At 39.2% G+C, this 144,179-nt stretch overlaps 2 protein-coding genes and 1 non-coding gene across 17 annotated transcripts; 2 read left to right on the top strand and 1 right to left on the bottom strand.

The window, feature by feature from the left end:
• The first annotated feature begins 23,957 nt into the window (after positions 1-23,957).
• On the top strand, positions 23,958-53,254 carry ATIC (5-aminoimidazole-4-carboxamide ribonucleotide formyltransferase/IMP cyclohydrolase). Of its 4 annotated transcripts, none has more exons than XM_065930638.1 (17): positions 23,958-24,078; positions 24,400-24,526; positions 26,031-26,107; positions 26,796-26,862; positions 28,613-28,701; positions 28,895-29,046; positions 29,396-29,552; positions 32,372-32,497; positions 33,321-33,428; positions 34,208-34,293; positions 35,305-35,394; positions 36,685-36,813; positions 41,172-41,264; positions 42,482-42,664; positions 43,635-43,790; positions 44,114-44,268; positions 53,113-53,254. In XM_065930638.1, exons 1-16 carry the CDS (start codon positions 24,060-24,062, stop codon positions 44,231-44,233), a joined length of 1,779 nt encoding a protein of 592 aa, XP_065786710.1. In that variant the 5' UTR covers positions 23,958-24,059; the 3' UTR covers positions 44,234-44,268; positions 53,113-53,254. The 4 variants fall into 4 exon arrangements, with proteins under 4 accessions (XP_065786710.1, XP_065786709.1, XP_065786708.1 ...); XM_065930637.1 differs by having other exon boundaries at positions 44,114-44,272; positions 53,113-53,229; XM_065930636.1 differs by lacking the exon at positions 53,113-53,254 and having other exon boundaries at positions 44,114-44,956.
• A 71-nt stretch (positions 53,255-53,325) lies between these two features.
• On the bottom strand, positions 53,326-123,110 carry FN1 (fibronectin 1). 12 transcript variants are annotated; one of them, XM_065930624.1, is made up of 46 exons: positions 122,713-123,110; positions 121,669-121,797; positions 120,569-120,706; positions 118,963-119,094; positions 117,615-117,752; positions 114,728-114,886; positions 112,221-112,412; positions 111,166-111,345; positions 110,378-110,554; positions 109,146-109,298; positions 107,770-107,898; positions 106,605-106,748; positions 101,518-101,639; positions 98,373-98,553; positions 97,714-97,890; positions 96,789-96,917; positions 96,608-96,697; positions 95,644-95,838; positions 94,637-94,909; positions 93,061-93,327; positions 87,999-88,093; positions 86,427-86,595; positions 85,643-85,729; positions 83,344-83,535; positions 81,808-82,080; positions 80,499-80,681; positions 78,084-78,173; positions 75,755-76,024; positions 74,927-75,043; positions 73,782-73,946; positions 73,099-73,254; positions 72,311-72,424; positions 71,274-71,543; positions 69,904-70,091; positions 68,571-68,658; positions 67,507-67,683; positions 66,639-66,728; positions 66,233-66,412; positions 65,032-65,121; positions 63,603-63,994; positions 62,364-62,502; positions 59,464-59,628; positions 57,485-57,610; positions 56,858-56,964; positions 54,417-54,527; positions 53,326-54,091 (listed from the first exon to the last, which is right to left on the bottom strand). In XM_065930624.1, the coding sequence occupies exons 1-46, from the start codon at positions 122,864-122,866 to the stop codon at positions 54,020-54,022; spliced, it is 7,365 nt and encodes a 2,454-aa protein (XP_065786696.1). In that variant the 5' UTR covers positions 122,867-123,110; the 3' UTR covers positions 53,326-54,019. The 12 variants fall into 12 exon arrangements, with proteins under 12 accessions (XP_065786696.1, XP_065786702.1, XP_065786695.1 ...); XM_065930630.1 differs by having other exon boundaries at positions 63,603-63,709; XM_065930623.1 differs by having other exon boundaries at positions 63,603-64,069; positions 122,713-123,109.
• On the top strand, positions 84,157-84,229 carry TRNAE-UUC (transfer RNA glutamic acid (anticodon UUC)). The gene has a single exon. It is a non-coding gene; the product is annotated as a tRNA-Glu (tRNA).
• Positions 123,111-144,179: the final 21,069 nt, after the last annotated feature.

Genomic DNA, 144,179 nt, shown 5'->3' with positions numbered 1-144,179 from the left:
TGCTTTAAATTTGCTTTATGAGACCGATAACATTAAAATAGTTTAAACGTGAAAGTTTTAGAACACATTAGAAAATCTGTGTAGAAATCTGTAAATAGAGATAGATAAATATGTGAAGATCTTGCAAGCAACTCCTCTGGTATTTGTATTTCTTTACTCCAAAAAGATGCCTTCTTTGTTTTTTCAGTAATGCTAGTGCCCTCCAGCGGTCAGTATGGTACCTGCCATTTTATTAAATCATTCCCTGCTTTCAGATGGTTGTAACCAGTTCAAAATTTAGAGACTGATGCTGAAACTGAAACTGTAATACTCTGGCCACGTGATGCAAAGAACCGACTCATTGGAAAAGACCCTGATGCTGGGAAAGATAGAAGGCAGGAGAAGAAAGTGATGACAGAGGACAAGATGGTTGGATGGCATCACCAACTCAATGGACATGAGTTTGAGCAAGCTCTGGGAGATGATGAAGGACAGGGAAGCCTGGCATGCTGCAGTCCATAGGGTTGCAAAGAGTTGGACACAACTTGGTGACTGAACAGTAACAATAGCTGCCTTCAAAACGTGCTTGACTACCCAAAAGAGAAGGAAAAAAAAAAAAAAAAGCAATACACACACACACACACACACACACAGACACACACACAGTAGTCATCAATTTTTTAAAATGCTGAACCACAATAGAATCTATAGGACAAAAAAAGAAAATTACTCCCACATCACAGTTAGAAAGAAGCTTTGTAGATTAATGGAATCTCAAAATTTTGAAGAAAGATTTAGGAGGTCAAAAATAGAGTTGAGAATTTTGTGAAAGCTATGGGGATTTCATATATAACAAAGTCAGTGTGAAGCCAACTATGCCATTGCCTGAGACTCTGAACCTAATAACAGCTTAATTGATTCACACTCATTGTTGCATCAATCCCTTGTAGCTCAGTTGGCAATGAATCTGCTGCAATGCAGGAGACCTGGGTTTGATTCCTGGGTCCAGAAGATCCCCTGGAGAAGGAAATGGCAACCCACTCCAATATTCTTGCCTGGAGAATTCCATGGACAGAGGAGCCTGGTAGGATACAGTCCATGGGGTTGCAAGAGTCTGACATGACAGACCAACTAAACCAACCATGTTATTGCTGCACTGCCATGGAGCATCCCAGAGCATTCAGAAGCTGTTATCACACACACCACATAACAATGCAAACTGGCAAGATTCTGTGCCTCCCTTGATTTAAATGGAGTGCTGGAGGAATGAGGCCGCACAGGCTCTGTGGAAGGCTGGTAGGGAAGAGCACCAGCTTCTGTCTCACCTCCCTATAGACCTGACAGACCCTAGACATGCCTGCGGAGGTAAGGCTTGACCAGGCATTAATCATCTGTTGGAAAATACCTATACATTTTTGGCCTCTGGGGTCGGATCAAGGCTCCAGTCCCCCCTGCCCTCCACTCTTAAGGAGAAGCAGTGCTAATTTCTGATGATCTTCGTCGGGCCTTGGTGTTGGCACAGAGGGAAGAACTCCCAGTGTTATGGAAAGGTGAAGGTACCACATCGCCTGGTGATGCTCTCCAGCGGGATTTGGTTCCTCAGATGTCCTGTCCTTTCTGACTTGTCTCATTAAAATGACTTTCCCATCAGTTCTAGAAAGAAGATGAGGCCCTGCTTTCCACCTCTAGTCAACTCCCTCAACTGCCTCCTCTGACCACCCACCCAAACTCTGCTTCCCGTCTTGTGAAAAGAAGGCCTGGCCTGGGGCAACGCGTTAGACCGCTTTACTCTGGGTCCTAGAGGGAGAAAAATCATCCCTTCCACCCCCTTATTTCTTTGTATTTATCCTTCTCCTTTGCCATTAAAGTGAAAAGATCAGAAGGAACTCTTTTTAGTTAGGCCTTAAGCAAAAGACATATAGGAATGGTTTCAGCCCTTATGTAGCCCAGCATAATTCATCAGGCCTAGGAATTCCATATAGGATGCTGCCACCAAACTTATAAAGTAATAAACAGTACTCATGGGCTTGGCCTCATCCTCAGTGCAAGGATCTCCCATGGGAAATCTAGTAGAAGTAGCTGTAATCACAACAGGTAGCTGTTTAGGGATTTAGTGATCTTGAGTCCTGCCTAATATCAACTCAGAAATTAATATCATAACTCTTAGAACAGTGTGGGAAGGAGTAGAGGAAAAGCAAAGATTAAGGCAAAATGAAAATATCCTGTTTTCTACCACCACCTTAAGATATGGGCCAATCTATGTGGCTTCCCCAAATACAGTATTCTGGCCTGGAGAATTCCATGGACTGTATAGTCCATGGGGTTGCAAAGAGTTGGACACAATTGAGCGACTTTCATTTTCGCTTTCCCCAAATACATGGTAATTCTGGAGCATTTTGGAGAGGGAGGTGGGATGGGGGACCGGGATAGGGAATACGTGTAACTCTATGGCTGATTCATATCAATGTATGACAAAACCCACTGAAAAATAAAAAATTTTTAAAAATAAATAAATAAATTACATGTCTGAATATTTGGATATTTTGAACTGCTTTTTTTTTTAAACATGTTTACAGTTAAGCTACCTAAAAAAAAGCAAGCTCTATCCATCCTAAATGATTTGTTTTAAAACCCATCCCACCTTTAAAATATTCCTCCAGATAAGCCAGTGGTGAATATCTATATGATAGGTAAATATTCAGCTTTAGACTAGAAGAATCAGCATATTTCACCAACAAATTTTTTAAAAGATAAAGCAAATAATCTTATCTTACCCATGTTGAATGCGAATTCATTCTAGAATATCCATCTCATGAGAGAGAGCCTGACATTCAACACTCATACATTCCATTTTCAAAGGTAAATGAAAATGCTGCAGTCTGAGAGTTAATTTCTACTTAGGAATAAATGGAGGAATGTGGAGGAAAATAACTCCCAATTGGAAGATACTGAATGGCAATAAAGTCACTCATGGCACTATATATATTGAGTGGATCATTAACAGCCAAGTAAAGGTGCAAGATCAATGTGGCATCGGGACCTTAACTGTGTTAATGATACATAGCAACACAGATCATCGTCCTTAGAGAATTCAAAAGTTTCCAGGACTGATCCTATGAAAGTTAACATTATATTTTTGGTGGAAAACGTAGTTCAGTGAAAAAAGCTTAGTCTCTGACTGTAGGTAAACCTGAATTTGAACCTCAGATTTTCTAATTGCTGGTTATGTGATCTTGCTCAGGGCCTGGTATACAGGAGAAATTCAACAAATCATAGTTTCCTCTGAAACAAGCCTATATTAGTTTATTATTGCTACCTCAACAAATTACCACAGGCTTCATGGTTTAGAACAACACAAATTTGTTTTCCTATAATTCTTGAAGTCAGAAGTCCTAAAATCAAGGAATTGGCAAGACTGTGTTTCTTCTGAAAGTTCTAAGGAAGAATTTGTTTCTTTGTCTGGACACTACCCAACTATTACTATGGCATACTGGACACCAAGTTCAAATAGCAAAACCTCCTAAATTTCTCATAGTCAAAATTGTCAAAAAAAAAAAAAAAATTGTCTCTGCATTTCACTGTAAACACAATTAACTGCCTGATTCTTTCAGAGTGGCGCCTTTCAAACTTTTTTGAAAGTCTCAGAAGCTTTTACACTCTAAATAATTATTGAAGACTCTGAACAACTATAGTTTATGGAGGCTGTATCTATAATATTTGTCATATTCAAAACTAAGAGTGGGATTATAAACAGTTCCCTGTATAGCTCAGTTAGGGATTCCTAGATATCTCAGTTTGTACAGAATCTGCCTGTGATGCAGGAGACCCTGGTTCGATTCCTGGGTCAGGAGGATCCGCTGTAGAAGGGATAGGCTACCCACTCCAGTATTCTGGCCTAGAGAATTCCATGGACTATATAGTCCATGGGGTCACAAAGAGCTGGACACCACTGAGCAAGTTTCACTTTCAATTTACAAAAAGTTACAAAGAGTGACTAACACGTTCAACACTTTACAAAGAATACACAAGAGAATACATAAGTACAAGCTCCAGTAGTTGTCAGAAAGATGATGTCATCACATATCATGGAGCCACTAGAAACTCAACTCATGGGAGAATAAGAGTGGAAAATGGAAAAGCAAGTGACATCTTATTGTTTAGTCACTAAGTCATGTCTGACTCTTTTGTGACACCATGGACTGTAACCCGCCAGGCTCCTCTGTCTATGGGATTTTGCAGGCAAGAATATTCGAGTGGGTTGTCATTTCCTTCTTCAACATCTTATTATTACTAAGAAAATAATTTGACCTGGCAGAACCCCTAAAAGAGTCTTAGGGATTCCTAGGCTACATTTTAAGAAATTCTTTTCTAGAATACATCACTTGAAAAATGCCAAAATTCAAGTCTTTTGAGAACAAAATGTAGAGTTCAGGTGGTATAGTCCCTGTCACAGATGAAGAAGTTCATTGTATTAAATTCAAAACAAGTGACTCAAAATGCTGACAAATCACAGATGTTTTCTGATTGAGTTCAATGACAGCAAAGTAGAAAACAAATACAACTATTACATAGTCATACTAGTCTGCCACCTGTCAATGCCAACATTTATTAATATAAATTAAAAGGAGTACAATTTAAAAATTAATTTTATTGCAAGTATAGCATAAATACAAAAATGTATACAAATAATTAGCATAGAGCTCAGTAATATTATGAAATTTAAAATCTCATAGAACACAACATGCTGATCAAGAAACAATGTTAATGGCATCTTCAGAAGTCCCCAGATTCTACCCTTGACAAAGGTATTCACTATCCTGATTTCTAAACATCATAGATTATTTTCATCACATGAGGTTTTCATGGACGATACCAAGCTTCCTGGCTGGATGATTCAATGAAAATCATTCCTACCTTGGGAAAAGAGCCATGAGGGCAACTAGATTCTGACCCTGGGGCCCAGGTATTAGGGTAGAAGGGATCCTCCCTTCCCTCATCCCTCACTCTCTCCCTGGCATCTCAACCCATACACCTCTACTTCTGACTAAGACTCCTGATGGCTAGAGCTCCACTAGATGGATTTCCTATTTCTTGGTCTTTATGAAGGTAGGGTTTATAAAGGAGAAGAGCTGAAGGGTCAAGGCCAAGCTCCAAAGTCTGACAACCTGGTCTTGACATTTCCAATAGTGCTCTGAGTGAAGGACAAAAGTTATCCAAGAACCTAGATGTCAGTTAAGAGAAGCTCTTGCCCCACAGAGAAATGTACCTGGACCCTAGCATGGTGAGGGGATGCAACTGCATCTGGGGGATCTTACGACCAGTGAGTTATTCAACAGAAGCAGGAACAGCTGCAGAAATGCCAGTTCTCCATCTCATGAAGCAACTGCCACGCTGCCTGTGATGAGAACAGCATGGCAGCCAGTGTCACCTACCTCGGGTAGAAAAGATCAAGCAAGAGAAACCTCTTCCACCTTCCTGCTCCGCTGCAGACTTGGGTTGTAGGCTGCATTCATTCCCTGAGGGGTTAGAATCAACTAGTGAGGAAGGGGGAAGAAGTTTTAAAATGCTGAATGGATTCTAATTCCTGAGGTAACCTGAAAACTCAGTTTTAAACTGGGAGAAAATTAAACGAATTAGCTTAAGTTGTCTACATGAGCCACAGCAAGGGACTCAGTATCAGCAATTACACTGAGTTCTAACAATGTTTTAAAACTTCACTGTTGTGGCCATGATTGTCCTACACACTGCAGAGGCTATTAGCTATTTCATCCATACAGATGTAAAACACTCAGTAATATTTTCCCCCGGTTGAGTTGTGTATTCAATTTGGGTGGATCCCCCGACACTGGCCCATTTATTAGTTGAAGTGATCATGTGAAACCACAGGCAGCGGAACCTTGGGAACACCTGCTGCAGTGTTTATAAATACATGGATAAAAACATGATACCACACTTGATAGACCCCAGTACCACACAGATATAATTATAGTCTACAGGCTTTCTCAAGGGGAGGTGGAGGTGAGGATAATGAAGTCAGCCTCATTCCCCTCCCTAATCTGATTCCCAGCACAAGCCAAGCAGCAATGTGGGGCTGAGAAATGAGCAGAGGAATCCCCAGGAGAGCTAAAGTGTGGCTGGTACACTGCTGCAGGTCTGAGAAGTATCTGTAACTGGTTCATGACAAGATAAGTATAGAAATTGAAAGGATTTAAAATTTTTGGAAAAATTTGCTGATAACTGTACATCTATTGAAACTAATCATTTAAAACGTGTGTTTCTATTTTGTATGTCTTTATTTTCATTTTTCTATTGTTCTGCTGCTACTGCTAAGTCACTTCAGTCGTGTCCGACTCTGTGCGACCCCACAGATGGCAGCCCACCAGGCTCCCCCGTCCCTGGGATTCTCCAGGCAAGAACACTGGAGTGGGTTGCCATTTCCTTCTCCAATGCATGAAAGTGGTCACTCAGTCGTGTCCGACTCTTAGCGACCCCACGGACTGCAGCCTACCAGGCTCCTCTGTCCATGGGATTTTCCAGGCGAGAGTACTGGAGTGGGGTGCCATTGCCTTCTCTGTTCCATTGTTCTAGTATGTCAATATTGTATTTTATAAAAGTAATGGTCAGCAACAAATTGGAGGGTGCTAGGGGATCTGATCCATCGTCTGATCCAAAGACAACGTGAAACACTGATCTAGATGGCAGAGCCCTCAGACCTATTGATTGAAACCTAATAGTTAATCTTTTTATGAAAAAGTACTGATTCCACAAAGATAATATTTTTTCTTAAATTTCCCCGCAGTTTGGTTAACTTCAGTAAGTAAAACACGAACTCCAAATTTAATATCAAGATTTAGATTTGACAATTTAAGAGCTAAATAGTAAACTAATTAGCAATCACTACACACACACACACACACACACACACACACATACACACACATACTCATCAGATACAAGTCAATTTAGTATCATTTATTTGGCCTGGTTCAATTGGTTTATAGGCTTCCACGAAGCAATACTATTTAATCAAATACCAAAGGCATGCTTGTCACATGAGATGCTACATTCCAGAGACAATAAGAAAAATGCTATCAAAAGTCAAGAGACATGACACTAGTTTAGATAAATGAAAAACAATTTGAGAATATGGAAAAGAAGACCACTTTTTTAAAAGTAATTTTCTCCTTTGACTTTGTCCTATCTTTATAGTTCTATGCAAATTTAACATCCAATACAGATCTCATAGTGTTATTATTGACACTCACAGTTGAAAATGCTTGTTTACAAGTGCTTATCTTGCCAAACAGATAAACACTAAGGTGCTTTGTAATGGGTTTTTGTTTTGAGTTTATCCATTGATTTGTAAAGTTCAGAGTGAGCAGATCCCCTGTGTTAGACTTTTAAATTTGCAAGCACTGGAGTTCAATCAATTCCAATTGTTGAAGTGGGACCAACATCCTTAGGTGAAAGAAAACATTATTTGATAACTCCTTTTATCTTCTCTAAACTGAGAAAAGCAACTGTCTCATTCAAATGCCAGTTTCCCAATGAGAAACACACACTTTCTGCTTTATCTCCAACATAAGACAGAAATAAAAAAGAGAACCCAGCAAGCAGGAGAATATCACATTGTGTATGAACATCCGGTAGACATAAACAACAAAAGCAGATCTCAAATAGAATAACTACACCTTTAAATGGATCCAGAAGTTATTAAATGAACTCATTTCTTTAATCATAAAAACCAAGTCATTATATTTTCTCTCTCATATTGTAAGAATTAAAGATTTTTATTATCTTTTTCCTGATTATAAAAGTAATAATGTTCATTATAGAAATGCATAATAAGAAAGCAAAAACATTCATAGTCTTATCACATCTAGAGATAAACATTATTAATGCTTGTATTTACTACTGCCCTTCCTTTCTATAGATATTCACACACAATTAATTTTCTATATAGCAGAGATAATAATATGAATATCATATCAGTGTGTATCTTATTTTTGTGTTTGCTATTAAAATATATTTTCCAAACTTAACACAATTATTTGGATACACAATTTCCAATGCCGTAATATCCTATTGTATTGAAGTTATAATGCACATGGGTATTTTTCTATTGTTGAACACAATTTTTTATAGAGGTTAAGAAGTTTTAAAATCAGACTTCATTCAATTCCTGACTGGCTCTGTCATTTGTTAGCTATGTGACTATAGTCAAATTACTTAATCTCTCTAAACAGCAATTTTCTCAGTTATAAAAAATTAGGATAATACAGTCACTGTTTAGAGTTGCAACAGTAAATATGATGATGTATATAAAAGAGCTAAGCACAGTCCCTGACTTTTCTCAACAAATGTTAATTATTTTGATGCTGAGGTGAACATCTTAGGTCATACAGCTTCGGTCTAGTTGTGTTTTTTTTTATTTAGTTTAGACATATGTCAAGAAGACTAGAAATAGAAAAGTACATTTTAAAGAGTACTTTTCAGCTTTGACTACAACCAAGAGAACTACATTATTATAAGCAAACTAGTAAGACAATATAGAAAAAGTTAATGGATCTAAATGCTAAAAGAACAAAAACATTTTGTGAATGCCTACTTCACTTGGAATTATTCATACATTCCTCAGATAAGTGTTAAAAATGAAAATGTGACTGGTACACTCAGTAAAAGATGTTAAAAAATAGATGGTAGATAGGAAGCATACACCAATTTGCGCATATTTTCCAAAAAATAAAACCTTTAATGGGCAAGAATCCTCGCCTGCCTAAGCTCATCATCGGTCTTAACCTTCCCTTCTTTCCTTTCTCATTCCTCACCCCACAAACAACCTAGAGAAGCAGCTGCTGACAGCTGATCTTCTACAAAGATGCTGACTTCACCACAAAATACATTCATACACACAAAGTCTCTTTACTCCATAAGTCATGAAATATAAAAAAGGGGAAAAGGAACAAAATTGGAAAAAAAAAAAAAGAGAAAGAACTATCAAAAATATCCAAACCCATTCACTCCCACAAATCTCTAAAACATTTATAAGAAAGAGAAGTTAGTTACCCATAAATCAATTTATTACATTTGTCAAAAGAATACACATATGTTAAGTAATTTTTTCTTCATTTACATTTTTAAAAGACCTTGGGAAATTGAGTTTATAAGAACCACTGTGGCAGCCAACCCCAAGATGACCATAGTATGGCCACATCAAACAAGGCTAACATGGGCACCCAACGAGATACTGTGGAAGTGACTGAAAGTGACTTCTGAGGCCAGGTCATCAAATATGCTGCAGCTTCCACCTTGCTCTTTCTTGGATAATTCACTCTGGTAGAAGCCAATCACCAAACATTAAGTGAGACAATCTCCCCTGTGAAGAGGTACATGTTGTGAGGAGCTGAGGTCTCCTGCCACCAGTAAGCATCAGCTCATCAGCCTTGGGAATGAGACACACTGATGAAGTGATAAATTGATGGTACAACTAAAGCTGGTGTGCTTACAGCACTACCGTATTACAGTATTCATTTAGTTCATATTGACCAATTAAATTTTACATCATGATGTATAAAAAGAATTTAGGATAATAACTAAAAAATAAACTTTGAGATCAGGTAGGGAAAATTAAACGCTAGCAATCCCCAACAACATTCCAAAAGTGGTTATTCAAGTGGTCTGTAAATAAATGAAAAAGTCCTCAGATTCACTAGTCATCAGGGTAATTCAAATTGAAACACAAAGAGAGAGAACTGTATACCCATTAGAGAGGTTAGAATTAAAAATAATGATAACACCCAGTGTTAGTAAGGATATGAAGCAACTGTAACTCTTATACACTACTGAAGGGGGTACAGCCACATTGGTAAACTATTTGATAGTATGTACTAAAGGTGAACTTGTGCATACCCTATAACCTAACCGTTCCACTCCTGGTAATAAAACCAACAGAAAAGTACCCATATATGCACCAAAAGACAAATAGAAAAGACTGTCAAAAATGCCAAAAGACTGTTAAAAATGTTAACAGTCAAGCACTAAGAACAATTCACATGTCCAATAGCAGTAGAATGGGTAAACTTGGATGTATCCATACAAGGAAATACTATACAGCTATAAAAAATAAATTACAGAGCTACACACCAACAAGGATGAACCTCGCATATATAACACAGTGAAAGACGCCAGTCTTTTAAAGCAAAAAAAAAAAAAAAAAAAAAGACATCAATGTAATTCTAGTAATGTAAAGTTCAAAAGCAGGCAAAACTAATCCATGGTGATAAAAGTCAGAATAATGGTTTCCTTTGGTGAGTAGAAGGAGGAAGTGACTGGGAAGGGACGGAGGGTGGGGAGCTTTTGGGTACTAATAATAACCTATTCCTTGACCTGTCTGGTAGTTACACAGATGTATTCATTTGGTGGAAATTCATTAAGTTGTATATCTACAATTTGTGCACTTTTCTATATGCATGTTATTCTTACATAAAAAAATATTCACTTAGAAAAAAATACCTTACATGTTAATATATTATCCTTAATTTCCTGATGTTCATGACTGAACATGAAGGGACATTAGACAGGACAGTGCTCTTGTTAGGAACCGAATATTGAAGTATTAAGAGGAAATAGGGCACATGTCTGTACTTCTTAAGGGAATAAAATATAAAATATATAAATTATATAGAGAGACAAAATCAACAGTGAGGCAAATGTAAAAATGTCAACAACTGGGGAGTCTGAGTGAAGGGTATATGAAAGTTCTTTGTGTTAATTTTATAATTTTTCTATGACTTGAAATTATTTCAAAGTAAAAAGTTTAAAAAATTTCCAAATATATTCAACTAAGTTTCCATGGGTAAAGAGTGAATTTCTCTATGCCTCAGAAGGCTCTAATGTTACATGAAGTTATTAATTTCTACCTTTTAAAGCTATTAAAATGATTTGAGAAAATAATAGAAATAATAAGTAACAGTTACATATCTTGGCTTAGTGTGAGCCAGAATTTGAACCCAGAGACTGACTCCAGAACCTACATTTCCATCTGGCACACGACTCAGTCAAGCAAACGATGCAGTAACTGACACACAGCAGATGTCATCAATGGTACCGACGACCGATGATGACAATGGTTCTTCTGTTAGTTTGCTAGGGCCACCAGACAAAGTAAAACAAAATGAGAAATTTTAAACAACAGAAACTGGAAATTCCCCTGCAGTCCAGGCTAGGACTCTGCACTCTTACTGCCAAGGGCCTGAGTTCAATTTCTGGTGAGGAAACTAAGATCCCATAAACCACATGGCAAGGCCAAAAAACAAACAAAAAACCCCACATAAATGTATTCCCCCACATTTCTGGAAGCTAGAAGTCCAAAATCAAGGTGCTAGCAGGGCCAAGATCCCTCTGAAGCCTCCAGCTGCAGATCCTTCCTCGCCCAGCCCACCTCACAGTAGTCCGAGGCACTCCTTAGCTTGTGGCAGCATAACTCGATTCTCTGACTCCGTCTTCACCTGGTCATCCCTCTGTGTAATGTCCATGTCTCTTTTCCACTTCTTATCATAAGGACACTGGTTATATTGGACTAGGTCCCTACCTCATCTTAATTTGATTACATCTACAAAGATTCTCTTTCAAAACAAGGTCACATTAACAGGTACTGGGAGTTAGGTCCTCAAAATATATTTTAGGGGGACATAGTTCAACCCATAATAATGCTTTAAAAATGCTTACTTTCTGCCATGTTCTTGCCAAAAAGAGTGAGTTTAACTAGAAGAACTCCCTTGCTGATACCAGGGCACAGTAGAAATGATGCCTGGGCATGAGGAAAAGAAATCAGCTTAAAAAAATCTGCTTAAAAAAAGAAAAATGGAAATGCACCATTCTGTTCTCACTAACGCAGTCATTTCAAAGTTTATTCAGGTCCTTCTATATTAAAAGGTACAAAACAAGGGCGGATGGCCCAAGAGTGCCAGGAAAAAGCAGACTTTGGGAGAAACTATGATAAAGGGACCAAATTATCACTCAGCATAATAAATATAAAGCGATACATACATAAAAGAGCAGAGATCCTGGAAAATTGTTACATTTAGCTAAAGGTTTCTCTTCCTCTCTACAAAATACTTTTGGCCTTGGGAACCAGGTGTGTCTGTATGTATTAGATTTGATAATGGGAGGCTTCCAAATAAAGAGTATATCTTTATTAAGCACTGGAGGAGGGGTGGGAAAGAGGGAAGGGAGAATGGGGGTTAACTTGAAGTGTAGTGCCCATCTTTGACTGTCATCGTGAAACTTCCAGGGTGATTTTCTAGTTCGAATAACTCAAATATTCAGACAAGTCATGCTGTGGAGTGTTATGCCTAGAGATTACATGCTAGAGGAAGATCAGACATGTCCTGGTGATTAAGAGAGAGGGTTTCCCAAAGGGGAATTCACAGAGTGTAGGTATGAAGAAGAAAGCAGTTGCCAAGAAAAGTGGAACTGAGAGATCAAGGAAGGAGTTGTGTCCACAAAAGCAGTCCTTCACAGAGGTTCAAGACTGGGAGCTTTACTCTGGGGAATGGCAATAATAAAAAGCAGCAGACAGTTTAAGATTTTTCTGTATGTCCTAATTTCCCTTTCCTCCCAACACAATAGGTGAATCAGATCCATTTGCATAGCCTAGTGTGGCAAGGTATGAAATTAAGGAAAGGAGTCATAAGGAGAAGTATAGTTAGTGCTTATCTATCCCTCTGCATCCAATCATAGAAGGTCTATTTTCCAGAATATATAAGCATTGTTAGCACCAAAAATAGTAGTGATCAGTCCTAAGGCTGAACAAAAGGAGATGGAAAGGACAGGAAGCTGAGAAAGGCAAGAGTTAAGAAGATTGTTTAGGAATTGGTGTAGGATAAAACAAAATTTTCCAAAATATTCCAGGAAAAAGTGATTTGGGAAGATGGATAGGGAAAGGTAGTGTGATACTATATAATCACTGTAAAGCTTGTCCCCAAAACTTCATCATTTACTATCTGTATCATATACTTGCATTTTTATAACTTGTATTTTAAAAAGTTATCAGAAACTTCAAGAAAACATGATTCTGTTGTTTTTTAACATCACTACTCATTAGGGTCTAAGTTCTGTGAAGTCAGATGTTTAATTTGTGGAAACCAATCAATTGCAAATGATTTTTGTCCTGAAGAGAAGCTACCCTGAAGGTTATGGTTTATTACCATGTAGGGCATTAGCCAGATTTACATATAATTTAGCAATCTAACTTCATGATTCCTTATTTACCTTTTTACTTGTTATACATATCAATCTCATATTCTTATTTAGCCTTTTTTTAACCTACTAACTAAATAAAAGTTTGATCCATGCTATCTACTTATATACAAATTCTATTTTGAAATTATACATTAAATCTGCATACATTTACAGAAAATCATATCAACAGATATATGCTTTCAATTCTGAGCCTGGCTGTTTACAGATAAAATAGAAGAGGAAGAAGAAAAAAGAACCTGTCAGACATTTCAGGAAGTATATTTGTAGTTTGTAAAAGTAAACAATATTATAATATTTTATATCTGACTACAGTAAATAAAGCTTCATGAATGTATTTTGGCTGATGGGAATATGTAAACATAGCAATGATTTGCAAATGAAGCATGATAATTTTGTTTATTAAAAAGGGGGTTATGGATTTGAAAGAAGTAAAAAAACATTCCTTTACGAAATTGTTCAGTATTATAAACTTTATGCCCTGGACGTATGCTATACTATTCTATTTACTATTGTTCTTACTTTTCAATTTTATAAATAAACTAAAAGTATTTGACAGGAAATATGCTTTAAGATTTTGTCTTTGACATCCATTTATAAACATGTTGTAAGTTACTGTGGTGTGTGACCAATTCATGCAGCTTGTTAGTTATGCTAACGAGGACAAGGCCTCAGCTATGGTCCCCAGATGATCAAACAAGTCTTGCAAATTCATGCTGGGTTACTAGTCACAAGAGGGATCTATTGATGAGTAAGAATCTGGATGAAGCAGCATAAATCCATCAGCCCCAAGTAACTCCAGTTGTACACCCCAAATTTCAGTTTGACAGCATTCTTTATCATGATGTGGGGCACAGAAACATATCAAACCTATGGCCAACTTTAGCCAATGACTTTTTAACTAATGAAAGTCAAGAATAACACTAATCATCCTTAGTTTTAATAGTTCATTCTCCAAAATATTAATAGGACTTCTCTTGTATAGAAAAATTGATTTTGCTTTAACTATCAGTTGTTATACTGGAGCTTTATCGGAGGCTGACTTATCCTCAGCTTACATTTAGCTCACTCTGACTTATTTGACTTATTCAGGGAATGTGGATTCCCTTTCGCCAAACCAGCTCTAACAGTGATAAAAACCCCTACAGCTGTTCTTTCTTTGCCAGAGGCTTTTGGTGGTTTATAAAAAAAGAATGGACTCCTCTCTCTATCTAAAGACTCAATTTTCCTTGGTTTCTGTACATAAAGAAGAAATTGATTTTTCTGTTCCATGTGACAAAACCTGAGAGAGAAAGATGCGGGGGTGGGGGTGAGGTGGGGGGGTGGAGGGAGTCCTTTCATGATGTCATGAAATATTCTTACATCCTATCAAGTATTTTTATTGATTGATTTCCTACACCAGGTCCAACAGAATTTCATATCAAAAGTAGAAGTATTTGATACTTGGTTTTCTCCAAAGTCAATCCTCTAAAAAGTATGATCTAAAAGATCATATTTTACACAGATTCAAATAAGGAAGGCTTCTCTCAGAGGTTTCTCAGAAGCCAATTTTATTCCATTATTTAATTATGGAAGATATAATACACTAATAAAATTACCTTATTTATTTGTAAAGTTTATAGTATATTAGATGGCAGTAAGACTATGTATACAGAAAACTGGGAGGGAAGGAAGTGTGGAAGGATGTGAAGGGTTTTGCAAATACCTGAGTAGCTGAGCTATTTCAAATCTTAAAAGATGATGCTGTGAAAGTGCTGCACTCAATATGCCAGAAAATTTGGAAAACTCAGCAGCGGCCACATGACTGGAAAAGGTTAGTTTTCATTCCAATCCCAAAGAAAGACAGTGTGAAAAATGCTCAAACTACCACACAATTGCACTCATCTCACACGCTAGTAAAGTAATGCTCAAAATTCTCCAAGCCAGGCTTTAGCAATATGTGAACCATGAACTTCCAGATGTTCAAGCTGGTTTTAGAAAAGGCAGAGGAACCAAAGATCAAATTGCCAACATCTGCTGGATCATCGAAAAAGCAAGAGAGTTCCAGAAAAACATCTATATCTGCTTTATTGACTATGCTAAAGCCTTTGACTGTGTGGATCACAATAAACTGTGGAAAATTCTTAAAGAGATGGGAATACCAGACCACCTGATGCCTCTTAAGAATCCTGTATGCAGGTCAGGAAGCAACAGTTAGAACTGGACATGGAACAACAGACTGGTTCCAAACAGGGAAAGGAGTACATCAGGGCTGTGTATTGTCACCCTGCTTATTTAACTTATATACAGAGTACATCATGAGAAATGCTGGGCTGGAAGCAGCACAAGCTGGAATCAACATTGCCAGGAAAAATATCAATAACCTCAGATATGCAGATGACACCACCCTTATGGCAGAAAGTGAAGAAGAACTAAAGAGCCTGTTGATGAAAGTGAAAGAGGAGAGTGACAAAGTTGGCTTAAAGCTTAACATTCAGAAAACTAAGATCATAGCATCTGGTCTCATCACTTCATGGCAAATAGATGGGGAAACAGTGGCAGACTTTATTCTTTTGGGCTCCAAAATCACTGCAGATGGTGACTGCAGCCATGAAATTAAAAATGCTTACTCCTTGGAAGGAAAGTTATGGCCAACCTAGACAGCATATTAAAAAGCAGAGACATTACTTTGCCAACAAAGGTCCATCTAGTCAAGGCTATGGTTTTTCCAGTAGTCATGTATGGATGTGAGAGTTGAACTCTAAAGAAAGCTGAGTGCTGAAGAATTGATGGTTTTGAATTGTGGTGTTGGAGAAGACTCTTGAGAGTCCCTTGGACTGCAAGGAGATCCAACCAGTCCATCCTAAAGGAGATCAGTCCTGGGTGTTCACTGGAAGGACTGATGTTGAAGCTGAAACTCCAGTACTTTGGCCACCCGATGTGAAGAGCTGACTCATTTGAAAAGACCCTGATGCTGGGAAAGATTGAGGGCAGGAGGAGAAGGGGACGATAGAGGATGAGATGGTTGGATGGCATCACCGACTCAATGGACATGAGTTTGAGTAAACTCTGGGAGTTGGTGATGGACAGGGAGGCCTGGCGTGCTGCAGTTCTTGGGGTCGCAAAGACACGACTGAGCGACTGAACTGAACTGGAGTAGCTTACTCCCACTTCTCCTTCAAGTTTTTCCTTAAATATCACCTTCTTAGTGAGGCCTGCCTTGATCACTGAAACATGTCATTTTTGATCCTCTATAAAGAATTATATATTTTTTTCTTTTTTATGAGATTTAAGACTGCATTTATGTCTTTATTATGTGCATTGCTTATTATCTGCAACCTCTTACTCCATGAAGGCAGGTATTTTTGTCTATTTGAGTCACTACTGTATTCCAAGATTTTAGAACATTGCATGACACAGAATAGGTGCTCAATAAATGTATATGGAATGAATGAAAAGTGTAGTCAGAAATGGTCTCTCCAAAAAGTTCACAATGAGCAAAGACGTGAGACTGGAGAGGGAGTGAGCCCTCAAAGTCGGTGCATGCCTGGAATGTTGAAGCAGCAGCGATTCCTCTAAACTGCAGCGATTCCACTGCACTTGCAGTGGAACAGACAAGAACGAGAACAGTGGAAGAGTAAGGGAAGTTAAGAGACAAGATTGTATGGTCTGTGGCTCCTTATAAATACCTCTGCTTTTACTGAGAGTGAGAGAAGCCTTTGGAAAGATTAGGGCAGAGATGAATGACAACTGTAGATGCTTTTGAAAGGATTTCTTCAGCTGGTCACGCTGTTCAGAACAGGCTACAGGGGGAAGGGCAGAAAAGGGGAAAACCAGTTATCAGAATGTTGCAATAGTCCAGGAAGGAGATGACAATTACTTGGCCAAATAGGTTGTTGTAAAAAGTGGCTAGATTCTGCACACATTTGAAGACAGAGCTGATGGGATTTACTGACAGACTGGACGTGGGCTAGGAGAGAAAGGAATTCACATTCTGGCAACTTCAAGGTGTTTGACCACGAAAAGTGGTTGGATACACATGCAGTGATGAGATGTAAAGATTACCTGAGGCATTATTGGTGGGGGAGGGGAGGGTGGAAAAAAAGTGCTGAAAACCAGTTCTTTTCTGCTAAATATTGATTCTGATGGTCAAAACAATTCAAATTTCTTGCCCTAATTTATTTTCCCAAGTTCCCCGGTAGTTTATGCTGTGGACTTACCTTAAGGCTTCATAGACACCTTCAATGACTGTTACTTCTGGGGGCTTCCAACATTACTACCCTGGAGCTTTTCCAGAACCCCAGAAACTTTCTGGGATGTGCATGTGTGCTAAGTTGCTTCAGTCCTGCTGACTCTTTGCAACCCTATGGGCTGTAACACGCCAGGCTCCTCTGTCCATGGAATATTCCAGGAAAAAATACTGGGGTGGGCTGCCCATTTCCTACTCCAGGGAATCTTCTCACTCTTGACCCAGGTCTCAAATCCACATGTCTTGCTTCTCCTGAACTGGCAAGTGGATTCTTTACCTCTGTGCCCCCTGGGAAGCCCCATATATGCATGCATATAGTTGTTGTTGTTTGTTTTAAATAAAGTTTGTGTTGGAGATATTCACTCAAGAGATGGAGCTCCAATTTGAGAGTGACTTACCCACCGACCTCCTGTAAGTGTGGGACAGTGACCTCAGAGGGTACAGCATGCAGATCCCCTGTGTCTCGCTGTCCCATAGATCGTTAGCAGTCAGCTTCGGATCTTATTCCCCGTTGCCAAAAACTGTTAAAAAAAAAATAAAGAAGACAACTGAGGTAATATAACACCTTTATTTATCACTTCACGAAGCTGATATTCTCTCCTTAGAGAACTGCAAAATGAGGTGAAAGGCGGGAAGCTTTTCTAGGACAAAGAATAAAGAACTAGAAAGAGACAAACAGAAAATATCTGGCTGGGGCCACACAGTCAAGCCAGTTTGAGGAAGCGAGAGGGAAGCGAGAGGGAATGAGGAAACGCTAAGACGGCGTTTACCGGTCAAGCCAGGCATTGACAGAGACCTGAACGTTTCCATTTGCTCCTGTGGCACCGGGGCTGAGCGCCTCCGTCTGGGGCCTAGAAAGTCCCTTCCGCTCTGCTACTCTGTAACAAATTACTCCCCAATTGAGCGGCTTCAAACAAGGTTCAGTATCATTTGTGGGTTCACCTCTGGCGATGGCTGTCCTGGGTGGTAAGACATAAGGTCTCAAACGGAGGCCGCAACTCCCTGAAGGTGCCACCTCAGCTGGAGAAACCCCAACCTTGGCTCCCAGCCGCTCGGCCCCTCCACAGGGCTGCCTGCTGCCCAGCAGCCTGCCTCGCCCCGCTTGCCATTCAAGGAAGCCATACAGTCCCAGCTGAAAGCGGCCCCATCCCTTCTGCCACGATGTCCGTCACCAGACCAACCCTGCTAGTGTGAGAGAGGACCCCACGAAGGTGAGACCAGAAAGTGGGCATCTTCGCAGACTACGTGGGAGGCTGACGATGGCAAGCCAGTTTTATCTATCCCCATGTTTCCTGGCACAACACATTGTATACAGTCAAAAGAATGGATAACGCGGGATTCGTTAAACAGTGCTTTGCTATTATGGTCATACCTCAGATAAAGAGGCGAATTGTTTCCAGAAGGCCCACGCACCAAAATCTGCGCATGCTCAGTCCCATACGCCGTTGTCTCTGTACACGTTTTCACATTCGCGGATTCAACCCACTGTGGGTGGGAATTTCGAATCTGCGGATACAAATGCCAACAGGAGAACACCGCGGGCTAGCGAGCCCTTGTGGAAGTGGATCCATTGAAATTAAACCGGGGTTGTTTAATAGTCAACTGTATTTTCTTGCATAAGAAAGGTGGGATAAAGAATTTTCTTCAAAGCTACTCACACACATTTTGCATTTAATGTTGACACTGTCTTGATCTTATTATGTGTCCCTGGAAAGTTTTTTGTTTTTTAATTTTCTTTTGTCTGAAAACTGTTTCTTTACCTTAATGCTCCTGGTGCTAATCTAGTACAAGACATGTGTGTGTGCTCAGACGTGTCTGACTCTTTTTGTAGCCCACCAGGCTCCTCTGTCCATGGGATTTTCCAGGCAAGAATACCGGAGTGGGTTGCCATTTTCAACTCCAGGGAATCTTCCCGACTCAAGGCTGGAAGCCACCTGTCCCGCATCTGCAGGCAGATTCTTTATCACTGAGCCACCTGTGAAGCCCAGCACAAGACCCTCAGGGTTTCCATTCTTATCCCTTTCTAGCACTGTGACCTTGAGCTTCTAAGGTCTTCATGTCCTGCATCTGAAAAATGGGGGTAAGACTAGAATGCCCCTTAGTGTGTTACAAAGAAAATGAGATACAGGAGCACTTTTTTAACCTGAAAACATTATGCAAATATAGCTGATGATCTTTGAGATTCCACGTTTGTTGTTGATGACCCAGAGAACAGCCTTTGCCGCTCCCTAGTGGCAGCAATGTTCTCCTGGGAACACTGTTCTAGAAATAAATCATCTGCTTTCATGACTCTTTGAGGCCTGCTTTTCTTTTAACATGCTTAATATTTTGTGCAGACTGCATGAACTCATTATATAAATAATACATAGAAAATAATCTAAGCAGAAAGAAGGAAAGAAAGTGAAGTCGCTCAGTCGTGTCCAACTCTTTGTGACCACATGGACTGTAGCCTACCAGGTGCCTCTATCTGTGGGATTTTCCAGGCAAGAGTACTGGAGTGGATTGCCATTTACTTCTCCAGGGGATCTTCTCAACCCAGAGATTGAACCCAGGTCTACCCGCATTGCAGGCAGATGCTTTACTGTCTGAGCCACCAGGAAATCCCAATCTAAGCAGTCGATGGTTTAATTATTCTGTGATTGCACTTTCTTGGACTTTTCCATTTCTCAGCCCTTGTTAAGCTTAAATGCCCTGAGTGCCCTCCTTGTGGGCTTCCCAGGTGGCTCGTGGTAAAGAACCTGCCTGCCAATACAGAAGATGCAAGAGACCCTGGTTTGATCCCTGGTTTGGGAATATCCCATAAAGAAGGGCATGGCAACCCACTCCAGTATTCTTGTTTGGAGAATCCCATGGACAGAGGACCTTGCCAGCTATAAACCATAGGGTCGCAAAGAATTGGACATGACTGAAGTGACTTAGCACCACACCCCGCCCTCCTTTTATCCATCCATTACAGTCTCCTTGCCCTTAATGTATTAGCAAACATGAATCTTTAGTGGGCAGAAGCAAACCTATAAAGTGGTTCAGGGAATAAAGAATCTGCCCACAATGCGGGAGGCCTGGTTTCAATCCCTATGTTGGGAAGATCACCTTGAGAAGAGAATGGCAACCCGAGCAATCTCACACCTGGAGAATCCCATGGACAGAGGAGCCTGGCAAGCTACAGTCCATGGGGTCGCAAAGAGTCGCACACGACTGAGCAGCTAATGACAAAAAAAGTGGTAATAAATTTTATTGATGCTATGGTGAAGTAATTCTTCTGCTTGGGAGTTGTTTTGACATTCAGGTTCAGTAATAAAAAGATGCACTATGGGGTCTCTTCAGCCTGATATTTAGTGTTAATCCTGAACTAGGTTCTTTGGGAGGAAATGAGACATTTGACAGATGACAATTGTGTTTCATTTATAATTAAGCATATGGAGTTTTGTTCCTACTCGTGAAGGGCTGCACAATTTTTGCTCCAAGAAAATTATCCAAGTATTTTATTATGCTCTTATTTTTCCTAGTGATCCAAAATATTTTTTCTTTTGCTATTGATTTTTATATGGAACTTTTCTAGATGTTAGATGGAAGATTATAGTTTAACCTTGTAGACTGACCTTTTCTCTTCAAACACAGGATTTTGGTTTCAAGTTCTGAAAATATGATGTAATATTAAAGGTTGACTTTTCTGAATAAATTATGAGAAAGTACACCCGATAAATGAGTTAATCTACATAAAGTGTAGAGAATAGAGTGTATTACCAAACTCAGGTTCAGCATCTTTGCTATTTGAAAGCCAATACTCAAGACAAGTGTTGGTTGGAAAAGAAAGTATTGCTTTATTCAGGAGGCCAGCAACCTAAAAAGAAGGTGAACTCATGTCCAGAAACCAACTCCGAAGATTTTGCTCAAGCATGAAAGTTTTTAAAGGGAGAATAATTTGGGTAGGGAGTCAGAGATAATATCTTCCACTATGTCCAGGCACATTACCATTATTAGTCACTTTATAGTATGTGTGTGCATGTGTGCTAAGTCGCTTCAGTCATGCCCAGCTCTGTGTGACCCTATGGACTGTAGCCCACCAGGCTCTGCTGTCCATGGGATTCTCCAGGCAAGAATACTGCAGTAGCTTGCTGTGCCTTCCTCCGGCATTGGCAGGTGGGTTCTTTACCACTAGCTCCACCTGGGAAACCCCTCAGTTTGTACCTTCAATACATTAATTTGCTTCTTATAATCTGAAGCCTACAGAATAAATATTATGTCCATATTATGCTCAAGGCAACTAAGGTCCTCAAAGGTGGGGTGATGTGGCTGTAGCACAAAGTTAGTAAAAATTTCATTTACTCTTCTTGCTATTAACATATGAGATACTTATCAAAGTCTAAACTTTAATACCATAGCAGTATTAGTTAGAACTAATGTTAACAAACATCTTTAAATGAAAAGAGTTGTGTCTTGGTCTGAAACCCACAGTTCATTCTATTTTAGTATATATGGCACTATTCCAATGGACTGCTGCAAAAATCAGTTTAATCTCATGTTTTCTCTTTCAATTAATATTTTTCTAGTTGTACTTAACTATGTTTTTACACTTTCATTCTATCATGAGCTTCTTGAGAACAATGGTTAGTTGATATTCATGTTTGTCTTTCTGACACTGTATTTCTGCCATTTAGGCAGATAGGGCTCAATAAATATTTATTAAATTGAGTATTTGAAATTCACATGCAGGAAAAATGCTTAGTGCTTAAGTACTGTTTATTTTCCTCTTATCACTAAATCTCTGCATTATTTTCTGCTTTTTGTTTCCTATAAAAACCTACAATGACTGGCCAAGGAAATTTTCCATATTACTATAATGAACCTTGTCTTTTTAAATTCAAAGTTGGCAAACACACTCTGAAGACACTGTGTTAATGCAATTCTCTTAGAAATGTGAGTAATATTCAGAGCAAAGAGCTCACATATTCAGAGATTATACAAGACAGTCCTTAATTCTAGCCAGTAGGTATTCACTTTGTGGAGTAAAGAAGAGACTGGAAGAATTAGAGGGGGAAGAGGAAAAACAGAAATAAATAGCATGTTGGTAAGAGAGGACATTTATTTCCACAGCTGTGAGCCCCAGACTAACAATAAGATAGGTAGCACTGTTATTTTGTAATATAATTATAATAAAGAACATTTTTTAAAAATTTAGACAGCAACGAGTATATTTTGTGGCAAAAATGTTACTTTGAAAAAGAGATGAAGGTGTTCTGTTTTGGTTTCCCTTTTTTAATGAATTAAGAAAGGCATCCCCAGTAATTCCCTGATGGTCCAGTGGTTAGGACTCTGGGCTTTCACTGCGGAGGGCGCAGTTTGATCCCTGGTGGTGGAACTAGATCCCTCAAGCCACAAGGTGAAGCCAAAATAAGAAATAAAGAAAGGTAGTTCCCCTCACTTCCTTACCCATTATCATTCCTCTCATCCAGGCTTGAGTCAAGTATTTGCTAAGTTTCAAGACACCACTATTTTTTCCCCCTGACTGGACAAGTAATATCTGTATTTTTCATCTTAATAAAAAAATACATTAAATCCTGTAATTTACAAACATTGCTTATCCCATGAGATACACTGTCCATCAACATAACACTAAGAAAGTGACACCTTTCTTAGTCGTGTGGACAGTGACTGTGGCCATGAAATTAAAAGATGTCTGCTTCTTAGAAGAAAAGCTATGACACACCTAGGCAGCATATTAAAAAGCAGAGACATTACTTTGCTGACTAGGTCGGTCTACTCAAAGTTATGGTTTTTCAAGTAGTCATGTCTGGATGTAAGAGTTGGACTATAAATAAAGGTGTGCGGAAGAATTGATACTTTTGAACTGTGATGTTGGAGAAGACTCTTGAGAGTCCCTTGGACTGCAAGGAGATCAAACCAGTCCATCTTAAAGGAAATCAGTCCTCACTATTCAATGGAAGGACTGATGCTGAAACTCCATTTTTTTGGCCACCGGATGCAAAGAACTGACTCATCTGAAAAGACCCTGATGCTGGGAAAGATTGAAGGCAGGAGAAGGGGACGATAGAGGATGAGATGGCTGGATGGCATCATCTACTCCATGGACATGAGTTTGAGTAAACTCCGGGAGTTGGTGATGGACAGGGAAGTCTGGAGTGCTGCAGTCCACGGGGTCGCAAAGAGTGGGATGCGACAGACCGACTAAACTGAACTGAACTGACTTTTCTATCAGAGCTTTCAACACTTTTAACTACACTTCAGCCTCTAGGACAGGTTGCCCTGGGCAACAAGAGTTAGCTCCAGGGGCCTGGGACGACCACATTTTGATGGCAAGGATAAAAACTCCCAGAGTATGAGACTGCTGGCGGCGATCCCTTAAAGTTAAGTGTTTAGACAGCCAGCTGCAGCCAATCCCTCTTTCCCTTACAGCCCTGAGGCGCCAATTCTGCAATTGAACACGGGCGGGTTGGATCACGTGACGGATCAGGTGCTCACAGGGCCCGCCCCGCTTCCTTCCGGGATAAATTCTGGCCGCACCGCCTCCTTGTGCACGTGTTGTCGCCGCTGTTGTCCCCAGCCTGTCCGCGGACCCCTGCCGCCTGCAGCCATGGCACCCGGCCAGCTCGGTGAGGTCCTCGGCGCCCTGCGGAGCCGCGCCGTCGGCCTCCGTGCCCCGCGGCGCCCTCACCCCGGCAATGGCGGCGGCCGGGTGGGAGCAGCGGGGCCCTGGCTGGGTGAGGGGCGGCGCGGCGGTCGGCAGGCCCGGGCCCGCGCGCTCGAGTGCGGCTCGCTGGCGGCGGACCCGACCCCGGGCCAAAGTCTGAGTAGTGGGGACCGTGAGATTCGCGACTGCCCTCTCCAAGCCGCTCCGCCGCCCCTGGACCCCCTGGGCTCTGAAGCACAGAATGTCTTGTACTGAGAGTGATGCGAAATGTCTTTTGTTTCAGCTTTATTTAGTGTCTCTGACAAAACTGGCCTTGTGGAGTTTGCCAGGAACTTAGCTTCTGTTGGTTTGAATCTGATCGCCTCTGGAGGGACTGCAAACGCCCTCAGAGATGCTGGTTTGGCGGTCAGGTAAGGCACAACTTGCTTTTTAACAGTTAAGTCCAATCCAAACGTAGTTTGGTGACGTTGACCAGAAAGTACTCTATTCTATTCGCTGCATGACATAACGTTATTTGCTCCTCCCAGCAGTGCTGTGAGATTGTTAAGTTAAACCACCTTTTGCAGAAGATGAGGCTTAAACTTAAACTTATTTTCAAGTTTACAGAGTAAGGAGTTGGGACCTCCAGAGCCCTCATTTCAGAGCCCCTGCCCTCTCAGCCGAATCTTATAACACATTAAATTAGGTGCATTGTTTGTTGTGCAAGAAAGGAGTTGTGATTTTCAGGATGCTCATGATCTTTTTTTTTTTTTAAGAAATGATTTATTTTTGGCTGTGCTGGCTCTTTGTTGCTGCCAGCAAGCTTTCTCTAGTTGCAGTGAGTTAGGGGCTAATGTCTAGTTATAGTGCAGGGGCTTCTCATCACCCTGTCTTCTCTTGGACCCATAAGAGAAGCTCTGGGCCCTAGTGCTCACAGACTTCACTGAAAGCTGTGGCTCTGGGGCTTATTTGCCCCACATGATCTGTTTTGACTGGCTATTTAGTGAAACTTCACATCATTAAAACTCAACTCTTAAGATTCAACCTCTCTTCCCCCAGTATCTGTGGTAGTCATGTACAACATGTTGATGTCTTTTCTTCCAGGGTTTTTATAAGCATGGTCTTTATTTCATAGCTCATACAGAAGACAGATAGTTTTGCTTTTATCCCCACATGTTGTGGGTTTTCAAAAACTTGGGGGGCTTTGCTGGTGGTATAGTAGTGAAGAATCCCCCTGCCAGTGCAGGGGACACAGGTTCAATCCCTGCTCCAGGAAGATTCCACAGGCTGTGCAGCCGCTGAGCCCCTGTGCCACAGCTGCTGAAGCGTGGGTGTCCCAGAGCCCGTGGCTCTGCAACATAAGCCATGGTAATGAGAAGTCTACCACAATTGCAGAATAGCCTCCACTTGCTGCAATTAGAGAAAGCCTGTGGGAAGCGAGGAAAACCCAGCAAGCATAGCCAAAAATAAATGAATAAATTTTTAAGAAAAATAAATAAAAATTTGCTTGTAAATTCGGCCAGAGAAAGTGTTCAGGTCAATTTGGGGATATGGATTGATACTTAAATGCTGTTTTTTATTTGACCCTGGGTCGTACTTTGTGAATATCTTTTCCAGCTTACATTTTTATGTTATTTTTTTCTTTTTTCAATGTAAAGGTTTTTTAACTTATGTAGATCAATCCAAAAGGCTAAATCCTTGCTATCCCTTTTAGTCTGTTCCTGAGATAAGGATATTAATAATTGTGTTATATATTGTCAAATTACTTGTGAGTTGAATTTATTTCTTATATTTCATTAGTATGGCTTATGATTCATTTTCTGAATTCTGAAAATCCAGGCTCTGAACAAATGTTGGAAGATGCTTTGAAATGGTATAAAATGTAAAATGAAACTCAGCAGAAACGGTAGCAATATTCAGTTTGTCTGTTTTCAGAGATGTCTCTGAGATAACTGGCTTTCCTGAAATGCTAGGCGGGCGTGTAAAAACCTTGCATCCTGCAGTCCATGCTGGTAAGTGGTTGGTTATCTTCAATTTAAAATGGTCAGTGGTTTTCAATAAACTTTGCAGTGGGTTGGCCAAAAAGTTTGTTGGGGTTTTTCCATATCATCTTGTGGTTAATAGAATAAGCAGGAATAAGGAAAAGGCAGATCATAGCTAAAAAAAAAAAAAACAAAAACTTGTGAGGTTATGTTGGTTTTGTCATATCCGCTGCTAAAGTTCATAATACATTAGAATGTTTAAAATACAGTCTTGTTTGCTTTATTACCTGATGGATTCCTCTGGTTGCTGTTAGTCCCGGCCTGCTAAATAATTTAGAGTTTATTTCCTGCTGGAGTTAATGAAAATACTTAAGTTTTAAAGTGTGAAAAAACTCTTGCTGTGGTTCAAGCTTGGAATAAAGCGTCACAGTGTAACTGACTTTCAAAGGAATCTTTTTAAATGCTTTACTACTTATGGGAGTATATGCACGGATGGAACTGACAACAGGTGAAAATTCTTGTACATTTTGTTGCTCAAGAAAAAGGGAATCGGGAACTGATGCAGTTTTTAAGTATACTCACTAATCCTAATTTTGTACTGTCTGGTATTAATTAGGCAGTGCTAGGGGCTTTAACATGCTTGATCCAGTCATGTTAGAAAGAAGTGCCTTATTCTGGCTTGTTTTTTGAACCTAATACTTTAACTTTGTTGAATTAGGAATCTTGGCTCGTAATATCCCAGAAGATAGTGCTGACATGGCCAAACTTGATTTCGATCTTATAAGGTAAAAAATTTCAGAGTTGAACTTGTACTACATTAAGGATCAAAGACAAAGAAGCCAAATCTGGTGTCTCTTTTTAAATATCAAGGTTAGCATTAGGCTTAGCTTCCTGTTTACTTACTGTAAACATTTATTGAGGTTCTTGTTTGTGACATTGTATGTGGGCAAGCATTTTGATTTTGCCTAATTTATATTACTGAAATAGATAATTATGCTTAAACAGCCGTTGCTTTTTTTAAAAATTATGATCTAAATTGTCGTGCATATAAGTAACTTAGTTATTTGCATAATGGTATTAATTGTTTCTTTTTGTTGCATAGGTATAATAGCTTTATTCAGATATAATTCATATACCATATAATTCCTCAGTTTAAAATAGATAATTCAGTAGTTTTTAGTATATTTAGAGTTTGCACAATTACCACCACAGTTAATAGAATATATTCATCACTGCACTTCCCTCTGGCACTCTCCCTCCTGCCCGAAAACTCTGCCCATTAACGTTCAATCTCCATATCCCCCAACAACCTAGGCAACCAACAGTCTATTTTCTGTCTCTCTGGATATACAATGAACACTGCCTGTCAGTGAAGTTGTATAATATATGGTCCTTTGTGACTAGCTTCTTAGCATGTTTTTAGAGTTCATCCATGTTATAGCATATATCATTGATTCATTTTTTTATTGCTGAAAAGTAATCTCTTATGTAGATATACTCTCAGTTGATGGATATTTGGATTGTTTCCACTTTTGGATATACTAACTAAAGAAACTGGACATTTGTGTACAAGTTTTTGTGTGGACATATATTTTCATTTCTCTTGGGCATATACCTGGGGATGTTAATTTCATGGTTATCTGGTAACTCTTTAACCTTTTCAGGAGCTGCCAGACTTATTTCCCAGGCCTCATCAATTTACATTCCCACTGGCAGTGTACAAAGGTCCTTCTTTCTCTGTATCTTCACCAACATTTGTTATCGATTTTTTTTTTTTACATTTTTAGTGAGTATAATACAGGTTTCTTGTGATTATGATTTGCATTTCCTAATGATGTTGAGCATCTTTTCATGTGCATACCTTCAGAGAAATGTATTCATTTGTATACCTTCAGAGAAATGTCTGTTCAGATGCTTTGCCCATTTTTAAAAAATTTAAATGTAATTGCTTTACAATGTTGTGTTAGTTTCTGCTATATTGAGTTATCTATCTTTTTATTATCGAGTTGTAAGAATCCATTTTATCCCATTCTGTAGATTGTTTTCATATTCTTAATGGTATCATTTGACCATCATAAATGTTTTAAATTATGGTAATATCCAACTTATATGCTTGTGCTTTTGATGTTATTTCTAAGAAGACATTTTAAAATATAATGGAAAAAAAAAGGAAAAAAAAATATAATGAAGATTTATGCCTATATATGTTTTTTTTAATTTTTAGGCTTTTAATTTTTTAATTTTTAGGGCTTGATAGTACAGTGGCTAGCTAAGGTCACCCAGGCAGCAACATTTCGTTATGACTTGGTGGGAATAACATGTACTGAGAGCATTTGCTGACTCTGGCCCCTTCTGTTTCCCGGTGCTCTGCAACCATGAGAGACCCTGATGTTTCTCTGTAACTTTTTAGAACTTTAAAATGTCAAATTCGGAGTTCATATTTTAGATCATTAGGGGTTTTGATCAGCAGCTCCTGACGTGTAAATAGTGGAAGTTTCCGCTTTTTAATGATAGCTGAATTCCTCTTTGTTTCAGAGTTGTTGTTTGTAATCTGTATCCCTTTGTGAAGACAGTGGCTTCTCCAGGTGTAACTGTTGAAGAGGCAGTTGAACATATTGACATTGGTAAGTTAGAAAAACCATATTTGAAGACTGTTTACACAGTAAATGAAATGTCTCTACCGTCTGAGCCACCAGGGAAGTCCCAGTGTTCACTGTTGAAGGAGTAAAAGATAGTCTCTGGATTGTTGTTGTTTAGTCACTAAGTCGTGTCCATCTCTTTGTGATGAAAATGCAAATCATCGTTTGTTCTTCAAAGGAGGGGTGACTCTTTTGAGAGCAGCAGCCAAAAACCACGCTCGAGTGACGGTAGTGTGTGAGCCGGAGGACTATGCAGCTGTAGCCTCAGAGATGCAGGACTCCGACAGCAAAGACACATCCTTGGAGACAAGACGCCTATTAGCCTTGAAGGTGGGAGCACGCTTTTATCTGGTGCGGTGTTTGCAAAACCAGCAATACTCCGTTCTCACCACATCACATCACCTGCCAGGGCTCTGCTTGGAGCCGTTATCCTTTTATTAGAAATGGAGAGACCAACATTCAGAGAGTTCTTCTGTCTGAAAATTGAAAGCGAAGTGGAAAGGGAGTAATTCTTTGCGCTGTTTAGTATTAGTTGGTGTCTTTCCTGCATGGATGTGTGTGTGGGCTTGTGAGTGTAGTTGGATGTGTAGCACTTGAAAACGATTTTTAACCTCAGATGTGGTTTTAACCTCACTTGGGAAATACTGTGGGTATTTCACAAACCTTAACTTTTTTTTAGGCTTTTACTCATACAGCACAGTATGATGAAGCAATTTCAGATTACTTCAGGAAAGAGTACAGTAAAGGAGTATCTCAGATGCCCCTGAGGTATGGAATGAACCCTCATCAGACTCCTGCCCAGCTGTATACCCTGAAGCCCAAGCTCCCTATCACAGGTAAAGGCTGAGGATACCTGGCATGGTTTGCCAGGTCTGGGTGTGTATGTGTTGTTCTCTCTATTGTGTCAGACGTGATTCACTTTTTAGAAAATGAATTGCATGATGCCTCCTATTAGTTCAGTTTAGTCGCTCAGTCATGTCCGACTCTTTGCGACCCCATGGACCACAGCACGCCAGGCCTCCCTATCACCAACTCCCAGAGTTTATTCAAACTCATGTCCATCGAGTCGGTGATGCCATCCAGCCATCTCATCCTCTGTCATTCCCTTCTCCTCCTACCCTGAGTCTTTCCCAGCATCAGGGTCTTTTCCAATGAGTCAACTCTTCGCATAAGATGGCCATGGAGTTTCGGCTTCAACATCAGTCCTTCCATTGAACACCTAGGACTGATCTCCTTTAGGATGGACTGGTTGGACCTCCTTGCAGTCCAAGGGACTCTCAAGATTCTTCTCCAACACCACAGTTCAAAAGTATCAATTGTTCGGCGCCCAGCTTTCTTCACAGTCCAACTCTCACATCCAGACATGACCACTGGAAAAACCATAGCCTTGACTAGACGGACCTTTGTTGGCAAAGTAACATCTCCGCTTTTTAATATGCTCTCTAGGTTGGTCATAACTTTCCTTCCAAGGAGTAAGCGTCTTTTGATTTCATGGCTGCAATCACCATCTGCGGTGATTTTGGAACCCAAAAAAATAAAGTCTGACACTGTTTCCTTTTATAATTGCCTGAAATTTGAGTTGCCAGTGGGACTTGTAAACAAAAAATATTGCAATAATCCAGGGTTTTGAAGAGAAGTCAAGTTGAAGATACAGATTGGAGTACCTTTGTGTGGATATTTGTTTTGAAGATGTTGGGACAGGATGAGATGGTCTGGATTTCAGTAAGATGGTTAGGACCAAACCTTGAGGTGGCAGTAACGGAACCATCAGAGGAAACAGGGCTGCTGAGAGCAGTGGCTATTTGATTGGAGAATGTTATAAAAAAGCAATTTCTTTGGAATAATGGATCGATCTGGCAGCCCAGTTGAAATGGGCCAAAATAATGAGAGGTTAGGAACTAAGAATGATATAATTCTTTGAAAGTAGTCAGGGCTTAAGGATTTGTAGAGTAATAAAGAGAGTTTTACAGGTTTTTGGTTCTGTTTTGTTGTGCTTCATTGCTCAGTCGTGTCCAACTCTTTGCGACCCCGTGGACTGTAACCCGCCAGGCTCCTCTATCCATGGGGATTCCCCAGGCACGAATACTGGAGTGGGTTGCCATGACCTCCTCCAGGGGGTCTTCCTAACCCAGGGATCGAACCGAGGTCTCCTGCATTGGCAGGCATATTCTTTACCACTGAGCCACTAGGGAAACCTGATACTATCTTGCATAATAGTTTTACCACCCTAAGAACTCCTCCCCTTCAGCCTTCTAACTAACCACAGGCAGCCACTGATTTTTTCACTGTCTGTATACTCTTGCTGTTTCCAGATATCATATAGTTGGAAACAAACAATATGTAGTCTTTTCAAACTGACTTCTTTCACTTAACAATTTGTATTTAAGGTTCCTCCATGTCTTTTGATAGCTCATTTCTTCTCATTGTGGAATAATATTTCAGTGTGTGAATGTACATTTATTCATTCACCTATTGAAAGACATCAAAAATAGAAGGATGCTGTTTGGCAGTTTATGAATAAAGCTGTTATAAAGATTTTTGTACATGCTTTTGTATAGACGCAAGTCTTCAATTCATTTGGGTAAATACCTAATTTTCTGTTGTATAATTTTATTACACATTTAGTTACCTTTCTGACTCCCCTCATAAGCTTCATGATGACAGTAATTTGGGAGGAACTGTTTTATTCACTGATAACATCCCAAGTTCCTAGAACAGTGCCTAACATTATAGTAGGCCCTCAGTAGATACTTGGCAAAGTTTTGCTTGTGAAAGTATCTGCTATCAAAGATAACACAGAGGAAATGAAATTGTTAAGTTGTTTTTAATTGGTGGCCCATTATTTTGTGTGAGTATGCTAAACTTCTTGTAAATATTTATCCATAAGATTTTGACTTTTAAAAATCCTTCCACTGTTAAGAAAATAGGCAGCAAAAAACTTGTAGACTCCTTTTTAACTGCATTTCAACTTGAACCCAAACCTGCTGAATCCGATTAAAAGAAGAGGACCCCCTCCCCTGTCCAACAAATGTCCCCTCCATCTCTCCCACCCACTAAGCTCCTGCTTTAGTTTATAACATTATTTCTTAAACTGTCATGACTTACAACTTTAAAATACTATGCTCAGTCGTGTCCAACTCTGCAACCCCATGCACTGTAGCCCCCCAGGCTCCTCTCTCCATGGGATTCTCCATGCAAGAATACTGGAGTGGGTTGCCATTTCCTTCTCCAGTACTATTTTATAAATACTCTAAAATTGTACACTTAAGTCGCAACAAAATTGTACACTTAAGTTGCAACAATTATTTTATCTTAGCTTTGTACTGAAGTGGATCCCTGATGATTGCTAGTCTAGTTGTACTTTTTCCTGTTCTGAATTCTCTGCTGATTTATTTATGGATTGGCTGGCTTTGGTCTTCATGGTGTGTGCTCATATTTATGTTCATACATTTCTGTGTGTGTGTGTATGTGTGTTTGGTAAGATGGTTTCAGACTCTGGTGCTTTATTCACTCATCTCCTTGAGTTCTGTTCGCCTCTTCATTATACTTCTTTTGAAGCATTTTTGTGCGTCTTTATATGTTTAAATTTTTTTCTAGGAAATGTACGCATCTGATCTTATTGACCTTGCTTGTTCATGTGTATTTTTACATGTAGTTCTGAATGGAGCCCCTGGATTTATAAACTTGTGTGATGCTTTGAACGCCTGGCAGCTGGTGAAGGAGCTCAAAGAAGCTTTAGGCCTTCCAGCCGCTGCTTCTTTCAAACATGTTAGCCCAGCAGGTAAAGCATTGCACCCTGGGATTCTCTGGAACTGTTCAAAATGAACTTTTTAAATTTTTTAGAAATTTGACAAGATCTAAAGCAAATGTAAACAGCCTGGGAAGTCCGAAGCCACTTTTGATTAATAATGATATCAACATAGTAATGGGATAAAATCAGATAACAATAACATGCCCACATATTATTTACATAAAAATAATGTGTAATATTGTTATAAGATAGGAAGGTCAGGAAATAGTTCTATTTGTAGTGGAAGCATGTTTTAGAAAATAAAAGTGATGTTGCCTAATGCAAAATGACTAAAATTTTTCCACATGGTTGAAAATTTAACTGAGTGGACATCAAGAATTTGTTACGACACTTGTAACTTTCTATGGCCATTGTCTGAGAGACCTTTTTGCTTCTGTGTCTCAGTCAACTTTACAACTTATTTATAACTCCCACTGACAATTCACCACATAATTAGTTCACAGATATTGTTTGGATGTTCAAACAGTGGGAGCAGCAGGAAATTAGTGTGTGTCAGGCAGGACAGAGAAAGAGTCGGTAATGAAGTAAAGCAGCTCCATACACATGCCTGGTGCTGGCAGACTCGGTGGCTGTATTTCAGAGGCCCGAGAGGAGAGATACTCCCCTGCTTCACCCTCTCCTGCAGTTATATTTTGGCATTTAATTATCTGGCCAAGTAGATTTTTGTTTAATTTGGCCTAAGCACTAGAAAGGACCCTGCGTAGACCAGATGTTTGGAAAAATGTTGTCCTAATGTAGGAATTCACAAGTGGTAACTCTGAGATTTTTGATTTATTAATGGTCTCTATACCAGGTGCTGCCGTTGGAATTCCACTTCGTGAAGACGAAGCCAGCGTCTGTATGGTCAATGATCTGTACAAAACCCTCACACCTATAGCCACTGCATATGCAAGAGCAAGAGGTCAGAAGAATAATAGCATGTAGTTTGTTTTTTTTCTTTTTTTTTTAAGAGGAAAAGTAATATTTTATCTTAAATATCCTTTTTGTTAAAAGATTTCAAATTATTTTATTCATTTTTTATTAGTACTTCAGAATAACTATGAGAGCCTTGGAATAAATTTTTATTTATAAAAATGTGTGTTTTAGTATTGTAATAAAGGGGAACACAATTGGAATTTGGTACATAAAATTTCAGATTAGGCTATTGATTTTGTATTGTATTTGTATTGCTTAAATTGTAGTTATTGAAGTACACTGAATTTGGTTAAAGTTAATATTTTACATAATTCACAAATGTCTAATTCATGAGTTTAAGAGCCTGTGAATATTATAATAACATTAATGGGAGATTATTGAGATACTTTATCATAGTTTGCCTTCTACAGCAAGGGTTAGCAAGCTATTACTCAATGGGCTAGTGCAGCCCACCACCCATCTTTGTCAATATAGTTCAATTGGAGTAGGGTAATATAGTATTGTCGGTGATTGTTCCAACCTCAGAGTTGAAACAGGGATCACAAAGCTTAAAAAATGTTTACTATTAGGCCCTTTACAAAATGTTGCTCTAGAAGGTAAAATTAAAGAATATTTCTTACTGATTACTTCAATTAAAGAACTTATTAATCATTGTTTAAATCGTAAGTTAGATTTTATGTGATCACTTTTGGGTTTTTTGAATGTTATTTTTTTCTGTATAAGGATAATCTGTGATAAATACTACGTTTTAATTTTTATTTACAGGGGCTGATAGGATGTCTTCCTTTGGTGACTTTGTTGCATTATCTGATGTTTGCGATGTCCCTACTGCCAAAATTATCTCCAGAGAGGTTAGTGGAATTCTGTATCTTGATCCATATATAACTGAGTAGAGCCAAATTTCACATAGTGTTTATTGAAACCATAATGTATACCATTTGTATTTGGCTATTGTAATATAAGGTTTTACATATTTAAGTCTTTTAAATTTTCTAGTCATTATTTTAATGCCAAATTATTATTTCTGAAGCTGACTGTAAACCTCCATTAGGTCTGTAATGAAAGAGAGAGACTGTATAGTGGGGGAAGTTATAACCTACTCTGAAAAAGTAACCCCCATCAATGGAGTGCCAAACACGCATTCCAGAAAGGTGGGGGGGCGGGGCTGGTTGTTGGGGGTTGGGGAGACAGAAGAAGAATGAATTTAGCTCAGGTAGCTTGGAAGGAAATAAGTTAGCAATTAAGGCTAACAGGGTCTGTGGCTTGACCATATTTAGTTTCATCTCAGGGCTTCTTATCATCACCCCTACCATCCCCAGCTGCAGTGGAGCTGGCATGCCGCTTTATAGGTTATATATAGCATGAGGCTTGGGGTGTGAGCTGTGACTTTTGTACCTTTTGTGTCTTTAGCTATACTGTGTTAATCTCTGATTTCCTCTGAATCCCTTCTCTTGCTGTTGAGGAGCCTGCCTTACCTCAGATCATTTAGCCAGGTTCTAGCAGAGCCAGAACTGGAAGAACATGCTCTGTCTAATTAGTGCAAAACAACCCCTGAACAGAATGGTTAAAAAAGTCATGTGTCTTCCTAAGATACATGTATCACAGCAGATCATTCATGTATTCTTCCTTAAAATTGAAACAGACAACCAAAATGACACTAATGAGATAAGATTAGCTGTAAAAAGTTGTCTTCTAGCACAGACTCATCTTTTCCAAGTGTAGTGTTTGTATTATCTATTGGAGGTAGAAACCAGAAACTGCTGCTGCATTATTTATGACAGCAAAGTATGTCTAGATTGTTTAAGAGGTATTCTCTGATTTTTTTAAATAGAAATTAATATCTAATGTTGATACGTGTATAGGTATCTGATGGTATTATTGCCCCGGGATATGAAAATGAAGCTTTGAGAATACTTTCCAAAAAGAAAAATGGGAATTACTGTGTTCTTCAGGTTAGTACAATTCATATTTGCAGTAGTAATTTGTTCTTTTATTTTTCCCCATATTTAATCTTTCCTTTATACTGATAACCCTTCTAATTAATCCTTCTTTACTATGATTTCTTTATCCTTAATCCTGCAGATTTTTTCTTCCTGTTAATTTTTTGAGTTTCAGATCAAGATAGCTTTCTCACCCTTTCTCTTAACTTTTTAAAAAGTAATTTATCTAAAATAGTTTCCTATTCAAAAGGTATTCAAGGTTATTTGAAATCTTTCCTTCTGCCACTCTGTTACCTTTTTTAAAAGTAATATCTTCAATTTCTTGCTCATCTTTCCTGAAATACATAGTCTGTGCATATTCAGAAAATACTCGATTGATATTCATATTCAGCACAAGACAGTGTCATGTTTCAGGGTGTCAGAATACCAGGGCTTCCTCAGTATTTTGTTTGGGAGTCTGGCTAAGTTTGCACCTAGACACATAATTACAACCATGAAAAAATTGTTTCCTCTGCCTGACCAGTGGCAAGTTTTTTTATGTCAGTTATAGGTGGGCACATCTCAGTTTTAGAAATTTTATAATAGAAAAGAAAAGGACCATTTTAGAATCCATGAAAATGCAAATTAAGTAGAATTAATAGGAAGGCATGCTTCTAAGTTACAGGTTATCAGTGCTTTCTGTACTGTGTAAGTATAGAAAAATGTCTGGGGAGAGAGTAGTATTATGACACAGGTTATTCCCATGTCCCATCATTTCAGATCAAAATCTGGAAGAGGTCAAGAGAGCCGTGAATGACATACTCCTTTTCAAATGACAAAGACACATACTACAAATGCTATTCTCCATTGAACTTTTTAATCTTGGCTGAGTATTTGTAATACATTGTTAGAAAGAAAAGAAAATTAGTGGTTAATTTTTGTGCCACCGCCTGTTTTGTAGCCAATTTGTTTTATCTACTGTTTTCTGTTTGTTTTTTTTTTTTAAAAAAACCATGTGGGTAGTGCTTTCAGTTACTGAAACCTGAAATTCTCTGTTGGAATCATTGATTATATTATGTTGGTGTAAGTTACAAAATCCTGTGAGGTTATAAAGCCTATAAAGTTTTGGAATAAAATATTGGTGCCTTGCCATTCTATTACATCCATTCTGAAATGATCTTGTACCTGCTTAAGTCAAGGGAAAAAAAAAATGCATATAACTTTGCTTGTAATAATATACCTTGAACATAAATTAAGTGAGTGAAAGATTTTGAGAGATGTAGATTTTTTTACTCTTAACTTTTTAAATTTGTGTTTATTTAGATGGACCAGTCTTACAGTCCAGATGAAAATGAAGTTCGAACTCTTTTTGGTCTTCGCTTAAGCCAGAAGAGAAATAATAGTGTCGTCAACAGGTCACTGTTTAGCAACATTGTTACCAAGAATAAAGATGTAAGTCTGAAAAATAACTGAATACCAGTAATTCAGTAGACCTGTTTTTTAATATTTATATGCTTATGTATTTATGAAGGCCCATATTTTAAAACTGATCGATACGCAAAGAGCTAGCCCTTCTTTGATTTGTCAGGTAAGTTTGAGAACTTAAAAAGTGAGCAAAAGACCAACCATGTTAGAAACTTTTTGCATCTGTGTATATGTCGTTGGTTATCTTCAGTTCTACGTAAATGGGATCGTGTCTTTTATCACTGGACTTTTTTCCGTGCATTAAGCTACAATTATGTTTCTGTATCAGTAAGCGGAGGTCCACATCTTCATCAGAAAGCCCACATGGCCGTCTCTACTGTGACGGATATCTAGGTTCTTTCCACGTTCAGTGCTGTAGTCCATGTTTACATGTAGTAATGAGTTTGCTTTTGTCCTGTTGTCATATTTTAGAAGGACATGTTCCTAGGATAATACTGGATTGGGTGTTTGTTTTTTAATTACATGTTTGGTATTATTTAATATGCACGGCTCCCTCTGAGTGGAGCATAACCACTGTCATCTGTATTGTAAAGATCACAAAATTGTGAGATAGAGGATAATTAAGAGATTTGGTTACACAGTAAGGAAATGGTTGACCTGGTACTTGTTTTTCTGAGATCTCCTGATTGGGCCTTCGGTTTTAAAGGATATTTTCTCCAGAACTGATGTTGGCTGTACTTTTTTTTTCTCATTACTTTGGATGTGTAACTAACTTCATCATTATCTGGTCTTGTTTGCTGGTATGCCTGGCATTTTTGATTGAATACTCGACATGAAATACAGATGAACTAAAAATTCACATTTTTAAGGCAAGACAGGAAAAATTTAAGCATAAAACTTGCTCTCTGCCCTTGGCCTCCTGTCTCCCCTTGAGTGTGCACTGTGCATCTGTGCTATGTACCAACCAGGCCTCCCCAGTGATAGAATTACCTGCTCAATCATAAAGACCACTTTTTCTTCTGGTCCCAACCATGTAATTCCTTAGAAGATAAGTTCTGTGAGGGGTCACAATGACCCACCACCCTGCCTTGTATGGGCAGACATCTTGGGTGAACTTTATGTATATTGCCAATACATCACGTCCCTTAAAGATAGAGATTCGTACAGAGCAGACTGATCAGACAGTGTGGGAAGATTTTGGGCTGCACATAATGGAAATTCATAGATTAAAACTTATGATCTTGCTAACATTACTCTTACTATTTATTTCTGCCTGTTTTACAATATCATTCTGTCTTGCAAATGTGTGACTGAACATTCGATAAAAATAGTGATGACTTTGCAGTGAGTTGAAATGATTAACCAAATATATCTTCCTATAAAGTCAGTGATTGTGACAGTGTAACTGTAGATACGGGAAGAAGCAAAAAGAGGGAACCATTTCTTGTACCATAACAGGTAAGACATGTGGCCCAGAGGCTTTTGGTCACTGTTAACAGGGACCAGTCCAGTCACAACACACCAGGTGGCCTATCAACAAAATTCTTGCCTGAACAGAGTGAGCATTCCTAGCACCATGGGACAAATTAGTCAAGAAATGCCTCCCAAACCCTGGTTGAAAGTAAGACAGAGAGGGAGCGGATCATAAAATTAACAAGGTTACCTACCCTCTACTTCTGTAAGAATCAAGTCTTTAGCCACTGTATTCACTGAAAGGAATTCAGGATGAGGTACTTTGTGCTCTAGAGAAACTTGACGGAACTGGCCCTCAGATAATTTAGATATTTTGAGGAGATTTTATGAAACCCAGTTTCTTGCATCTTCCCATATTTAGAAGAGTACTGAAACCATTAACTAAGGTGGGTCTTCAAGGATATCAGTGACCTTCTACTGAGATGTGTGCTTGGTTGCATATACCCCTTCACCTACATCAAATACATGCTTGCCACACTCTTACCTGTTTGGAACTGTTCTCCAGGCACTCTGAGAGGCTTTCTCCTGGGTTTATAATCCTTGGGTTGACTCAGAATTTTCCATTTCTTTCGTAGATTGACTGTTGATCAGTTTTTTTGTCCATAATATAAAGAAACCATAAAGATACTTTGAGCATCTGGTTAGTGTTATTTTCCTTCCTAGAGCTGAGCATAGGGCTTAGCTCATTTACCTCTTAGTTACTGCCTTGCAACTAGGAAAATGCCTGGAGGGAAAAGCAGAGTCACACTGTTGCTTCCTTTATCACTGGGGTCTTTGCCTTTTGCTCTCAGTACTTTATATTTTATGAGCTCTGTGTTCAGTATTTCTGTTTGCCCTTAGAAAAGGATTAATCTCTTCACAAGTCATTTTGTAACAGAAGTGGACAGTGAGTTGGCTATTGTTCTCAGGTCTTTGTTCTGAGGCTTTAAGCAGAATGTTGAAAATAGGCTTTAAAATCTTTACCGGGGTAGTTCTATTAATAAGCATATAGTGATTAAGGCATGATCTTTGTTGATTTACTGGGTATTTCATTGGTATTGTTGAAAGTTAATGGTGCCCTAAAATAAAAGAACATATAGGAATCATAAGTGAAGATATCTTGCAGGTTTTTGGAATCTACTCCTTTGGTAAAGACCCTGAGGTCCTGGGGTAGCAGTGTTACTTGAAGCAGCTCACAGTAAAATGGGGCTCTGGATTTTTTTTTTTTTTCCACTTTTTTTTTTAACCTGGTTGGTTAACGTATTTTTAAAAATACTGAAAGGGCATTGAGCCGAATTCCATGGTACCCATGCTGACAACCGTGCGTATTTATTGAGAATCTTAATTTTTGTAAGTTTTCCTTGTAGGTTTATAGGTATTGGACTGATTAATAATTTAGTGGAAATTGAGAGGTTTTATGCTTCTGGCTGTGCTGTCTTGGATATTTTTACAAGTCTGTGATTTTAATCATTTATCTAAGTTCTTTCTACTTGTTCACATGTATTTTTAATAGAAATTTGGAACCTAAGGATGAGAATGGTGGATTTATCTTCCTTTATTTTCTTCTCCCTTCTTCGTGTGTTCATTTTTATGTGTATGTCCCTTTTCTTGAAATGTCTCTTCATGTCTTTTGTCCATTTTCTAATTAGATTTGTGACTGAGTTTTAAGAGGTTTTTACATATTTTGAATACTAGTTCTTTGCTGGATATGTAATTTGCAAATATTTTCTTGCAGTCTGTAGCTTGTCTTTTATCCTTAATACAGTACCTTTCAAACAGCAGAAGTATTAATTTTGATGAAGTTTGATTTAGCAGTTTTTCAGTTAGCTAATTTACCAATTAGCTGTGCTTACATATTCTGTCCACTTAGCATACCAGCATAAACCATTATCCTTCTTTTCAATTTTATTTGCTCTTTATAGTAAAAGTAGTGACATTTTTATTTATCATAGTTGTTTCATTCTATTTGAACCAGTATTTAGTTCATAATACATTTTTTAATACATTCTACTTAGAATATTCTAGGCAAACCAAAAATGATTCTAATATGATTTTGCTTGAAGAGCCTTGGATATGTGTGCATCACAATTGATTGTAGTGTCTGTACAAATTATTCTCAGTGTTTTTTCTGAACATAAAATTTAATAGCATCTCCAGTTATTTGTTGATACTGTGATAGAGAAAATACTGTTTGTCAGTGTTGGAGTGGATATAGTTTTCACGTCTAGTGCAGTATGTAAACAGGCTTAAGCCAAAATTGCTGTAAAAATGGTGTCAGTTTGAATGTGTGATGCATTAGGCATCGCACAGAGTTTCATGACAAATACATTAAATATGATCCTTTCAGTAAAACATGATAGTGTCTCCTATGAACAGTTATAAAGACTATAAAGAACTAGAAAGACTATAAAGACAGCTGAGCACTAAAAAATTGATACTTTTGAACTGTGGTGTTGGAGAAGACTCTTGAGAGTCCCTTGGACTGCAAGGAGATCCAACCACTCCATCCTAAAGGAGATCAGTTCTGGGTGATCACTGGAAGGACTGATGCCGAAGCTGAAACTCTAATACTTCAGCCACGATGCAAAGAACTGACTCATGTGGAAAACACCCAGATGCTGGGAAAGATTGAAGGCGGGAGGAGAAGGGGACGATAGAGGATGAGATGGTTGGATGGCATCACCGACTCAATGGACATGAGTTTGAGTAATCTCCAGAAGTTGGTGATGAACAGGGAGGCCTGGCATGCTACAGGCCATGGGGTTGCAAAGAGTTGGACATGACTGAGAAACTGAACTGAATGAACAGTTAATTTCATTCCCTCATCTGAAGGATAGAACTGCATTATAGGCCTGTTATAATAAATGACACATAGGATGCTAAAAGTTAAAGTTTAACAGAAACACCAGTTCACTATTCTGTGTTTTTTCTAGTTGCCGGAATCGGCGCTCAGGGACCTCACTGTGGCCACCATTGCTGTCAAGTACACTCAGTCTAACTCTGTGTGCTATGCCAAGAACGGGCAGGTAACTAGGCTGTCAGACTCGCCTTGGGGGGAAACTGCGGTTTTACAAAATGATACTCAAAAATCCGTCTGCCTTGAGAACTGGACTGGCTTGAAAAGGAAGACTTTGCCAAGTTTTTCTCTTTGGGTTTGTTAGTATTTACTCGGTGATGACTACAAAGTATTGTTGGAATTAAGTATTAGAATTGGTCCACTTGCTCCTTACCTGGAATGAGCTGGCACATTTGGATTCGAGAACTGTTAATAACTCCTACGGAACTAGTTTATTTACTCCCCTCCTCCCTGTCAGTAGTATTTCCAGCGAAGAGGAAGTAGAAAGTACTAGCCCGTTATTTTGCGGCTTGAAGGCTATTTTTATTTATATTTCTATAAGTCATTTTACTAAGAATCTGCAAGCTGGGGGTTAGCATCATCTTTTAAAATCAACTTTATTGATATAAATTGTATAAATTTATAAAATTTATATACAGTAAAATGCACCCTTTTTTTTTTTTTTTTAACACTCCACACAGATTATATGGTTGTCTGACCACTACCACAGTCAAGATGTTGAACGTCTCTTATAATCTGATGTTAAGCTAGAGGACTTCTTTCTTAGTGTACCAGCCCAGAGGGTGTAGAACCAAGGTGGTTCATCACCAGGACTCTGCTGGCTCTGGGGTGAAGCTGGATTTGCCATAATAACTTCAGCACTATTTCTTCTCATAGCGTCTTGAGCTCCTCTCTAGACATTTCTTAAATTATTTGGCCCATAAGTGGGAGGGGAGGGTGGATATTAATTGGAATTAATTAATATTAATAACCTGGAAAACCCTTTCAAATTCAGCATTTTAGTGATTGCCTACTGTTGCAAAAGAGCTAGACATGACTTAGTGACTAAAAACTGTTGAAAGATTGCTAACCTGTAATAACAAAAATCTGGAAGATTGTGGCTACTGGTCTAATAAGTTCAGTAAGACCATACTTTACTGCTGATGTCCAGAAGTTCTAGAAACTTCTGTAATATTAATAGTCATGCCTCAAATGTCACTGAAGAGTAAAACATGAATAGTATTTATAAAATATGTTACCCTTACCTTTTAAAACTATTTGTACTTTGTTTGGCCTGATTTTTTTCTCCCCCCACAAAATTGATAGATTTGAGGGGACTATGCACAAAAAATCCATTGAGAAACATGTTGTTGGAGAAGTATTCATTTTAATGCCCATGTTCTTCAGGTTATTGGCATCGGAGCAGGACAGCAGTCTCGTATACACTGCACACGGCTTGCAGGTGACAAGGCAAACTATTGGTGGCTTAGACATCACCCGCAAGTGCTTTCCATGAAGTTTAAAACTGGTGTGAAAAGAGCAGAAATCTCCAATGCCATTGATCAGTATGTTACTGGAACTATCGGCGAGGTAAAAGGGTTGTTACTGAGTGGGATTTACCCTTTGCTGTGTAACTGTCATCATCACTACAAAGAGAAAAGGTATCAGGTTGGCCAAAACGTTTGTTTAGGTTTCTCTGTAAGATGTTATGGAGAAATTTGAATGAACTTTTTGGCCATCGTATTTTTCTTGAGGCTTTAGATTGTCTAAAATTAGTAATCTCAACAACCTCTGTCTCGTTTACCTTTCTGTGGCATTCTTTATCCCTTTCTGACACCACAGGTGATCTGTCATCTTAGATTCCAGCCATTGGTTTAGTTTTGCATACTTGTACCCCCTGCTGGTTTTAAGTTTTGATGGCAGGGACTGTTCTTCACCCATCTTGGAAGCCTGTCACAGCGCCAGGCATGTTGCTTGCTGTGTGATAGATGTGTATTCAACATTGCGTACAGGTTACTTGATAGCAGGTAGTGAATGCCCCCAGATTCTCCAGAAACTCCATTAACAACTCAGTGTATTTGTGTTATGTTTCATGTTCTTTCATGTTTTCTCCCTTAAAGAAGGTATGAAGGAGCATTAAAATTGTAGGTATTAGGTAGCCTGCTAAAAAAGTAGGACTTAGCCCAGTTTCTGGAAATACAAGTGCTTAATGGGTAATGGTTACAAAATAAAAATTAAGTCCTGGTCTTCTGAGGGGGCGAGTCAACTCCACTAGGTTGTCCAGCCAGGGATAGGAATCCACAATGCAATCAACAAGTGTTGGAGAACATGCCTTGTAACCAGGAAGTGCTCCAAACAGTCTTTTTTAAAAATGATTTTAATACTTGATTTTTCTGCTTGATTATTACACAGCTAATTGTGATGTAAGTCCTGGAAGAGGACTTACATATATGAATAAGAATAAAAGTAGATTGTAGAGTACTTTCCAGCATTCTGATTTGTATCAGATAGTACTGAAAATGGTATAATACTTGTCTTTCCCCTCTGCCCCTACTTACAGGGTGAAGATTTGATCAAGTGGAAGGCACTGTTTGAGGAGGTCCCTGAGTTGTTAACTGAGACAGAAAAAAAGGAATGGGTTGACAAACTTAATGAAGTTTCCATCAGCTCTGATGCTTTCTTTCCTTTCCGGGACAATGTAGACAGAGCTAAAAGGGTAGGTATAAAGTTGGTGTGTGTTTGCATAGACTTAGTTATTATGTACCAACTATTTTAGAAGTAGTGCTTCTGATTTTTTCAGTTCTATGAGTTATGTGTAAGTTGTGATGATATGATGTATAATAGCTAGAGAATTATTTGTTCCATTTGGTGTATGGATAGACCAAATTCCGTTATTTTGCCTCTTTGAAAATGAATCGGTCTTTAATGTGAATTGTTGTTAGCTTACTCTCTTTACTAGGGCTGGCAGTGGTAGTGGTTGATTCTGGCATGTTTTGGCATGAGGTTGTATTTTGAGAAGTCTCTGTCTTCCCCTCCCAGAGTGGTGTGGCCTACATCGCTGCCCCTTCCGGTTCTGCCGCTGACAAAGTTGTGATCGAGGCTTGCGATGAGCTGGGAATAGTCCTTGCTCACACGAATCTCCGGCTCTTCCATCACTGACTTCATCAATGCATTATTTTATACCCTGCCTATGTGTAGGTAAAAAATCATGTATGGAATTTTGAAAATAACCTTTTTTAAAAGTAAAGCATTAAATTTTCATAATCTTCAGTCTATACTGTCTTAGTTATAGGCACTGTCTTGATTATTGTAAATTAATAGTAAATAGTGAAATTGGGTAGTGTGAGTCCTTCACAGTAGTCTTTTGGAAGGATTTCTTGTCTATGTCCAGGTCCTTGGCATTTCCATATAAATTTTCGAATCAGCTAGTCTGTTTTTACAGTAAAAACCTCTTGAGATTTTAATTGGCATTGCATTGAATCTGTAGATCAGTTTTTGGAGATTTGACGTACCGTCGTCTTTCCCTTTGAAGGTTGATCCCCTCTGGTTCCCACCAGCTTTTGGTTGCTTTACAGGACCTTCAAATAGACCTTTTAAATATTTTTGTCCAGGGTTCATAATTATCGGCAGGTGGATTAGTCCAAAAATTTACACCAATAAATATAATAATTTCTAATAATTGGTTTAGCTTAAATAGCGTCTATGTTTCTAAGTCATTTCTAGCAAAGTATTTTCCTCCCCTAGGAATTTGGCCGTTTTATGTTAAGTTTTCAAAGTTGTTAATTAGCATATAGTTGTAAGTAGTTTTCTAAATTTTTAAAAGATCTTTATTATGGATGTTTTGGGATGAACACAAAATAGTAAAATTCTGTGTATCTGTAATATCTCATGACTGCTTGAGTTTTATCTACTTTTTCCCCACTTGCAATGCCTAAACACTATTTTGAAGCAAAGTCTATATATTTCATTTGTAAATATTGCAATTAGTTAATATAAAAATAAAGTAGAAAATAATTTTTAAAAGGAATATTCTCACACTTTAGAAAATACATGACTACTTCTATCGACTGAGAGCAGCAAGAGGTATGACACCCCGGGGCAATGAACATAACTGATGCTAAGGTCGTGGTTCCTAATGCCACTGTCTCAAAGGAGCCAGGACTCCTGGAAGAAATAGCTTACTGCAGTCTGAGCAGAAAACCCATAACAAAACATCTGGATCAGTAAACAGTGTATTTAAGTTGGGGGAGCGTCTAGGGCCCAGGAAGAAAAGCATCAGCCCTCACTCATGTATGAACCATCCACTGAGGGCAGCGTGTACCATCCTGATACCTCGAGGGGCACCTTCTTACTAACGCCCAGCCTTTGTCCCCTCCTCAGAGCACGAGTTCCTGCAGGTCTTCAAGTGCTTCCATTCTCGGACACTCCTAAAGCTCATTTTTGCTACACACCGTGCTAGGCACATATTTACTTTAAAAAATAAATGTAATAAACCATGCCTGTGTGGAAAGTGTATTAAACATCTGTAGCTTGAAGAAACTTTTTTTTTTCCAGCCATGCTGTGTGGCTCGCAAGATCTTAGTGCCCTGACCAGGAGTTGAATATGGGCTCCAGCAGTGAAAGCAAAATGTTCTCTTAACTGCTGGATCACCAGGGAATTCCCAAGAGTCATTTTTTAATACATATATCACCATCAATGAGGTGAAAAAGAATTTTGCCAGCAGTTCCCCTGCCATTCCCCCTCCTCACCATACCTGTTCTTGACTATGGCCCTTGCTTTCCTTCTAGGATACCACCTTTGGGCCATTTATGATAATCACTACCTTGATTGATACTCACCAGTTTGGTGATCTTGGGGACATGTCTTGTGTTTATTGCTCAGTTGTGTCCAGCTCTTTTTGATCCCAAGGACTGTAACCCAGCAGACTCTCTGTCCCTGGGGTTTTCCAGGCAAGAATACTGGAGTAGGTTGCCATTTCCTCCTCCGGGAGATCTTCCCAACCCAGGGGTCAACCCCATGTCTCCTACATTAGCAGGCAGATTCTTTAACAAGTCACCAGCCTCTTGGAGTTTTGTTTTCTCATCTACAAAATGGAGATGGATTTGTTCTCAGAGAGGCTGAGTAGCTCCTGATTATTAGCACACAATCCAGGGTTAGTTTACTAGGTTCAGGTTCTAACTTTGTTACTAACAGCCTGTGTGGCGTTAGGTGATTCACTTAGACTTTCTTCTTATAAAGTGATGTTGCGGTACACAACTCTTAGGGTTGCCCTGAGGAGTAAATGGAACAAATGTTTAAGAGCACTTAGAACACCACCTGGGGTGTGATAAATACTATTCATAAAACTACGTATTGCTTTCATAATGCTTTTGTGTGTATGGAGCATAAGAGGTAATGGAAGATGATATTAAAAATGATGGAAATTGGATTTTGCCTCAGTTTTTGAACTGGTAGCCAGAAAGTTTCTTGAGTTTCTTCAATCTTTCATCTGTATTTTCCCAAACCCCACTTCTTACAGATACCAAACTGGTTGGCTAGACCTGCACCAGGGTCCTAGCCCAGGCCACGACCCCTTATCTGGGTCAGAGATGTTCTTTCTCTGATGGGATTCATGCAGCGAGTAGCAGCATGAAACAGCACAAACTTTATTCAATGGCCAAAGAATGGAGAAGCAGGAACCTAGTTTGCTGATCAACTTCTCAATCCAGTTTGGGTGGAGACACCAAATATATAGAAGGTTCAAGGTAAAAGGGAGGGAATTGGAAAGAGGGGGAGGAATATTCGTGAGTTATCCAAGGACAGCACTCGTTTATGGAATTCTCCAGGCCCAGATACTGGAGTGGATAGCCATTTCATTCCCCAGGGGATCCTCCCAACCCAGGGATCGAACCCAGGTCTCCCGCATTGCAGGCAGATTTCTTTACCAGCTGAGCCACCTGACCACCTGACCTGCCTCTTGAGAAATCTGTGTGCAGGTCAGGAAGCAAAGGTTAGAACTGGACACAGAACAACAGACTGGTTTCAAATAGGGAAAGGAGTATGTCAAGGCTGTGTATTGTCACTCTGCTTATTTAACTTATTTAATTTAATGAGAAACACTGGGCTGGATGAAGCACAAGCTGGAATCAAGATTGCCGGGGAAAATATCAGTAACCTCAGATATGCAGATGACACCACCCTTACGACAGAAAGTGAAGAACTAAAGAGCCCCTTGATGAAAGTGAAAGAGGAGAGTGAAAAAGTTGGCTTAAAACTCAGCATTCAGAAAACTAAGATCATGGCATCTGGTCCCGTCACTTCATGACAAACAGGAGGAAACAGTGGAAATAGTGGCAGACTTTATTTTGGGGGGCTCGAAAAATCACTGCAGATGGTGATTGCTGCCATGAAATTAAAAGATGCTTACTCCTTGGAAGAAAAGTTATGACCAACCTAGACAGCATATTAAAAAGCAGAGATATTGGTAATACTTCTCTTCAAAAAAAAAATAAAAAGCAGAGATATTACTTTGCCAACAAAGGTCCGTCTAATCAAAGCTATGGTTTTTCCAATAATCATGTATGGATGTGAGAGTTGGACTATAAAGAAAGCTGAGCCCGGAAGAATTGATGCTTTTGAACTGCAGTGTTGGAGAAGACTCTTGAGAGTCCCTTGGACTGCAAGGAGATCCAACCAGTCCATCCTAAAGGAGATCAGTCCTGGGTATTCATTGGAAGGACTGATGCTGAAGCTGAAACTCCAGTACTTTGGCCACCTGATGCAAAGAACTGACTCATTGGAAAAGACCCTGATGCTGGGAAAGATTAAAGGCAAGAGAAGGGGATGACAGAGGATGAGATGGTTGGATAGCATCACCACCTCAATGGACATGAGTTTGAGTAAACTCTGGGAGTTGGTGATGGACAGGGAGGCCTGGTGTGCCGCAGTCCATGGGGTGGCAAAGAGTTGGACATGACTGAGCGACAGAACTGAACTGATCCAAGGACAAGGCTTTGGTTTGGATCTGGAGACCAATGCAGTACCCCTTCTCAATTCGTATGGGTGCTGGTGGATGTGTCAGCATTTGCTAATATATTATAATTTTATTAGCATTTTGCAAGACTCCAGGGCTAGTGGAAGTCAGATATGTCACCATTTTGGGACTAGGTGACTCTAAACAGTTTTTGTTTTTTCTGTTTGCAACTTCCTTCTAAAACTTAGATAAGAGTAATTGGTCTCCATTTGAGGGAGGGGCAGGGATATGATTCTGGGGTGACAGCCTTGATAATATTACCAATAAGCAACAGGATATTAAGGAGGCTTTCTGTAACTAAAGTGCCATTTTATCCATTGAAATAAAATGCACATATAAAATTTATCATTTTAAACTTTTAAAATTGTGTAAATCAGTGATTTTTAGTATATTCATAAAGTTGTAGAGCCATCACCACTATTCTAGAACATTTCCATCACCCCAAAAAGAAGGCACATTCTGATTGCCAACTATTTTCTATTCTTCTCTCTCTCTGGTAACCATTAGTATACTCTCTGTCTCTATTAGTTTGCTTATTCTGGACATTGTGTATAAATGGAACCATACATCATGTGGTCCTTTGTGCCTGACTTCCTTCATTTATCGTGTTTTTAAGATTCATGACATAGTGTATATGAGTACTTCATTCCTTTTTATGATCCAATAGTATTCCATTATTTGAATATACCACATGTTGTTTTTTCATTCATCAGTTGATGGACATTTGAGTTGTTTCCACTGTTTGGATGAAAAACGGTGGTATGAACATTTATGTACAAGTTTTTATGTGAGCACATGTTTTCAGTTCTCTTGGGTATATACATAGGAGTAGAAATGCTGGGTCATGTGATAACCCAAAAGTTAGCTTTTTTTTCTAATTAATTGATTTATTTTTGGCTGGGTCTTTGTTACTGTGTGAGGGCTTCCTCTAGTTAAGAGTGTACGAGCTTCTTATTGCGGCGGCTTCTCGTTGCAGCACACAGGCTCTAGGGCGTGAGGGTTCAGTGGTTGGGGTGCATGGGTTTAGTTGCCCCACGGTATATGGAGTCCTTCCAGACCTGGGATCACACTCATGTCCCCTGCATTGGCAGAAGGATTCTTAACCACTGGGCCATCAGAAAAGTCTGATGATTTAGCTTTTTAAGGAACCACTACTGTTTTCCACAGCAGCTGCACTCTTTTTACTTTTCCACGAGCAGTGTATGTAAGGGTTCCAATTTCTCCAGCAAAGTGACATGATCAGCACTTGGCTCCACATATTACAGCTAATGCAGAATTATACAGCGCAGCAGGCTTCATTGTAAAATCCTGTCCAGCAGTCTCCTGGCAGAGACAGTGTTTCTTTCTGGAAATAAATGATGGTTTCCGAGGTAATGTGATGCAAAGAGCTAGCTCCCTGGGTGCACCCTTGGCCTGCGGTGTTTTTTCCCCAAGGCCAGTCTGCTGGGATGGTCAGGCTGCAGGATGGGTGATTCCGACCCCAACCCTTGCAGGGTGCTGACAGTCCCCCTATGCTGGCCACCTCCAAACAAAGTTAGTAACTTCAGGCCTTTGGAGGCTCCACACAAGAGCCATTTTAGGATAAATTTGGCTCCTAAGATTGCTAAAACTTTTAGTCTCTAAAGAGTAAGTAAAGAAGATTCAAGGAAATGTAAAACATGCTTTAATATCTCATACCTAACTTTACTGAGGAATGTTAAAAAATGAATTTCCCATTTGGGGCTTTCAGCTGAAGCATCATTTCTCTTGCTATTTTATTACTTACAGTATTCTCTTCACTTCCTCTGTAATTTATATAGATTTTTGTTTGTAATTTAATAATTGAGTCTCTTATTTTAATGAGGATATGAAATAGGATGATATGGCAATGATAATAATTTCCATCTCCAATATTACTGCCATATATACTCTTTAAAAATAACTTTCTTAGTCTGAAAAATCTAGGGCAAGGTCATTTTTGTGCTGTACCTGCTTTATCAGCCTATGTGGTTATCTTTAAATGTCCCCAAACATGAGAAGTCCCAAGACTGATTTTTTTTTTTAATGGTTGAAACGTTATCTGCTGAAAATGGGTTTTTTTAATTGGATCTTGCCATTCTTCCTGCTGCAGTGATGGGAGTTGACTGAATGGGAAGCAATTTCAGCACTTAAATGTGCTGGCGTGTTGTTTCTTAATCACTTTAATGAGTTTCATACAACTAGAAATGGAATAGAATTTTCGGTGGAAATATAATTAAATGGAAAAGTCACTTCCTATACTTGTAATTTCCACTTGATCATTTCTTTTTTCACCTCCGCAGAATATCTGCCTTACAGGCTTATGTCATCAGTGTTGGTCACTCAGTCATATCTGAATCTTTGCGTCCCCGTGGACGTAGCCCACCAGGCTCCTTTGTCCATGCTGTTTCCAGGCAAGAATACTGAAGTGGGTTGCCATTTTCTTCAGGGGATCCTCCCAACCCAGGGTTTGAACCCGGGTCTCCTGCATTGCAGGCAAATTATTTTTTTGAGCCACCAAGAAATGTAGTGATATTGTTATACCCATTAACTTGCATAATTCACTCAGGTCATTAAAGCTGAAAACAACAAAAATACGCAAGAAGTTTTCTTACAAATCAAGTGCAGCAAGACAAAGTATAACTTCAAAACTGCAATTTTTCTTTTTTAAGTCTGATACATTTACAACTTTTATCTGATTTTGCTTGAATTGCCAATTTCTTGCCTATATCCAGATTGGTATTTTCATTATGCCCTTTCAATCTGGCCTACTTAAGACTGTTCTCAGGGGCAACAGTAACATAGGTCAGTAAAAACTGTAAAAGATCTTTGGGAATCCTTGTGTTTGAATGATTTTGCTGAAAAGCAGTAAACAAGAAAGTTTTACCATTTTGCATTGTGATACCAACACATAAAAGGCCACTGATTTTGTTTAATTTGTTCTGATTATCTAAATGTAGTTGCTGACTCACTATTGAAATAACTCCGTTTGTAAGTTTAGTATATTGCTTTTGAGAATCTAGCAGGCGTTTTGGAAAAGGTGGTGCTTTTTTTAGTCTTAAATGTGGAAATTTCAGATTTTATATTTCAATGTGCAGGTTGTTGACAGGCTCACTATGCATTTAATTAATATAGTCCAGTTGGATTTACTTAAATGCACATTGGGAAAAACAGTTTTAGGCTTGTCATCAGATAAGTAGTTTAAGGCCAAGTCAGTCTCAACTGACTTTAATTTTTGACCATGCCAAGTGGCATATCAGATCTTAGTTCCCCAAGTGGGGCTTGAACCTGCATCTCCTGCAATGGGAGTGTGTCGTCTTAACCACTGCACAGCTAGGGAAGTCCCTCCTTTTTTTTTTATTTTTAAAGTAATTTATTTATTTATTTATTTTTGTCTGCTTTCAGTCTTTCTAGTTGCAGAGAGTTGGGGGCTCCTCTCTAGTTGAGGTGTTAGGCTTCTCACTGCAGTGGCCTCCCTTGTGGAGCACGGACTTTAGGGTTCATGGGCTTCAGCAGTTGCGGCCCAGTCTCCAGGACACAGGCTCCGTAGTTGTGGCGTGAGGACTTCATTGCTCTGCAGCATGTGGGATCTTCCCGGACCAGGGATAGAACCCATGTCCCCTGCATTGCAAGGCACATTCTTAGCCACTGGACTAGGGAAGCCTCTTCCTTATTTTTTTAAATGCAAAGAGTTTTCAGCAGGATGGAGCTGAGGAGCAGACTTTCACTAGTGCGGTACCTGGGCCTCTTCACTTCTTAAAGATGGAGGCAACAGGCACTTTCTCTTTAGTGAGTCTACAGTGGGGTTTCCCCTTACACCATGTGCAGATTTGTACTGGGTCACATTTCTCTCTCCATAAGCACTGATGAGTCACGTATGCGGGACAGTCATTTAATATCACTGTGATCTGTTCTTACTGGATGATTTTTCCTTTCACAAGTACAGTGCAGCTATCTTGGTAACTACTGGCTTGACAAAGCTGTACATTTAGTGATGTTAATCAGAAGTGTGCAGTCTGTATCCTGCTTAGGACTCATCTGAGCTGGAGTCTCTGTAAAATTAGACCATAAAACCTCTCCCAAATGAGATGCTAAATGGCAATAGTTTGTAAACTATACTATAAACCTATTCCAACATGAGGTTTTGGTTTTTTAAACAAATGAACCCTGAGAAAATCTCTTTCTGTATTTAGTCTTAATATTCATTGCCAGGTGTTTCTTGAAATATTTCATTGCACAATGGTGCATTAAAAAGTATTTTCCATGTCTTGTATATTATGAATTACTAATCTTTTACTATTTACTAATTTATTTCCAATGCTGCTGTTTTACTATTCTAGATGCCAGATATAATCTCAAAGTTTTGTGGGTTCCTCAAAGTTAAACTGAAAAGAAATAGCCTTTCCAGACCAGGACAATACAAACTTTGTTCATCTGGGCACTTCAGGGTCAGCTGGCAGGAATTAAGATAAGTTGGATTGAGGTTATTACACCACAGTGCTTCTCTAAGACTAGACTCCTCTAGGCCATGTGATTTAAGTAGTTTGAACACCTCAGTCATCTTTTTCTTTCCCTTATATTCCCTCTTTGAATAGATGTTTATTTAATGAAGGACAGAAAGGAAGTGGGAAAGAGGAGAGAATTATAATGGTTAGAAAAGAACAGTGAAAAGGTTATTTCAATTATACTCTGAAGAGCTAGCTAGCAAGTTAAATAAGTATTTGAATCCACCTAAATCTGGTAAAGTGGAAAATATAAAATTATCTCCAACACTGGAAGAAATAAAATGACAAGACCGAATCTGGGTTTAGGGAGTGACAGACTTAGCAAAGCTTGTATTTAAATCACCAAAATGTATGAGACTGACGTGCTACCTACTGTGCTAATGAGGCACCTTAATTTAGAGTGCCTAAAAAATCACCAAAATTTAGAGCCATGGACATAGGTTTTCAAATGTTTGATGAGTAACAAAGAAAAAAAAACATTCAGGTGGATTCTTTATCTTCCCCCTGAAGTTCTTTCTTTTAGGGTGCATCGGGTCTTAGTTGCAGCATGCAGGATCTTTTGTTTTGGCACACGGACTTAGTTGCCCCATGGCATGTGGCCTCTTAGTTTCCCAACCAGGGATCAAACCTGTCTCCCCTGCATTGGAAGGCAGATTCTTAGTCACTAGGCCACCAGGGAAATCCGCCCCTCCTACCCACCCCACCCCCCAATTTATGTAAAAAAGAAGACACAATATTCAAGTTATGGAATGTAAATCTTTTATTAAATGGTTGTCTTTCCACAGTAGTAAAGCTTTGGCACATACAGTATAAAAAATAATCACCAACCATAATTAGACCAAATTCCTCTTATCAACTGCATACTAAGTGTCTTCAATACAATTTTTTTCCATATAAAAATATTGGGAAAAATTGATAAATAACAGGTAAGAAAAAGATATTTCTAGGCAATTACTAGAATCACTTGGAAAAAATGACTACTGTGGCTGTTCTGAATACCACAGTAACAAGGACATGCTGTTCCTACAATATTTCGGGCCAGACAGTTAAGTGGAAGCAGAAGTGTTCAGGTAACTTTCCTACTTAAAATTTTGGTAATATCATTTCAAGACATTTTGTATCTTGGTTGGTGCATGTGCTTCCCTATGGATCCCAATCCAAATCACAAGTTAAAAATCACTTCATTAAAAATACTGAGCGGCATCGAATATTTTGGAGAATAGATAACCTACTGCTCCCATGTATGAGAAAAGTCTCAAAACACTCCCAGGGTGATGCTTGGAGAAGCTGTGAGTTGAGCTGAAGCTGGAGAAGTGACTCCAGAGCAAAGGGCTTAAGAAAGACACACACTAACATGGGGTCTGCTAACAACACTCCAGTTGGGATGGACCTTGGCAGAGAGCCACGCTTGTTTCTCTGGGCTGGAAATATTACTCTCGGGAATCTTCTCTGTCAGCCTGTACATCCAAAGGCATGAAGCACTCAATTGGGCAGTTGACATTCTGTGAAAATAGGAGAAAGAAGAAAAATCAACAGCAAATCCTGTAAAGCCTACAGAAGAGAAAAGGGAAAGGGTGGCTTCTCTGACAGTTACTTACAGATGGGAGAATACTTCTAGCTTTAAGCACTTAGCTATACACTGGGCAACAGGAGATGCTCAAGAGAACCCACATTATGCTACAGAATACCGTATTCTCCTCTTAAGTCATTTAAAAGAGTGTTTAAAAATTTGGTTCGTTCAGAAGAACAGTGCCTACAGAAAGAGACTCCCTCCTACATGCCTAATCGCCTTTTAAGGAGAAACAGGCAGGGTGCCAGTGCACTTACAGTGTTTGTTCTCTGATGGTATCTCTGGGAATACTGGTTGTAGGAGTGGCCAGTGGAGCCTTCGTTACCCGGTTCAGCCCCTGGCCTGCGGCAGTTGTCACAGCGCCAGCCCTGAGACAGCAGAGGCGTTAAGTTAGAAGAGGTTTAGGATAACACAAGAACATCGCAATTTAGTGCTTGTGTCAAAGAATTTCAGTGCTCAAGCTGGCAGAATACACGCAGTTAATCATAAAGGAAGCGTTGATGATGATTTCATGCATTTATAACTCAGAGAATGCATTTTGGCCGGTTTCTCACATTGTACAGCTGCCTTTGTTTATGCTTTTCCTTTTTCCTGAAATGTCCTATAAACTCCCATGTGTGCTAGGTCGCTTCAGTCGTGTCCGACTCTCTGCGACCCTATGGACTACAGCCGCCAGGCTCCTCTGTCCATGGGATTCTCCAGGCGAAAATACTGGAGTGGACTGCCATTTCCTTCTCCAGGGGATCTTCCCAACCCAGAGATCGAATCCGTGTCTCTCGTGTTTCCTGCATTGGTAGGTAGGTTCTTTACCACCAGCACCACCTGGGCACCATCTGCTAAGGCTCATTCCACTCCTGACTTTCTTAATAAGTTTTCCACACTAGATGGGAGAGGTTTTCTTAGAATCCCAGAGCTTTTAAAAAGGATGTAAGATCACTTGGACAGACACCCTTATTTTACAGGGAAGGGTAAAGAGACCCAGAGAAAGGACTGGCTGTGAGGAGCCTGAAAATCACAGGGACCTGCCACCCAGCTGGGTGAGTACCAGTCATGTTCTGTCACTGGAAGGTCCTGGGACTTTCCAGTCAAGTGAGCCGCCTTTTGCCTAAATTAACCTGAGTTGGGCTTTTTGCCTTATAATCCGAAAAATCCTAAATAATACGATCACTTTCTTTTTTATATTGCCAGTTAAGTATTTCAGACATATTTCTCCATTTAAAGCATATTCCCAAAATACATTACTAAGACAATACAGGTAAATACCTATTATAGAATCAGTGAATCTTGCTTTCATATAAATGATGTAATAGTACCCACTCCTGTCTCTAGTGTTTCAGTTAGCACTTGCTTTAGAACAGGTATCACACATGAAAGATTTTATGTGCATAAATCAAGAGGCAGAGTCTAAAGTGAGACCAAAACTGACTGCACAACAAATTCACCTACCAGCACACATTTATACACTGAGCACGTGACTAGAAATGACTAGGTTCTGTGATCTTTATACATGTACCAAGACTTCCCCTCTCCCCAGCTACAACTGGTGAGATAAGATCAGAGTAGCTTCCAGGGGCTGCCCTCAGCCAGACTCCTGATGACCCTTCCCTGCTGCCAGTTTAATCTTCCTAAAAAAAAAAAAAAAAAACCCGTCTTCCATCACATTCCCTTTCTTCTTGGGTACCTGCAACTGGCTAATACCAAAGGCAGCAACTGGTGAGTCCTACCCAGGAGTGTGAGCATGTTCTTGAGGTACCAGAATTTGAAAAAGCTGTTGGGAGGGTATGTTTTCATTGAAAGTAAAGGAATGTTATGTTCCATTGCTTTTATGTGAGTTTCAAAGGCGTTTTATTTTGAGATTTTGAAGATTAGAGGAAAGAACAGGACTTTTTTGTTATACTGAAGTAAGACACAGACTAGAAATGGTTGAGAAGTACTGGCATAAATAATGGCCTTGCAAGGCCCTCCATAAGTGGCCCCCACTTCTTCCCATTTAATGTCTTAGCACTGACAACAGGCAGGGGGTGATTTCCCCAGAGCCCACCCGCGCCAGCTCCTTGCCATCCCAGGAGGGGTGATCTCTCTGCTTCCCTGCTCCCTCTACCACAATTTGCTCATCCTAAACCGCAGCCAGTTCATAATTCTCTTTTCCACCAAACCTCGCCTGCTGACATCAGCCTACCTGGGAGCTAGATTTGTCAGACCCACTCAGAACCTGACTTACTCATCCCAACTTTCAGTGTATGCTAATTTAATGCCTCCAACTATACTGTTAAGATCCAGAACCATCTTTCACTCTTTTCATTTGTCCCATATTCCTGAGCACAGCACCAGACCTATGGTAGGCATCTATTTGGGATTAACGGAGGGTACAAAGAAGCGATATTTTCTAAGATCTGGGTATTATTCAGAATATTTAACAGCAGTGTCACGGGCCACCTGCCCATCAGAATGGAGCAGGAGGCCTAGTGCTCCCCAAACATTTAACACTTCAGTTGCTGAAGAACGGAGGCAGTCTGAGAATAGCAGGTGTGAGGGACAGGCTGAGGTTGCCGAGAAAGGGGAGGACTGGAAAGGGGTATGCAGTAGTCTTATGTGCCAGCAGGAAATGGGCACCCATAGGAAGTGTAACTCTCAATCATTAGCACAGAAGCTTCCCCCCTTATCTAAATAGCAAGGAGCCTGGACTATCTGGTCTTACCCGCTGGCCTCCAAAGCATGTGCAGGAGCAAATGGCACCAAGATACTCCTTCTGCCACTGTTCTCCCACGTGGTAAGTCTTCCCATCGTCATAGCACGTGGCCTCATCTACGCAGACATACAAGTCAGAAGTGTTTACAAGACCGATAACAATAATACAGACTTGATCCCTCTATGAGGGTGGGTTCTGTTTTGTTTCCTAAGTTTGTATCATCACAGCCCACATCCCATGTGTTAATAGCAATCATCCATACAAGAGGTACCACTGTACAGATCTTAGGGCAGTATTTCCAAAGACTAGATATAATGAACCAGAAAAAGTTCAATGCCAAGACAGATCATATTTTAAAAGCTGAATCCAAAGACTTGTAAAGCTTTCTTGTAACATTTCACTGCAGATTATAGTCAAAATACTCAGGTCGGAGAAGTACTAAAGTGCCCTACAATAACATTAAACTGTGGCTCATTTTTGAAGCCTGTCTCTGCTTTCCCAAATCAAAAGATTAACAAACCCACTGTTCACTCCTTAAGATCTAAAGTCAATCATTTCCAGGGATGAGAGTTAACAGCCTAGTAATGAAAAGCGAGAGTGTTCAAAAGGCACTAAAAATGATCTGTGGCAACGTACGAGGATCACACTTGAATTCTCCTTTTCCATTTCCAAGACACGTGCAGCTCATCATCTGGCCATTCTCTCCCTGGCGATCCCACTTCTCTCCAATCTTGTAGTTCACTCCATTGTCATGGCACCATTCTGGGGGGTGGGCAAAATCAGAGGCAAGGAGTTACTGGCATTTCTGACTCAAACGATGCTGAGTGTACTGGGACATGCCACCGAATTTTCAAAGCCCAGTATCTGGAAGGAGTAGTAAGGAAAGTTGAAGGTCACGATTCCTCTGACAAGCCACTTTTTTGGTTGGTAAAATATCTTTGCAGCTTAACATTTTCTTGGACATTTTAAGAACCAATTTATTCCATCATAATCATTTCACAAGAATAGTCAATGACCTTCATTTGACATCTCCCTATTAAGATTAAAATTGGGAAGGCTAAACTAGGATTTGAGTAGATTTTTACGAATAGATCATAGATGAAAAGTCACTTTTGGATTTGCAGAGATCCTGGGTACAAAGTTCAATTAACCAACAAGTAAAGATCAGCTGGCTTCTTGTAAATGTGAAAAGTGAAAGAATAAACCTAAATATCAAAATAAAAACAAAAATAATGATAAATCATGGTTGTCATTCCTACAAATAAAACTGGTTCCAAGGAATATCTAAAATTCAGTTATATATTCTTTAACTCCTATACACAAAAGATGACTTTTTTTTTAAAAGATTACTTTTAATCTTCAAAGTTTCTACTAAAAACAAACTTCAGAAGTTTATATAACATACACGACTTCTGTTTTATCAACAAATCAGTCATTCCTAAAACTTTTAAAATGTTATTCAATAATTAGGACATCTAGGAAAAAAATATGTAAGTTGAGCCAAAGAATCACATAAATCAACTTACAGCTCTGCTCTGACAACTGCGCCTAAGTACTTACATAGGTAATAAATACATAGTCTTAAAAACAATTCAGTTTCAGAAATTCAAAACCACCTAATTGATACCAAATGTTAAAACTTTCAACTCCTAAAACAGCAGTATGACAGACACTTCTACTGCTCTTTTCGTTTTCAAACAGTCAAGCATAGTAGTTCTGCATTGAAAAAATTAGTTGTTTTTATATTTCAGTTTGAATTAAACCATTTCAAATACACAAGTAAAATACTCTGAAGATCTTTAAAAACTCTATTATGTTGTATTTTCCCGAATACAATTTTTGTATGTGTATGTAGGAGGCATGTTATAAGGCATAATGGTTAACACCTATAAAAATAAACCAGTTTTCAATAATCATATCTCCTAAAAACAAAGACATAAATGCTAATACTAAATCTCAAAGCATGATAAGCAATTCCTAGGATTATTTTAACTAAAACATAATTTAAAATATTAAAATCTCTTTATTAATTAAAAATCAAGTATTTTTCAACTGAAGTTGATTCTTAACTATCTACAAATGGATCATCTTTACTCTCTAGATTATTTGGCAAGGTTCAAGCTATCCAATGTGTGTATGTGTATGTATGATATCTGTGTAGGGGAGATGTGAAAGAGTTAAGTGTGTGTATATACTAAGATATGTGTGTACTTGGTTCATACTGAGAAAGTGTTTGTGAGTATAAATGTTCATCTCTTACCATGCTCAACACTAAACATTAAAAGAGATTTGAGGTTTCTTTGTGTCTCTGCTACCCTTCATTAGACTTGACTCATCAAACCTGACTTTATTCATTTAACAAGAAAATTTTAAAAATCATATTACCATTGCAAATTAATGTTTAACAGTCATACTGAAATACAACCTTTGAGATGAAGCAATATTCAACAAGTAAAATTTCCCATCATTTTTATATGATGCAAAATGTTACTTTGAGTCAAGCAGTCTCCCCTCATTCGCTTCATGTTTGGAAGAGCCTTGTCTGCCAAACATGCTTCCCGGCACACCGTGCGATTGCGTGGAACTGCGGGAGATGGACAAAGCAAGCTACTCACTAGATGAATCACATCTGAAATGACCACTGCCAAAGCCCAAGCACTGGCAGGAGAGTTTAAAGCCAGAATCAGACAGTCGCTCCCACTCCTCTCCAACGGCATAATGGGAGACCGTGTAGGGGTCAAAGCACGAGTCATCTGGGGGCTGACTTAGGCCTTGGTCAACTACATGAAGAAAAAGAAGGGGAAAAAAAGACATTTCATTATAATTTTGGACCATAAGAAGAAAACTGAATTATCGTATATAATGACTTATTCTAAACCTAAAATCCCATTAGCATTAAGAAGGATTCATCATCAGAGCATCAGTTGCTCTGACGAACAATGCTTAGATTTTGCTAGTGAACACTTGCCACAAGCCTCTTAAAAGGAATCTATCTTTCATTTTTGCCCTCGTTCTTAAAAAAAAAAACCCACATCATTTCTGTTAAATATAGTTCATAGAACATGGAACAGATCATGAAGCAATTAAGAACTTCATAGGGTGCAAAGGCTGGAAATTCCTCTCCATCAGTATCTGAGTGACCTTAAGCTAGTTATATAATGTTTCTCTGCCTTTTTTCTCCCTCCTCTTTAATGTGGGGATAATAATAAAAATACTCCCTCTTGCTGAGGATCTTATGAAGATCACATGCGATCATGAATTCCAGGTATTGGCCTATTGCCAACACTTAGAAAATGCTCACCAAATAAAGAGTAATTATTAGAGGGTGCCTTTTGCTTTTAATGCAAAAGTCATAGCAGTTTTATATACCATTAAAATGTAATCACATAAATGCAATATTCACTTTCACTGCATGTTTTGCATAATAGTGCAAAAAGCCTAGATTTTGTACATTATTGTCATAATGATCAGACTGCTTTACTTTATCAATAAACCCAACTGTTCCAAGTAAGAGGAAGCAGTGGAATATCAAACGACTTAGTAATCACTAATGGAATCTCTTCATGTTGTCTAAGATCTGGTCTTTATGTTTTGTAAAAGCTGATTTTAAAATAATCTATGTAAATAAAGCATGCTTCAATTCAGTCTCTAAAAATTAAATAAACTAACTTCTGTGACTTTGAGTCCCACTGCATACATTTCTTTTCACAGTGCAAAAATAAAGAACTCAAAAGCAATAATATTTGAAGTGCCTAATATTTTGAAAGGGATCAAACTGGAAGAAAATAGAGTTTTGTCAAAACTAAGACATCTGAAATGTCTCAGAGCTGGGAGAACCTGGCTAGAATGCAGAATATTACTGTTGGTAATAAGTCAGAAGGAAAAATGGAAGGAACTTAAACTGCTAAGAGGTTTCAATAACCCTCCTAAAAATAACCAGGAGTAAAGTTTTGGAGGTGGAATCTTTTTAAAAAATGATGAGGAAAAAGCACAAAGTCCTTTGTGCTCTTGAAAATTCCTTTCACGTGGCATTCTACTAGCAAAACCACATGAAGCAAAAGGTGTGCATTAAATGGATATATAATTCAATAAGCATAAAATGATCCACCCCCTACCCCCCAAAAAAACTCAACTGCTAATTCATAGGAGTTTATATGTAAAAGAACACAGTCATCTATCAAATGAGAAAGAAGGCTGAGGCATAGGAATAAAATCTATCACTGGGCAGATAGAATTTAGCACTCCCTGTTAATAGGGAATAGAGAACTCTCCGGTGGGAAGATTTATGGTTCTGATTAGTCTCCATTTCATGTTTCTGGTGAATCTTTAGCTGTCGCAGTTTGAAAAGCCAGCCGATACACTACTGGTTTAAAAGGACTTTCTAGGGAATTCCCCAGTGGTCCAGTAGTTAGGCCTTGGCACTTTCACTGCCATGGCCTGGGTTCAATCCCTGGTCAGGGAACTAAGATCCTGCAAGCCACAAGGCATGGCCAAAAAACGAAAACAAATATCCAGGTGCTATAAAGAAGAGTCAATGACCATTTAACTTCTGTGGCAGTTTTGGGCCTCATAGTCATGAAATAAGGGCTAGAATCTGCCTGCCAACACATGAAATGCAGGTTCAATCCCTGAGTCAGAGCCCCTGGTGGAGATTTCGAAATGGCAGCCCACTCTAGTATTCTTGCATGGGAAATCCCATGGACAGAAGAGCTTGATGGATTACAGTCCATGGGGTCACAAAGAGTTGGACACGTTTGAGCGACTGAGCATATACACACAATCATGAAATAATGTGGGAATAAGGGAGCTCTTTGGACAGAAATGGGCTATGTTGGTAGCATTTTACATCAGGAGCAAAACTCAGCCGGCACTGATATCTGCAGATAAAGAATTTCCCTTACAGGTAATCACCAGGACTTCCCTGGTGGCTCAGATGGTAAAGAATCTGCCTGCAAATGGGAGACCTGGGTCCCAGGTTCGATCCCTGGGTTGGGAACATCCCCTGGAGAAGGGACTGGCAACCCACTCCAGTATGCTTGCCTGGAGAACTCCATGGACAGAGGAGCCAGGTGGGCTACAGCCCACGGACTTGCAGAGAGTCAGACACGTCTGAAACAAGTAACACTCTGACTTTCAATCCTTTCAGTACTTAAACATTACTCAGGAGCAGCAACCTAGTAAGATGAAGAGGGTCTGGGAACAGAGATCCGGAGGCTTGTGTCCTGTTTCACACCAGGTACTCACAGCCGGAACTCAAGAGTGTTGGGCTAAGCAATATTTGAGGTCCCTTCCAGGCCTATCACCACATAATGTCTGAGACTCTCTTTCCTATTCTTACATATTTTACTAACATACTAACATACTTCGAGGGAAAAATGATGGAATTTAAAGTTGCTCATTTTCCTCATGGAATTATTTCCCGAAGTCAAAAGACAAAAACAGGAAAAGAACAGTCGCTTGAAGAAGCATCACTGGGCTGGTCCAGTGTGTCCGAATAACCCAGACGTTCACATACCAGAATTGCCCACGGTAACCACCTCCTCGCGAATCTTCTGCCTCTGTTGGTCTTTTATTGCCTCCACTATGATGTTGTAGGTGGCCCCTCTGGTAAGGCCTGTCAGGGTGGCACTAGCAGAGGTTCCAGGAACTCGGAACTGCAATGATTAGCATATCCAAAGTGGGGAGAAAGTGTTACAGTGAGGAACTGACACAACTTCCCCTATTCTTTTCTCAATAACCCCTACTGTGTAAACAAAGCAAAGGGAGACAAATAAAAGTGGAGAGGTCCCAACCAACTAAGGAGAGGAATGGAACTTAAGTGAGGGGTTGCTTCTATCTGCCAGATTTTCCTGCCCTAAATCTACCCTGCATGCTCCATAGTTAACCAGGAACCCTCACTAATTCTAGAGACAGCCTCCTCTTCATTCTACTTTAGTTGCAAGTCTGGGCAAGCCCAGTGGAAGCCTTGGCCATCCCCCCTCACATAAAAGGGGGCCACTGTGCTATGTGGGAGACATTCACCCCACTCAAGTGGCATCTGACTCCAACATGGGGTCCTTCAAACACTTTGTTTGAGGGGCAAATCTCAAACTCCTATTTCTAAGCTCATAAATCTTCGTGGTATAGTCAATTTTTAAAATTCTGCCACTTTCTAAAACTAAGAAAACACTAAAAACTGATATCAGCAAAACAAGAGAAATTTTAGTCAGTGAATCAATCACTTATAGGCACAGCTTCAGTCAAGGTCTTTCTCCTTTGACATGTGGTAGATAATGGGATTTGATTCTTCGAGGACAAACCATAATGATAGCATTTGAGCCCTTCCTGAACAAAAGTCAATTCAGGCAGGATCTCTCTCTCTCTCTCTGTCTTCTAAGATCATTTCTTTGTGTATATTACTATGGAACTTCAAACGATTGAGGATAACAGAAGTGATTTTATTCTCTCCACTAAATGAAAGCTAATGACACTGTCTGGTACATCTCTTAAAGTAGAGCCATCTTTAGATTAAAAACAGTCAGAACTTGAAGGGATAAATGTATACATATAGCCGATGCACTTTACTGTACAGCAGAAATGAACACAACGCTGTAAAGCAATTAAACTCCAATCAAAAAAATACCAGGACTTAAGCACATCACCTTTCTAAGAGGTCCTAGAAGTAGGGTCACTGGACATCAGAGCTCTGGTCATCACAGTAGCCTAGCTTACTTTTTCCCCAGGTGTCCCAGAAGTAAAGAGAAACATGAGTTACCTGTAAGGGTTCTTCATCAATGCCAACTGGATGACATGAAATGATATACTCAGAGCTCTCCTGGAATGGGGTCCATGAGATAGTTGTCTGAGAGAGAGCTTCTTGTCCTGTAGAAGCATTTGGATTGAGTCCCACAACATGAGGGTAGAGATGATGGTCTACGTCTCCCCTGGGGACATGACCAATTTGGATCTCCTCATTTACATTCGGCGGATACGGTCTTGGCCTATGCCTTACGGGGGTGGCCGTTGTGGGCGGTGTGGTTCGCCTAAAACCATGCTCCTCAAAGATCATTTGTTGCCCAAGACTGGGCTGCTGACCAGAAGTGCCGGGAAGCTGAATACCGTTTCCAGTGTCATACCCAGGGTTGGTGATGGAAGGGGTCTTTTGAACTGTGGAGGGAACATCCAAGATCTCTGGTCCATGAAGATTGGGGTGTGGAAGGGTTACCAGCTGGGGAAGCTCATCTAGCCAAGAGAGGTTAGAGCCAAAAAAGCAAAGCGTGTTAAGCTCCCAGAAGTAGCCTCAGGAAGTCATTATCAATTCAGGCAACAACGACTATTTTACAATCTGATCAAAGCTCCTGAAAAATTAGCAGTTCTTAAATCACAAAACACTTTTTTTCCCCAAAAAAGAAATCTTTATGATTTTTCTCAAAGTTTTCTTTATAGTTTAGAAGGAAAAAAAGTGTTAGTATGAATTTATCATACACACAAAGCTTTGAAATGCTAAGCCACATAAAAGCTGCCTCTGCTCAAATTAAGCCTAATGGAACTGAAATATGCAGGCTTTTTTTCCCTCTTTCTCACTTGAGAATCATGTTATAATGACTAGAATCTAGACTAATTATATCAGCATCTGAAGTATGAGGATATAAGAGGTTTAGCGCAGTAGTTTTTCATCGCTTGAAATGCTAAGAATAGGTTAAAACACATAACATAAAAGTCATTTAAAAATTCTATCAGCATAAATCAAACATTTTCTTCAAATTAAACTGAAATTGGATAAAAAGTAAGACATTATTTAGTTCAAGCTTCAGAAACCAAATAGTAAATAAAGACAAATGAGAAAGAGTTTTCTCTTCCCTCCCCACTTTTTATAAAAACACTTTTAACTCCAAAAGAATATACAGACGAACAGCAATGATCGAAACTTGGCTTCTACATTCTAGTATCTGGCTTGAACTTTCTAAAGATGAATGAATAAAAGGTCTTTATATTGACTGGCTAGGAAAAAAATTAAACTGAACTCTGCAGTGGTCAGGTCATTCTCGCTATCAAAAAGCACAACATACATGCTAGGCTGTTAGAGGAAAAAAGGGTTCCATGAGAAATACATCAAAACTGGAGCATTTTCTCACTGCAAGGTAAATTGTCTGTAATTAGTTTTGTCATGATGGGCTCCCCATTACCCAGAAGGTGCTCGTTACCTGTCTTTTTCCTCCCAATCAAAGGCTCACTCTTCTGATTGTTCTTGAGGGCAATGACTTGGATTGTGTACTCTGTTCCTGGTTCCAGACCTGATGGAAGGACAAATCATCACATTACATCTGTGGGCTCAGCTCATCAAATGGAAGTTGATCTCTGAAACAAGCATCCTCTCTTCAGCTGGTTTTGCTGGCCTCTTGAAAGGCAAGGGAGATATTGCTTTGCTTTGCTTCTGTAAACACACAAATACTCTGTATACAATGAGCACTTAGCAAATTAATTATCTTCCTATCAAATCTGACACCTGAATAAGCACTTTAACTTCTCCACGGTATTCTTTTAACATGTTGTCACATCTGCTCTTTGAATTCAAGAAAACCTATCATCATTGTACACTGCCAGTGAAATACACATTTAGGACCAATCAATGCAAACCCTACACATGAATCTACTTAATGCCTAGGCTGGACCACTCTCAGTGGCAGGATCAGTGAAAAGTCAGGCTACAGAACAGTGCTCTGCAGGAAAGAATGATCACTTTTTGTGTGGTCCTGGTAGGAAGTATCCAAATCAATGCCTTCCATATTTGATTCTGTTTTCCTAACTCCAAAGTTTCTAAAAAAGCAATGTCTCCTGGTACCTGTGTGTTCTATAGGATATTTTAAGTCAAGATGATACTCTATATACACAGGTTTAATTTCTTGGACAAAAATGATACCAGAGACGTATGATCTCTTATTCCCCATCCCAAGCACACTCTTCAGCATGAGTGAGAATCAATTTGCCTCAAGACCTATCCTGAGAAACTGGATAATGAAGGCCATGAGAGGTGGCACTCTGGCAGATCTTCTAGCTTATCTTTCTTTAGGTTGCTGAGTAAGAGAACAGTATCAGCATTTGGTAGTTTGCTTTGAAGAGTGTCTTTTTCTAGGAAGAACTGATATGTGTTTGGCAAACATAGAGCAAATAAAAAGATTCCAGAATACCATTATGACAGTACTGAAGTTATTGCATTTTCATGAATTCATGACTTCTGAGATGTGTTGAGCTTAACAGCTCCTGTGTAGACAGTGCCCTCTGAAGTTATCAGAAATGGGCTTCTTGATCTGATGGTAGAGCACCAAAGACACAGTTGCAGTTTGCTATGCACTTTGTGTGTCCCAGAGAGTAAAAAGGAAAATGGTAGCATGGATGCAGCAATACCAGTAATAGTAGCTTCTGTGACACCGGGGCGGGGCCGAGGGACCACTTCTCTAGGAGGGGACCCAGGCTTCTCGTATTTGATGATGTAACCAGTAATCCTGGCACGGGGCGGCAGCCACGATATCAGCAGGGAGTTGGGTGTGGTGGCCAGGAAACGCAGGTTGGATGGTGCATCAATGGCTAAAAGAAAACAAAATTAGATCTCTTTAAGAAAATGAATAACCATTTATTCATTTTCCTACACTTTAAAACTGGACTTGAGAGACTCTAAGAATTCTATAAACTGCAAAAATGATTCACTGTGATCTTAATACAGAAGTATCAACCTCGTTTTTGTTGCTCAAGTCCACATGACTGATCACACATACATACAAGGGGGCATTTCTTCAGTAGAAAGTGTAGTTACCAGTGGAAGCATCGATGACCACAGGGGAACTCCGGGCATTGTCATTCAAGGTGTACAAGTGGATCTTGTAGTCAGTACCAGGTTGTAAACCTGAAATTGGTAAAGAGATGATTCTTATCTGATGTCCATTTACTAGAAAAATTTTCAAACTCATCTGCGATTTTCATGATTCCTTTTATCACTGCCTATTTATACAAACCACTAAAGGGTTTGAATAAGTTAGAACATGGTATGGGTGTTAACTGTCCATGAGAAATAGGTCTCAAAAGAAAGGCACTGATGCACACAAAGACACTTCCTAAAATAAATTTAAAAATACAAAAATGCTGTGTTAAAAGTGGCCATTTTGGTGATAAGTAGGGGTGAGGACCTATTATCTGTGTTTTAATCTGATGGTCACTGGTTGGTAACTGGGATCAGAACTTTAAATCTCAAAAAGTTCTAAACTGACCCAGATATTAAACATTCTCTGACAACTTTGATCTCTATGAAATAGTACTGTTTGCTTTTTAAATTTAATTTTGCTTTATAATCTACATAAATGTTAAGAACTATACATTCTGAGTTTCTTTTGGATTTCAAGCATTATGTATAAATTTTTTTTTCCCATAAGAAAGGGTTCATTGGTGAAAGATCAAATTTGATGAATGGGATTTATGCCATTTCTCTGGCAAACATTAGCAAAACCAGGCATTTGCAGGACAAAATTTTTGATCACAGGATGAAAACAGGTTGTAGACAACAGAGCTGGGTTATCATAAAACACTGAAGATAAATTTAATCAGTGTACGTGGTAGAAAAACTAAGAAGCTAATTTATGTTGTGAATTGCAGTTAACAAATGTGGTCAGAAGAGTGGGTTCTCAGACCTGTGATGGTGTAACTTCTGACATCTGGCCTGATGGTTCTCTGAATTGGAGTCTGGCCATTTGCTGGGATAGCATCAACCTGGAAGCCGGTGATCGTCTCAGTCTTGGTTCTCCAGCTAATGGTGATGGTGGTCTCGGTAGCATCTGTCACACGGGCCCTTCTTGGAGGGCTGACATCTGCATGGGGTTACAGCCATAGATTAGTATGAGTGCCTGGCTGGCTCCTATAGTTAAGGTTTTGATATTAAATTATTTTTTATATACCAAATATATCCATTTTTATATATTACTAATATTGTGTAGATTTTCTCCTGTGGCAACCAGAGAGAAAAGCTGCCAGTAATCAGGAAAAAAGAAATATTCACCTCGTGTACCTTTTTTTTTTTCCTTGAGAAATGAAAAGCTTTACAGATATGGCCAGTGTTTCCCAATGCTGACTTTAGCTATCTACAAATACCTCAGTAAATGTTAAAATTATTGTTATCACAATATAAAATACATGTAGTAACATAAGGAAGGTATATATATTATATATGTGTATATAACATATACAATAATATATTGCTAGTATTTTGTCATTCTTATAAGGATTCATATTTTTTCTCAACAGGTATGATGCCCATCCCTGTCTTGTAGATCAGAAAACTTTGACACTTTCTGGGATTTCTGAAAGAGAATAACTATGGGTCATGGATATGGCAGAAAACTAGAATCTGGGCCACCATCCTCGAACACTTACTACACTGTTAAGATACAACAGAAGCCAGCATGCCCTCCCCAACGTTCATTCTATGAAAACAAATTCTAACCAGTAGAACATAAGCTAAGTGTAAGTCCTAGTTCATTGCACCAACACTATCACACCATGAAGTGATTCTATGTATTTGCCAGTACACCACTTTCTGGAGAGGGCCACAGAAGTAACTCAAAAAGATAGGCAAGCTAATCAATTTCCAAACCAGGAATCATTCCATTGTTAACTTAGTAATCTAGATAGCATTTGCCATTCTTTAATTTTTGTTTATAAAGAATGTTAGTCAACAGTAAAAAGTTCAATTACTCACTCTCCAGAGTTGTAACGACTCCCTGAGCCGGTCTGCTTGTCAAAGTGTCCTTAAGAGCATAGACACTCACTTCATATTTGGTGGCAACCTAGAAAGAAGGATGTGGTAAGCTTCAAAAATGAGATGTTCTGAAGCCCAGGAATTTTCACTCCAGCATTCAAAAAAATGAGAAAGATAAAGAACATTACAGCATACTAACACATATATATGGAATTTAGAAAGATGGTAATGATAACCCTATATGCAAAACAGAAAAAGAGACACAAAAGTACAGAACAGACTTTTGAACTCTGTGGGAGAAGGTGAGGGTGGGATGTTTCAAAAGAACAGCATGTATATTATCTATGGTGAAACAGATCACTAGCCCAGGTGAGATGCATGAGACGAGTGCTCGGGCCTGGTGCACTGGGAGGACCCAGAGGAGTCGGGTGGAGAGGGAGGTGGGAGGGGGGATCGGGATGGGGAATACGTGTAACTCTATGGCTGATTCATGTCAATGTATGACAAAACCCACTGAAATGTTGTGAAGTAATTGGCCTCCAACTAATAAAATAAAATTAAAAAAAAAAAATGCAATGGTTAGAAAAGAAAAAGACAAAGCTAGCGAAAACCACAGAACTGTACATTCTTAGCTTAATTTCATTCCTAGACTGCAGATGATCAACATATTTAACTACACAAATTTAACAATGTATTTACGGTTAAGCCCAAGTAAGCCATAATTTAGCTATTTCCACTCAGCTGACACAAAATGAGGAAAATGGTATTAGCCTGTTTTCTCTTTCATGATCTGAAAGGTGCAAATCATGAATTTGTCTCATCATAGAGAGGAAGAGAATAGTCTTATCTCTGAACCCTCTTTCTGTAGTTTCTCCTGAAATTGGCCTTATGTTAAGAAGTACACTACTTTCCTAAGTACCTGGCTAGCTCTTTGCATGTACCTCTAGAGGTTAAAAATGACTTCAGGAAGGTAGTATTAGGCTGTGTTGGTAAAAACTAGAGAATATTTCTTGCGAGGGTAACAACATTCAGAAAAGCCATAAATAAAATGGATTTATGCATTCAGCCTATGGCTATATAGATTGCTCCCCCCCTACACACACACATTTTAAAATAAACAGAATACATTTAAAGAGCTATGCAACATCCAGTGCTCCTCATAAAGTCCTGTCCCTGAGAGTCATTTGGAAAAGCTTCATTCTACTTGACACAAAATTATGATAAAATTAATCTGACAGCAAGGAACACAGATTTCTTATTTTATTTCCACCACTGTCAACTGTGTAAGAGATGATCTACTTCTTTACTCCAGTGAAAAACAGACACTTCTTACCATGAGTCCTGACACAACCACAGATGAGCTATCGGGAGCAAGGTTGATTTCTTTCATCGGTCCGGTCTTCTCCTTAGGGGTCACCCGCACTCGATATCCAGTGAGCTGAACATTGGGTGCCGTCCACTGGGCGGTCAGGCTGGTTGGTGTCACCTGAGTAAACTTCAGGTTGGTTGGTGCAGGAATGGCTGTTGGGATGGTTATCGGTTAGAGTTTATCTTATGTAAGTGGGGGAAGGGGGGAAATAAAGTGAATTCCAACCAGTATATAGGTTGTGCTTGTGTGGTTTGGTAGGTACCCTAGTCAAGCAAAGACTCAGTATAGAAAAGTACAAAAGGAGATGCAAGATGAAGAAAATGCTTGCTGAAAAATAAAGCGCTTTTTAATCCAGCAATGCTCAGGATCACTGGAAACATCTGGGTAAACGCCAACAGTCTAAGAGACTTTAGGTTTTAGTCGTTTTTTGGGGGGATTTTTTGCTTTCCAACAAAAAAAAAAAAGTCATATTGGTTTATTGACCATTAGGATTGATTTTCCATTTCTAAGGGAAGATGAGCAGGAGCCCCTTTCTGACAAAAATTATCTTTGTACAGAAAACCATTTCACAGAGTATTCCATTCCAAAGATAGGATTATGTTTTTATTTTCTTTATTTGGACCCCATGGAAGATACCACTGCTAAATCTGAACTATTCTCTGTGGTGCAGCATAGGAAGGAAATTGGCTCACAACAGAAGCAGGAAAGAGAAGCAAAGAGCAATAATACGGATTGTCACCTCCAGGTTTTATGCTGTCACAGGGGACATCTTTAGCATTCCACGCTGCTTCAGAGACAGAGCACAGGAAGACAAAGCACGGTGGAAAGCTTCTGCCCTACCAGCTCTTTCCTATGCATCTGATTCCTAGGCCTTTACGCAAAATTATACACTGAGCATGTGATCGCTAACCAGAGAAGGAAGGGCTTACCCATGTGTGCTCAGAATCCTGCTACCATGAAATGGCTCAGTTTGGGTTCCTTTCTGAGCGTAAGCTCTAGGATGCCAGATTTCTTTCTTTTATACACAGTGAGCATAACCACAGGGAGTCAAGAAATAATCCACAATTTTCATGCTAACTTCAAATGTCTTGCTTTATGGCCTTGGTGGTAAGCCAAGCCACTCCAAAATTTCCTATTATTGGAATTTCTCTATGTCACCTACACTTCACTGCTTATTACTGTTCTCCTTTAAAGAGGGGCTTTCCTAATAGAGAGGCTGTGTTTCTGGGTACCCCCTTACATGGGAATCAATAGCCTGATAAAAGTGTAATGCACTCAGCAGGGCATAAAGCCACTGCTCCCACGAGCACCCAGCGGTGCGATGAACGATATACCTGTGGACTGGGTTCCAATCAGGGGCTGGCTCTCCATATCATCGTGCAAGGCAACCACACTGACTGTGTACTCAGAACCCGGCCTGAGGCCTTGCAGCTCTGCAGTCTCTTCTTCACCATCAGGTGCAGGGAATAGCTCATGGATTCCATCCTCAGGGCTCGAGTAGGTCACCCTGTACCTGGAAACTTGCCCCTGTGGGCTTTCCCAAGCAATTTTGATGGAATCGACATCCACATCAGTGAATGCCAGTCCTTTAGGGCGATCAATGTCTGTTAGGCAAATTAATGGTAAGAGGTTATGTGAAAAGCAAGTTGTGAAATAAGCATTTTGATAACATGCAAAGCAGTTCTGCAGATACCATTTTTTCTTTGATGAATTAAATTCCAATTAACCCACTATTAAATGGAAAATTACTTGACCCTTGCTTAAGGCTTTTAGGTTTCGAAAATATTTAATGTCGCATCACTTACTAAAAACATAGGTGTACGTGAGATGCGTAGATATCCTGCAAAATATCCCCAAATGAGGATTTATTTATATACATTTTAGGATATTCTACCTAGATTTGTTTTGGCAATGTGATGTTAGTCTCACAGACCTGGATTTTTTTATACTTGGAAGTGGTAAAGTTGATTTTAAATGTTAGATTCAGATTGTTATAATCTTTAACTCCCCCCCTACCCACCCATTGAGTATTTACATTAAATGTTGGTCCAGCCACACAAATGCTCCAAACATAATAGCTTCCTGTGGCACAGTTCAATCAACTTTACCATCCAGCTCTCGAAAAGGAGATGCAAGCACATTTTGTAGATTCGCTATAGGCTAATAGGATTTTGCTGAGGCCATTTGAGCAAAAGCAATTCAAAGCATAGCACAACTAACTATGGTAGTTCCCCAACTTCTTTCCCTGTATGTTCATCACTGAGAAGGAAAAAGGTTTGCAATGGGCGCAGCTCAAGATACAAACTAGGTATCCAGACACCTAAGAACAAAGTTTGACTTTGAACATGGAAAACAGACACTGGTTACATACTGGTTACCGCTGTCTGAACCAGAGGCTGACTCTCTCCATTTTGATTCTGAGCATAGACACTGACCACATACTCCACTGTGGGCTGCAAGCCTTCAATTGTCATTTCTGTTTGATCTGCAAAGGGAGTAAAAAGCAAATGCAGCTTCTATGTCATCCGTTATGACAACCAAGGGCTTTCAGCATTTGGTAATAAACATGTGGTAGCCAGGAATTTTCATTTGCAGAATTATCATGAAAATATTAGAGGACTCACACATGGATTTCCTCTTAGACAAACATGTTCAGTGCTAATACAAATTACGATATTGGAGTGAAGTTCACCAAAGGCTAAACTCTAAAACTGAATATGATGGTGCCAACAATGAATGATGCTGCTCTTGAAAAAATGAAAACAACTGGATTTTAAGATATCACCTGAGGATACTAGTTTCACAATTATTTTATATGAAAACAGAAACAAGGGCTAAAAGAATATTTAAAAGTCAGCTAGGCCCATCTGTCTCTTCTTAATGTGCATGATAAACAAAACCACAAAGATGAAATCTAGTAATTTAAGATGTGCACACCATCAAACACTACTACATATATAAAAACAGAAATGCACTCCTAAAACTTCTACTGTATAGGGAGTTGGTAACAACCTTGAGACCCGAATTCATAAATAAGGAAACTTTGACACTTGATATGAAACTGTATAGTACTCACAGCCAGCTGGTCGTTTATTTACAAAAACATATCATGTCCTACTCTGTTTATCCTGATGTATGTGAGATGTTGGCTCTTCTTACCTGGACCTACAGTTTTCGTTTTCGATGGTCCTGGGCCATTTTTAGGAGCAGTAGTCACTCTGTAACCAGTAACAGGGGAACTTGAAGGCAGCCACCTGACACTAATGCTGTTGTCTTGGACATCAGTCACTTGCATCTGTGATGGTTTGTCAATTTCTACAAATAAAAACCAAGAGAAACCAATGAAGCCCCAGCTCCTAAGGACAAAACCAGACTAGTCTTTGTCTCCAGTTCTGGTACAGACAGAATAATCTCTTACTACTACTAATGATTCTCAGATGTTTATTTTGCAGATGCACGGAGAACTTTTGAGAGCTGGTGCTTGGATCTTGATACCATTGCCTATTTTCAATATGACTGTTTCATTCACAAAGAAATTATATTTCCTATAGATGCCGGTCTCCTTACCTTATCGGCTCATCCATTCATTCATTAACAAATATTTACTGAAAATCCTCTGTGCCTGTCTGTATTACAGGCACGTGAAATACAGCAATCAACAAAACAGACAAAAATCCCTGCCCTTGGGGTGCTCCTTATGTATCTGGTTCAAAACTCTGTAGCTGTTGCTTCATCTTTTTACAAAAGAAAATCGGTTCCACAATGAGGAAGATACTTTGGGAGAACACTGTAAAAAGTTTTTGAGTAAACGAGCCTGGGTCATCCGAGAAGAAGATAAGTACCTGTCCGGTAATTGATGGAAACGGGCTTGCTGCTTGCCGGGCTGTCCCCACGGCCGGTGACAGCATAGACAGTGATGGTGTAGTCCACTCCAGGTTTAAGACCACTGATGGTGGCTGTAGACTTGCTCCCAGGCACGGTGAAGTCCTGGACAGGGCTACTTCCTCCTGTTTGAAACGGCGTTAGTTCAAAGTGTGAGGGACCGACAGACACTTGGGGATTGCTGAGTTACTGAATTAACATATTGAGAGCAGTATGTAAGTTAAGCCTTTGCTTATTCGCTTTTAAAGAGTGCTATTAACAGACCCTGAACAGAAAAGTATATTTATTTATGTATGTAGTAAGCCTTGAGTGTGTAAAAATTGAGAGAAAAATTGTAGTTAAAATGCTCTTTTAACATCGCAGCTTTAACATGTGGTAGGTGAAAATTAGAAGGGGAAAGAGGGTAAGTCCTCAATTCAAGACTGCACATATTGGGCTTCCCTGGTGGCTCAGTGGTAAAAGAATCTGCCTGCCAGTGCAGGAGATGGGGATTTGATCCCTGGCCTGGAAAAATCCCACATGCCATGGACCACATGCCGTGTACCACAACTACTGAGCCTGTGCCATAGGGCTTGTGCTCTTCAACAAGAGAACCTGTCGCAATGAGAAGCCCATGTACCCCGACTAGAAAAAGGCCTGTGCAGCAACAAAGACCCAGCATAGCTACAAACAAGTTATATATATATATATATATATATGTATGTATGTATGTATATATGTATATAAAAGATTTCATATACTGGGGTCCTTTTCCAACATCTTAATGGAATATATTCATGTTAAATAAAATCTTAAAAATACAGGAAAGTAAAAGAAAGAGAAATACAAATTACTTACCATTTCACCACTGATAATACAGTTGTGAATTTACAATCCTACTTCCTCAGCTCTACTGTTCCCCTCTAGTATTATACAAACAATGTTTTATCTTGATTTTGCCAACAGTTATATCACACATATTTCCTACACACTCTTAAAAAAAATCAAGGCTCCACTGAATGGACTTGCCAAAGTTTCTTTAATCATGCGCCCAATACTGGGCTTTAAGGTCACCCCCGTGGCAGAAGACTCAATCAGGGTGTGAAGAAGCCCTTCCCTAACGCACCTGTCTCTCCATAGGTGATCCTGTAGTATCTCACTGTGACAGCAGGAGCGTCCCAGCTGATCAGCAGGCTAGTGGGGGTTGCAGCAATGACTTCCAGGTCCCTTGGAACATCAGAAACTAGAAACACAAGGGAAAGTTTTCACATCTGTAACTTTCCAAGGATGCCCTGATCCACCTTTTGTTCACTCTCTGGATCACTGCTTTTATGCTTCCTCCATATAATAATGTAAATGTTATACAAAATCAGCAAAATTAAAAGTTACGAACATTGCAAGGTTAGGGGTCAAGGAGACAATTCAAATCGTGGCAAGATGATTATTTCAAGTTTATTGAAGCATTTTCCCCTCAATTTCTTATTTTGAAAAAATTTTGAAACAAAGTAAAAGTTATAAAAATAATATAATGAACACCCATATTTCCTGTCTAGGTATTTGCTAATTGGTGATATTTGCCACATTTCCTTGCTTCTGTCTATGTCTTTTTGTTAATCCATTTGAGACTGAAGTACAGAAATGATCACACTTCTTCCCTAAGTACTTAAGCATCTATAGTCTAAGACCAATTTACAATGTTATATTAAAATGATTTTGTTTTTAAGAGAACTTTGAAACAGAACATTTTCAACTTTTCGAATAAAACTTTAGTTCTTAAAAATGCATATACACCTAATTGACGTGAGAAATTTCTTGGAATAAAGAAGTTATCTCATAACCATAATCTATTTTTTTTGAGATATGATGACTCAGACAACACAGAGCTGTGTCACAGAAGCTATTGCCTGCATAGGAAAGTCCTCTGAGTTTCTTTGCAGATGGGAAAACAAGTTACCTGTTGATTGTTGGCCAACCAAGGGCTGACTTTCCTCTTTGCTATTAAGAGCAACAATGCTGACCACATATTCTGTGCCTGGGATCAGGTTGGTTAGGGTGATGGAATTCCGAGAGGGGGGCACTCGATCTTCCCGAGGTCTTCCACCCATGTGTTCAGGATGATGGCGGATCCTGTAGCCAGTGATGGTGGCTCGTGGAGCAATCCAGTGGACAGTGAAAGAGTTGGCAGTGATATCAGAAAAGTCAATGCCACTTGGGGAGTCGAGACCTGTTTTTCCCGTCCGGGGGAGGAAGAGGTAAAGGGGAAAAAAGGATAGCACCAACTTAGGAAGTGACAAAAAATGTAAGGAAAAGTAATATCCATCCAGCGTTTCAACAATTTTCCACTAACACAATGAGTTGTGAACCTTAGGTTCTGACACACAGGTTCTAAGGCACAGATATATTTAAAAATAATAAACTGACACTGTTCAAGTTGTCCAACTCATTTTTTTTTTCTTTTTGTTTTGGCTAAGTAATCCAGGTGATTCTGCATCACATTTGAAGACAGGAGTTTTAAGATATTCTGGGAACTGACATTTTTCAAATGCTTCAGTATTCAAGTATTCTGTTTCTATCCTATAAGTGTATCTCTCAACGTTAAGGCAAGACCTGCCCGCTATCGAGGTAGGTGTTGGACTCTCAAAGAAGCTTTCTACACTCAAGAGGAAATTGATATGTCAACAGGGTGCTAACAATGCCAAACAAAAGACTTTCTAAAACTAAGATAAGACTTCATCCTGGACAAATTACAATTCACCTAATTCCTTGTGAGTTGAGAATTTAGTGCATTGAAGAAAAACTAACAAAATTTAGGGCTGATCCCAAATTCAAATCACTTAACTTCTCTGGGATTTCCAGCAATTTTCATTTTAGTTATAACATTTACTTCAATAACATACTCGAATCAAATTGAGATACCATCTGCCCTCTTAACGCAGTAGGCAGCATGTCAGTCTCAAATTAAGATACCACAACTTCTTTTTGGAAGCAAGTGGACTATAAAAAATAAGCAAGTGGTTATATTAAAGTGCACTTTTTAAAAGGGAAAAATTAACAGTAACACTCATATTTAAGAAGGGCATAATATTATGGGATTTTATTCCACTCCCTTTATAAGGTAAATGGATATTCCATCAAGTAGGGAAAAAAGAAATAAATTCACTGGCTTAGTAAGGAGGGAAAATACTTACAAGACAATGACAGTGTTGGATCAGCCATTAGACAAAGCTGCCTAATGAAAAGGAATTTCACTATCTCTCAATAATGGAAATTACAAAATATTATTCTTGGGAGATAGTTTTTAAAAGACAGACAACAGAGTTTCTGAACTATTTTCAATCCTCCCTGGAGGCAGAGAGTACAATCTTAGTGACTGGAAGTCAGAGTAACAGTTGAATAAGGTGTTTTAATTTTTTTAAAAAATCAATATTTTTTAATTGAAGTACAGCTGATTTACAATGTTGTGTTAATTTCTGCTATACAGCAAAGTGATTCAGCTATACATATATATACATTCTATTTTTTAATATTCTTTTCCATTATGGTTTATGATAGGGTATTGAATATAGCTCCCTGTGCTATAGAGTAGGACCTGATTGTTTATCCATCTATGTATAATAGGTTGAATCTGCTAATCCCAAAATGCTCAGTCCTTTCCTCCCCAAGCCCGTTCCCTTTAGCAACCACAAATCTGTTTTCTATATCTGTAAGTCTGTTTTTGTTTCATAAATACGTTCATTTGTGTCATAACTTGGATTCCATATCTAAGTGATATGGTATGTGTCTTTCTCTTTCTGACTTACTTCACTTACTGTGATAATCTCTAGTTGCATCCATGTTGCTGCAAATGGCATTATTATTTCATTCTTTTAAAATGACCGAGTAGTATTCCCCTGTATACATGTACCACAGCTTTAGCCATTCATCTGTCGATGGTCATTTAGGCCATTTCCGTATCTTGGCTATTGTAAAGAGTGCTGCTATGAACACAGGGTTGTGTGTATCCTTTGGAATTATAGTTTGGCTGTGTATATGCTCAGGAGTGGGATTACTGGATCATATGATAACTTTATTTTCAGTTTTCTAAGGAATCTCCTCACTGTTTTCCACAGTGGCTGCACCCATTTACATCCCCATAAGGTGTCTTAATTTTTAAGACCAGTGGTCAAAGATAATGACTGCTCCCCCAAAAAATAGAGATGTATTTTTAGAAGCAGCACCACATTTTGCTCTTCAAAATTGGAAGGTGAAAGCTACTCGGTAAGCACATCGCCCACATGACTCACCGGTTTTCTGCCTTCCTCTCAGAGGTACGCTCTCATGCTGCTCGTAAACGCTGGAGACGCTGACTAAATACTCGGTGCCAGGCAGGAGATCTGAAAAGACAAATGAGAATTATTTTTATAATGTGCTTGAAAGAACGAAAAACCGAAGCACCCTTGGTACTATTTCAATGAATAAAATATCCAAGAGTCCAGTTCTAGAGCCTATTTACACCGAAGTGAACGCTGCTACCTGGAGAGGGGCTGCCGGCAGGGATGAGGAAGGGCCGCCCTACCCTGGAGGGTCTTCAAGCCCTTCCCTCAACTCCACTTCTGTGGGTGTGACTCAGCTGCATCCGAAATAAGCTGGAGCTTCTGCAGCACAGTAATATTTCTGTCATTCACTTAACAGCACGTCAGTTGAGGGCACGTATTCATGACTATGGCACTGCAGATATCAGTTATACTCCTCACAGCAACAAGGAGGTAGACTGCTACTTTTAAAAACTGGTTTATTGCCGAACGATAAACTGCCAATACTTAAAATGTCTAATTTGACAGATTTTGACAATCATATAGACTTCTGAAACCATCACCACATTCAAGACAATGAACATATCCATTACCTTCAAAAGTTTGCTTTACAATTATCCCCAGCTCACAAATGAGAAAAATAAGGCACAGAGAAGTTATCTTTTCTGACATATGTGCCCAAAATGACACAGCAGATGACCCAAGTGAAGACCAATGGTCTTAACAATTAACCTCTACTTGAAAAGAGTCATACTTATTATAGAGAGTGATGGGTTCTGCCATACTAAGGTAAGATCAGAAAATTTAAGGGGCTTCCCATGTGGGCTCACTGGTAAAGAATCCGCCTGCAGTGCAGGAGATGGACAAGACATGGATTTGATCTCTGGGTTAGGAAGATCCCCTGGAGTAGGAAACAGCAACGCACTCCAGAATTTTTGCCTAGAAAATCCCATGGACAGAGAAGTCTGGAGGGCTACAGTCCATGGAGTTACAAAGCCAAAATTAACCGAGAGCACACACACACAGAGTATTTGAGATGAATATACATTCCTGGGTCTTTTTTCATTCTGAGGTACCAAAAAGATACAGAGCAAGGTTTCTAACTTTTGAATTCCTAGTCACAAGACCCTTTTCCCGCTACACCACCTCCCCTTCTGCAGGGGCCCCTGAAACTTTTGAAAAATCACAAGACTAGGAAACAGGATGTTTGGACTCCCCTTTCCTCCTTCCTGCTTGGCCAGGGGCAATGGACTTAGCCACTGGAGACCTCAGTTGCTTCAACTGTATAATCAGGATAATTAATGGCTTCTCTGGGGGGAAATGGCTACCTTGTGATCTAGAATTGGATCTAGAATAAGACCTTAGAACATTTGAACATGTGACAGGTCTGTGGCTAATGTGGGGCAGACAGTGGTCCTGATGCAGACGCTTTTGTAGTGGGTAATGCTGTAACTACTGATTCCAGAATGCTCCAGAACAGAATCATAGCCCCACTGAAAGGCAGACATAAGGATTTCTCACCCTCAGCCACAAAATGAGAAACCAGGACTATGGTCATGCTGAGTTGCTTTTCTTTGTATTTCAGTCTCTAAAAGATTCTCTGAAAGATGGATGATGTCTTCAGACCATCATTAGGTAGTGTACCTAAACATGAGCTAGTTTTCCCTTATGTAAAAACATCTGCTGTTCTTATATGTGTATTTTACTATTACAGCAAAAATAATGAGAAGCAATATTTATGTGAAATACAACATGTAGCAGTCTCCTTTTATTTTCTTTAATAAAAAATATCAATTTCAAAAGGGTAGGAACTAGAAAGAAACAATTTCCATAAACTGTGGCTGTTTATTTTCATGTCAGTTATTTTCAAAAGTCCTCCTCCTTCAGAGAAATCCTGCTAACAGATTCTTTTTGAAGTACAAATTAAACGTCTGGCTCTTTCTTCAAAATAAAATCCTGATCTGAGTGACCAGTCACTGTTTCTAAGTTTCAAATACCAAATAGATTACCTGCTGACACTTAAATGAGAATAAGACAGATGCCGTGACACTAGTTTCAATCCTCATTATTCTCTCGCTAAACACTGAGATTTAGTCATGTAATGTCTCTTGGCACACTTTTGTTTTTAATGTGCTTATTTGAAAGCAGGACTTGTTTGAAGTCTTTGAACTTCACAGGTGGTATTTTTCCACTCTGATTTTTAAAAACTTGTAGATATCAAAGATATGTTAAAATAACAACAAATATAACATCTTTCAAATTACAGAGCTGTGCATTAGATTTGGAATCTAGGTTGTAGTTCTGTTGTGTCTGTCTTAATCTCTGTTGCTCCTACCCAAGAACACAAAATTCTTTTCCGTATGTGCCAGCCTAGTATTTACTGAACAAATACACTTGAATGCTTACTTGTTAAGACCACCGCGTTGTCTGAAGGCGAAATCGACAGCTCGGCAACATCCTCCTCATTTTTCACGGGCGAGTAGCGCACCAGGAAGTTGGTCAGTTCAATGGATGGGGGTGGAGCCCAGGTGACCCGCATCGTGTCGGGACCAACATTGGTAAATCGCAGGTCAGTGGGAGGAGGGACAGCTGGTTTCAAACAAGAAGGAAGACTCAGTCAATGTCACTTAAAAAATAAAGCTGAACAAGGACAGCTGGAAAGGTAAAACCAGTACTTCATGCATAAAGGAAACGAGTCATCATCATGCAAATAGTCTCATCTAATCTAAATCATAGTGAACTACTGTTAAAAATAAAACACTACACCCAGTACTGTTAGGCCCCTTTAACCTTTCTGCCGTCCATATATTTTAAAGAAAAATTTTAATTCACTTTCAAATACATAAAATCAAGGTACATGATTAATACCACGGATGATTATTTGATCCCAGGCTGAAGAGGCTTAAGTTGCCACACAGCAAAGAGAAACATAGCAGATACTTTCCAAAGAAACACATGCATACAGACAAAAAGACAGGAAGGTCCTAAATGTCCCCCTGACAGGAGTGACTACAGCTACGCCACAGCTACAATTCCATCAGTGAATTCTACTTACAAGTGAGAAGGGCTCATGCAAATGGGTTCTCAGCATGTTTCTTACCATGCAGGGCAGAGAACCTTTATAATGTTGCATGCTGATCCCCAGTCTGTGGTTAAAGAGGAGTTTCTTTAGTTTATCATGGCAATAAAACCTAGAATGCACCAAAGTCTCTTTTTCTCCTACCACAAAGAAACCCTCCTTCCACTCTACCCTAAATTTCAATCAGTTTTTAGACACTCACAAACAAGATGGTAGAGTTTATTAAAGAGCAGAAGGAAGAGTCTAATGGTACATTTTGGAAGTACATTTCTTCTTATTAACTGGTGCTCTTGATACAATTTGGTATAAATGTTAGATTTTTTTAAAAAAACTTCCAGGTCTGCAAATTCAATGAACTTTTGGCATTTTTTACTTGATAGATCAGATGTCTATATTTCTCTAGCTTTACACAAATTCATATTCATGGTTTCAGTGAAAATGTACTTAAGACTACCGAATATGTCTTCATCCAGTCAGTGAAGCATATGCCTTCCACTCCTTACCCCCTGATCTACCCTCTCTTAATCTTTGGCAAATTGCTGGTTTTTCCCTTGAAACATCCACATTTAACCAGAGTGACTGGGGATAGCATGCAACACCATCCATGTCTTAAACACAGAAGTTTTCAAAATTCACCCGTTTGTTGTGTCAGTGTAGTAGGGGCACTCTCTCCGCCATTAATGAGAGTGATAACGCTGATGTCATAGTCAATGCCGGGCTCCAGCCCTGTGACTGTGTAGTATCCTACTGAGGAGTCCACAAAATCTTCAAAAATAGGGATACCTTCTCCTGCCGCAACTACTGTGATGCGGTACCCAATAATGGTGGAAGAGTTTAGCGGGGTCCACCTCAGGCCGATGCTTGAATCAGTTATATCAACAAAGCTTAGGTCAGTGAGTTGGGGCACCTCTATTGAGTTACAAAGCAAAGGAGGGCAAAAGGAAAACAGAGGCAAAAAAGAGGAAAAAATAAAGCAGTGTACATCAGGTTACTAGTGGTAAAATTGATAGTGTTAAAGCAATGATGGTAATATGCAATCTGTTCCAAATTATCTGAAAAGACTTTTTAAGCACCATGAATAGTTTGCTTCCCTGGGAGAATAAAACAGGTTACAATATTCCTTTAGGGGTTTTTGGTTTGTTTCTTTTTTTAAAATCCCCAAAATAGTAAAGTTTGAACCTCTCAGGTTCTAAAGATTACAGTCCTGTTTGGGATATCAACACCATTCTTAGAACCTAGATATAATATCTATAGTAAGTAACAGCAAAGTTAAAAAATAATCTAAAACTTTTTAGTAGGAGAATAAAGCTTGCATGAAAAAAGTTTAAAAAATTGATTGATGAGTTTTTCTTTTTTTCCCATAGAAAAACTCATGACAACATCAGGACCATAATGCTAACACATTATGAATATATGGTATAAAATGTGCCTTTCAAAAGTACATTCAGGTGAAAGACAGGCCTGAGTCCAAGGCCACTGTTAATATTTTGTTCATTTCATAGTCATTTAATTAGTATTAGTAAAAGCATTCTACCAAATCGTGCAAAGAACACAATCTGTCCAACATTTTCATTCTGTCATGATTCAGTTTTGGATGAACAACAGACCTATCCCATGGTAGATCTCTTCAATGTTGTCATTCAATCCACAAGAAAGTACACCCTAAAAGTGTGGCCTTTCTTTTTCCTTTTTTTTTTCAATTAAAAAAAAGAGGGATTTGAAATAGCAAGATGAAGAACTGAATGTGTGTGTCAACCAAGAACTATTTCAGTGCTCACATATGGAGACTGTAAGATAAGGCAAAAATGTATGGATGGGATGCATTTACCATATTACTTTTCGCCTGCTGGTACTGAGTACAGACATATGACATTGTTTTAGTAATACTTCCACGTGAGCGGACAGTACAGAGTTAATGCCATGGCTGCCACTCCACTGCATACCCATCGCGACAAAGAGCATCCCAGTGAAGCACAGAGAGTCAAGCAGTGTTAACAGCAAGCATTTGTCCAAATAGTGGCTTTGACGTCATGGTTCTAGAGAGTGTGGTTGGGAGGTCAGAATTAAATCCCAAACATAGTTTGACACACTCAACCATCTGGGGATTAAGAGGTTAATCCCCACTCTTATTGGAACTGCCACTCGGAAGGTAACAGCTGACTTTTCCATTACCTGGGATGATGGTATCAGAGATAGGGACACTTTCCTTGTCATCTTTGACAGTGTAAACACTGACATTGTACTCCAGGCCCGGACTCAGGTTTTCGAAGGTGCAGGAACTCTGATCAGCATGGACCACTTCCTCCAGAGAGTATCCCTGCTGGCCGTTTGTGGGGGTGGTGGTGATTCTGTAGCCAGTAATGTCTGCAGAAAATAGAAAGAAGAAAGTTACTGCCCAAAACCTTTGCCACCCAGAGCCAATTACTGGACTGATTCATGCTCAAAGGGGGATGGGGCAAGGACTCAACATTTACATGCTGAAGACTCCACCTCCTGTCATTCAGTGCTTATAACAGCCTTTGAGGGAGGTATTAATATCCTCAGTTTAAAGAGAATCTTGGAAAGGGAAAATGATTACCAAAGGCTCTTCTGTCCTAAATTCCATGTTCCTTCTACCATGAATACCCTGATTTTCCTTAGTGGATCATTTGCAGGACAACTGAAGAATATTCTGTTATACCTGCTTAGCAGGGAACTGGCTCACACCCTTAGGCATACTCCCCAAAATAGGTTCTCCTCATTTATTAAAATAAGGTCTGAACCTATGGGATTTACAGGGGGGAAGATCCCCTGGAGAAGGGAATGGCTACCCACTCCAGCATTCTTGCCTGAAGAATTCCATGGACAGAGGAGCCTGGCGGGCTACAGTCTATGAGGTTGCAAAGAGTCGGACATGACTGAGTGACTAATATTATTCAACAATAAGGAAAGGAGAAAAAGTGAAAAACAAAAGTGACTCTATTCTAGGAAAATTTTATTGGGATTTCCCTGGTGGTCCAGTGGTTAAGACTCTGCGCTTTCAATGCAGGGGCCTTGGGTTTGATACCCAGTCAGGGAATTAGGATCCCATATGCTGCATGGCATGGCCAAATTTTAAAAAATAGTGTATTAACTGCTGAAGACTTCAGAGATCATAGAAGCAGGGCAGTGAAAGAGTTGAGGAGAGGAGAGAGACATTCAAATTAAAATAGCAATGACCAGAGAGTCACAGGGACAGACTAAGAGTAAAGTGAGAAAGTTGTTTAAGTTAAACTTACTAAAAAGGGAGAAAATGATGGTATATTTTATACTCAGGAATAAGGTGACCACTAAAGTAGTATATACAAGGAATTCCAACTGGATGGGAAATAAATGTTTGGGTCATTACATGTGCTAATGATCATTCAGATGGACAGACTAAACCATCCATTAAGACTAAATATTAACGATCTAGCTTCTGACAAGCATGAAACTTGCCAATCTAAAAGTTTCAACTTTAGAGTGATTCAACTGGAAATAGTGTAGTTTGGGCTTAAATGATGCTTCTACAGGTAATGAAAGCTTCACCAAAAATCACTTTACTTCAGAGGGAATTAAAAAAGATATTTTGAGCTAGCGTTATTGTGTGTGATAGCACATATTGATCCAATTTAGAGATAATTGCCTCAACTGGATATCCCAGCAAAGGTAAGAACTATTTTTAAAAAATAAGAGTACAAATCAGAATAGTGAAATAATAAGCAAAATAAAGCAATCTAATAAGTACACATAGTCGTTATGGATGCCATCAACATTAGTTGGCATTGCTGTTTCTAATTTAGAATTTTCCCAATAATGAATATCCTGATACCTCAGTAGTAATTCCCCTAATATAACCAATGATAAATATTTTAGTTAGCACTTCTCATAGACTTGACAAAGATCAGGAATATCTAAAATTTCTCTTGCCATCGCCCCATTCCATAATGATATTTGAATATTGTCATAGATATCTCTACACACATTAGGATTGTATGGGGCTTCCCTGATGGCTCAGCAGGTTAAGAAACAGCCTTAAATGCAGGAGACACAGGTTTAATCCCCAGGTCGGGAAGCTCTCCTGCAGGAAATGGCAACCCACTCCAGTATTCTTGCCTGGAAAATTCCATGAACAGAGGAACTTGGCAGGCTACAGTCCATGGGTATAAACATGTATGAATGAGTTTAGATAAAAGCTTTATGTAAAGCTTTAAAAAAATAATCATGGAATGCCATTTAGCCAAATTTCTCAGTATTGAGTATAAGTCAAACTAACAATTAAGATCCAAATACATGATGCTGAATGTGAGAGTGAGTCTGAACTCGTAAACTACAATCCCAGTTCTGTAACATTTGTGACAATGGATATAAGTTAACTTTTTCTGAGTCTAGGTTTTTTCGTTCTGTAAAAGGGAGGTCATTTCTCCCTTTCAGTGCCCTTAGAATTCTGTCCTCTGATACATTGCGGGCTTACCAGGAGTGGTACTCCTCTCCCAGGACACGGTAAGCACTCCAGTGTCAGGGTTTGTCTCCAGGTGCAAGTTCGTTGGTGGAGACAGTGCTACACAGAAAAAAAAATTTAATTAGAAGTTAAAGCTCGCATGGGGCTTCCCAGGTGGTGCTAGTAGTAAAAACCCTGTCTGCCAATGCAGTTGTTGTAAGAGACGTGGGTTCAACTCCTAGGTCGGGAAGATTCCCTGGAGGAAGGCATGGAAACCCACTCCAGTATCCTTGCCTGGAGAATCCCATGGACAGAGGAGCCTGGTAGGCTACAGTCCATGGGGTCACAAAGGCTTGGACATGACTTAAGTGACTTAGCATGCACGCACGCATGCATACAAAACTAGCATAAAGTGCTCGACCTATAGAATGTTTCTCTCCCTTCCTCCCCACTCCCTCCCTCTCTCCCTTCCTTCAATTATCAGTAAAAATAAAGAAGTTGTACTGTGAAACCATGATGAGTAGCAATTCTCTGAGGGCATTTTTTTTTTTACAATTTTAAATTTTGCAACACTGCTGAAATCTTTTTCTGTGTTATCAATTCACAGATAACTTTTGACATGGAAAGAACACTTCTGATGCCATGAATTATATGATATCAGTTGAACTTGCTACTCCAGACTTAGAATAGCTAATAATATAAGTAGGAATGAAATCTTCCCCTTGTGTCATTATCGTAAGTAACAAACAATACTGCTATCAGTTACCTTTAAAAAGTACAACAGTTTAAAATATGAAAAGAGGCAAAGAATTCTTACGTGTCACCACTTTCTTCACAATTGGCGCATCTCTCTCTTGCCCGTCTCTGAGGACAGAGATGGTGTAAACGTATTCCACACCTGGGGTCAGGCCGGACACAACGATGCTTCCTGACTCTGAAGTCACTTCTCGTGGTGCTTCTCCTCCCTGGCTTGGTCGTACACCCAGCTAGGAGAAAAAACACAAAATAAACACCAAGGACGAACATCTCCAGAACTGGGTTACTGCTGAGTTGTGGCTATGCTTCGCATAATGTGGACTCCTCAGGAAGTGTACTCTGCTTTTAGTTGGGACCTTACTTTAGCTCTATTAAATAATTTCACTGGAAATTCCCCAGAATTGGGGGGAGGGTGCCAGTTAGGGGAAGTATCTTCCAAAACTAAGTTAAGGTAGTTTATAATGGAAGATTCCAGAGAAACATCATTACATCTTGTTTCACTTGATAAATAGCCTCCTGGTACAAACCAGAAGTGCACAAAGGCTACATGTCCATTCATTTCTCATTTTCTTTTTGTTGGAAGAAATCCTCGAGTTCTCTCTTTAATGAGTTACTAACATTCAACTTAAAGGTACCAGCCCCTGTAACACATTGTACTTCAAAAACACTCCTTTTGAAGAAGTATGTTCACAGCTTCAAATGCAAGATTGATATGTTACAAAAGAAGAATTAAGATTAGTATGCCCAGAATTTTCGACCCTTTTAGTATTTTATTTTAAAAAAAACCTAGGTAATATTGTGTCATCAGGGTTCAACTCTGGGGTCAGCCTTAGTTAAGTTACAAGGCTTCTGAAAGTCCAAATGACACTACTAAGAGAAATTTAAAAGATACACTAATGATCTTCAAAAAGGGATTCTCTGCATTTAAGTAGTGTAATTATCAATATGCTACTGCATATTTCAAAAAAGAAGTGGCCTTTGGTATATATTTTAAAACAAACAATCATTAGGATTTAGTCTTTATTTTCAAGTATAATAAATATTTCTCTCTCCACACTCTAAATGCCAAAGAAAGGAAATCTTTTAAACACATTCATTTGCATTCCTCACTTCCCTAATACCATTACTTTAAAAAAACAAGTATCCAGATCTACAGGGAAGAGCTTAATCTTAACTTCTATTAAGAGATTCACCCATGGGGCTTTGAACAAGTTGAGATGAAGCTGATTGGATGAAAATGTTATTTTTGAGCTATTCTGAGTTTAATTGGTCTCCCTAAATTGGTTTTTGTGAACTTGATACCCATTTAGAACAACACAACAAATGCAGTTTCCCTAGATATAGCTTTAAATGTAATTCCCTGGGGGAAAGGATAGCGAAAACAAGATAACAACAACTAACAGCTTCATACTAATGTTTTCTTCTTTGCAAAGCACTTTTACAGCCTCAATCCATCTTTCCAGCAATTCAGGAAGGCAGAAGTATTAGATGCCCTGAGAATGTGGCCAGAGAGGTATGAGCAGAAACAGGACAAAACTCAAGTCACCCAATTCTTGAAACATCCTGTTTTAACCACATCCAGAAACACACCTCAGGGCTGTATCAGAAGACATTAGGAACATCCGCAGTTTACCTTAAAACCAATCCTTGGGGCAGGCGTCCAAGTAATCACAATGGTGGTCTCCGTCACCTCTGTGTTGTAAGGTGGGATGGAGCCCAGAGGCTGCACTGTACAATGGAATCAAAAAAGCATGTGTTCAAACCTCGGAATCACAGAGAATGCAGATACATACTTTTTATCTGGTACCTCAGTTCAGTCAACTAACGATCCAAAATGTAACATACATGAAAATTTGGAGTAGATCAGTGCCTTTCAACCTTTCATGTACCACACAAATCATCTGAGACCTGGCTTAAATGCAGGTTCTGATTCTATAGGTGCACATGTGGCTGGGTAGTTTGCATTTCCGTAACACCAGTGCTGTAGGTTCATGAATCACATTTGAATAATGAGGAGTTGGATCACCACAGAGGACTCTTTCAACTCCTTGGATTCTGTAATCTGTGTATTTTCATCATGTTTGGGATTTGAGTTTGATGACAACAACTTTCCCTATCATCAGTATAAAATCCCACATAAAATGTAAAACTGGTCATCACAAACTGATTATCACTCTGCTTCTTAATCATTATTTTGAGAACAATGGTTAAATTATAGACAATTATGCTGAGTCATTCCATAATGATGGCCAATTATTATTTTTTATTTCAAACAGGAGTATAACTAACAATATTGTGATAGTTTCAGGTGGAAAGCAAAGGGACTCAGCTTTCCATGGATATACATGTATCCATTGTCCCCCAAACTCCCTTCTCATTCAAGCTGATGGCCAATTATTTTTGGTTGCAAAAAGAGAGGCCATAATAAAGTTAAACAAAATCTGCCACTATGGATGCACTTAAAATTCTAAATAGTCTTTCTTTAAATATATAGTTATTAATTCAGAAAAATCACACTACAGAAATTTAGCATTCTGCCACTGGAATTAGGAACTATAAGAAAACTTGATTTCAAATCTCTAGATCCTGACATCACTTTTATTTCTTAGTGAAAATAGTACTTAAAAAAAAAAAGGAAGAATATGTGTACACAAAGTTGAGACACATTTTCAGCAGTCTTACAGACCTTATCATAAACTTAAACTCTTTAAAATATAATTGGCAGAACAACTAAATCTCGTAATAAGGGGAACAAGCATTTCGATAACTGACTGCTATGGGAAAGGTGAAGTGTTAGAAGTTAAGGCATTTGTATCAGGTGAGTCAAATTCCAGGTTTTCAAGCATGTGGCCTTGGCCACATGTTTGGTGCCTTCATAATTTCTTCCTCTTTGCATCCCAACCAAATTTTTGTACCCACTGAGAAAAAACCTAGTAAATGCATTTTTATTCTAAATTATAAGTGGCTGATTTGACAAAGACATCCTGCAGACTTAGACAAATGAATATTAAGAGTCTTTAAGACTACTCTGTTATTACTCAGCTCCAGTCATGGGAAGATTCAGGCCCAGCACTGCAATTGTCTTCCAATCTAGATTTTTGTGTGCAACTTTTTAAAAATTACTTTTAAAATCCTGTTGTCTAAAAAAACAAAATATGTGTGTGGGCTCCTTTGTAATGACTGCTCTAATGGCTGGACTGAAGTTCTACTGGTTTAGAGGCATATTTCATGAGAATGTTATTATTTTGATGATAATTTTCAGAAGAATTAGGATGAGTGACCCATGATGCCTTCCCAGAGTCACTGAAATCATACACTATTTGGTTGCCACTGACTTTGCCAAAATGCCATGGCCATCCCTGAGTGACTATTTAATGACCACAAGAAACAATTCAGGGAGCAGTCAATTTCTTTCACTGAACATCTGGGAAAGCCACAATTTTTTCAAAAAAACATTCTCAACTGTCTTGGGCTTTACAATTGGGTGTTTTCTATTGCTTGAGCCAGCCAGCTAAAAGGTTCCCAAGTTTAAGATGATGCTCTCTGCCTGGGAACACCATTACGGGAAACCCTCCAAACCACAAACCCACAAACTGATGGCAAACAAAGAATGTGACTGTAAGTATGAGCTATGGATTCTGGCAGGTCTTGTTAGGTGAAGGATTGCCTGGATGTTAAAAAAATAAAATTTGCCCTATTTATAAAGGAGTAGGCTGATTTTCTCCCAGAAACAGCTTTCCTACCCCCACCATATGCTCTTAAGAATTTAGTACAAGTAATAAAACCCAGAAAAGTTATTTCAGAATTTAGTTTGGTAACAGTAAAAAAAAAACGAAAGAGCAATTTCAAAAATATGCAAGTCCAGCTGATGTTCACAACCTCAGAACTCCCTGCTAACAGAAGCTTATTTAAATCTAAAGCGTGGGGGGCTTCCCAGGTGGTCCAGTGGTTAGAAGGCATGGATTCTACTCCTGGTCAGGGAACTAAGATCCTGCATGCTGCACAGTGTGGCCAGAGAAAAAGATGTTAAACCTAACTTTGATTGAGCTGTTTTCACAATCATCTATTCAACAAATATTTTTTTGAAAGCATACTATGTGCAAGGCATCACTTTTATCTAATAAAAGAAGTTTTATCAGTTAACTCAAATAAAATTTTATTTTTATAAATGTACTGTGTAGACAATAAAATAACATGGCCAGTATACCAAAGTCTCCAAAAGTACTTGAAATAGCCAATAACTGCCCCACCCACTCCACTTATTATTGTTACTATCATTAAAAATGCTTCTTCTTAGAGAAACGCAAATCAAAACTATAATAAGATACCACCTCACACCAGTCAGAATGGCCATCATTATAAAGTCTACAAATAAAAAACATTGGAGAAGGTGTGGAGAAAAGGGACCTCCTTCCTACACTGTTGGTGGGAATTTAAATTGGTGCAATCACTATGGAGAACAGTATGGAGGTTTTTCAAAAGAACGCAACATAGAGTTGCCATATGATCCAGCAATTCCACTCCTGGACATATACACAAACAAATTCTAATTCTAAAAGATACATGCATCCCTAGATTCATAGCAGCACTACTTACAACAGTCAAGACACAGAAGCAAGCTAAATGTCCATCAACAGATGCATGCATAAAGATGTGGTACATACATTAAAATAGAATATTACTCAGCCATTAAAAAGACTGAATGCCATTTGTAGCAACATGGATGGACCTAGAGATTATCATACTAAGTGAAGTCAGAAAGAAGGACAAATACCATATGATATCACTTACATGTGGAATCTAAAATACAACACAAATGAACATATCTATTAAAAAAAGTCTCACAAATGCAGAGAACAGCCTTGGGGTTGCCAAAGGGAGGGGAGGTGGGGGAGGAAAGATTGGGAGTTTGGGATTAAAAGGTGCAAACTAGAATATATAGGATGGATATACAACAAGGTCCTACTGTATAGCACAGGGAACTACACGCAATATCCTGTGATAAATCATAATTGAAAAGAATATATACTCGTATGTATAACTGAGTCATTTTGCTGTTCACAGATATTAACATTGTAAATCAACTATTTTTCAATAAAATAAACAAGATGCTTATTCTTTTATAGGCATTTGATTCAACAAAAGAAACTATGTAAAATGTGTTTCATGTTAAACAGTAAAAAAGATAACACCTGGTCAGTAAAAGAGTTAAATCTACTAAACTCTCCATTCTAATGCAGAGAATGTCATCTAGAAGAAACAGACATTTACAAGAAATACAAAGATACAGATTTCATGTTAATAGATTTTAGAGTCCTAGTAACATGTAACATAAAATAGCAAAATTCAAAGGTCAGCTTATAGATAAAAAGTAGATTTTACTTGTTTATAACTAGTAGTTACTAAGGAAAAAGTGTTTACTAGCCAAGCTTTATACATGCAATTTAAATGGAAATGAATTTTTAGTAAATTATGAATTCCTACAAGGAAAATTCTATAGACACTTCTTTCGTGAAATAAATTTCACAGTAATTAATAAACTAACTTTAGTTTTTGAGTGCTTTTTAACATCTATTTTTCATTAGAGTAAGATTTATGGAAAGCTTTTAGGAAATTGCAAGCTAGTTTGTAGTTGCAATATATGTTGAAAAAGTGATAGTTTAGGTCCTTGTATAATTCAAAATGAGCTAAAAACAGCAATTAATGCTTATCTAGAAATTATGGGTCTCATATTTCTTTGTAATGTAAATGAGATGTCATTAATAGAAATCAATTTATGAATATGCATTTAATAGAAATCAATTTATGAACACAGTCCTCTATTGTGATACAGATACGAAAGAGATTTAAGGTCACTTCCTGTAAAGTGTTGTGCAAAAGACAGACATGACCAAAAATTACTGTCAGTATTTTTCATTCTGTGGAATTTCGAGAGTGATTTAAGAAAAGCTTAAAAAAAAAAAAAGCTGTTCTGTTCTGCAGAAGTACTTTAATCCGCTGCCGTCAACACTCATCACTTCCTTAGCTTCTTGTCCTGTTGGTTTCTATTCAACTGGTAGATGTTTTTCTTCCACATTTAATGCTGTCATTCGATGTCCAAAGTATTAGGATGTAGACACAGTGACTGATTTTTTTTCTTGCCTTAACCAGTATTTAGTAAATTCATTTAATTCGGTAGCAGTCAATTTTCGAATAACTTGGGTGTCTTAAACCTTGCTACTCAAAGTACTGGTCTGGGAGGAAATAAGGATCTTGGTAACATATGTAACCCACTGCCTCCTTCATCAAGAAAACTTTGCTTCAAAAAAGTATTAACTAAACTGAAGAGTGTACTCCCTGATCCATCCTGGCATAAGCTCATTAGTCCATGTAACAAACAACTCACAGAGCAGCAGTGGGTCCATGGATCACACTTTGAGTAGGACCACTTTAAATCTCTCTCTTTTTTTAATTAAAAATAATTATTTAAAACTTGTACAAAGCTTTTTAAGCTAAACTTGTTCTTCTTTGGCCACACTGCACAGCTTGTGGGATCTTAGTTCCCTGACAGGGAGCTGGGCAGGGAAAGCACAGAGTCTTAACCACTGGACTGCCATGGAATTCCCTAAGTTAACTTCTTAAGAAATGGATGAAGGAGAGAGAATGTAAATACAGATGAGACATCACCAAGAAAAGACATTTAGATTTTGACTTACGAGTGGTGAAGACTCCGGTGACTCTGGGGCTCTGCTGATTGCCCTTCACGGCTACGAGGCTCACTGCGTACTCAGAGCCAGGCTGCAGGTTCCGCAGAGGGTACTGCGAGGCTGAGGGCCCCACGTTGTACTGCTTGGGCTGGCCTCCCCGGGTCAAGCCCACGGTCAGTCGGTACCCGACTATCCGGGCGCGAGGTGGAGTCCAGGTCACTATGACCGTGGTATCGGTTTCATTGATAAACTGAAGGTTGGTGGGAGCATCCAATTCTAGAAAGAGAGATAAAACACGTCAAGAAATAGCTGCACTTCAGAATTATCATACTGAAATCCTAAAGCTTGACTGAATTTTCTAAGTTCTTTCTTCTCAAGGTTGAAACAAAGATCAAAACCTTGGAAATACTGAGCCATGAAGCTCTTCTTCATGGAGAAGAATGCTACGGAGAACTTAAAACTCTTTGTCAGTCATGAGAAATTACTCACTGTGCTTGCCTGACTCTGATCCTGTGGAAAGTTTAATTTTCCAGCATGATTTTCCCATTACCCTCAGAAATTACACTAACACTGCAGAGATGGTATTTAAAAACAAAAGCCGGTACTTGTGAAGTTATAGTTTGTTCTGCTCTGAGCCAAACAGGTGAAGAAAAGAGAAATAAACCCATTAAATTGAGGGTAAGAAGAAAGTTCCACGTGGAACCAATGACATTTTCTGCATTTATTCAATGACTAATCCTTTGCTTGAATAGTAAAAGTAACTTTCACATGATTCAGATTAGACAAAAATGATAACATATACTCAGAACCTCAGATTCATGGCAAGACCCTGGTGACTTTGCCCTAGCACAAAGAATCACATAAATTGTTGGTTTGCTTCTTGACTGTGATAACTGGCAATTTCACTACAATAATTTAAAACACTTTTCAGAGGGAGGAAATGTTTAAGAGGTAGTCAAGTATAATAACTGAAAGCATGGGCTTTGCAGTCAAAAAGACATAGGTCCATGTGGATCCCACACCATCATTTCTCAGCTCTGTTACTTTAAAAGTTGCAGAATTTTTTATAAGCTTCAGTTTCTTCAAGTATCTTGTAGGGATAATAAGACCTTCCTTATTAACTCAAAATGAGGATTAAATATGAGGATAATGCTAATAAAGAATTGAGCATATAACCTGGTGCTTAACACACAATGAATGTTTTAGCAATTACTATTTATAAATAATTCTGCTATAAAAGGATTAAGAGACGACACTTGAAGTCTGACCTAGGTTTATTTAGTTACACAAATGGTACTCAAATTTTCAATCCATGTCTCCATTAGCAAGGAAAAATAGACTAAGTTTTGCTCCTTTAGTGTCATGCCCCCATGTATTTGGGAAATGGATTACCAACTAGCCTCTATGGAGCTTGTCTGAGTTTGCATTCACGTCTGATTGGCTCTGTGCTGACTACACATTTCCTGTCCTCTGAGTATGTTCCTGTTTCTAATTGTGAACCTAGGAGTGAATGGCATGCTGCCCATTCACCACAAGTGGAAAGGGAGGGCGGAGAGTTCGGGGTGGAGATAAAGACCAAACCTACTGGTTGCCTGTTGTGCCGTTAGAGGCTTGCTCTCCCTCCCCTGGTGCACGGCGAAGACTTTGAAGTGGTAAGTGACCCCAGGGGACAGCCCGGTGACTTCTGCAAAGGTGTTCCTGCTGATGGGCAGCCTCTGCCCATGCTCCCCCGGCAGGTTGACGGGGATCACATCCACGCGGTAACCGGTTACTGGACTCTCTGGGGGTGTCCACATGATGGTGATCTTCACATCTGTCACCTCCACAAACTGCAGGTCCCTGGGAGGGGGAACTTTATCTAACAGATAAAGAGTCCAGTGGTCATTTGCAATTCCTGCTGAGAATTATTTTTAAAAAACCAGTTTGCCAGATGTATATAAGCAATTCATAGAGTCCCTCTCTTCAGAGGAAAGCTGTTTTCTCTTTAAATCTAAGAACACATTTTTGGGGGTTATATTTTCATGGTTTAGTCATCTTGCTTACATTTGACATTTAAAACTATTACGTAAAATGTGAATGTAAGCAGATGAGCTTCCATCAAATGAAGTGTCCTATTGGGGGGGTTAAAAATAAACATACTCCCCAAAACCCCTAAGCAAACTTATGACAACAGAAAAAAATGTGGTTTTTACTTAATGAATCTTTTTTTAATACTTAAGAGCAACAGATGAACTACCCCTTAGGTTTCTTGGGGAAAATGTGAAGGCTTTATGCTGTCAATTTTTAATCAGGAAAGCCAACAGCCAGCTTTTATTAGTTACTTTACAGTGAGGACATTTCAGCTAAATTTCATAAGTTCAGGGATAGAATAATCTACAGGATGACTTGCATATAGGAACTGTAAACAGAGACAAAATAACCCCCCCAAAGAGACAATTATTCTTTGATCTTACATGTCTGGTTGTCCCTAGTAGGCTCATGGAATGAACACAAGCCAAGGTTGGTTTTGTTCCTCTGGCAAAAGGGAGGTTCAAGATGTGACTTTCTTAAGCCTTAAGAGATAACACAGCACAAGACGCATCTTTACGTTACCTGAACGTGGGACTCCAGTGGTTTCCTGCTGGATGAAGACGGGAGTACTTTCTTGATTTTCTTCCACAGCATAGATGGTGATGTTATACTGAACGCCAGGTTGCAAGTCACTGAGAGTGACAGAGTTGGCAGTTTCAGGAAGATTGAGTTCTGTGCTACTACCCTCTACAGATGGGGAATAGACAATTCTGTATCCTGCAGATTCAGGAGAAAAATATAAAACACACTGATGAAACACAGGTTTCAAAAGGCCTAAATCCCCCTTTCCTAATAGCCCTTAGCATCTTGGTGGATCACTCTTGAAGAGTGAGCAATTCTTTTGGACTCATTCAATAGTGCTACTTCTTATAAGGACTATTCAGCCCAAAGACAAAATAAGAATAGTCATGCAAAGCTTTTTAATAATAAATATCATCCTCGAAGACCGAGATCCTTAACAAATGTCTATTAGAGAAGCCAGGAGGTGAAAATATTCATGTTAAATTGATTTCTTTTCTTTGAGCTCTAGATGATGGGAGCAATCAAGGAACCACTCTGAACTGGAGTTGTCTAGACTGTCTGTATCTTTTAAGAACTTCAGAAACAGTTAAGTCACCTAATGAGCTAATAAGGCATCTCAGCTACCTCTAAGAATAAGTCTCAGAGTGAGGTTTTCAGAAGAATTACCCCTCTTCTATCATGGGAATGCCTGGTTTAATAAATCCATAAGGTTTGTACCTGTGTGATTGTGTATGTGCACGTTTGTGTGAAATAGGTTAATTAAGACATATTTAAGAGGAAATTATTCATAAGAAGGTAAGGCTGTAAGAATTAATACCACACACAGACACACATACATCTACTCTGGTCCAGTAATTACAATAGAGATATAAGTGATTTGCCTGCTCATAGATCAGAGTCCACTCCCTCACCTCCTACAGCATCAAGATTAACATAGGAGCCAAGAAGAGGCAGCTAAGCTGACCTGTGATGGGCGCCCGGGGTCTGCTCCAGCGAACAACAATAGAAGTGTCATCAACTTGGTCCACGGTAGGGTCAGGAGGGGCATCAGGTGCTAATAAAGAAAGGAAGAAATGAGAAAAACAGGAAATACTGCTACAGGTCTGTTTCACAGGGGGAAAAAAGTCTTTTCACACCATGCGTACCTGTTGTTTGTGAGGTAGACAGGATCAAATTCTGCTCTCCTTCCTCGGATATCTCATAAACATTCACAGTGTATTTTCGGCCAGGAAGCAGGTCAGGGATGTTCACGGAAGTGGCTGTGCTGGGAAGATCTTTGAAATAAAAGGGAACGGTTACTATCAGCGCATACCAATCCCTCTAATGACTCCATAACCTATGAGAAGGATAGTTTTAAAACTATATATTCATGGCGGTGGGGACAATGAAGGAAGAAAACTATAGAGAAATGTACTAATGTATAGTCAGTAATTATCAATGCACTATGAGATAATTTTTCCCCTTTTCCCAGATATTTTCTCTAAGGATATATAATTTTAAACCACCCCCAAATTTGTAAATGTTGTCCTCTGTAGTTGGAAGTCTAAGTAGTGGTTATGGGTGAGGGATGTTGGGGGATAGGGGAGGAGGGATATTCTTTTTCTTGATCTGGGTCCTGGTCACGTGGGTGTGTTCTTTTTATAAAAATTCACTGAGTTCTATGTTTATGATTTGTGTACTTTTCAGTGTGTATATTTCTCCACAATAAAGTTTTTAAAAGTCCGTTAAACATGAGAATCCGAAAAGCATGAATAAGGGTACTGTGTCTCTCCCAAAGCTAACAGTCCCCATGCTGGCAATTACTTCCAGGAAGAACACACTATTGTTGTGTGGAGCTGTGCCCAGGCTAACACAGAACACAGCTCCCACCAGGGACCAGGAAAGTGAGCATGGTTCAGGAAAAACCCAGGTCGGTTCTCAAAAGGGTCAGTTGTTTTCTGTCCTCACACTGGAGGGTCAACTAGTTCCAAATTTCCCAGGCCACCGGCGTGGATGCCCCCCGACTCCCACCGCCCAGTCCCACCCCCAGCAAACTCTCCCAGCAGCCGGACATCAACACATCGAGCTCACCCAGGTACTGTGGTTCATCTCCCTCTTCGCTCAGCTCATACTCCACCCGGAATCCAGACACAGTGTCTGAAGCCGAGACCCAGGAAACCACAAAGCTGCTGGCTGTGATTTCAGTCACTGACTCAGAGGTGGCCACAACAGGGGACAAGGGTGTGGTCTCTCCAATAACAGTGTTGCCTAGAGTCACAGAGAGAGCAAAGAGCCTTCAGCCATCGATAAAACTTACTACCATCATCTGTAAAATACCATTTAAAAAAAAAATGTAGGTGCCGGACTTCCCCATTAGTCCCAGTGGTTAAGAACCCACTGCCAATGCAGGGGACATGGGCTTGATCCCTGTGACCAGGAACTAAGACCCCACATGTTACAGGGCAGCCAAGCCCATGCACCACAACGACTGAAGCCCACGCACCCATGTTCCACAACAAGAGAAGCCACCACAATGAGCAGCCCACACGCCGCCACAGAGAGCAGCCCCAGTTCTCTGCAACTAGAGAAAGTCAGCGCAGCAGCGAAGACCCAGCGCAACGAAGCAAAATAAAAAGTGGGTATTCATATTCATCCGTGGAAGAATAGGAATCGAGAAGGAAAGCACTTCCTGTGGGGAGCCCAGCTCTGAGAAAGCCAGGCACAGATGGACGGGCCGCTGGGGTACATACTGGTCACCGCTGGGCTCGTGCTGGTGGTGGTAAAGTCGAAGCGCGTCACCTCTCTCTGGCCATAGTGCTGGACGCTGATCAGCTGGCCCTCATATACCACACCTGGCCTCAGGCCTTTGATGGTGTAGGAGTTTAAGTGGCCAGGAATGGTAGCTTCCTTCCAGCGGTTTGGAGAATTTTTCTAAAAATTTAAGTGAAAAAAAAAAAATCACACAAGAATTTACAAAGATGAACGCTGGGAGATGATGTCGAGCATTCTTCAAAGAAGAACAAGGAGCTCCGTTTGAGGGGGAAATCATGGAAAGTTGGGATCAGAATAGAAACCTATAGCAGAATTTGTTAATGTTAATAATAATGATTATTAAAGCTAATATTTACTGATGGTTTACTATGTACTATGCTCCGTGCTGTTTTCCCTCCATTCTCTTATTTAAGCTTTATCTCTTTCCTCCTTCAAGTTAGTGGTATTATCGTCCTGATTTTACAGGTGAAGAAACAGAGTTACGTGATATGCCCAAGATTATACAATGGGAGGCCCTGGGCACCTTCCTTTTTGCCAGATTAATTATTCAGTTTAATAACAGCAACCCAAGGTGATAACCCAAGTTTTGCCTTTCCCAATTTTTAAATTTCCACAATGAATTGGGATATATTCCTCTCTGAAGTGGGAAAAGGCTTTATAGTCTATGTTTATTTAGTGGGATACAAACCAAGTTTCTTACAGAGCAAAGGCATAATATTCTTTCATGACTCAGTTCCTGGGACCATCACATACGAGGCTTAACACTGCTCTGGTTTTATGACTCATTCTTGGATATGAACTACTCCATCAAAAGTGGTTAGCCAACTTTGGGCAAGACTGCAAAAGAATGTGATCTCAGTTTATTTAATCTTTGTCTCCAGTTTATGTTTTCACATCCTGTCCGAATTTATTAATATATCATGGATCACAAAAATTATGGCAATAAAATGTGTAAAAAAGAAACATCCTTACTTCAAACAAGTTGAGATCTTTTTAAGTATAAATAGTCTGCGAAGTCACTTCAGTCATGTCTGACTCTGTGTGACCCCACAGACAGTCAGCCCACGAGGCTCCTCTGTCCCTGGGATTCTCCAGGCAAGAACACTGGAGTGGGTTGCCATTTCCTTCTCCAATAAATAGTCTACACTAATATAAATCAAAATACATTTTTAATACCCAGTGATTTTACAAAATTATCCAATCAACCAGTTCCTCAATAATTCAGATACTCAAGTGTCCCTTTATAATTTTTAAATAAATGAAAGTGATCCTAGTACTCTTTACATTTAAACACCTTGTGAAAAACAGTAAATTAGTCATTAAAATTAGCTCAGATTTAATAGTAAGCCTTTCATTCAATGTGAACTTGTTATTAGAAGAAAATACTCAAGAATAAACTCTCAGGTGACAAATATTAAAGAAAAACCCAAAAGTGTTAAAAAATCTCGAAGAAATAACCTCCACTCTTTGGAGACTTTCTAACTTATATACATTTTATGTGTGTACTAAGTCGCTTCAGTTGTGTCTGCCTCTGTGTGACCCTATGAACTGCAGCACACCAGGCTCCTCTGTCCGTGGTATTCTTCAGACAAGAATACTGGAGTGGGTTGTCATGCCCTCCTCCAGGGGATCTTCCCAACCCAGGGATTGAACCACATCTCTTAAATCTCCATTATTGGCAGGTGGGTTCTTTACCACTAGCATCACCTGGAAAGTCCTTATACACATTTTATACCTATGTGCAATTATCCCTTATTACTGTGGTCTCACAGATACTTCAGAGTTAAGTTTATAGTAAATAAAATCAGTGAAGAGAAATGAGAAATAAGAAAGTGTTAGAGAGGAAATATATTCATCCCATCGACTGACATCATTAGACAAAAAGTTCTGCAAATGGCTGCTACATATACTGTGGACATTAACAAAAGGTGAGAGAAGAAAAAGAGTGATTTCAACAGCTTGAATTTTTCAAAAAGAATCTAATACAATTGCATGAGCTGGTCAAATGTTTTATTTTGCTTTGCTTTTTTAGTTCCTAGAAACCAATAGCTGTGATTTACAATGGGCATTTTTCTCCTGTGCTTAAATAGTTTCTCAAATTAATGTCATACATTTTGGAGAGATATAAGGGCAGACTTGAGAGGGTAAGAGAAACTACAACTTAATAGATCAATATCCTCCTTAGTGAGACTTAATAGATCAATATCCTCCTTAGTGAGGTTTCTTCAATTTCTAGATGATTAGTAGGCAAGTCACAAAGTCATTCATTAAATACACTAACTATCCCTCATCTACACTTTTCTCTCATCATCTCTCCCTTCTATCCAAATAACTGAAAAGATTAGAAAGTAAGGTTTTATGAAATGATCATGGAAATTTCCTGTAGGTCTAGTGGTTAAGACTTGGGGTATTCACCGTCATGGCCCAGGTTCAACGCCTGGTTGGGGAACTACGATCCCTCAGGCCATGTGGCGTGGTCAAAAAAAAAGACAGAACAATCACTTAAAAAGTGAACCAAAGAAGAAAGATATTAACTTAGCTATTTTGTTTTACAAATCATGGAAAATTATGCCAGTAGTTTTCTTTCCCTTTGATGGAGTTGCAAGACTTTTAAAAATTTTAGATTCTCTTCCCGTGCTGGGTAAGAAAAATTTTAAGCATTATCATTTCTAAGCCCTCACAAACAAGATGTTTCTAACATGAGGAGCTAAGTTCTCCTAAATACCAAAACAAAGCTAAGTCTATATGTCAATTAGATTGACCACATACTGTTTGGTCACTAAACAAATATAATGCCAAATGACTAGTTCATCAGATCTACTGACTCCAAAACTGAAACACATTTTCAGAATCTGTTCATTTCCTTCTCCTTTTAAAAAAATATTCAATTATTTACTTTACTTTATTTCGCTGCACCTAGTCTTAGTTGCAGCACATGGCATCTTTTAGTTGTGGCACGCAAACACTTAGATATGACATGCAGTATCTAGTTCCCTGACCAGGGATTGAACAGGAGTCTCCTGAATTGGGAACAGGAAGTCTTAGTCACTGGACCACCAGGAAGTCCCCAGAATCTATTAATCAAGAGCCTCAATACCCAAGGTTTCTGAGCAGGATACTCACAGGTTTCCATCTGAGAATGTACTTGGAAATGTGAGATGATTCTGGTGCATTCCATTGGATGGGGTGAGAGTTGGGTTGACTTGGGGTCTCAGTGATGATTACTTGGACAGGACCACTTGCTTCTGAAAATGAAAATATGAGATTTGGTGATCTTGAGCATTCCCTTACTTCAACTTAAAATTTAGTGCACATGGATGGCCATCATTAAAGACAGTTTTGCTTATCAGTAAATAGGAGCACAATAAAAATTATCTGGAGTTAATTTTTTACAGATTGACATTGGAAATCAATGAGACAATTTCTTTTTTTCTTAATCATTGTCAAATAACAATATTGTGTTAATTTCTATTGTACAGCAATGTAATTCAGTTATACACACACACACACACACACACACACACACATATTCTTTTTTATATTCCTTTCCATTATGGTTTATTACAGGATATTGAATATAGTTCCCTGTGCTAAACAGTAGGATCTTATTGCTTATGCATTCTATATATGATAGTTTGCATCTGCGAACCCTTAACTCCCACTCCATGCCTTCCCCACACCCTTCCTTTTGTCAACTACAGGTCTGTTCTCTATGAGACAAATCCTTTTTTAGCAGATAGATTCTTGTCTTTCACATGAAAAATGCAACTCAAACTTATTTATAAGCAAATAAAATAATTTTTTAAATGCCACTTAGTTTGCTTTCTTCTCCATTTTCAAAGAATTGTGAGAAAACTGTGGAACTACTCTAACACAAATAATGTAATACAGAATACAAACTTCATTTCCTTATACTAGACTTCTCTGACGGAAATTCTAGCTTGTGGAGCTTTTCATCAAGGACAAATCTACCATCAAGAAAGAAAAAACATTCCAAAGACCATATGACATGATGTAAAACAAACACATTTCTAAATGGGGTAGAATCTTAGACAAACAGACAAAGGTAATAATTAAAGACTCAATTTTACTTCTCATCCTCTCAGTCTAAGATCCTATCAGTTTGGGAAAATGTTTTATTTTTATTCAAGAAGTTTGCTCTAAAATCATTCCATTGATTGGGCAAATTGCTGAGATCAAAATTATATTTTTTCAAAAGTAGTTATCAACAAAATGACATTTTGAAGTGTATACTAAATTTAATATTTCCACATCTTAATGTGTAAAACTATTATCAGCAAATTTAGGGTGTGGTTTTGGTTCTTCTGCCATTTTTTTTTTAAAGGCCAAATAAGAGAAGTGGAATCAATTTCTTAATGCGGTAGATCCTATTTAGGATAATTATTAAATAAATGGAAAATTTATGCCTGCAGAACAGAACACTAATACTGTCTTTTTTATGATGTCAATCAATGTTCAACTTATTAGAAATAAAAATAAAGTTCCTTGTAATAACATTTCTAAGAATTTCTAACTGACATTCTGTTAAACAGAGCAAAATTTTGCATGTTAGCTGGAGCAGATCAGCAGATTATTAACAGATTTAAGTTTTCCATAAGGTCATAGAAAAAATAATGATTTTCAAACTTAATTATTATCCTCACTATTAAATTTTCTTTGAAAATAAAGTTTTCTCTAGCAGAACAAATATACAACTTGCATATCTGGATAGACTCAAAAGTTCTAGAATAATATACTCACTTCCATGCTGAGAATAATTCAAAGTTTGGCTAAAGACTAATAAACATTCTTTAAATCTCAATTTCATCTAATACACATATTTGTAAGCTGTACAAAAACCAAAATTAATAAATAAAATTCTCAGTTTTTAATTCTAAAGTGTATATTTCATAGACCATGGCAGGGTGTTTGTTTTAATTAACTAGCAGAAGTCAATTCCACAACCCTCTTTAAATCACCCCTTCAACATTATATCTGTATGAATATAAATACATTCTAAAAAACAAACATTGAGGCAAAATTTTAGAGATGTGATTATTTAAAGTACTCCCATATATATCAGTAAATATAGACTATCACATTTTTATATTAAAATAATTGGTATAAGGCTGTTTAAATATTGATCCTTAAAAGAAATCCTACCATAATTTCCTTATGTAAAGAGATGCCTGATATGTATTTTAGTTTAACAACCATGATTTTGAGAGAAAAAAGTTTACGATGCCATGAATGTACACCACCAAGAATCATTCCTAAAGCTAACCAAGGACTTCGGATGATTAAATGCCAATGTAGGTTCATTGACTGTAACAAACATACCACTCTGGTGGGGATGTTGATATTCGGGGATGTTGTGCTGTGTAGGAACAGAGGAAACATGGGAAATCTCTGTACCTTCCTTTTGATCTTGCTGTGAACCTAAAACTGCTTAAAAATAGTCTTAAATCATGATGATTACGGCTGATTCATGTTGATGTATGGCAGAAACAACACTATAAAGCAATTACCCTCCAATTAAAAATAAATAAATCTTAAAAAAAATTATGATGGTTACATGTTTATCAAGATTAAGTTTTAGAAAGATAACACAAGTGACCTTTACTGCCTACCTTTAAGCTTAATCATGCTGCTATGTCCACGAGGAGGAGGATAGTAAAGAAAAGGGGAGGAAAAAGAAACAGGCGACTCAGAGGTTTTTACTCAGTGATGGAGCAAAACAACATAAGGTTTCTCCTAAAATTTCAAGTGCTGGTTTGAAACCTTATGTTTTTAATGTTAGGATTGTACCATAGCTCACCTTTAAGGGAACTACCCTAAACAGTAATAAGATATCTTCCATTTAGCACAATTTTGTTCAGAGAGTAAAAAAATTATCCATGATTTGTAAGGTCAACTAAATTCCAGCTATCACTCTATTCCACTTTTTCTACATATGATTCGAGGATAAGAAATCTTAAAATTCTGACATCATTTACATTATTTAGACTTAGCATTTTGATAATCCTTTTGATATTGGTTAATCGGTAAAGCTCTGTAAAGTAACCTGAACAATGACTCACACCATTGTGAAAACTTGACTCCCTCTCTTATTCAATTAATCATACTAACTATGAAACAGTTCAGAAGAGATATGACAAAATATCTATACTTCCAAAACCAGTTTGCAATAAGGCCCAAATGAACAATTTCCAGTAATGGTGACCCTGGAGAAGTTAAACATTTATGCATTTGCAACTCAGCCCTCTTTCTCTTTATTTAGTTTGCTGAGATCTGTGCTTTCCTGGTTGTTTATTGACAAACCAAATCCCTCTTATCTTCTGTTAGTTTGAACAACTCTACTGAATCCTCTGTAGGAGAAACAAACAGGGCAAGGCTCAGAGGCAACAGACTGGTGATCTGTTGTTCTGCCATCCTTCCCACACTCTGAAAGCCCCACAAGCCAGGCAGGAACCATTGAGCAAATCAAACACACAGATAAGACCCAGACTGTGTACTGAGGCCAATCTCTTCTCTGCTGAAATCACCTCTATGCTCAATGGGCTCTTCTGTTATAAAGAGTAGAAACAAGGTCAACACATAAAAGTCCAACACAGGAGCATTCCCTCCCATTTAGATTTCATCTCTGGCGTGTCAACCTATAGACTTCCAGCAAGCTGTTATGTGAACAGGATTACTTTAAAAGAGAGAGCGAAAAAAGTTCTAATTCACGGAGAAGGAAATCACTTTCAAGACCACCACACCAGTAAGAACCATAAATAGACAGTAAGAGCATTTTTTAGAAATGTCTATCCTTTGGTTGTATCATTAAAAAAAAAAAGCTTCAGGTATATACTTTCTGAACTTACAGTAATTCTGCAGAGCTTTAAAAATTATTGAACAAAAAAAATTATTTTAAGTGATTCCTACACACAAATCTACCATAAAATACAGTTTAAGAGCCAGGTCAATCTGTGCTGAGAACCTGTTAAGCTAAGTCATCTTCAGCAGCCCAGACAGCGTCTGAAGCCAGGGGAGAGAAGGGTCTCTTCTAAGTTTAGAAAGGGTATATATGAACAGATTTTAAGATCACAGATTATTAGTTTGTTGGTGCTGGAAGGAACTTTAAAGGTAATCAGCTAGAATCTCCCTGTTTTACAGATGAGGAAATAATGAATGAAGCTTGACTTCTATCTACTTAGCAGCATGTACAAACCTGGACCCGTGTCTTGGCAAACATTGTTTTTGGCCAAGTTGTTCCATATCTTCTTCTTTATGACAGTAAATCTCTTATCACATTAAAAAGGGACTTAGTTAACTGAATCTTGATTTCTGTCATAGGCAGATTCCAATGTCCTGACGATCTCTCTTTCTATTTCTGAATACAGGCCACATCTTAACTTAGCAGAGAGCCAAGAGGCTTTGATCTCAGTAACTGCTCAAGTAACTGATGCCTAAAAATTAATTTTATTTTTTGGTCACACTACAAGGCATGTGGAACTTCTCTGACTAGGGATCAAACCCATGCCCCCTGCAGTGGAAGGGCAGAGTCTTAGTCACTGGGCTACCAGGGAAGTCCACTCAGTAACAATTAAATTCAATTTTTAAAAAAATGAATAACACCTCCAGCTAGGCATTATGTCCTGTGACCTGAAAAAAATCCAGCAATAAACATTTTCGACTATTTGAGCAGCATGGGCAGAGAACTGACCAAGTTACTCAACTCTGGACCCAGGATATTTTGTTCCAGACTCCAATAGATCAAACACATGAACATTCTGACAAAAAGAGGGCCTGGATGAAACACTGAATGAATACATATCATGTGTTGTATTTCATGCAATTTTTCCATGCAATTTTTCCGTTAAGAAACATAACATAAAATCCTGACCTTTACTCCCAGCATCGGTTACTCCATGGTTTCTATTTACAGGTACAGATGAGAAATGAAATTTAGCCAGTGCTTTAACCTAATGGAATGTTCTACAATGTTAAGAAACAAATTTATATGCAGGCACTTTTTCACAGCCTTCTACTCCTACTTGACTGGGGAGAAAGGAAAATCATTTTAAGTAAAAAATATTCGATTAATGATTAGATAGTGAAATGAGAAAAGGATGGGAAAAGAAGGAGATACCAATTTAGGCTTCAGAGTATTAATAAACACTGATGTAGCTGTGTATTTTATAACATGGTGTAATAAGGCTACTCACCCGGATAGGTCTGCAAGGGCTGGCAGGCCCACTCCCCAATGCCACGGCCATAGCAGTAACACTGGTACCTGACCCCCTGCAAATACTTCTCCCATGAGTCTCCAATTTGATAAAAGGTGCGGGTTTCTGAATCCTGACATTGGTCTAAAATATACACAAGTAGAAGATTAAGCAGTCTTGAAAACTTAAAGTGACAAATTTAAATTTGGTGTGCTAGAGCACAGATTCTTAGTTTTAGTAAAAACTTGAAACTGTCCTTACAAATACAGCAGTCCAAAAATGCTTTGTTCATATCTTGTACCTTACTGGACAGTTAATGGTCAAAAAATACCCACTGGGAGGAATAATCAGCTTTCTAAAAGAATAACATTTCTAAATAAAAATGTTAAGATTTATTTTTCAGTATATATTGACAACCTGAATCTTAATTTGAGAAAAATAAATTAGATTTTATATTTTACCCATCTTAATTCAAATACTTTACCATTAGAAGAGCAAGGATAAAATATCACTTTATGGATATTATGTGGATAAAATGTGGATGACTTAATTTTACATATAAATGAACTGAGCTCAATTTCAACTAGTGAATAACTTGCTGAGCAGCTTCTGCGAAAGCCTCTCAGACCTCTCACAGCTTTTGGCAAACCAAAAAAACTCATCTGATCAGTTTGTTTTCTGGGTGAGCAACATGTCTCTGAGTAAAGGAATATTAATGGATTACCTTAAAGCTGGTAACATAGCTCTTTTAAGGCACAACCCCCACTATTTGCTTAGATCTATTAAAAGGGCAGCCAAGAAAAATAAGGAATTGGGGAGGGAGATATTTACTGGCATAATCATTTGTCCACATTATTGCACAGTCAGCAAAGCAAAGTTCTCTTTCAGACATGAATTATCTTTATGATTCAGAACCAAAAAACAAATTTGTTTCAATTAAAGGAAACCTTCATGTGTTAACCAAATTCAGCAAAAATCAATGACTCCCACTCTCAAGTTTAGATACTGGTCCATGATTAGAGAAAAGACTCTGCCAAGCTCTTTGCAGGCCATGATCAAAGTCTAGAGCCAGTTTCAATCAAGTAATACCAAAGAACTCTCCTTATCTGAAACTTGCTACCTAATCTCAGTGTTCAAATCCAGCTAGTGACATGAGGCTACTTACCAACAGGATCACACTTCCACCGACCCCGGCCCTGACCGAAGCAGGTACAATTCAGCATGTGTCCCTCTTCGTGGCGTTTGTGGAACGTGTCATTCACATTGTAAGTGATGCCATCGACGATGCACTGATCTGTTTAGGAAACAGTGGGATGGGTGGAGAATTTTTAAGTTTCACTGATGAAATAAAAGAAGCTACACTTTTCAAAGCATATAATTCCTTCCACTTAAGTAGTGACATCTTCTGCTAAAATAACTTTTCTACTGGCATAGCATAAACATTTTTTCCCAAAGCTTAGTCAGTACTACACTTCTTGCAAAAAAAAAAAAAATTCTCTCTTAAAACTTGTACAGATTAGAGATCCAAGTATATACAACAAATTTTAACTTTCGGAACAAGTTCTTGCTGGGTTTAAAATGACCTTTAGATCTCTGCTTGTCATAATAAATAGGATGCAGATTAAACATTCTAATAGGACACCCAGCATGATGCGATGGTCTCATCCCTGAAATAGCAGGGCTAGGGAGATACTTGGAATGTGTAAAAAGAATACCATAAGTGACATTTGGAAAGTTAACAACAACAACAACAAAAGCAGGCCAACTCTGTTGTTAACTTGCTGAGATCCTAAGAAATTACTTCCTTCTCAGGGTCTCAGTTCCTTCCTCTGTAAAATGAGGAGTTGGTCTGGATGCCTTCCTAGTGTTCTTTTCAGCTCTGCAACATCATATGTAATTATCATTAGACCTGGACTGTGTCATCCATCGGGCACCATAAAAGGAGAACAAGTCCAGGCCAATGTCAACACAGAGGCTACATGGACTATTTATTAGCCCAGAGCTCTATCTAAGTCTTACTTTTTAAACCAAAGAAATAGAAACACTAAAATAGTTTTAATAGATCAACAACCGCTATGTCATACACCAGGGTCCAAAGGGGGAAAACTAGAGTGAACAAAAGAAATAGGTCTCTATGTCTTTGTCTCCTTGAATTAAATAAAGGAGATCTGCCAAGATCTGATTTTAGAATAGCATGGTCTCTTTTCTTTACAAAAATTGCCCCGTCTTTTCTAGACAAGAATCCAACAGCATAACTACAAGCTAAAAGGATCAAGTGATATCAAGTGATCATGTTCTATTCTTTGAAGTCATCTTTTTGGCTCAGCCTAAGTACTTACACCCTGGGAATGTTTCAGAATCTTAGAAATGCTCTGCCAGATTTTCTTAACTGGCTGTCTAACATGCATGTCCAACACAGCAGACTAATGGAGTGGCATTGCATACTTTTCCTGCTTTTGGTAAAGCACAAGTTTTCACGAAGAAGTCTGCTTCTCTGTATTCTCTTCCTCTCAACTATCTTCATTAACAAGTGAGCATTACCTCGGAGCTGAGAGTAGGCGACACAAGTCCATTCTCCACGACCATTTCCAACACATGTGCATCTCATCATGTGGCCCATATCATGCTGTTTGTCCCACTGGTCTCCAATGCGATACATGACCCCTTCATTGGTTGTACAGATTTCCTCATGGGCTATTTGGAAACAGAAGGGAAATGCATTACTACATAAATAGATCACAAGGGCTAAAATGTATGCAATATTATCAGTCTCATTTGGTGATCCTAAGAACTCTCTTAGAAGGAAATCTTCTGTGCCTCAAAAATTCATTGAGCTCTACCAGAGAGAGAAAACATAGTCCAAAGATGAGGTTTGTTATGGGGGAAAATTACAGTATGGTTAAGCGATGTAAGCCACAATTATACCTACCCATTCAAGGGGTTTGCAATGTTCTAGAAGTTTGGATTTGACTACTGTCCCCTAACATTTGCTAGTTTGTTTATTCTAGATCAAAGGGAAACAATGTATATGGGTATAGAATTGTAAGTTAACATGTGTTTTCCTTCTAAATCCAAATTTTCTTTTGCTGAAATGAGAGGAATAAAAGTAAGCATAGGTATTAATAGTTTCCTTCTGATGTTTCATTGCCTCCTATTCACACTTGACAGCAGCACATGGATTCTTAATTCTACTATCAGAAAATCAACTGTAGTCAGTCTAGTGGCTCTCAAATTTGAAAACAAAAGGTATTCGTTCTCCTTTCTTCATTCACACAAACTAGAGCACAGCCTTTTAAAACAAGATCCCTATTGATTGGAAAATACAGAGTCTGGGTCATTTTGGTGTTTAATAAGTGATAGAGCTTATTCTAAAGCTGTATGTTAATACTGCAGATCTGTGACTGCAGCAGTCACTTCAATGTTTTAAGCTACTCAGTTGTGTGCTTTTTACAAAAGACACACCTATTTTTTAAAAAAAAAGTGTATTTCCAGACTTTTAAAAAGTACCTTTATTCTATTTACATGTTTTTGGACTTTATAACAGTGGGATTTAAAAATCATATAAGCAATTATATAATTCTTATACTTTTGAATAATTATGTAATTCTTATAAATCATATGAATAATTATATAATTCTTAAATATTTGATTACATATAGATCATGAAGTTTTCTGCTATCTAATAATTGTCTTAATGCGTGAAACAGAAGTAAGACAGACATGATTCTTCTGTCTTACTCCACAAACGGATGCCTACAAGTGCTTCCTCTTACCAGCCATGGGGCAGAATCCAAACTTCTGGTCAGCGTCATAGTTCTGCGTGGTTCCACACCATTTCATGTTGTCCCTCCTGCCCTCAGAAGTACAGTCCGTGTAGTTGTGGTTGTTGTACAGGAAAGGGAAGTGGCACAAGGCCCCATTGGAATTTCCACCGCGAGTCTGAACCAAAACTGTCCAAAACAACACACATGTCCGAAGAAAAAGATTACAGCTGAGCTTTCCAATGTACAGTGGGGAGTTACTGTGACTAAACTGGCCAAGGTTCTGCAACTAATTCAGAGTGTGTCTCAGAATAAAAGATGTCTAATAATATAGTTCTAAGCCTCCTTAGTGTATTCACCTTCACCTTTCAAGCAGATTTAAATCCACTTTTTGCTCTCATTTTTCCAGCCAAAAAGATTAAATGGTCGCTTTGAATAAATCATGGTTTTAGCCAAAACAAAAGCAAGAGCACGCAGGCCTGCCTCCTGTGTCATCTTCAGGCCTGAGGGAGTGCCTACTGAATTTCTCATACAAGCATCTTTAATCACATAATGATCCCAATGTGTCAAAAATAAATGCACTGGAGGGCTTTTCCCTTGGTGTCATTTCCCAAGATGACTGGGAACCTTGGGAGGATCTTTAACTGTGAAGCTAGTTCCATGTCTCTTGGGTCCAGATGACACAAAGGTGGTACTCCTCATGTGGAGCCTTGAAAGGAACACCCAGCTTGCCAGCCAATATAAATGGAGCCTGAGAAACGGGGTTTCCTCACTGTTGTGGTTTCCCTTGGGATACTCACCAGTATGGTCGGTACAGAAAGAATATTTCTGGTCCTGCTCATAATTGGAAGTCGTGCTGCACCAGAGGTGTCCGTCCTGCCGTCCTTCCGTCGTGCAGGAGTAGAAAGTCCTGCCGTTGTAGGTGAATGGGAGGACGCACGGCTCTCCGTTGGAATTGCCGCCGTAGGTCTGGGTTACAGCTACAAGCATAACCAAAAGGGTCTCAGTATACACAGCTGCACTTGTCTCTCACTGTTGTTCCTTATTTTTAGCTTAACTGAGACTGACCTTGTGTCCAGAAAGGGGGGAAAAAATACTATGAGTATGACCAGCTGTAAGTATTAACCAGATCATAGTGTTATCAAAATACCTTACTCAGAAAGCCACATTTTTTTGTGGGTAGAACAACACCTGAGTTCTTCTGACAATCATAGTTACCACCTCAGCCACCATGCCTCAGTTTCCCATTTGCAAAGCTATTGGGTTGGCCAAAAAGTTCATGGGGGTTTTCCTCTAAGGTGTTACTGAAAAACTCGAATGAACTTTTGGCCAACCCAATATATTACTACAGGTTAATTAAGGATGCTGTTCAAGTGATCCTGGAGGGGTATATGTGGCTCTGTTGGTGCTGTAAGAATTCATACATGAGGCTGTACTAGGGGAAAAGTCAAGTGCACCAATTATTATTGCTACAATTACTACCACTTTTATACCCTGGAAGAGTTGCATCAGGTTGTTGAAAGAAGTTTACATCACAAAGCTTCAGAATTTTGGGGATTTACAGTACTAAACAGGGATGGATTCGTTTACTCAGAAAGTAACCTCCTGTAACATTTTAGACAGATAAAAATACACAGCTGCTTAACACTCACTATAGCAAAGAAAACACATACATTAAAAAGACTGAAATAAAATACATCAAATGCCAACCATGGTTGTCATCATAGGCTGGTAAGGTTATACGCTTTTCTTGTTTTATTGTTTTACATTTTTTGAGAAATGAATGTATTGCCTTTCAAAGTCTAAATAATAAGAAAGCTATCGGTCCTCTTTTTAAAAAAAGGTTAACGCAGACCTGTCTCTTGGCAGCTGACTCCGTTGCCCAGGCAAGTGCAAAGCATTTGCTTATTCCCTTGTGTCTTCAGCCACTGCATCCCCACGGAGTAAACCACACCGCTGTCTGTGACACAGTGACCATACGGAGGCGGCTGAGGATGAGGCTGGGGCTGGTAGATGGCCGTTCGGACATCAGTGAAGGAGCCAGATCCTGAGGACACGAGAAAGAAAAGTCACAGAGCTGGTTAAGGGAAAGCTACTTCCTGGAATAATTTTCTGGGATCTTTAAGGTCTCATCCAGATGACTCTACAATCAGTCTGTTTCCTGAGCTGGGATTGGAAAGAAATGCCCCTCCCTCTTTGCATTAGCTTTGGCACTCAGCCTAAGAAATAATCCACAAGAGGCTACGCAGTGTTCTCTACCTTCCAGCTTACCTGGAGCTACCAAGAGTGTGTTTCCAAATCACCAACATTATTCTGCCACTCCACAGAGCAGGTACCTTGGATGACTGCTTACTCCATGTCAGTGAGCCAAAGCCCATGACTTTACAGCCCTCTACACCTAACCTCTGATCAACTCACTTCATTCTTTTCATTTCATTCAGTTCCAACCACTTCATCCTTTGGTCTATGCCTCATCTGCACTGAGCTTCTTATTATTCCTTCCTGCACCCTCCACTATCCCCAGGCTTTTCCCTTGGCCTGTAATGGTCTGTCTCACCATCTCTTAGCAGCTCCCACTAACCCAATATATCTGGGCATCTCTCTCCCTGATATTATTTTGAGAAGTGTCTGCAGCTCTGCAGCAGACCTCTCACCATCGATGTAACTCTGAGCTCCTCAGACCGTGCCCTGGGCAGCCATATTGGATTTTCTATTCACTACCCCTCCTCCTTCCACATTTCGTTTCTCCAAAGATTATTTGGGAATTCTGTTGTGGTTTTTTTCCTAAAATCAATCAATCCTCTTAAGACAGCTTTCATTTCAGAGCAAGACAACAGAATATGCTGATCTTTTCTTTAAACATAGAAATCTGTTCTCTTGGGGGTCAGGCCCAAGGAGGAGCAGAATTAGAACTGAAGCTAGAATGACTGGTAGACTGAATTCAGCATCTCTCTAAAACAATCCTCTTAAGAAAGCTTTCCTTTCAGAGTAACACTGTAACCCAAATACTTCATAGACAACGGTCCCAAGGTCATACATATCAGGGGAACATGGCATCTGTTTTCATACACCCCACTTGGAAGAGTCACAATGCAAAGGAATATTAAGCTCCTGTAGAAGAAAGTTTTTGTTGGTTTAACCCCATGTCTCTCAAACTTTTTTGAACAACAGAGCCATTTCAGTATTAATATTAGTAATAATAATAAAAATAGATAGCAATCATTGAATGCTTACCCCTGATTAACCTTAACTATGTTTTTCAATTTAAACTGCTTCAGTAGGCTGAGATTTGTAATTGTTTCTTTTTTAGGTTAGCAACAATTTTACTGAAAGTAATCAAATAAAATAACTCAAAAAATGTTATCAAATTCAGTCTTGTTCACCTTCCTAAGTGCTCATGGCAAGATGAAAACTCATTGAAAGGAGGAAAATCCAAGTAAGTAATTAATACTTTTTGCTAAATGACCTATTGATAAAAGACTAAACAATAATGCTAGTGCATGGTATAGTGAAAACTTGATAAAACAGAGCAAGAATAATAACAGAAGTACATATTCTTGACTGACCTCTTTCTTTATTTAGATTCTTACAAAACAAGCTATAACGCAAAGATCCTAGTCTTGTCTTGTACTAGAAATAATTAAGGAAGAAGCACAAGATATGCAGAAATAATTGAAGCTTATTTTAAAAAAAAAAAGCTTAGATATTGTGTCATTCCTTTCCATGTCGAGGACTCCCCTGAATTCTTCAAATTTGAAAACCAGCACATGAAAAAAATGACTGTGCATTATTTTATGGAATGCAACAGAGTTTGCTGGAGCATGAAAACCACACATAAAGGATTGTTTCCACAACCAAAAGAACAGAATGTCAGGGTAAGGAGATACATTCCATTCTAAAAAAGAAAAAATGTACTTTTCCCCCTTTTCCCAGCAGAAGAATCAAGGGATCATGGAACTCAGCAAAAGTTTCTCATTTCCATTAAAATGTTCTTTAGATATTCAACATACATACACAAGGGTATGTATATGAATATCCACATGTGTATCGATCTATAGATCTCGATGTATTTATTTATAGCTTTGTATATAAATCATGTAGGTTTCATGATATTAGTCATTTTTCTTGGCCACCAGTTTAACTTCTTGGGACTAAAATTGGATTCTGCCCCCAAGATCCATTGTAGTTTCATGTTTATTTAAGTTTAAAAAACTTGAGACATTAAACCAAGTTTTAACTAACAGCCTGCAAAGGAACTCAGCTTCATAGCCACACCATCCTTGAAGGGCACACAGGGGAAAGATGGCTTTGTGGAAATGCTCTGTGCGAGGTACCCCCGGCTGGTCCCGACCCGCGCCTCACCTGCAGATGTCGTCTGCACCGAGGAATGCCTCTCACACTTCCACTCGCCGCGGCCGTTGCCCGTGCAGATGCACTGGAGCAGGTTCCCCCGGTTGTCCTTCTTGCTCCAGGTATCCCCAATCCTATAGGATGTCCTTGTGTCCTGATCGTTGCACCTGTCTGTGTCAGAAAGGAAGCGTTAAAACATGTAAATCAGTTTGAGCTTGGCAAGCGCTTGATGCCAACCTAAAATAAAAATAGAACTGTTTCTAATAAGGACCTACTTAGAGGCATAGCACTGGGAACTCTACTCAATACTCTGTAACAAGTCTGTAATGGTGGTGGGTTAGTGGCTTAGGTATGTCCAACTCTTGAAACCCCATGGACTGTAGCCTGCCAGGCTCCTCTGTCCATGGGAGTCTCCAGGCAAGAATACTGGAGTGGGTAGCCATACCCCTTTCCAGGATATCTCCCCTGCGTGTCCTGCGTGTCCTGCATTGCAGGCAGATTCTTTTGACTGAGCTAAATGATCTAAATAAATGATTTAAAACTGATTCACTTTGCTGTACACCCAAAACTAACACAATACTGTTAACTATACTCCAATAAAAAGTTTTTAAAAAAAAAGGAGAATACAGTTGCTTCAAGTTTGGTAAGCTGTTTTTGGATGATACCTTTATATTCAGCTGTGGTGCCATGAGTGGTAAACTTCTGAAAGATGTGATTGCATTTAAAACAGTGTGAAGGAAGCTATATGATGTAGTCTAATTCCACTCATCTGTTTGCCAGAATGTTGTTTTTCACTCATTAAATTTTCATTTAGTCATTCAGTTCATTAAATTTGATAAAAATCTTTCATTCATTACATTTTTCCACATTGTTTGTTTGACCAAATTCATCCCCTGGCTTTCTAGTCTTCCGTCTGTATCCTTCTCTGGCTCTCCTGGCTTTGAGTCATGACTGTTTACAACCAGCGTTATCATAGGGGATTTTCTTTAGAAAACCAAAAACAATTGGGAGGCAAGTAGGTCTCAAAGGGTCTCAACCAACTGCCCCAAAGGAGCTATTAAAAGATAACAGCATCTGTTTTCTTCATTTGCTATGCAAAACAATTCAAGGCACCACCAACTTCTCTGACTAAAATATTCTCTCCCTCAGTCCCATCCCACCCCCTACCAAACACAAACCTATTTAACATTACTAACAAAATGGCATCTTGTGAATTGCTCATGGTGTTAACTCTTTAATGGGAAAGTGAGATTATTAATATAAAATAATGTTTGTTTAGTCACTAAGTTACGTCTGACTCTTGTGACCCTATGGACTGTAGCCCACTAGGCTCCTCTGTCCATGGGATTAGACACCAAGAAAATAAAATGATAATTTGTAACTAAATTACCACTAGTTTATGATTATCTGGCAAATAAATTGTTTCAATTATAATCCAGCTTTGCCCATATGCTGCAATGTGATAGAGAGGATTTGGTTTGTTTGTGAAACAGAACCACACTGGGTTAGATAAAAAATAATTAGTTAATGTGAAGTTCAGACAAATACAGACACATATTGATCTCCCACCATAGTAGAAGTCTGAATAACGATATCATTGCTGGTGACACTTTTCCCCAAATCTCCAACCAAGTGTTGTCTTCCCCTGAACCTCCACTGTACTATTTCAGTATCTGTCTCAAAGTGTTTAATTCTGCTCTTTGTAGAAGATGAATATATATAAATAAGCCTTTCTCATCATCCTGACCTACTTACTAAGTTCTCTTTGACGAGTCGGCTAATGTCCAGTTCATTTTTGCATCCCTACACCATCCTGAATAAAGTAGGGACTTAACAAAATTTCATGGAAGAAATGACTTTTCTTTGAGAAGCTTTTCCCAACCTGTTATTAGAAGACCTCTAAATAATAGATAAAGAGTTTGAGTCAAACATCTAACTTGTCTTAAACTAAAACATTGCCGCTGAGGTCTTAGAAATCTGATAATCATAATAAAATTTTAAATGCAAAAGAACTGGCAAGGTGCTCAAAAATATTTAGTTTAAATTGCTATCACTGTTCAAGAGAGATTATTTTTTGCTTGCAAGAATTCAAATTTGGATGGTGAACATGATGAGATGGTTAGATACTTTCAACTAGATAAGACATGTTCAAAATATTTAGATTTGATTTTAAATGTATAACACCAATAGTTGATGGCTGTTTTGCTTCCACAAACTTTATAGCTTGACATTTCAAAAAAGGAACATTGAATCCCTAAGGCAAAAAGTAAGGCCTCGGGGCAATCTTAGAAGAAGCTACAGAGAAATATCAGTGTTTCTTTCAAAAACTTTCAAAGTTTAGCTTCTTCACAGCACTAATAAACCTACAGAGACACTATCCTTAACCCCAGAATAGAGGTTAAACATAATAGGTTAAACATAATTTAACCTATGGGATAAGTAACTTTTATTTTCATCAATTTTGCTAATGTATATGCCTTACTTAAATGTCAAGCATAGAAGGAAACCCAAAACTTTAGAGCTTTGCTCCTATGTCAAGAGCATTCTCATGCCCAAAGATGCATGTGCCTGTTATTTTAAAGATTTCTTTGCTACTTAGAAAATATCTCAGTGATCACTTAGATGAAACATTTGCAACTTATCTTCGGGTCTATAACACATTTAGCATTGAAATGAACGTTAAGGTTCTTTCTCAGTAGGTGGTAACCTAAGACCTTATTGAACTAAGCTGTTTTGTTTTAATTTAGTCTTCTTTGAAGAAGTAGAATAAGTTGTTTACAAAATGTTTCTTGACATCCAAATGTTAGCATGTTGGTGGAACGGATGTTGTACGTGATCTCTCTAGGAATCCAGAAAACAATGCCTGACCGCATCTGTAACATACAGATCTAAAACGTACTTCTGGAGGTGCAAGTGATACGTCCACTGCCTTCTCCCAAGCAAGTACAGTCCACCATCATCCAGCCCTGATAAGGCTTTTCCCAGGTCTCCCCGACAACGTAGGAAGTGCCAGCAGCCTGATCAAAACACTTCTCAGCTGTAGGGAAATTTGAAGGAAAAACAGAAAAAAAAGGGGGGGGGGAGTTATTTCAAATTGTGCTGTTTCCCTGTAATTTACAGTATATTGTGTAAGCAAAAACCCAACCACATTTTTTAAAGTGGTACTCTGTTCAAAAAGAAAGGCACGCCCTGTAACTAAGCACAGAGCAAGTAACCAAAGTGAAAGAAAGCTCTAGCCAAGTTGGCAGGCAGAAATTCTGTTCTCCTAATAAGTACACGGGCTGTATATTTTCAGCTAGTACTGTTCTTCACACCAGTATTTTGAGCAAAAAGGATCTATGTGCCTCCTGTGGATCTATGAATCTCTGGCATATTGAAACTAAGCATGCAAAATTCCAATCTTAATTTAAAATGACAAATTATGAATGCCTGCATAAAATGACAAGAAAGCTATTTAAAATTTGGATTTCTGTAAAAACAGAGGCAACACAAAGAAAATAAAAACCTCTGCATTAGAGAACGATCAGAATAAAATTTATAGTCAGAAACTCTTAGATTTGTATCTATAGATTTCAGCTGAAGATTGACACCAAAGGAAACAGCAATTTTTGACAGAAAATGACCAAGAGATGATAGAACACACACCATATGGTGTTTATATCCACTGCGTTCCAATGAAGATGTTAAAAGTCTCATTTTTTTTTTTTTCCTTTAAAAAGCTTACATCTTGACCAAGGAGAAATCTGAGAACAGATCTTTGAGAAAACAAATGACTTCTTCCTAAATCTTTGAACTCTATCTTAAGCTTTGAAAAAAAATTAAAAGACTTCTATTGATACATGTATGGTTAGTCACGTCCGACTCTTTGCCAGCCCATGGACTGTATGCAGTCTACCAGCGTTCTCTTCCCCAGAATTTTCCAGGCAAGGATAATGGATACTGTTCGAGTTGCCATTTCCTACTTCCAGATCCAGGAATCGAACCCAGACCTCTTGCATCTCCTACATTGTCATGCGGGTTCTTTACCAGGGCGCCACCTGGGAATCCCTAAGACTTCTATACGTGGTTGGGAATTTGAACTGATTCCTTGAAGAAGACTGTGGATTACACAACATTTCATTATTTTAAATAAAATTCTCAGTCTCTTATCTTTTTTATTGGAAGGCAGGTATCTTGTCATGTCAATTTTGACTCAACCCAACATTTTAACTGTGTATCCCACCCCCATTTATCCCCAAGTCACACACCTATGGGCTTGCAGGTCCATTCTCCTTTCCCATTACCCAGACACACACACTCTAACATGTAACCACCAGTCTCGTGTGGTCTCCTCCAGGTGTCACCAATCTTGTAGGACTGACCCCCTTCATGGCAGCGGTCTGTTCAAGATAAAAAGCAAATGTTACAGACAGTGGGACAGAAAATAGTTTTAAAACAGAAAAAGTCTCATATTTCAGCCCTTTCGGTTAGCCAAAGAGAGTAGCTTTCCCATCAGGGACAGGGGAAAAGTTAACAGGTCTGGTCATTTGGGGTCCTTCAATTGAATGTCTGGTTTAAACACAATGGGAAACCACAGAGGAAATCTGAATAGCAAAGAAAGGAGTCATAAATCCTGGATCCCCAGAGAGATCACAGGAAATTGAGTTCTAAAGCAGAAAAGAAAGGCTGCCAGGCATGGCCTTCACACACACATAGTGGGTTGAGCCTGAGACTAGTTCAATGCAAAAGGCACACTAGACCTAGAATTCCAGCTTTCAGGATGTGGAGAGTCCGTATTTCACCCTAGGATAGAAGTGTCTTTTTGATGGAAAGCAAATAGATGTATACACAGCAAGTGTGGAAATCTGGTTAAACACAAGGGCACATACAAAGGTTAAACTGTCCACTATATAAACACTATGGAACACTGACTCTTAACATTTACCAATAATCTTGGATAAACTCTAACATTAAATATAGGACAGGCTGATTGGGCTTATTCACAAGAGACTGATTTGTCTTTTCCAGAAGGCTGTACATCATGGTTTTTCAGGGAGCGGGGGGGCGGGGTGCCGCTTAGCTCCCTGACCAGAGATTGAACCTTCACCCCCTGCAGTGGAAGCTCAGTCTTTACCACTAGATTGCCAGGGAAGTCTGATTTGTCTTTTGGACTGAGCCTTTAAGAGACTTATACAACGAGGGATTAAAAAACACTAAATGCTGCGTTAATAGAAGCTATTGGTAACCCAATGAATCATACTGGAAAGTTTGACTTAGCTAAACTAGAATTGCTGAGAGTAAGTCCAGATCCCTAAGTATCTTGGATAATTCATTCCACATTATTCCTAGGAACAGAGAGCTCTGCTGCCTGGTTATAAACTACTGGTTACAAAGAAACCAGACTGTTTCTGTGAGATCCAAGCCGTGTGTACATTGCTAACAAGACCAGCAGAGCACACAACGGCTAATTCATTCTTCATGACCATCTTTCCAATCACTGCGGATCACTACATGAGCAGTCTGGCTTGAAGATGCCCAGATAACATAAAATGAGCAACTCCTCTAAGAATGGGATGGAACCCAAGAGATTTGCTTGGTGAGGCTACATACGTATGTGTACACACACACACACACACACACACACACTGTCTCTCTCATTAATGCACACAGACTGAACACGGACTCCACGTGTGCTCAGAGCCACCTTTCAGAGTCACAGGAACCAGCTGTGTGGCCGTAGAAGGGTGCCTGCTCACCTGGGATGGATCCCCACATTGGGAATGTCCAGTCAAGGGTAACAGAAAATGACAGTGATGGGCATGGGGAGCTCACACTGTGTTATCCCAGGGTTACTGGACAGAAGACCACTCTTACTTGCGATGGTGCAGCTGATTCTCCCGCGCCCAGCCCCAATGCAGGTGCAGTCCCAGATCATGGAGTCCTTCGGGCGCTCGTAAGTGTCGCCCACCCGATAAGTGTTCCCCGTGTACTTGTCAAAGCACGTCTCTTCAGCTGCGGGAAGAACGAACGTCCACGTGAGCCTTATAGAGGGAAAAACTTTTCTATTCCACTACTCTCATCCAAGGGAAAACCTCCTTTTCGATTCTGTGAGTAGCAAGGGACAAGTGGAAAGTTTTTAAAACCTGAAGTAGGAGATCTCAATTTTACCCTAGGGTCTAACAAAGCCTCAGTTTTCAACCTTTGACAAGTTCTCTAATTTTCTGGTGATGAATTTCCATCGGAAAGGATTCTCAGGCGCTTAGGAAAAAGCTATAAAGTACAACCTTAGGACCAGCTAGATTGTGAAGGAAGGACTTTAGAGTCCTCTCTCTGGCTCAGAAAATCAAACCAAGGTCCACTTAAAAATAAACAATCTGAAGAGCTCCCACCCCCACCCCAGCACTGGCCCTTGTTAATCCTACTATTTCCATTTTAGCCTCATCAGTGGTTCTCTGCAGGAGTTGCCATAATTTACAAGAATAAGATCAAGGGTCATAAAGGAATGAGAACTTTGAAGTGGTCAGTGGTTTTATGTTGAACTGCAGCTGACAAATCACTTGACAATGTACTGCCCAAAGTGTTTTCTGCCCCGTAATCTTACAGTCTAAGATTTGGAATTACTTTCTAATGAATTAGAATTTTATAAGCAATTCTTTTTTTTGAAGGGAGAAAGAACACACATCGTTCATATTTTTCATAAAATGTTTTGGGAAAGCAAAACAGAAAGAAGACCCTAGAAACTACTTTGGGATAAATTTGTTCTTTTGTTTTAAAGGTAAAAAGAACAATATAATTTGAAAAGCAAATATAAGCAGTTATTAAACATTTTTTAAAGAAAATTCTATTAGGGAAATGGGATATGTAATTTTACTACTAATCCGAAATTTAATCAACAAGCGTTACTTCTCTGTTAGATTCTAATAACTATAATACTTAGAAGATTCTAAGAACTAGGCAGGCTCCCCATCACTTACGTTCAGGCTTGCTCTCACAATTAAAGCCCCGGCTCCCTCCATAACAGGTACAGACCAAGGCACTGCCCAGGTAGGTGCGCTCCCACTGTTGGTTTATCTGATAGTGTTTTCCATTGTCATAACAACCAGCTGTAAGAAATGAAGAAAAAAGTCATTAAATTTGATCCTTCCTTTTTCCAAAGTATGGAATTTTCTTGCACAACTAAATTGATGAACCTAAGCAACAAATGAAGGGGGGAAAAGTTAATCATCAGAGCATCAGAAGAATTAAAAGCAACTAGATATCTAAAGAGTTAACCACGCATTTGCACACGTAGATATTTAGGTATTCCTTTTGTTTTTCTTTTGACTTGGTTAAATGTTATACAATGATGTCATTTCCATCTGGCCAGGGGTCTGCACCAAAGGAATGGAAACATTTTGAAAAGCAGATAACTGGGAATTACATTTTAAAACGTGCAAGGAATTTCGGTGCTCTTTGGGGGGTAATAAGTCAAGAAGGGCAATGCTAAGCAGTTTCCATTAACCAAGGAAAAGGGAGGGTGTGTCTTTGAGAAACTGGAAGAGGAATTCCAATCTCTGTTCTTGGAGAAGCATCCTGAGAAAGCATTCTGAAGCAATTACATCTCATTCAAAGTAGGAACAACATAATTATTCAGCTACTCTCCCTCCATCCCCATTTTGAAAGTATTTAACCAATTACTTAGTAACAAAGAAAATAAGCATAAGGACCACACTAATCCCAAAAATAAACGTTTAAAGGGGTGCATCATTTTTCTCTTTAAAGTTTTGGTTAATTCAAAGGAGGATGACCTGAGTCGGTACCAGCCCTGAGGGACATCGCTGAGCTCCGGCTTCCAAAGCCTTATCTTACCTAAGCCCACAAAACCAGCCTGCTCAAAGCCAGTCTTCTCTGCCCCCCTCTTGTTTAGGAGTACACACACGCCACCCGCGCGCGCGCGCGCACAAACTTCAGTCACAACTTTGGTTGGCTTTCCGGCCCCGTCCTGAGGCAGCCTGTTCCAGCCCGCGGTGAGTACTCACGCTTGCTCTGACTGACAGTCAGCGGGGACTGGGGCTGAACGATCTGCTGCGCCTGCCTCCTGCTCTTCGAGGCTCCCGCGGAGGGTACCCCTGTCCCCAGGGACAGGACGGCCAGCAGCAGCAGCAGCAGCCCGGGCCCCGGACCCCCGAGCATCTTGAGACGGTGAGGCAACTTGCCACTTAAGTTTGGTTCCCTTCGCAACCTGCGGGCGGAGTCCCCTTCCAGTACCTCCAGGAGAGTCAGGGCTGGAGGATGGGGAAGGGGAAGGGTAGAGGGACAGAGGGGAAGGAGAGGACGAAAGAAGTGGCTGCAAGTCCCCTCGCCCCGGCTCGCGACTAGGGCTTCCCCTCCTCCCCTTGCAAAGCGCAACAGGCGCGGGCGGCCGAGCCCGGAGAACCAGGGTTTATATGGGACTGTCCCTTCCCGCCCCCCGCGAGGCCCCGGGCGCCGGGGAGGAGGGACCGGCCGGACCCCCTCCCACCCTCCTCCAGCCGCAGCCGCGGCCGACCGCGCGCCCATTGGCCCAGGCTCCGGGTGACGTCAGGGGAACTGTGGGTTCGCCCTGAACAAAAGAGATGCTGATCGCCCGCCAGGATTGGGACAAGAGAACTTTTTTCGGTTTCCTTTGCGGTCGTCAAACTTTCGGGGGGCAGAGGGGGAGGGATGGGAAGCGTCTGGAAAGGGGTAGACTGGGAGGAAAGGGAGGGGCTGGAATCCCGTGTAGCCAAGGGATCGCAAGTCCATCCTCCCTCCCCCCCGGTTCCCTTTTTAAAATATTTTATTGGGGTGAGGCGGAGGGGGGAGGGGAGTTCAGATTGCGTCACCGCCGGGGTTAGGGGGAAAATCTCCGCTCACCGGAGTGTACTTAGACGGGAAGGAAAAAACCATAAAGTAGCCACCACCACCTTGCAGCTGTAGGAACGTAGGCTTCGCCGTCCCGGGGAGCGGCTAGCTTCCCTGCGGTTCCCTCTCTTGGGTCTGTGCAATGACTGGGGACTCACTTTGACTTCACAGCTTCTTGTTCAAGGCTTCTGCCTTTCTAAACGCAGTACCTGCTGGTTCCGAGGACGTTCTAACTGGGGGTGGGGGTGTGGGAAAGGAGGAAGGCGACGGAGGGCGGAAGGGAGAAAGGATCCCTTTAATGAGCTTCTACTAAGTACCAGGAATTCCGCGGGGCGAATCTAAAGGGAAACTCGGAGAACGAGGTTTCTTTGGAAAGGACAGAGCAGCCGTTTGCTTTTTTTTTTTTTTCCCCCAAATATGCAAGAAAGTCTTCTTGTCCTGGGGATGGGATGCCTGTAACCACTGAAAATTGGAAAGTTGGACCGACCTTGGAGACAGAAAGATCGTAATGTCCTTGCCCATGTTCACCGTTACACAGAACAGAGATCGTTGAGTCATTAAAGGTTGAGAAAAGACCATTTCCAGTCTTTCCTTCTTACAGTCACTTCCTTGCTTTTATTTGGCGTTTTCATTTGGTAGACATCGGTTTCATCATAGAGTTCCCCTCCCCCAGCCCCGCTGCCAGATTTTTTTTTTTCCAAGTGTTACTTACTCTAAGAAATGTGGAAAGTTCCCATTTAAGATTTCCCAGTCTTTCCCTCTAAAGGCACGGTAGAAAGGGAATTTGAGAAGTCGCTAGCATTTAGCAACTCATCACATCAGTTCTTTTTACAGAGAAACACAAGGCACATTTGCTTTTTAAAGATCTTCAAAAGGAGTCCTCAACTTTCTTCAGCAACTCCTGAAAGATCTAAACTCAAATTTTTGCCTCGCTCGTTATGTTAGTAGTGCAGACCTCCCATTGGCTTTAAAAATCTATGGAGGCTGCAAGCAGGTTTGTCTTTTTTCTGCACATACTTAGAGAAAAAGTTCCGCCTTTGGTAACTGCCATGGGTAATTCGAACTCTGGTCTATAAAATGCCCAACATCAAAGGTACAAAACTAACATTTGTTTTCGTTAACACAGGGACTTAAAGGGGAAAAAAAAACACAGCAAATACCAGTTTCCTACAAGAAGTGTAAAATAACTTCCTAAGGCGTCTTTGTGACCAATTTTGTAAGTTGAAAGAATGCCACAAATTTAGAGTCCTGTCTGGGTTAGAGTTTTTTTGTTTGTTTGTTTGTTTTTTCAATTTCTCATCATCACTTGACAAAGCAGTCTTCTCTTTCACACATAAAAGAGGCCCTGTAAAATTCTTCATAAATTTCTGGGAAGCTGATGTTCCTTCCAAAGGGAAGAGTACCTGGAAATCAGGATGTAAACAAGATAAACTTGAAGCTAATGCTTTCTTAAAATATACAGATTCTGGGGGAAGGAAATCAGTGGTTAAAAAGTATTTTGTCAACCAAAGCCATAATAGTTTGACATATTTACTGTACTCAAAATACATAAGAATAATATACACATGAGAGCCTGGAGGAAATAGCCTAAGTGACTTACATTTCAGAAGAAACTGATATTTCAGTCTGTTGAAATATAATTTGCTTAAGACATGGTATATTTGTAAAGTCTCACAAGCAAAAATATACAATATTCTGACTGAATGTTATAGAAATGGTTGACAGTTTACCCTTTTACTTAAAAGTGACTTTTTTTTTTTTTTAACTTTGGAGACAGAAGCATTTTCTTAGTTAAGACATCAAGGCTTGCTGTCGTATTCTTTCATTATCAAAGTCCCTTATAATTGTGTAAGTCTGTTATCTCTAGCTGGAGAGATAATTAAATCTCTCCATTCTAACCCTGTTCAAGCTAGCGGTGCCTGGTGTCCAAGGGTCTCTTGCACTCCCGTAAGAATTCTGAAGTTTATTTTGACAAGGATTGGTTCTTCAGCAGTGTCCTCCTATTTGTAGGATATATCTTTGGATTTCTTTTTCTCATCTCAAATTGAGATAGAAAGTAGATTGATAGGTGGCTGGCACTGGGGCTGGGAATGGGAATCAGCTGTAAATGGGCATAAGGAATCTTGAAGGGGTGATGGAAATGAATATTTTAAAACTAGAATGCAGTGATGGCTGCACAACTTGGTGAAGTTACTGAAATTCACCACGTTGTAAACTTAAAATGGTAAATTTTATGATATGAGTTGATTGTTGTTGTTTAATTGCTAAGTCATGTCTCTTTCGTGACCCCATATACCGGCGCCTTCCGGGCTCCTCTGTCCATAGGATTTCCCAGGCAAGAACACTGGAGTGGGTTGCCTTTTCCTTCCTCAGGGACTTTTCCTGACCCAGTGATCAAACTCTCATCTCCTGCTTTGGCAGGTGGACTCTTTACCACTGAGTCACCTGGGAAGCCCTGGTATATAAATTATACCCCAACAAAGTTGTTTTTTAAAATATCGATTAAAGCATAGGATATCTTTAATCACTTTTGCTTGTACCATCTTCTGATTTTGGTTCAAGGACATGCACTCAAGTGGCAACAGCATATACAGGGTAGCCTCATTTCTTCATTTTCCTAAGAGGAAATTTGCCATTAATAAAGTAGTAGATTCTTTCTTCTACACCAGCAACCTCTTACCAAACCTAGTGTGTGGTAGAGACAGAACATACATTCATTGACAACTGTGCCTGGCTTCTTCTTGGACTTGCCATGGAAATAAGATTTTCTCAGAACTTAGGTCAAATTAAGTGTTCAGTAACCAAAAGGAACACAAATATTTCTGTGTTGGGGATATCATTTGGATGTTTTGTTATTGAAGAAGGCTAAGGGCTTCCCTAGTGGCTCAGATGGTAAAACATCTGTCTGCAATGCAGGAGACCTGAGTTCAATCCCTGGGTTGGGAAGATCCCCTGGAGAAGTAAATGGCAGCCCACTCCAGTTTTCTTGCCTGGAAAATCCCATGGACTGCGGAGCCTGGTAGGCTACCGTCCATGGGGTCGCAAAGAGTCGGACACGACTGAGCGACTTCACTTCACTTAATGAGGAACATGGGCAATTATGGAAATCTGAAGTGAATTGACTTCATTTGAGTTGAACATTATGGTTAAGCACAAAAGGAATTGATCAGAGCCAGTCATTTAGAGAAGACTGAAATTAAAGCAATTTAAGGAATAGTTTTAAAAGGCAGTTTTTTCCTAAGTGAAAAATGACTTTTCTTTAACAGGAATACACACATGGCAGACAATACCCATCCTAGTCAAATCCCTTTCCTGTTGAAAAACAAAATCTTATCTCTGATAAGAAATAACTTCTTGACCCCAAGGGTTATATTTAAATGAAGATGGGCTGTTTTTCCTGAAAACTTTTGGCTTTTATCCTGTTCTTAATCTCTTTCAGTTCTGTTAGAGGTGAGGCCATTGATTAGGTGACCTTTGGAATTTTCTGCCTTAAGAGTCTGTAGTGTCTTTTACTGTTTCATAGTCTTCTCTGGGTAGGTTGACTGGAGATAAATTATAGTAGTTTTGTTTCTTATCTTGATTTTATTTTTGGGGCATAAGTCCTTCACATCTTCCCTTGGAAACAGTTGAGTTTGCAAAATTGCTCCTCATTAAGCACAGGTGTGAGAAGGAAAAATAAGCTGCCCCATGGGCAGTCCCATGGGTGGAATGTCTGGACAGTTTGTCCAGAATTGACAGGGCCTTGCAACCGGGGGGAAAAAATACTTGATAAGGACATTAATTTATGCCTTGAAAGCTAGTCAGTTTTCACTTACTCAGCATTTTTTTTGTATTTTAAGTTATTTTATTATTTAGTCAGCACTTTTAAGCTTTAATCTGTTTCCTTTGTTGCTTAACAGAAGTGCCCTTTTTCTCACTAGAGTGATGTACCTCCCAAAAGGCTTTGCAAAGTTGCCTTATTCATTCAGTAGCATGGAGCCAACTACCGGGTAGCTAGACCACTCACCCAGAACTCTATTACAGAACATTTCAGCTTTCTAGCACAGGTAGCAGTTTCTTGGAAAATATTTATTTTTGTGTGTTGTTTCTCCTTTTTCCAATTCTGCTTTATTTTATGTAGGTGGCTTTAAATATTTGTTTTGAAAAGCTGAGAAAAACATTTTTTAAGATTTTTGGTATTTAAATTATTTTTTATCTTTCTTACATTCACATACTTTAAGCATCTTGCATGCTAGGTCACTTCAGTTATGTCCAACTCTTTACACCACTATGGACTGTAGCCCACCAGGCTCCTCTGTCCACAGGATTCTCCAGGCAAGAATACTGGAGTGGGAGGCTATGCTCTCCTCCAGGGGATCTTCCCGATCCAGGGATCAACCTGCACCTCTTATGTCTCCTGCATTGGCAGGTGGGTTCTTTACCACTAGCGCCACCCGGGGAAGTCTCCTAAGCATCTTATATGAAGCTAACTTTATTTATTCATTCATTCATTTATTTATTTTTTGGCTCTAGTGGGTCTTTATTGCTCCACATAGGCTTTAGTTGCAGCGGGCTACTCTTCATGGTGGTGTCTGGGCTTCTCACTGAGTTGGCTTCTCTTGTTGTGGGGCACAGGCTCTAGCCGCACCAGCTTCAGTAGTTGCAGCCCATGGGCTCAGTAGTTGTGGCCCACGCCTTAGCTGCTTCATGGCATGTGGTATCTTCCCAGACCAGGGATCAAACCAGCATCCCTTGACTTGCAAGATGTATTCTTAACCACTCTACCACCAGGGAAGCTTTGTGCAGCTAATTTTGAAAGTTGCCTCAGATGTCTAAAAACAACCATAGACATTATCTCTTGGATAAATTTTTATACAAACAATAGACTTTTGTGATAAAGGTGGTCAATGGACACTCTATGGATTAAATTAGTTATTAAAAATTAAGGACTTATTCACCTGAATTACAGCAATGGGAGTATAATTATAACTATTCCTAAATTTGTGCTGAACCATTTTCTTGATAAATTTAATATATTCTCTCATTAGTTGTGAAAATTTTACTGAGATGAAATGGATATTTCAAATTATTCTATGTTTTCATAGTAATAGTAATGTTTCATAGTAAACATGAAAAACTAAGGCAAGCTTAAGCACGTGGTGAACAAGTTCATAACGATATGAGTATTTGAAGAGAATTAAGGGAAGTTCATTTAAACTGCCAGACTTTATTAAACACTTTCTCTGAGCCAGACTCAGTACACAATACTTTAATGCATTTTTTCACGTGTGGGTCATGACAAACTGTGGAACATTCCTAAAGAAGTGGGAAAATTAGACAACCTTACCTGTCCCCAGAGAAACTTGTATGTGGATCAAGAAGCAACAGTAAGAACCTTACATGGAACAACTGACCGGTTCAAAATTGGGAAAGAGGTATGATCCAAGTGTATATTATCATCCTGCTTATTTAACTCTGTACACATAGTGCAGAGTACATCATGCGAAATGCCAGACTGGATGAATTACAAGCTGGAATCAGTCCTAAAAGAAATCAACCCTGAATATGCATTGGAAGGATGAGGCTGAAACTGAAGCTCCAGTACTTTGGCCACCTGATGCAAAGAGCTGACTCATTGGAAAAGACCCTGATGCTGGGAAAGATTAAAGGCAAAAGGAGCTGAGGGCGGCAGACGAGGAGATATTTAGATAGCATACTGACTCAATGGGCATGAATTTGAGCAAACTCCAGGAGAGAGTGACAGACAGGGAAACCTGGCATGCTACAGTCCATGGGATCACAAAAAGTCAGACATGACTTTGCAACTGAACAACAACAATGCATTTTTTTCATTCAACCATCAACCACCCTCCGAGATAAGTACTCTTATCCTCTTATTCTTACAGATGAGGATACAAAACTTAAAAACATAACAAATGAAGCTTTCTGAATCACCAGCCTTGTAGAAATTGTGGTATCACTTAATGATCTCCTTCCGGAACAAAGATCTGGGCAAAGCAATTGACAAGGATTTTGTGGATGACTTTTTCAACATGAGGCAGTAGGTATCACACAGACATGCTAGCAATTTTCTCTGTTGTATCCAAGGCCATTCTTTCTTTATCTTTTTTAATACTTTCATTATGTTTTATGAAGACCAGATTTTTCCAAAACTAGTACCTCATAACTCTTAATTAAGCAGTTAACAGTTCTTTCATTGTTCATTCCTGAATACTAGCATGTGTACTGTGCTTGCTCAGTTGTGTCCGACTCTGCGACCCCATGGACTGTAGCCTGCCAGGCTTCTCTGTCTATGGGGATTCTCCAGGCAAGAATAATGGAGTGGGGTGCCATGCCCTCCTCCAGGGGATCTTCTGGACCCAGGGATCAAATCCAGGTCTCTCTCCCACATTGCAGGCAGATTCTTTACCTTCGGAGCCACCAGAGAAGCCCATACTCGCATATAGCACAGTCAAAATCCCCTTCCCCTTCAAGGGTGAGTATCACTGTAAGATTGCCTTGCCACCCTACTGACTGCTGCAGACAGTCTCAGAGCCCATCATGGCTGCCAGTGAGAGGGAAGATTTGCTTCCCTTACCAGTGTGATAAAAATGTCTTACCACATTCAGCGGTATAATCTGATCTATGTTTATTTAAAAGTCCTTCCCATGAATATTCTTAAAGTCTTTTTGCAAAGCATCAGCTTAACTGTCTATTAAAGACTGAAAAGGCAAGGTTAAAGCTTTGATCATGTGTTGACAAAGAAGCTTAATCAAGTTGCTGTGAAATAATCAGAATTATGGCTGATAGATTATACCAGGACACATCTATAATTCAAAAACTTAGATTTCTAGAGATCTATAGTAGTAACATTTACCCATATAGTATAATCTTAGAAGACTTATCACTCCTTTGGCAATACTTCCCATGTAATTCAACATATCAAATAAAACTAATTAAATATTCCTCTTGAGATGTCTTACGGGCTCCCCTAATGAACTCTAAAGTTAGCTGGAGGTCAAAAGAAACTAAATTAAAATTTCATATTTGGGGAGTTTGTCAAAAAGTTTCAAAACATTTGGTCAAGTAAGATCATTGGTCACTGTCAGACAATACAAAGATAGTCTAAAGCTTAAATATTATGGCACAAGGTCTGGTACTCAATAAAAAATAAATGGCTGACTAAAGGAGAAATGCAGCAAGATTAGTTAATGCCAATTTCTCTTTTGTTGCCAAAATGAGCACTGCTTCAGAAACTTACTCTTCTGGGAAGTTTCCGTGCAGCCAATTCTAGATAAATATGCTATAATTTAAAGGTGATTTAATATCCCAGGTTGAGATAATGTCAATATATATATTTTCAGAAGAGGTTCCTTTGAACCTATAGTTAAGAGCATTTCAGGTTTCTTCCAAAACCTTCGGCCACTAAAGAAAGATCTGCGTTGTGGGAGGAGCAACTTTGGGGAATTTGGGCTTGATTATCTTAGCAGATTGCTAGTGAAGACATAGGTGATAACAGTATTAACCAAGGTTATTCTTTTGTGAACCAATTTCCTTCAAATCAATTTCCCAAGTGACTAAGTGATAAAGAATCAGTCTGCCAATGCAGGAGATGCAAGAGACATAGGTTCAATCCCTATATCTGGAAGATCCCCTAGAGGAGGAAATGGCAACCCACTCCAGTATCCTCGCCTGGAAAATTCCATGGACAGAGGAGCCTGAAGGGCTATAGTCCTTGGGGTCGCAAAGAGTCAGATGTGACTGAGCAACTGAGCATGCAAAAAGCCTTCCTTCAAACAACTTGAATGTGTTTTGGCATTTTGATTAATACCTCTGACCCTTCCATAGATTGCAGGTTTGGTGGGGCGGAGTCTTTGTCTTGGCACTTATGAATGAAAAGAAAGAAGGGCAGATGAAAAACTTTCAAATTCACAGTTAGTGATTATTTATCCATACAGTCACCTTAGTAAGTGCTCTGCATATGCTATTTCAGTTTATCTTCAAAGCAACTGCCAGAAGTAGATATCCAGAGCCCCAGTTTACTCTCAGGCACTCAGAAAAGTTTAAAGGTAGTCCTTAAGCTTCTTCAGTGAAAGAGGAACAAAGCTAGAACTTAACATCCTCTTTACACAAAATTCAAGTTTTTTCTAAGCCATTCAAGGCTTTCCCCAAACAGATTTTGCCCCAGTTAAGTTTTAAGAAATCTGGAAAAATTACCTGGGGGTTACTCTTTTTGTTCCCCCAGATCTTCATGCTCTGCTCTTCACTGCCTTGCTCTCTCTCCCACAGCTGACCCCTTGTACTGTATGGCAGACTCTTCTGCCTGCTGCAGGCCCAAAAGGTCAGGGTGCTTCCTCTGAAGCCAAGATTTAGGGCCAGAGTCCTGGTAGCAGCTGCCTCTCTGTAGAACATGTGTGCTTAGTGGGAGCAGCATTGCCCCCAAGAGGGTGAAAATTCCGTTGTTGGTGGGCTAGTGGAGTAGGGAGTAAAAAGAAAAAATAAAGCCAACTCAACCCTATCTGATTAAATCTTATTCTTTCCTTGTTAATATATCTCATCAGGTAGAATTTAAATTGGATTTGGTTTTTCTCATGGGCGTGGGGATAGTAACTAAACAGAAATGGGGAGAAACATAATTCTGGATCGGTGGCTCTTGCCAAGCTGTTCTCTGAAGGTCCAGCTCTCCCTTGCTCCCTCCAGTAATGGCAGCCCTCTTCCCTGGTGGCTCAGTTGGTAAAGAATCTGCCTGCAATGCAGGAGACCCAGGTTCGTTTCCTGGGTCGGAAAGATCCCCTGGAGAAGAGAATGGCAACCCACTCCAGTATTCTTGCCTGGAGAATCCCATGGGCAGAGGAGCCTGGCGGGCTACAATCCATGGGGTCACAAGAGTCGGACACGACTTAGCGACTAAACCACCATAGATGCAGTAAAATTTCCTACCTTGCTGGTCCCTGGGAGTCTCAACATCCTTCCTTCTCCATCCCTCAACTGTGCCAACACTCTTTTAACAGTGTCTTCACCAAAGACTTTCCTTGGAAATCATTTGAATTGTTTCCAGTTGAACCCCTGACAGTCCAGATTCTAACAATCTTTAACTGTGACATGAACAGTTCACATAAGCTATGATTTTAGTTGTAAATTGTAGTGAGATAGATTTGGGACACATGAGTTATTTTCCAAACTTACCAACTGTCATTACTCCGTGATTTGTCCTTGTATTTCAATGTCTTGAATAGCTCTCTCTCTCTCTTTTTCTCATTCTCTTTGCTGAATATATGTCCTTGAACACTGTAAATTTCTCAGAGTAAAATACTCTGATAATAGGAGAAAATGACCTAGTGATCGAAACATGACAAAAAAAAAGAAACCAAGATTTTATTTGTGAATATATAGTATGTGTCTTGGGTTTCTCAAGTGGCCTAGTGGTAAAGGTCCTCCTGCCAAAGCAGGAGACCTAAGAGATGCGGGTCCAGTCACTTGGTTGGGAAGGTCCCCTGGAGGATGGCACAGCAACCCACTCCAGTATTCTTGCCTGGAGAATCTCGCAGACAGAGGAACCTGGTGGGTTACAGTCCATGGGGTCACACAGAGTCTGACACAGCTGAAGTGACTAAGCATGCACGCATGCAGTGTGTGTTTTAACTACTCCTAACTTCTTAACTCCCTTGGAAATCATTTGATTTGTCCACCAAGTATTTGGTTCATGAAAAGAACTTGGAATCAGGAGCCCAAAATATCTTTAAAAGTCCCTCATAAATCTACAGTGTCATGTAGGTAAAGGCTAAAGATTTTGACATGTTTTTTACATATGTAAAAATACAAGTTTTGTTTTTTATTCATTTTAGATACTGAAATATTTAGCTGAGAGCCTGTAAAGTCAAGGAACGTTTGCTCATTATTTTGAAGTAAAATAAGGCAGATATTTTTAGGCCCAAATTATCAACCATTTCAGTTTAGAAGAACAACACAGAGTTAGTATAGAATTATCATTAGAATATCAAGTTCTGATTTTTTTAACCTCTCTGAAGAACAGAGTTTTTCAGTTTAGGTACACAATATATCATATTCAAAAGTATTTTCCTTTACTCATGAAAATCCTTGTCCTTTAATTGCTCTTTTTAAAATTTGGTTTTTAATTAAAGACTAGTGAAAATTGCTTAAAGTTATAGCTTAGAGAATTGATTTGAAAAGTTTAGCAAAAAAAAGAAAAGTTTAGCAAATTGTGATTCTAGTTGTTCCCAAATTATAATAGACAATTTAAAAAATGTAAAAACATGGATATGGATATATTGTGTTCTTTAAAATGTTCCCTTCCAATTTTTTAAACAGCTTTGTTGAGCTATAGTTGACATATAATGAACTTTGCAAAGTATACAGTTTGATAAATGTTGATATATATATACACACACTCAAGAAATGATTACCACAGTTAAGACAGTGAACAAAATCCATCACCCCCCAAAGTTTCCTTGCACCCCATGGCAATCTCACCCTCCTGATTTACCTATTCCTAGGCAACCACTCATCTGTTTTCTGTCACTAAGGATTAATTTGCATTTTCTAGAATTTTATATAATTGGAACCACACAGCCTATAATCATTTGTACTGACTTTCAAGCACTGTAACTATTTTGAGATTCACCCACACTGTTACATGTATCAGTAGTTCAGTCTTTTTGTTACTGAGTGGTATTCCTTTAGATATACCACAATATGTTTGTCCATTCATCTGCTGATAAGCATTAGTGACTAGAAGCAAAGTACAATAGAAATTATGTATGAGTCTTTGCTTGGACATGTGCTTTATTTTCTCTTGGGTAAATGTCTAGGAATGGAATAGTTGGATCATACCATAGGTATATGTTTTAACATTTTGAGAAAATACAGAACAGTTTTCCTAACAAGTTGTACCATTTCCTTACTACCTGCAATGTATGAGGAGTCCAGTTTTGTAACATCCTGTCAACACTTAGTTTGATCAGTTTTTTAAATTTTAGTCATACTACCAGGTGTGTAATGCCTTCTTCTGTGGTTTTCATTTGCATTTCCTTAAATGGACATTACTTTGCCAACAAAGGTCCATCTAGTCAAGGCTATGGTTTTTCCAGTGGTCATGGATGGATGTGAGAGTTATACTATAAAGAAAGCTGAGCACCGAAGAATTGATGCTTTTGAACTGTGGTGTTGGAGAAGACTCTTGAGAGTCCCTTGGACTGCAAGGAGATCCAACCAGTCCATCCTAAAGGAGATCAGTCCTGGGTGTTCATTGGAAGGACTGACACTAAAGCTGAAACTCTAATACTTTGGCCACCTGATGCGAAGAGTTGACTCATTGGAAAAGACCCTGATGCTGGGAAGGATTGGAGGCAGGAGGAGAAGGGGATGACAGAGGATGAGATGGCTAGATGGCATCACCGACTTGATGGACACAGGTTTGGGTGGACTCTGGGAGTTGGTGAAGGACAGGGAGGCCTGGCATGCTGTGATTCATGGGGTTGCAAAGAGTCGGACACGACTGAGCGACTGAACTGAATGATGAGTAATGCTGAGCATCTTTTCATGTGTGTTTTGCCATTTGTGTATCTCCTCTTGTAAAGTGGCTGTTTGAGTCTTTTGCTTGTTTTTAGTTGGGTATTTATTTTGTATTGATTTTTTTTAAATGCTATATATTCTAGATGCAAGTTGTTTATTAGATAGTTGTTTTATATTTCTCACAGCATGTAGCTTGTCTTTTTTCCCTAATGATGTCTTTTGTCACACATGCATTCCTGCATGTGTGAGTACTCAGTCATGTCCCACTCTTTGAGACCTCATGGACTGTAGCCAGCTGGGATCTTCTGTCCATGACATTTTCCAGGCAAGAATCCTGGACAGGGTTGCTATTTCCTACTTCAACGGATCTTCCTGCCACAGGGATCGAACTCAGGTCTCCTGCTTGGCAGGCGGTTTCTTTACCACTGAGCCACCTGGGAAGCCCCTTTGAAATGCAGAGTTTTCTATTTTGGTTAAGTACAGTTTATCAAATTTTTTTGTGTATCTCTAAAAGGTTACTGTCCCTTGTTGTCTGATATGCAGTGTCTTGAAGAGCATGGTTTTATATACTTTTACTAGAGCCTTCTCCATCTTTGTTTCTCTGTCTCTGTTTATGTGTCTCTCTCTCCTTCCTCCCTCCCTCTCTTTGGTTGTTTCAAGTGAAATAAAAAGTTTACTCTCTAGTACTCTATTTTGGCTGCCCTGGTGGCCCAACAATAAAAAGCCCATCTGCAGTGCAGAGACTTGCAGAAGATGGGAGTTTGACCCCTGGGTTGGGAAGATCCCCTGGATGAGAAAATGACAATCCCCTCTAGTATTCTTGCCTGGAAAATCCCCATGGACAGAAGAGCCTCATGCAGTACAGTCCATGGAGTCACAAGAGTCAGACACAGCTGAGCAGCTAAACAACAACAGCTCTCAATCTTACCTGGAAGTAAAAATTCCTTTCAGTTTTCAGAGGTTTTAAATATACTGATCAACAACATGACAAATCCTATCCTTTGAGATCTTCAGTTCAGTTCAGTAGCTCAGTTGTGCCTGCCTCTTTGCGACCCCATGGACTGCAGCAGGCTGGGCCTCCCTGTCCATCACCAACTCCCGGAAATTGTTCAAACTCATGTCCATGCACTCGGTGATGCCATTCAACCATCTCATCCTCTGTCATCCTCTCTCCTCCTGCCTTTAATTGTTCCCAGCATCAGGGTTTTTTCCAATGAGTCAGTTCTTCGCATGAGGTAGCCAAAGTATTGGAGCTTCAGCTTCAGCATCAGTCCTTCCAATGAATATTCAGGATTGATTTCCTTTAGGATGGGCTGGTTGGATCTCCAAGGGACTCTCAAGAGTCTCCTCCAACACCACCGTTCAAAGCATCAATTCTTCGACACTCAGCTTTCTTTATAGTCCAACTCTCACTTCCATACATGACTAATGGAAAAACCACAGCTTTGGCTAGATGGACCTTTGTTGGCAAAGTAATGTCTGCTTTTTAATATGCTGTCTAGGTTGGTCATCGCTTTTCTTCCAAGGAGCAAGCGTCTTTTAATTTAATGACTGTAGTCACCATCTGCAGTGATTTAGGAGCCCAAGAAAATGAAGTCTGCCACTATTTCCATTGTTTCCCCCTCTATTTGCCATGAAGTGATGGGACTGGATGCCATGATCTTAGTTTTTTGAATGCTGATTTTTAAGCCAACATCTTACTTCAAATATAACTTGGAATTTTTAGACAGTTTTGTGTCTCTTATTTTGTGCCCAGTGGAAGTGTTACTTTTGAGAGCTTTTTTTATTACATAACTTTTAGCTATTGTTTTAATATTTCCTTTTAGCTTACTATATCCTTTTCTACCAGTCTACTCTTTGAGAACAAATTTTATTTCTCTTGGAACATGATATCAAAGTATGAAGTTGAAGGAAAGTTTCAGCTTGAGTCCACAGGGAGAAAAGATACCACAGGAAACAAATACTATAACCATAGTGTCTCTAGGTATTGAACTAAATGGTTATTAAGCTAAATGGCAGGTAATTATGGGATCTATTATCATTTTATGTAAGTAGTGCATAAATAAGAGGATATAAATGTGTTCTGTGTGAAGTTGTTACTAATGATGATGCTTATCTCCACGTGCAAGTGAGAAAACTACCAGGAAGATGATGATTATTAGTAACAATTGTAATAATTATAGGTCTCTGAGTATTCTGGCCCAATCTGATATTTTTCTTCTCCTCATTTTGATTACACTTATACTCTTTTCCATGTGCTTAGTCGTTCAGTTGTGTCCAACTCTTTGCAATCCCATGGACTGTAGCCTGCCAGTCTCCTCTGTCCATAAGGATTTTCCAGGCAAGAATTCTGGAGTGGGTAGCCATTGCCTTCTCCATGGGAGCTTCCTGACCCAGAGATCGAATCTGGGTCTCCTGCACTGCAGGTGGATTCTTTATAATTTGAGCCACCTGGGAAGCCCAAAGAGTGGTTTTGCTCTCAACCCCGTGGACCATAGCTCAGCAGGCTCCTCTGTCCATGGGGATTCTCCAGGCAAGAATACTGGAGTGGGTAGCCATTCCCTTCTTCAGGGGCTTTTCCTGATCCAGGGATCAAATCTATGTCTCCTGCACTGTACTTTCATATGATGATAGCCCACTGAAAGAAGTTTACACTGATTCTTTTCTGTCCAATAACACTATATACTCTTTGATTTTGATTTTGGGCACTGACTTTAGCCCCAGCAGAAGCCATTTTATTTCTATCCTATGGAGTTCTTGAAGGTGTATGGTGGAGACTGCTGGTTGTCCACCCAGATGCATTCTCTTCTTCTACAATTAGTCCCATTGTGCACAACTAGATCACATTTTACAGCCCCTCTTGCTGTTAGGCATCACAGTGGAAATAGTTCTCACCAGTGGAATGTGAGAAGTGATGTCTCCCTACTCTGGGTCTGGGATTTCATTCATTCAGCATGCCTGTTCCAAATTCTTTTATTCCTTCCCACCAGCTGAAATGCAGACATGGAAAGCACCCAGATTTTACCAAGAAAATGATAAAAATGTCTTAATGAATCATAGTGAACAGAGTTTTTCCACTGACCTGGACCTTTGACCTGGGACTCTTGCAGGAGAAAGAAATACACTCCTTTATTCTTTAAGCCCCTGAACTATCGATCATCCTTGTAGCAGCAAAATAGTTGTGGCTCAAGGACTTAGTTGCCCTGTAGCATGTGGGATCTTCCTGGCCTGAGATCGAACCCATGTCTTCTTCATTGGCAGGCAGATTCTTAATAGCTGGACACCAGGAAAGACTGTCAATTTGCTTTTGTTTCTAAGGAAGGCTTCCCAGCTGGTGCTAATGGTAAAGAAATCGCCTGCCATTGCAGGAGAAGTAAGAGATGCAGGTTCGATCCCTGGGTTGGGAAGATCCTCTGGAGAAGGGCATGGTAACCCACTCCAGTATTCTTGCCTGGAGAATCCCATGGACAGGGAAGTCTGGTGGGCTATGCAGTTCATGAGGTTGCAAAGAGTCAGACATGACTGAAGTGACTTAGCACACACAGGAGCTAAAGCTTTACCTCTTTCAAGAATCAACATACTGTTTCTCCTCTCTGTTTAAGTAATCCAAAGATCTTTTTACTCTACTTCATGATGTCCCACATTTGGGATCCCTGGAGGTGGAAAGTACAGCTCGTAAATCCATTTCTTCCCTGCTTGAGTTCTAAATAGATGGCTGATAGGGGCAAAGCTGAAGGAAGTGATTCAGCATGAGAGTCAGGTAAGCCTGCTAACTGTGTCCTGAATTAGGGAGTCTCATCTGCCTGTTGTAGATCCCATTGGACTGGAATGACCCATACAGGGCATGTGACAGCCTGAGAAAGGCCAACTGCACGGAGGAGCAAGAAGCAACAAAAATTTCAATGGCCAAGCTCCATCCCTAGGGGAGAGGAAAGAGTGCAGGCTTGTCTGATTTTTCTTACATATTTACAAATTTAGTAAGTCACTTTACTTCTCCAGAGGAGAGACGAAATGAGAAAAAGCTCAAAGAGAGTTACCAGGACTGTGCTTGTGGAAATTCATCAGGTACTGAGTAAAGATGTTCCCTTTTTATTTATTTACTTTTGGTATGTGGGATATAGTTCCCTAGCCAGGGATTGAACTCAGGCCTTCTGCACTGGGATCTCAGAGTCTTGGCCATTGGACCACCAGGGAAGTCCCCAAGATGTCCCCTTTCTTAAACTATAATCATAATTGTTACTAGCTATGTTCTCTAGAAATAAACCTTTGAGAATTTTTTTTTAAATCTTAGAGAATGCCAAGATATGGCATGTAAAATAATTTGATACAATTTTTCAAGCAGATATGTCTGTAATGAAACCTTTCTTGGTTCTACCTTTGCAGATGCTCTTTGCAAAGAATTGCATGCATGTTTAACATTTACCTTTGATATTAACTGTGTGAGTATTACTATTGCTTCCTTTAACATTTGAGCTTTAACATTTCTATTTGAAGGAATTAAAAAAACATAACCTCAAAGGAGCTTTAATTCATTGTCATAGTATGAGTTCATGTGAGTGTTTTAGAAGACCCTTCAGAAATGGCTCTGAGTGAATTTCAGTAATGAAATGCCCATTGAGACAAAGTTTAAGATCATGCCATTTGAAATTAAAATCTTACTTGTGGAAATTGCTTCAGTGGAAATATATATTGAGGTACAATGTAGTTTGATAGAATGAGTATGTTAGCAGAATTGTGATCAGATAAAGACCTATAATTAAATAATAACTAGCAAGATAAGAACAAAACAGCTACAATCTTAAATACAATTTGACTTTTATGGCAATAGAGAGAAATTATAGAGAGGTAGATTTTATCTCAACATAAAGACAAAGTTCCTAATAGAGCTATCCAAGACTGAAACAGACTGCAGTAATCAAAGACTATATAATCCCTTGATTATGGTACTTGTAGCAGACTCATTCATGGCTGTATTTCACTGGGCTATATTGAACTTGATTTCCAAATTCTCTTTCAGTTCTAACATTCTATGAGAGGTACTGAAACATGCAAGCCCTTTCAAAGTTTTTTTTTATTAGCTAATAAAATATACTAAGACTATTTTGCACACCTCTGCTAATAATAATAGAAAAAAAAACCAGAAACGTTTAAAATAAGAAAGAGGGTGGACATTTGAAATAATTTCTTTACAAATTAAGGTGTTGAGAACCATATCTATTTTCAAAAGTTGTTTAAAAGGATCCTTGTGTGTATGAAGGGTCTTAGTCTATTAGTGCTCCTTAGCTAGTTCTGAAAATATTACTCCTTCAACAGTAATGAAGGATCGTTTATTTCACAAATGATCTTTGTGAAATTACTTACCTGATTCTAAAATTTATAAGAGGAAACTCAGTAACAAAAGCTGCCCCCAAAATGGATCGTATTGACTTGGAAATGTGGTCCTAACGATTTGGAAGCGTGCATTCTAGTGAATCGGCCATAATTTATAATTAATCACAGTTTCTTATCTGGAAAGATGAAGCGATGCTGAGTTACAGTCCTTGAGGCGACAATGGTCAGGACGCATGACTAAGTTCTTTATTCCATCTTAGAGTAAGCCTTCACTGGAAGCACATTTCCTGATATGATAATAAATGCCACACTCTCCATGACAACTAGGAGGAGCTGTTCAGTCTTTACTCTGTGTCAGCACGCTCTCTGTGGAATCAAAACACTGCACCTACTTACACTGAATTCACTTTTGTGTCTTTTGGGTTACATATATAAGTGGTAAAGGAGAATACATGTTTTGTAATGAAAGCATTGATTTCTGGGGTGTTTTTTTTTTCCTTCTTTAAAAATTTGTTTTTTTTTTAATTGGAGCATAGTTGCTTTACAATGTTGTTTTACTTTCTCCTTTACAGCAAAGTGAATCAGTTATATGTATACATATATTCCCTCTTTTTTGGATTTCCTTTCCATTTAGGTCACTGTAGAGCCTGAGCAGAGTTCCCTGTACTATGCAGTAGGTTCTCATTAGTTATCTATTTTACACATTGTATCAATAGTACATATATGTCAATCCCAGTCTTCCAATTCACTCCCTTCCCCTCTCCCCCTGGGTATCTATACATTTGCTCCCTACATCTTGTCTCTATTTCTGCTTTGCTAACATGATCATCTATACCATTTTTGTAGGTTCCATATTTATTTGGTAATATATGATATTATTCTTTCTGACTCATCTCACTTTGTATGATAATCTCCAAGTCCATCCATGTCTCTGCAAATGGCACCATTTTGTTCTTTTTTATGGCTGAGCAATAGATTATTGGATTTTTTATGCCAGTGAAGATTCCTCTACCCACTTTTGTTCTCAAATGCTTTCATGAGCTGTTTTGAAAGGATGACTTGTTGAATTCTCCAGTCAATCATCAGCTCTCAGTATCCTGTTTCTGTGCATGGGAACTTCTACACTCCTCTATTGCTCTTTCATTTTAAAGAAAAAAAGGTTGAAAGTCTCAATCTGTGGTCTAAACTGTAAAACGTTTTTTTCTCCCCAGGGGTCATAGCAAAACAAAGCCCTGTCTATCACTCTTCATAACTGAATCAGATAATATTTACATGTCAAAAGCCATCATTGTAAACCTTAATGTTGTATTGTTTATTTGTTAACAGAGTATGTACAAAAAATTGTATGGGAAATAGAGATATGCTTTCTGACCTCAAACTCAAACTCACATTTGGGAACAGACACTAGGTAACAATTAGTTAGAAATAACACAATTAAACATAGGAGACATTTTCTCTAATATAGGACTTAAGCAATGATCAACATCTATCCATTTTTTTCAGGTGTGCATTTGGGGGAAAAAAGAACAAAGGCGTGAGTAAAGTCTGTGAACATTTGTTTCTGCAGTTTTCCTAAGATATCAAGGATGTTAGAACTCACCAACCAAATAATATTAAATGGAACACACCCAAATAATATTAGGCTGAACCAAATGAAATCATTATTTCTATAGAGTAAAAACAGGCAATATTGTCAATTTCATGTGGGTCAATCAATAAAAATCTGCATTAGTTATTTTTTTAAGTATTCTTTTTATGCAGATCATTTTTTAAAGTCTCTATTTATTGAATGTGTTACAACATTGCTTTTGTTTTATGTTTTGGCTTTTGGGACCCAAGGCTTGTTAAGATCTTAGCTCCCTGACCAGTGATCCAACCAGCATCCCCTGCATTGGAAGGTGAAATCTTAACCATGGGACTGCCAGGGAAGTCCCTCTAATAGAATTTTTTGACATCAAAAATAAGGAAGTCCCTGCATTAGTTTTCTATTGGTGGTGGTGGTGGTGATGGTGGTGGTTTAGTCGCTCAGTCGTGTCCGGCTCTTTGTGACGCTATGGACTATAGCCCACCAATCTCCTCTGTATATGGGATTTTCCAGGCAAGAATACTGGAGTGGATTGCCATTTCCTCCAGAGGATCCTCCAGAGGATCTTCCTGATCCAGGGATCAAATCTGCGTCTCCTGTGTTGGCAGACGTATTCTTTACCACTGAACCACTTGGGAAATCCTAATTGCTCAGCGAGTAGCACTTATTGTTACGGCTGAAGGAATGGAAGATGGAAGAAAAAAGAAGCGGAAGGAAATTGAACTAGGCAAAATGATTTAGGGAAGATTTATAAAAGAGATGAAAGTTAACTTGTATTGAATTAAATAGAATTTTTATAATTGATAAAGAGGGAAAATCTATTCGTTCTCAATTATTTCAAACTTACCGATATGAAGCTTTTATTTTGAGAAGTGAGAAACAGATGATATCTGCTTTTTTGGACAGTGACTGAGATTAGAGACAAGACATACATTCCACCTTTTGGCAAATACCAGGTTTATGTAATTTTATTTTGTTCAAGGATAAGTGAACCAGTGTCTAGTCCATTCAGGCTGCTATAACAAAATACCACAGCCTGGATGACTTATAAACGAAGGAATTCTTTTCTCACAGTTCTGGGAGCTAGACGTCCCAGATCGGAGTGGCATCATCATTGGGTTCTGATGAAGGCTCCCTTCTGGAATGCAGACTCACCTCTGTGAGGTGTCCTTACATGGTGGAAGGGGCTAGCAAGCCCTCTCAGTTTTCTTTTATAAGGGCATTAATGACCTAGTCACCTTTCAAAGGCCCCACACCATCACATTTGGCATTAGGATGTCAACATACGAGTTTTGGGGGAACATAAACATTCAGACCATAGCAACAGGCAAACAAACCAAGCAAGGCACTCTGGACCAGCAGGCCACCAGGCTCCCCTGGAGAAGCAGGATGGTTTCTGATGCATTGGGTTCTCTCCAGGGGACTCGGTAAACTGAGGTTGAATATTTCGCTTGACTAGGGAGGAACCTGGTGTATATTTTTTCATCATCATTTGATTGGCTCAAGTGCCCTTCCAACATAAACCAAGCTAAGATGAACAACCACAAATGATTTAAGTCTCAACCTTCAGTCGGAACAATGGGAAAGCATCACAGTCATTGAGATTTTTTTTAAAAAGTCTGAGTTTATAACTGCCCAGTCAGTCCATTCTGTGGACAAATTTGCATGTATATACTTCCTATCCAAGAACTGACTAATCCAAGACTGCTTCTAGGTGATCAATCCACAGATCAGTTAACCAACAGCCAATTAACCAATCAATGCTCACCCTTTTTCCCCCCGCTAATATATGACTCTGTAATGAAATAAAGCACCTCAGTTTTCCTCTGAAGAAGCATTCCTTCTCCACTTTCAGCCCCTAATCTTCAGGCATGGCTCCCCTCAAGGGTGGGATTTTGACTTGTGTCTGGGTAATGAGAGCATGTTCTAGCTTTTGCTATTGGTTCAAGGACTCACAATCCAAACTAGGCCAATCAAAATCTTTCCTAGGAATTTCTATAGAATTAACTAATAGTTGTTCTTCCTTTGTGCTTAGCCACTCAGTCATGTCCAATTCTTTGCAATCCCACGTGAAGCCCACCAGACTCCTCTGTCCATGGTGATTCTCCAGGCAAGAATACTGGAGTTGGCATGCTCTCCTCCAGCGGATCTTCCCAACTCAGGGATGGAACCCAGGTCTCCTGCATTGCAGGTGGA

Source organism: Muntiacus reevesi, chromosome 3, assembly GCF_963930625.1.
Source record: "Muntiacus reevesi chromosome 3, mMunRee1.1, whole genome shotgun sequence".
Lineage (NCBI taxonomy): Eukaryota > Metazoa > Chordata > Mammalia > Artiodactyla > Cervidae > Muntiacus > Muntiacus reevesi.
This window is presented reverse-complemented; position numbering and strand designations above follow the sequence as displayed.

Coding starts and splice junctions, on each gene's coding strand:
- ATIC (XM_065930638.1), top strand. Junction 34,294..35,304: donor CCAAAATTATCTCCAGAGAG/GTTAGTGGAATT, acceptor ATACGTGTATAG/GTATCTGATGGTATTATTGC. Junction 41,265..42,481: donor GCTATGCCAAGAACGGGCAG/GTAACTAGGCTG, acceptor CATGTTCTTCAG/GTTATTGGCATCGGAGCAGG.
- FN1 (XM_065930623.1), bottom strand. CDS start 122,866: ATGCTCGGGGGTCCGGGGCCCGGGCTGCTGCTGCTGCTGCTGGCCGTC. Junction 88,094..93,060: donor CACCGGAGTCTTCACCACTC/GTAAGTCAAAAT, acceptor TCCATTGTACAG/TGCAGCCTCTGGGCTCCATC. Junction 54,092..54,416: donor ACCATCAGAGAACAAACACT/GTAAGTGCACTG, acceptor CTATTTTCACAG/AATGTCAACTGCCCAATTGA.